Source organism: Ammospiza caudacuta, chromosome Z, assembly GCF_027887145.1.
Source record: "Ammospiza caudacuta isolate bAmmCau1 chromosome Z, bAmmCau1.pri, whole genome shotgun sequence".
Taxonomy (NCBI): Eukaryota; Metazoa; Chordata; class Aves; order Passeriformes; family Passerellidae; genus Ammospiza; species Ammospiza caudacuta.
Window position 1 is genome coordinate 5,330,650 of NC_080632.1, and position 121,896 is coordinate 5,452,545.

The 121,896-nt window shown below is 43.4% G+C and overlaps 4 protein-coding genes across 6 annotated transcripts; all 4 read right to left on the minus strand.

The window, feature by feature from the left end:
* Positions 1-22,657: 22,657 nt before the first annotated feature.
* On the minus strand, positions 22,658-37,038 carry TMEM38B (transmembrane protein 38B). Its single transcript, XM_058823962.1, has 6 exons — positions 36,895-37,038; positions 32,357-32,513; positions 29,627-29,811; positions 28,729-28,816; positions 26,614-26,731; positions 22,658-24,361 (listed from the first exon to the last, which is right to left on the minus strand). Exons 1-6 carry the CDS (start codon positions 36,998-37,000, stop codon positions 24,158-24,160), a joined length of 858 nt encoding a protein of 285 aa, XP_058679945.1. The 5' UTR covers positions 37,001-37,038; the 3' UTR covers positions 22,658-24,157.
* Positions 37,039-53,897: 16,859 nt separating this feature from the next.
* Positions 53,898-56,142, minus strand: TAL2 (TAL bHLH transcription factor 2). Its single transcript, XM_058824277.1, has 2 exons — positions 56,114-56,142; positions 53,898-54,261 (listed from the first exon to the last, which is right to left on the minus strand). The coding sequence occupies exon 2, from the start codon at positions 54,249-54,251 to the stop codon at positions 53,898-53,900; it is 354 nt and encodes a 117-aa protein (XP_058680260.1). The 5' UTR covers positions 54,252-54,261; positions 56,114-56,142.
* A 24,644-nt stretch (positions 56,143-80,786) lies between these two features.
* Positions 80,787-94,880, minus strand: FKTN (fukutin). The gene is made up of 9 exons (XM_058823886.1): positions 94,776-94,880; positions 93,409-93,468; positions 91,360-91,563; positions 89,563-89,840; positions 88,693-88,825; positions 86,920-87,049; positions 85,707-85,840; positions 85,358-85,485; positions 80,787-82,318 (listed from the first exon to the last, which is right to left on the minus strand). Exons 1-9 carry the CDS (start codon positions 94,878-94,880, stop codon positions 82,105-82,107), a joined length of 1,386 nt encoding a protein of 461 aa, XP_058679869.1. The 3' UTR covers positions 80,787-82,104.
* Positions 94,881-95,612: 732 nt separating this feature from the next.
* Positions 95,613-121,405, minus strand: FSD1L (fibronectin type III and SPRY domain containing 1 like). 3 transcript variants are annotated; one of them, XM_058823577.1, is made up of 14 exons: positions 121,318-121,405; positions 116,806-116,901; positions 115,795-115,926; positions 115,162-115,263; positions 112,675-112,697; positions 109,584-109,705; positions 107,819-108,028; positions 107,372-107,470; positions 105,945-106,071; positions 104,287-104,319; positions 101,000-101,097; positions 100,309-100,560; positions 99,877-99,965; positions 95,613-98,461 (listed from the first exon to the last, which is right to left on the minus strand). In XM_058823577.1, the coding sequence occupies exons 1-14, from the start codon at positions 121,330-121,332 to the stop codon at positions 98,342-98,344; spliced, it is 1,518 nt and encodes a 505-aa protein (XP_058679560.1). In that variant the 5' UTR covers positions 121,333-121,405; the 3' UTR covers positions 95,613-98,341. The 3 variants fall into 3 exon arrangements, with proteins under 3 accessions (XP_058679560.1, XP_058679562.1, XP_058679561.1); XM_058823579.1 differs by lacking the exon at positions 104,287-104,319 and having other exon boundaries at positions 101,000-101,094; XM_058823578.1 differs by lacking the exon at positions 104,287-104,319.
* Positions 121,406-121,896: the final 491 nt, after the last annotated feature.

Here is a 121,896-nt window from a genome sequence, read left to right on the forward strand (position 1 = left end):
GGCCACTTGAAAAGCATAATTTTCTTTCTGTGTAGCAGAAACACAAGGTTTTTTTTCATTGCTGTCTATGCTGCTGTCTAAATGAATCCCACGTAGACAGTTAGTTGGATCCTATGAAACAAGAAGGCTACACTTGGCACCTGCTGTGTTACAGATTGTGCCTGTGAAATTGAATTTACAAGGACAAGACCAGAGAGAATGGCAAAAAACAAGGAGCTGTTGAGAATTATGTATTTGCCTGAACTATATTAATAGTTTGTCATTAAGGATAAGTAAGACTGCTATGCACTTAGCAGTGAAGATCTCCTTCCAGAAGTCTTCAGTGTGGGACCTTAGCTATTTACAAAATCAGCTTTTTGGGGGAATGACTCTATCCTACATTGCCAATGCACAAGAAATGAAACCCAGCTGACTTGCAAGTACTACTGTTGTGTATGTTTTTATTAGATAATGCCATTGAAAAGGTTGCACTGTGGGTGACAGGTGGCATTACCCATGTAACTTCCCTCTGCAGAACTGAAACCCAGCCACATTGCTAATTCACAGATTTAAAAACACCACATCCCTAAACATAGGAAGTATGGAGACTACCAGACAGCTGCCCCATGTTTGGGAGAGACCGAAGGAGAAATCTCAGAAGGCCAAAGCTGCTCACTTGGTTATCTGTCAGCAGGGGAAGAACTCTGGTGCAACCCAACAAGAGCATCCCTCCAGGATACGCACAGTGTGTGTGCGCATGTGTGTAACATACATGGAAAAAAAATAAGTGTTTGTGTAAGAAATTTCTTCCCAGCTTCATCATGTTAATCAGCCAAAGGTCCCTGACACAGTCAGAAAGAAGGTTTCCAAAACTGCAGAACTAAAATATAGGATCATAGAATCATAAAATGTCCTGAGCTTGAAGAGACCTACAAGGACCATCAAGTCCAGTTCCTGCCTTTGCACAGGAAATCCCCAGAGTCACACCATGTTCCTGAGAGTGGTGTCCAAATGCTTCTTCATCTCTGGCATGTTTGGTGCCATGAGCACTGCCCTGGGGAGCCTGTTCCAGTGGCCAAACACCCTCTGGGGGAAGAAACTTCCCCTAATATCCAACCTCAACCTTTCCTGACACAACTTCAGGCCATTCCCTGGTCACCACAGAGCACAGATCAGTGCCTGCCCCTCCTGTTCCCCTCATGAGGAAGATGCAGAGCTGCACTGAGGCCTCCCCTCACTCTCCTCCATCTCAACAGACCCAGCGCCCTCAGCTGCTCCTCATGGAGCTTCCCCTCAAGGCCCTGCACCATCCCCATGGCTCCTCTGCACACTGTCTGACAGTTTAATGCCTCTTTAACCCCGTGATGCCCAGAACTGCATCAATATTCCAGGTGAGGCTGCCCCGGCCCAGCGCAGAGCAGGACAATCCCTGCCTGGCCCGGCCGGCCATGCTGGGCCTGGTGTCCCCAGGACAGGGATGTCCCTGCTGGCTCCAGGGCACTGCTGGCTCGTGTCCTGCTGGCCATTGACCAGGAACCCCAGGTCCTTTCCCATGGCACCATCTCCAACATACCATTCCTTAGTCTGCACAGACTCCAGCACTTTCTCTTGTTCAACTTCCCATGGCTGGTGATTGTCCAGCCCTTTTATTTCTCAAGGTCTCTCTGCAGTCGTCCTCTACTTTTGAGACATTCAACAGCTCCTCCCATCTTACTGTCATTGGCAACCTTGCCCAGTATCCCTTCTAGTCCTGCATCCAGGTAATTTTTGAGGCCATTGAGGAGCACAGGGCCAGGAACAGAGCCCTTTGGAGCCCCACCAGTGACAGGTCCCCCATCTGATGTCACCCCCATCACCACAACCCTTGGAGCCTGACCTGTGAGCCATTAATCACCCCTCACATGATGAGGGATGAATATTTTGTCCAGAAGGATCCTGGGAAAGACAGTATGGAAAGCTTTGCTAAAGTGCAAAAAGATCATATCAACTTTCTTCCCTTGATCAGCCAGGTGGGTTACGTTGCTGTAAAAGGAAATCAGGTTTGGCAAGCAGGACTTTCTCCTCATAAACCTGAGCTGGCTGTGACCAGTGTATCCTCCAGGTGTTTTTCAATACCTCCCAGAATAATCTTCTCCATAATTTTACTAGTCATTGTCGTGAGACTGACAGGCTTGTTGTTTGCAGGGTCATCCTTCTTGCCTTTCTTGAAAACTGGGACATTCACCAGCTTCCAGTCAGCTGGGACTTTTGCAGATTCTCAACACTCCAAAATCATCAAGAGAGGCTTTGCCATGATATCAGTAGCTCAATGACTATTTTTTTAATTAATTCCATCAGGCTCCATAGACTTATAGGGATCCAGCTGGAGCAGCACTTCCTGTGCAAGTTCAGGAGCAACTGGGAGTTGATCATTCTCATACCCACAGTGCTCCAGCTCAGGGCCCTGGGACCCCTTAACTTCTCATCTGCATTGAAGATGGAAGAGAAGAAAGCACTGAACAGTACATCTTTGTTCATGTCCCTGTTTCTGAGGTGACTATCCTCATCAATGGATTCGTGTTATTTCTGGACCACCTTTTGCTATGAACCTACTTAATAAACATTTTTATTGTCCCCCACAGTTCTGGCCAACTCCAGTTAGGCTTTGGCTCAACAAATTGTCTCCCTACAGTGGCAAGCAGCATCTCAGTATTCCTCCAGTGTCATCCAACCTCGCTCCCACTGGGAAAATGCCTTTTTTTTTTTTTTGGTTGAAGCTTCCCAAGAAGATCCTTGCTTAGTCAAGCTGACCTTCTGCTTCCTCTGCTTGACTTAGGCCATTCTGGAACTGTCTGCTCCTGTGCTCCTGGGAGGTGGTGCATGAAAAATGGCCAGCACTGATGGACCCCAGCACCTTCAAAAGTGTTTTCCCAGGGGACCTTACTCAGTAGTTCCCTGATCAGCCTGATGTCTGCTCTTCTCATGTCCAGGGCTGAAGTTTTGCTGGCACCTCCCCTCAACAAAGATTTTAAAATGTATTTGACACATGGCATCTTGCAATGCTGCGTGGAGTGCCGACCAGCTTGATGGAGAAGCACCAGTGCTTGGAGTCATGAGGAATCTGGAAGCATCTAACTGGAAGGGAATCAAATCTAAGCTCAGAGGAAAAGAAAATAAGATACAATCATCAGAATGCAAAGAACAAGGGGTCAATCAAAATTCAGATTTGACAACATCGGCCTCAAACAACCCAGGAAGCCACAGGACTGTTGCAGGTGGGTTTTTCCACCCCTGAAGTGCTGCAGGCTAGGGGGAAAATGGGTGGGAAGTGCCTCAGTGGAAAACGACCTGGGACTGCTGGTCAATAGTGGCTGACCATGAGCCCAGGTGGCCAAAAAAGTCAATGGCCCCTGGGCAGCCCCAGCCATGGGGTGGCAGCAGGAGCAGGGCAGTGACCATCAAGCCCACACCTTGAGTCCAATATCCATTTCTGGCTTATTCACTTCAGGAAAGATGATGAGGTGCTGGAGCAAGTCCAGAGAACGGCAATGGAGCTGGGGAAGGGTGGAAGTCTGATAAGGAGCAGCTGAGGGAGCTCCAGAGACTCAGAATCCTCTCACTCTCCACAATGCCCTGACAGGAGGGGATCGCGCTCTGCTCCCAGGGAACAAGGGTCAGGATGGGAGGACAAAGTCTCAGGTTGCACCAGGAGAGGTTTAGGTTGGACATCGGGAAGAATGCTTCACGGAACTGAATGGGTGACTGGACACTGGGCTGGGCTGCCCAGGTGAGGTCACTGTCCCTGCGGTGTTTAGGGAGAGACTGGGATGCACTCCGTGCTATGGTCTGGGTGACAAGGCAGGGGGGGATCAGGCACAGGTCGCACTCGCTGACCTCAGAGCTGAGTTCCAGCCGGGCTGACCCTGTGATTCCCGGGTGAACCCGCCGTTCCCGCTCCCGCAGCCCGTCCCGGAGCAGGACGGGGCCGGGCGGGGGCAGCGGGACGGGGGAGGAGCGGCAGCGGGTCCCGCTGGGCATCGGGGGCCAGGGCCGAGCTCTGGGGGCCGGGAGCGGGAGATGGATCGGGAGCGGAGCCGGGAGCGGGATCAGGGGCGGGAGTGGGAGCGGAGCCGAGAGTGGGATCAGTAGTGGGAACGGGAGCGGTAGAGGGATTAGGAGCGGGAGATGGAGCTGAGGCGGGAGCTGGAGCGGGTCCGGGAGCGGGAGCGGGATCAGGAGGGGGATCGGGTCTGGGAGCAAGAGCGGGTACGGGAGTGGGATCGGGATTAGGAGCGGGATCCGGAGGGGGATCGGGTGTGGGAGCGGGTCAGAGAGCGGGATCGGGAGTGGGATCGGATCGGGGATTGGGAGCTGGAGCGGGATCGGGTCCGGGAGCAGGAGCGGGATGAGGTCCGGGACCAGGAGCGAGATCGGGTCCGGGAGCGGGATCAGGAGCAGGAGCGGGAGTGGGATCGGGATCAGGATCGGGATCAGGATCGGGATCGGGATCGGGTCCGGGATCAGGAGCAGGATCGGGTCCGGGATCGGGAGCGCGCCGCGCCCCGGCAGCGGTGGGCGCGCGCCACCTGCCGGCGGGAGCGCGGAGGCTGCGCGGCCACGTGGCGCCACCCGGGCCGGGGCGCGCCCCCGCGGCCGCCCCTGCGCGCCCCCGCGGCACCGCAGGATGAACGGTGATGTTGGAGAAGGGCTCTGAGCACCCCGAGTGCAGCCGGACACCGAGTGCCACCTCCAGCTGCTCCTTGAGCGCTTCCAGGTGACTCCGCCACCTCCCCGGCAGCCCATTCCAATGCCGAGCAACATTCTCTGTGAATAAATTCTTCCTAATTCCATGGCACAGCTTGAAGTTTTGTCATCTCGTCCTGTTCCCTGGGAGCACAGCCCGAACCCCCGGGCTGTGCCCTCCTGGCAGGAGCTGTGCAGGGCCACAAGGTCCCCCCTGAGCCTCCTTTGCTCCAGGCTGAGGCCACCCTACTCCATCAGCCACTTCTCATCAGATTTTGTGCACCAGAGCCTTCCCCAGTTCCATTCCCTTCTCTAGACTCACTCCAGCCCCTCGGTGTCCATTTGAATTGAGAAGTCCAGACCTGGACACAGCACTTGGCCTCAGCAGCCCTGAGTGCAGGGGGAAGAATCACTTCCCTTGGCCTCCTGGCCACACTATTTCTGACACAGAACACTGAAAATCTCTTCAGATGTTCTCAAACCCCTTCTCTTGTGGCCCTCAGGCATCACCAGTGTCCCTTCACAGGAGCATCCTGTCCCCAGAAACAGCCAGGACACATCCCCACCTCCCCAGCTGCCACCCCTGGGCTCCCCACTTTGTTCCCATCCCCAGACTTCAAACCCAAGCTGTGTTCTCCATCTCTGAGGCAGCACAGCCAGCATGAGCTTTCACATGTGCTGGGCATTCCCTTTTCTCAACCTGCCTCTTCTCACATCAAAAATCACAGAATTACAGAAGTGTTGGAAGGGACCTCTGGAGATCATCCAGTTCAACCCCTTTGCCAGGGTCACCTGGAGCAGGTGACAAAGGAACACATCCAGGTGGGGTTGGAATCTATCCAGAGAGTGAGAATCCATGATTCCCTTGGGGCCCCTGTTCGAGTGCTCTGCCACCCTCAGTGGAAAGTTCTTCATCATGGTTTAATTTATGGCCATTGCTCTTTGTCCTGTTGCTGGAAACCACCTAAGCAGTCTGGGAGCATCCTCTTGGAGATATTTATCTGCTCTAATGACATCCCCTCTCAGTCTTTTCCAGGCTAAACAGCCCCAGCTCCCTCAGACCCTGAACCATCTCCGTGGGCCTCCACTGGACCTGCTCCAGCAGCTCATTTTCCTTGTCCTGAGGAGGCCAGAACTGGACACAGCACTCTGGGTGCACGGTCCCTTTGCACTGCCAGCCCAGTTTAGCCCAGTTATCCAAAAGAATGTGTGTGGTGCCACGCAGGGTGAAACAAACAAAATGGTTGCAGCTTTGCTGCTCTGCCCAGGATAGCTTCACACATGGAGTCCTTCATTCCAGCACCCACAATTGAGCCAACATTGGTCCAGAGGCCAAGGTGGCACCAACTGAGCACCAGACACTTTGGTTTGATTTGGTTTGGGTGTGTTTTTTGTATGTGTTTGTCTTCCAGAAGCAACTGCTCTGAGCTTCAGAGTAATTACAAGCCCTGAAGCCATCCACGAGCACAAGAAGATTTTGTGGCAGATCATTTGCCATCCACAAAAGATGTTTTTTGGGGGGGAGGAGAGTGTGTTTTGTTCATCAAAACAAATGTAAATTGAAGCCACAGTAGACAGCGTGGGAGACTTAGCCAAGTAGGTTATTTCCCACTGGCTCTATTGCCAGTTGTTAGAGGGACTTAAACAAAGCAAATTTTTTTAGATTTAATCCAGAACTATTGAGGAAATAGCGAATTGACAGAGAAGCTCCAGAGTCTCACTTAAATCAGGACAACACTTGCATCCATCAACAATCAGCTGCCCTGTTAGAGCACATCAAGAGATAATGGAGAAGTAATCTCTGATAGCATCCATCTTTTTGAGATGTTTATTCCATTGTTTCTTCTCGCCGTTCTGTACCCTGCCGTGAAACACCTCGGTGCAGATTTACAAGGATTTGTGTATAAGCTCTGTCATGTCACCACTTGCACTGAGGAGCTGATAAACCACCTGTACCTGATCCCCCTCTGGGCACTGCAGCACAGATGGGTCCCTCTGATGTTCACTTCCAGGTGATCACCTAAGGAAGCAGCAGCACAGACAAGACATTCCAATATTGTCCTCCATCTTCCACATCCTCCAAAATTTCTGCTGAAGATACAGCCAGCAGCCACTATAAATAACGAGAATTTGTCAAGAGTCCTGTTGCTACTCTTGAATAAAATTGTAAATGCATGAAAGTACTGCACCAGGTGCAAGTTTGTATATTTTGAATTTTTACAGCGTGTGTTCTGGAAAAACAGGACTGAAAAAGGCTCCTTCAGTTCTACACAGAGTCCATATTAGGGTAGATAACTGTGTCTTATAAACATTCATAAACATTTCAAGCTCCACCTTAAACTGAATCAATTTTCTCAGACTTATTATTTACATGGGTGAAGAGTGACCAAGATACAAAAAATGTGAATGTCTATTTTTCATTATAGGGAAAGCATAGAGAGAAAAGTGAATGAAAATTAATATTTTAAAAACAGAAAGCCTAATTAAAGTAATTCTGGCAGCACCTTTTTTAACTTCTTCTGAACAATAACCCAGCCTGTTAGCAGACCCCACAAGATCATGTTAGGGATTGATCAAGATCAATCATGCAGGATTGATCTGGACATCAGGTTGCCTGTGAACTCCTCTTGGCTTTGCCACTGATTAGGGCACTGATTAGATGGAGTCCTTCCACTAATTCCAGTAAATTTGACATCCATGCACCTCTGAGAAACACTGGAAAAGAACAGAGTACATGTGTGGACTACAGCACTCACCAGAGGTTCATTAAGCTTGATGCTTAGAAGGCCATGAGCAAGAAGCATTGTGCATGCAGCCCATCTGCAGTTCCAGTGCACTGTAATTCCTAAAAAATCAGATGTCATATCTTTGGATACATTGAAGTGACTGCCTTCCATTTGTCAGCCACATAGCAGGAGTTTCAAAAGCGACTTGGAGGCAGGTAGGCATTCATATCCCCGGGGCATGGCTGGAAAAGGAGCTTCAGCCTGCACAAAGTCCCTGTGACTCCTGCTGCGGTGGCTGAAGGACACGTGTCAGAGCCATCAGCAGCAGGGCAAATACTGATGGAGAAGCCAAAGTCTCAGATTTCCCAGGGAGAGCTTCCAAGGGGAGCTCATTACTCATGGCAGGGGATGGTATTTTGAGCTGGCTGAAGCCACCAGTGGGGCAGGGGACACAGAGGGAGAGGAAGGGTCAGAGATGTGCTGCAAAGGGTAGAGAGATGGTAGGCAAAGGCAGGATGGGGGGAAAAAAGCACATGAATGCAACAGTGGGTGTAAATGCTGTTAAAAAGTCCTAACAAGGGCATATTTTAAACACCTCAGCTTCACATTTTTAGGTACAAGTCTTGGTTAGGCAAACAAGTCTAACCCTGTACCACACCACCACTACTCACCCAGTACACACTTCTGTGCATAAAGGAAAAGGGATATCTGATTCCTATTGCCTGGGAAACACTGTCAGCACCATGCACAGTTTCACATATTGTTTCACATTTTCACATTCAAGTTTGTGGCAGGCCTTGCAGCCCAGCAGAATGCCAAAATACATGACCTAATGGGCTTTGCACTGCAGATGATCTCACCCTTTATTTGGTGATGAACACTTGCCATAAAGTATTTGCTGAGACAAAGAGAATAAAGCAAGAGTGGTGTTTGTGCTGTTTGCCAAGAAAAATGCCAGGATATTTGTTTATGTAATTTGCCAAAGATACCAGGTATCACAATAAAGAGGCATTAGGTCAAATTTGTCAATTACTGACACCACCTACCCAGCTGACTGCAGCTGAAACCATAATTTGGTCCTCTATTTTAAATAATTCAGAGATTACAGGGCTTTGGCTTTTGAGTCAGACACTCATTGAACACAGGTATATTATGCATTGCACCTACACACTTTGCTCTTGTAGCATACAACATCAAAAACCATTTCAAAGAGAGCAGAACCAAAGCCTCCTCTAATTTAAGTTAATAAGAAGGGATCACCACTATCTGAAGTGAGTGTGTTCATGAGCACACGCAATTCAAAGTGACCTAAGAGCAGTAGCAGGTTGCTTTCACCCTTCCACTCTTCTCTGTTTTCTTTGGGATCACCCAGACCTGTCAGCTGAATTAGAAGTGAGCCTTGTAACACAGACATATTTCAAGTTTGTTGATTTACCTTTTTTTTTTCCCCAAAGTGAGAAGAAGCATGATTTTAAAACAAACAAAACCCCCTCTAACTTGAAAAACAATAGATCAGGAAAATTTGTACAACCTAATGCAAGCTGAAATATTTTACTCCTTTTTACTTTTTTTTATTTAAAAAAGTCATAAAGGAATAAATATCAAGACAATTTCTGAGCAACCTTGTACCTGGACTGAGATTTTGTGGCTGCACATTGCCTCCAAAGAGCTCCAAGATGAAGCACTACCCTACTTTTAGGAAAGATGTTTTAGCATCCCAGCCCAGACTGTGGAATCAAAAATTACAAGGAGCAGGAGGAATGGGTAGTGTTAAAAATTGTAAGACCAACGCATTTCAAATTAAGTCTGATAAAATAGGAAACAGTGAAGGTGAAATACCCTTTGAGATAAAAAAGCAGAAGGAAATGAGAGAAAACCTGAATAAGCAATGAAATAATCACATCTGACACACAGCTGTATGCTGTTGAGGGTGAAATGGTTCAAAGGATCATAGTTGGGCAGCAATGATCTAAGGTTCACTTCTGCTAAAGTCAGTGAAGACATTGCTGCTGACTTTACCAAGATAAGGATTAGACAGCTCTCAGTTTGAAGGCCAAGTGCCAGACATCTTTAAACTGATAACCTCGGAAAAAATCCCTTGTCCATTTAAATCATCTTGAATTCAAGGACTTTGGATTAATTTTGCCAGCCTGCTCCAGCTGGAATGCAGTCATCAGTGGATAAAGTGACCATGAGAAAGTGCTGTAGGGAAAGAAATTCATGATGGAGCATAGTTTTATTTGTACTTAGTTGAATGTTTCTTACTGGTGCTGAGTATTATTTTCTCATACTGCAGATATTGTTATGAACAATGAGGAAAAATAACACTTGATCTGGTCATAAAGGCTGCTGAATTTCATATCAAAAAGAGCTTCAAGAAAAGCTCTGGACTCCAGATGAGCACTGTGTGTGTGTGTGAGAAAGAATCCATTGTGTCCACTGAAGATCTAATCCTGAATTTAATCAGTTTCTCTTTGCAGCTGTGTACCTTAAACACCAAAGCACATAGCTTTGCCATCAAGCTGTCCTTTCCATCACGAACAACTCAGGCTTCCCTTGAACAAAATATTTGACCCTCAAGTCCTAAAATCCATTCCTCACTCAGTTTCTTGTTATATGTTTCCCAACATTCACAAGCTATAAATAGAGATAGATGGAGAGGAAAATAAAGACACTCATTCCCTTGAAACCTTTTTGGCCAGAAGGATTTTGCTGCAGGAAGCAATGGAAGCATGATAACTATTTTGCTTTTAAAAACATTTGAGTTGCTCCACCTAAACAAGGCCAGCTGATGTGTAAGGCATTTTAGTACTATTTTAGTACTGCCATGGAGTTGGCCAAGGAGCTGCTGAAATACTAATTCCTTTTGACAGGAGCCCTGTAAGTTAACTCCAGACAATTACCTCTGGAACTTCCCAAAAGACAGACTTCAGCCATGGCAAATTTTATATACATCTAGGAAGGCACAGAGAAGGTGACTGTTTATTCTATAATATTGCCAGTTTCAGGGATGCCCAGTGGTTACAGGCCATTTTCAGACCCAGACACTCACTGTCAGGGGGAGACTTGTGTTGAAAATGTGCTGTGGGGGATTGGTCCAAAGTCTTGATGCTTGCCCTTTAAAATGTCTCTGATCTCTAGCCATGCTGCAAATAGTTCTGGTAGTACAGATTTCTATCCTACACCTAATTTCAGTGAAAGAAATAGAACTTTTCCCTGCATATATGGCTGGAGACAGGTTGACTGTATGTCAATTAGCAAAGCTGCTACATGAAAGATAAATTGTAATTCACAGGAAACTTAAATTATATGTGATTTACAGGTAATTTAAATTATATGAGTCTCAATTCTAATGCAAACCTCTTCTTTGAAAGCAGGAGTTAAACATGCAGATCAGCTACTAGATCTATATCACTGTTGATGGTTTTCAGCTTAACTATTTTGTACTTATGTAACAACTTAAATGCAGGATGTGAAATACAAAGCTTTTGTTCCTCAGAAGAACCTGCATGATGTTTGGTCATCATATTTTTCTACCTTTGGAAAAGAAAAGAATAATCTCTTATCTTTTGGATGGGGTCATCAGCCAGCTGGACTAATGCAGATCCTTCAAAGCAAATACTGCTTGTTTGTTTTGGAAAATGAATTAAAAATGACTAAGTATTTTCACCAAAATAAATAATAAACTCTACAATGTATTAATAGATCCTGTGGCCATTTCAGACAAGTTGAAAAACACCTTTTGGGTGGTGTGCTTCAGCAGCATGAGGGCTGCTGCACACCGAAGTTTTTGGGGCAAATCCTACCAGGATACACCTCACACTCTACCTTAAACCTGAAATACTTTCCAAGATTTAAAGTGAGGGTTCCCTCACTCTGTGAACAGCCACCTGTCTGCAATGCCTTTTGCCACTGCTATGTGGACAGACAAGTTAAAAGGTTGAACCAAGCCCTCTCCTTCCAGGGCTGACAGGGATGCCTTGATACTGCTCAGAGTACGTTGCTTAATCAGAACTTCTGCCCATAAGCCAAGGTTGGAAATGACTGGACCAACACCTGTGTTTCTAGAGCCCTGGGAAAACACTAAATGGCGGCAGGAAATACAGTAACAAGGCAAAACAGGTGAGAATCTAGAAATAGTCCAAAAGATTATGTTTTTTCTACTATATTTTGAAATATGAAAGTTAAAAGTCCTCATCATCCAAGGCTGTGTGTGCAGAGCACCAGGATGCAAAATTCACAAGGAGAAACATTGTAAGGAACCAGGAACCAAGAGTCTTCTTCCCCTTGAGGCATCAGGGTATAGGGACTACCAGAACTGCAGAGAGAAGAATTGAAAATTGAAAACAGCAGCTCAGTGATGTTCTCCACCACCCCAAGCTCAGCATCTCCCCTCACAAGCCTTACCCAGTTCATGTGTATGACCTGTTGTGCCTCTCAGCAAAATCTGCTGCACCTCGGCATCCATAACTTCAGCTCTTCAGGAATGCTGTGAATGCCCCAGTGTGGAAGAGAGCACTGGAAGACAAGTGTTGGTCACTGCAGATGGAGTGCTGCTCCATGGATAACGCTTACCACACTCTGGGAAGTGTAACACTGGTCCACACTGCCCTAATTATGGATTGCAAGTGTTGGTGTGCTGATGTAACACCTTCCACATTGGGTAATTGACTCACTCTTGGGTCTCTTTCATCAGGATCTTGACCACAGCACACAAAATCTATATGCTCCTACTCTGCAAAGTGATCTTCAGGTTCACATCTGTCTCAGCCAGCATCAAGATGACCCCTCCCTTCTCAAATAATGTGTGTAATTCCCTTTGTGCCTTTCTTTCATCTTTTCATGCAGGGTGACACTCTTGCCTGCCACCCAGCAGTTCTACCTCGTTAGAGCTACCAAGATTGAGTGTCTCACAGGCAAAGTAATTTCATTCTTTTCAAAACAATTACAACATTGTTACTTTGTAATGTGAATGTCAAAGGAGATAAGGGAAAATAACCACGGGAAGGTGGAAAGAACAATTTAATTCAGGAGGCAATTAAATATCTACTAGTCATAATGTGGACAAAGGGTTTGCCGTGACTCAACAAGTGATAGCTCATCAGCTCAAACACATTTAACTAGGAAGGTGCACATAAAAAACAGAGGAGGTTAGTTTAATCTATTTTTTTTTCTTTTGTTGGAGACTATTTTGGATAATGACAGTGAGCAGAAAGAAAGGGCAAAATGAGAACAGTTGTATATATTGATGGAAGTAGCATAGTTTTATTGCGAACAGAGAAAATATAAAGACTGCACATCCCTTACAAAGAGGAATACTTTCTAAAGAAGTCTGAGGCCTGTGGCTTTGGTCCATGCCAGCAGGAATTGTGAAAGCCATTTCCCACTTCTTCTCTCTCCAAACCCTGTGAGTATCAAGACATTTCCAATAAAATGTAGCCAGGAATTACTACGGCAAGCACACCCACAGAGGCTTGTAAACACATGTTGGAAAAGCCCTGACTAGAGTACTTACAAGACAGAATGCAACCACTCAAAGAAGATTTCATGGCTGAGGAAATAAAGGCTTTAAAATGTGCCCAAACATCATGTACAGAAGAGACTGTAATGGCTCTGCAGAACTGCTCCTCCACTTGCCAAGACTGTTTCTAAAAGCAGAGGCACATGCAAGCCCAGAACCCAGCACCTCTTCCCACCTGATGGTGAGCCAAGGACATGCAGTCCTGCAGACAGAATGCTCTGTGCTGGATCTCCAGGCCAAGATTATCACAGCAGCATTGGAAATTTGCACACCCAAGGGGAATGGAACACTAAATGTGCTCAGAATGTTTCCAAGCATCCTCTGTTGAGTGCTCAGGCCAAAGCTTTAAATGAGCATAGATGGATCTAGAGCTGTCAATGCACTGCCAGTGACTGAACACAGAGAGCTGGAAACAGGATCTGTGTTTTCCAATCTTGCTATTTACAATACACCTTAAATGCTTTTGGGGCACACAGGGACAATATTTCTGCTAGGAGAATGCCACCATGGTTGGTAATGTTCACTCCGACTTTCTCACAGGTGATCTGTAATTAATTTGGCAAAGAGTTCTGGCAGATGGCAGAACTGTTCACATGAAGCTCTCCAGACAGCAGCAGCATTCAGGCCATTTCACAGGTGATCTTGGAGTTCCTGATCCCCCCTCCTTGTGCTGAACTGTCCTGCATTTATTGGCTCTGTGAAAACATCTGCACACACACCTGTCAGTCATAATAATGCAGGGCAAAGTAACCCCAAGCAAGTAAAGGACAGATTTTTACTCTTTCAGAATCATTTAGGCTGGAAAAATACCTTTAAGATCATCAGGTCCAGTTGGGTAGTCCAGCCTTCAGAGATTTGGTAAACATTACAAGACAAATGTAACAAAAGATAAGATCTAAATTAGATCCAAGAGAGCAGTGCAGAGTGACCCATGGCTTTTCACTGTTCATATCCAGTCCAACCTTGTGCTCAGCTAATGCTAAATACAGGTCCCAGCCAAAACTTTACCAAGTTTCACAGTTTTTACCAAGTTTTACATTTTTTACCAAGTTTTACAGCTTCTCCTATTTCACAAATCACAGCCCTGAGAACTATCAGGTAAGACCCTTAAGTGGAGCACCAAGGACCAAAAAATAGGAAAATTTCTGTGCTGGTGCTCCTCCTGGTTGCTGAAGCAGATTAGCACTGCACCCATGCCTGTTTCAACATTTCCTGTACTGCTTTTTTTCCAAGAGTGTTTGTGTTTCCATAATACCAAGAACAAGCAGAGTGGCTTTCCCCACTTGCTTGAGATGCTCTGTTCTTACAAAATGATGAGCTCAATAGCATGAATTCCTACAATTTTTTTTTAATCAATGCCCTCTCCCTATTATTAGTACTCCTGTGATAGGCTTAAACAGGTACTTTCAGCCCCAGCTTAACCTTGGAAGGGGAAAAGGACATGACTGCTGTAAGTAAGACTAAACCACTAATTTTTTTTTCAGATGGAAGCTTTTTGAGGCTCTTCAAGAGGAGAAGAATGTTTATTTTAATGTGGCTGACATCAGAAACTAACAAAGCCTCTTTTAGGACCAGTTTATAGAAATAAAACTCTTCTCTGCAACCTTAACAGCAAAGCAAATCATGATTAGCATAAGAACTTCTCCCCACCATCCAAGCTTTCAAAACCCTGTATCATCACAGAAAATTTCCATACTGTAGTATGATGGGTCTTAAAGAAAAAATTTTGTCTTGGGGGAAAAAAAAGTGGGTGCTTTTTACACAGATATTTGCTGAAACTTTTAATTAAACTCAAAGTCTGCTTTCTGAATGACATAACAGCTTCCAAGAAAATTTTCTGTCAATACCTAAGCAAATGATTGAAAGTAACTGAGGAAATTACTTTTTTCCAAAAGCTATTCATTTTACTGTTTGACCATTTCCCCATGATGAATTAAACAACAGTTTTTCATAAACAATAATACTACTAATTAAAATAAGGGGAGAAATAATTTTCACCCCTGAAAAATATTTTTTTTTAAAACAAAATAGCTTTATTTGCTTTCTCTGCTTCTCAGACTTAAAACCAATATAGTGTTCTAGGAAAAATATGTTTCCTTGCAGTCAAGCTCATTTCCAGCTGGAAGAAAGCCCTCAGACAAAGCAGCTGTGCTTAACACTAATAATTAGTGCATCTAAAATACTCTTTCATGTGGGCTCCTGAAAGCATTCTACAAATAATGAACTGCACAGAGGCAAGAGAAGGACTTCTGTTTTATAAGAGAGGACACACTGACAAAACAAGTGCCCACTTTTCAGAAGCAAAATAAACACTGCTGCTACAATACAGCCATGAGTCCAAGGGCCTCTTCAGCCCAGGAGCCTTTTGTTTTCCAGATAGGGAAGATGGAAAGTGGGTTTTCTAGGGTGAAGCCAATCCTTTGTGCTCCAGATGTGCTGATCCCTGTAATTTGCCCGAAAAAACTGTCAGCACCTTTCCCTGTGGGACAGGGTGTGACAACAGAATATTGGAGAACAGGTCAATGCACTCATATGGCCACAAACTAAAAGGAGAAGTTGTTCCACCCAACACAAGGAGTAATTCCTTTCCATTGAGGGTGGCAGAGCACCGGGACAGTTTGCCAGGGAGGGTGTGGGGTCTCCCTCTCTGGAGACATTCCAACCCCACCTGCTCCAGGTGACCCTGCTTGGGGAGGGGGTTGGACTGAGTGATGCACAGAGCTCCCTTCCAGCCCCAGCCATTCTGTGATTCTCTAAAAATACTCTCCCACACCATCTGACAAAACTCTGTGAGGCCTGCCTGAGTCACAACTGGTATCTAACTGCTTTCCATTTCTAGCACTCCTACTGCAGGCAATGAGCTCCACAGCTTAATTACACATTGTGCAACTTAAATGGCTTTTCTTTGTTTGCTTGTTTGTTTGTTTGCTTGCTCGGGGTCCATTACTTACCAGTTCCAGCTGAAGTTGCTGTGCTGTGCAAAAATCATTCCACATGCATTCAGGGTCCAGTTGATTTTGCAGACTTTGTGATGGGCAGTGCTCTCCTCTCCTGCTAGCCTTGAGCCCACAGTTGACCTACCAAGTCAGTCACTCTCTGTGCCAAAGCCAACCCACAACTTTTATCAGTTTTCCTGTTCTTTCCTTTCAGAAGATATTCTAGGTTCACTGATCTGATGCCCCTGGATGAGCAGTAAGAAACACACACTAGGGGTAGTTAAATTCTGAATTCTGTGTTGCCTGATGTGACTACTTTACTGCATGCCTAGAAGCTTGAATGCATTTTACCAGGAATATCCTTTTTTATGTTCTCTTTTTTTTTTTTTCTGGTGTTAGTGAAGTGCTCAGACCCCACTCTTCTTCAGCTCGTTTCACGCTGGGTTAAAAACAAAAATTCAAAATCAGCACTGTTTAAAGGTATCACAAGCACATTCTCATCAGTAACTTGAAATGCCTGGTCACATTCTTGTAGTCCACACTGCAAATGTATCCCCAGGGGTCTTACCCAGTTCGACCTTCTTAATCATTGCTTTTCCTTGCAGCATTGATGCTCTGATTTCATAGACATCCATATAGACCAGGTACAGACTTGGGAATGCAGCATGTCACCTCTCAGGTGAGCAACAATAAGGCTGTACCAGTATTAGAACCACATTCTTAGTTAATTTCTGACAACAGTCTGGGTTCCCTCCCCTTGCTACATCATGTATTAAGATGCTGCATAGCATTCTCAGGAGTTACTTCACTTTGTCCTGACCCCTTGTGTTCTTGCTTCAGCTTGGTCTGGAGCTCACTAACCTTGTGCTCCATTCTGTTTGCGTTTGAGGACAAGAACACCATCACAGCAATGCACAACTTGGAAACTTGGTTCCTGTGTCTGCATAGAGTGGATACTCTCAAGAGTAATGCCTGAGTTTGTTTCCTGAAAATTCACTGCTTTCCCAAAGTATTAGCACTAATTTTTATGGGAGTTTGGTAAACCAGCATTTGGCATCTGTATCTTCCTACCTAACAGACATGAGCCTTGAAACTTTGGGGTTTTTTAACAGCCTTGGTGTTCCAGCTTCTTGCAAACTCAGTTATGATCTAATTCCTGCCAAACTTACTCAAACAAAACTTCAGTTTGATATAAGCAGGAGATTTAGGTAAAGATAAGGGAAGGGAAACAAATAATCCACATATTTGATTTCTAAGGAATCATTCTTTTGGCAAGGCAGTTTTAAACACCAGCCAGCTACAGGACACCTGGATTATACTTGGAGAGATGGACTCAGAAGAACCCAACCTGATCCTGAATGTTTTAATCCATAATGCTGAGAATAAATTAAAAAGCACATGTGTACTTCTTGAAGGAGAAGATACCCACATTATTGGAACATTAGTTATTTAATTCCAGATTCCGACATGGCTTCAGTCCCAGCAGTTAAAAGCCTCAGGCAGAATGAGACTCCCAGAGAAGCATCTGAACGATCAGACAGGAGGGTTTTCCTTAACATTCACCTGCTATACTGAACTAAAGGCAACTAAAAACACTTTGGGTAATTGAACTGCAGCCAAAGAACACACCCCAGCTGCCCAGAGAGATGAGCCTTGCTCCCAGGTTGAAAATTTCAAGTAAAGCACTCAGCCTCTCTGTCTCTCCTGCTCTGCTGCTTTAGGCTTCCAGGAGCTAGAAAGCAAACACAAGAGAACAACTTTCTCCTTTGCAGGAAAAGAGCTCACTCTGGGAGAGTCAGAACCAAGCTTTGGTGCATGATGGGTGGCAGGGAAGTGAAAAGAGCAAAGTTTTCACACAAGCAACATTTGAACTGCAGAATTTGCTCATGTGATGAAGCAGTTGCCATGAAATTGCATCCTCTTCTATATAACTGATTTCCTCACCTTGGATTTTTCTGACATTCTGCTACAACAACAGAATCATGTAAGTTTGTATTTTTATCTTGCTCAGAGTAATCTGCTTGTTAAGTGCCTTAAAGGTATTCTGAAATTCCACTGAAAGACACTCAAAAACACTTCCACGTAATTCCTAAACAGCCCAAGACCATAAATGGGTATTATTTTCAGAAAGCAGAATGTGTGCCAAAAAGCTTTAGATCAAAGTATCTTCCAGTAGTTTTATTCCAAATTTGGTCATGAAAAAGTCCAACTTAAAAACCAAAACCATCTAATATAGCCTTGACATTCAGGTGTCTGATAACAGTCTTCTTTTAAGGGGGAGGAGAAAATTTGACCAAACCGAAGGTGACTCTGAAATGACTAGCACAAAAAGAATTGTATCTAATTTATTTTGGGAAAATGTGCCAGAGTGCTTGTTAAAATTTCAGCCAAAGACAACAAAGTAGACACACGTTTCTTTCTTTTAGATGCATGTTTCTTCCTTTTTTGCCCTACAGTTCCTTTCATAAGAACTACATGACACTGGCAGTTTCAGCTTCCAGGGTCAGTAAGAGCTGCCTCAACCCCTCTGCTTCAACATTGAAGAAATCTCTTTTTCACAGAGTCAAAGAATCACAGAATAGTTTGGGATGGAAGGGACCCTTAAAGGGCCATCTAGTCCAACTCACATGCAATAAACAGGGACATTTTTGACTAGACCAGCACCTCATCCAACCTGATCCTGAAGATTCCAGGGATGGGGCATCTGCCACCTCTCTGGACAACGCACTTAAGTGTTTCACCACCCTCATCATAATTTTTTTCCCTAATATTGTTTGATTTGACTTTCCTTCAGCTTAAAACCATTATCCCTTGTCCTATCATTACAGCCCTGCTAAAATGTTCCCACCTTTCTTCTAAGCCCCTTTTAGGTACTGGAAGGCTGCTATGAGGCATCCCCAGAGCCTTTGCCCCCAGTTCTTTCATCCTGTCTCCATAGGAGAGGTGTTCCAGCCCTTTAATCCCTTTTGTGGCTCATTCCGACAGGTCCATGTCATTCCTGCACTGGGGACCCCACAGGTGCAGGTGGGTTCTCACCTGAGCAAGCCTGTCAAGTTTACTTTTTTGCCACTCATGGTGGCCAGAAGATGGCTAAGGAAGTTTGGAGAGAAAGAATAAAACAGTCTTTAAAGGTACTTAAAAAATTATTCTCAACAATAACTGAATCAATTTAATTTAAAAATTTATTCAACTGCTTAGTTACAGTTTGAAATAACTTTTTGAGTCATATGTGGGTCAAAATTTAAGACTGGAATCTGAAGACAATCTCCAGTCAGCGTCAAAATTTAGCCTGAACCTTTACATAGAACATTTGCTTTGTGCAGTTACCATCAAGAGCTAAAAATATATGTGATAAAGATGGAAAAATAGTACATTTTGTTAACTGTTTTTTTTAATTGCACCTTCATGTAGGGAACTAATATTCTAATGGTATGGCTAAATAACTCCAAATAAGCAGGGCAGAGGGGCAGAATCCCTCCTCCCTTGCTGTCCACACTGCGGGATGAGCTCAGGACAGGTTTGGCTTTCTGGGCTGCCAGAGAACACGGCTGGGTCATGTCCAGCCTCTCACCCACCAGCAATTATCAACACCAGGGGTTGTGCCACCCACCTGCAGGTTGCTGTGCATAAGCTGTTCATCACACTGGATTGCAGCAGTTTTTATTTGGGATGCCATTTTGATCACCACACTCCACTTCCTGACTGCAGATAAAGCCCATTGGCAGATCAGTGATCTTGCCTGAGAATATTAATGTATTTCTCTGTCAGCCTTCATGTTACTATCTATTCCTTGCTGAACAATTTCACACATTTCACAAAAGGCTTTTGATTGCTTAACAGAGCAGTTTTATCAGGACAAATGCAAATTACTATTTACAACGCATTTTTGATTCTCATCTTAGCGTCAAATGGTGTTTCTCTGTTGCTACTTCACTTAGACCTTAGAAATGAGGATTCACTTTATAAATTAAGAGTATTCACTGAGTAAATCTTGCACTCACTGTCTAGACTGTTGGAAGATGTTAGATTTCAGCATTCCCCTTATGCTGAGCAGATTCAGATTCCTAGAGAAGACAGACGTTTGGAATTCTTGAACAACTGTGTCTTGCCTAACAATACACTGAAGAATCACATTTCAGATGATGGCACTGCTTGTATGACATCCTCCCATCTCCACTTTTTTGCAATAAAATGAAATGGAGAAAAAACAGAAGATGAAAGCAAATAGCATTTATTGTCTAAAGAAACTTCTGTTCTTGAAGCAAATTTTAAGGTATTCCTTTTTACAGAAGCTGGGTGTATTTAGTAGAAATTACTCAGAACAGCAATTGGTTTAACCAGGAATATGCCCTTCTAGCCCAAGAATTGAGCTGATAAAGCAATTTCTGAATGACTTTGCTTATAAAGGCACAAGGCAGCTTCTTCTAATTTTACCAGGTTAATGACAAAATTAGATACAGCCAAGTAGTTCATGTGTGCAGCTGTGCTGAATCTGACAAGCTTCACCAGAACAGTTACAAGAAATTGTTAACAAAATTCTCACACAGAGAAGTTTACCAGAGATAGAAAACTATCAGCATGAAAGCTGGGAATTGTTTAAGACATCCTGGACACACTGTATTCATGTCTCCTACAGAATTCAGGTTAAACCCTGAGCAACTGGTTATCTTTTTCTGTGTCATAAAATGTAGTTCTCAGAACATGTGCATGGAGCTTTTTTGAGCACCCATCCTTCAGCAACACATGATACCTTTAAACACAAAGTTTTGTTTTTATGGTGCTTAAAACAGGATTTCTGTCAGCATAACTTGTGTTCTGTCTCACAACAATATACATTTTTTGTGTTTTGTGTGTTATTTTTAAGGTGTTCAGACAAGAAAACATTTTTTAAAATTTTAATATTGTTGTCTTTAATTAAAACTAATACAAAACAATACATTTTCCCCTCTAATTGTAAACTTGTGAAAGACTTAGTCTAAGCATATCTTCACATTGATTTGGGATAGGAATAGCCAGTTTTCAGACAGAATTTCACACAGGTGTAACATAGTTCCATGCCACAATCCCATTCTGTATGGTTCAAGTGATCTAGAATACACAATTATTCAGAAAAACATCCAAAACTTTAAAAAACCATGGACAGGCAGCATGTGCTGGTGTTGCTTGATAACTACCTGATTATTAACTAGTCAACTGGCAGCTTCAAGTTAATCCCTGACATCAAGCTACAAAAAAATGAGACACCAAGTGAATAATCCAAGCATTTGTAATTGAACACTAAGTTTCAGTGTAATATGTAAGGAATATGACTGCTAGCTTGTTCAAAGAGTTTGGGGTATTTTGTTTTAATTCTTCTTAAGTGTTAAAGAAAATAGTAATTTTAGCTTTCAAGGTACAGCACATTTGCAATGAAGTTAGATTTCAAACTGAGTTCAATGCTTTTGGTCATCACCATGGAAATGTGACTACTCAGGCACAAGAAATTTCTTTAGTACTTTTATTTTTCTTTTCTCTAAGCACAGCATTGGTGACAGCTTTTCTAAATTTAGAGATGTACCTGGAACTAGAACTTTGTCTTTTCAAATCAGATCTCCCTCCACATTCTCTTTGGCATTCTGCACAAAGATTAACCTAACCCCTCTTTGCTGAACAATGCTCTTCAAAGCGGTACTCTCTGAAGAAAATAGTATAATTTTGTAAAAATGGTTTATTCTAAAAATTGGCACATCAATGAAAAGATTCCCCTGAAAAGATTCTATTCTTATGTATTGTAACATCTCAAAAATGCCAAAGTTCTCAGTTATAAGTGTATGCCACTTAGAACTGCTTCACATCTTGAGTAAAAAAAAAGACGCAACAAGCAAGAAAGAAGCAAGATTTCAGCAAATGCTAATAAAAACTTTCAGTGCTTCTGACATTAAAGAGTGGTTTAGGTTGGAACAGACCTTTAAGATTATCAAGTCAAGCATTAACCCAGCATGGCTAAGGCCAACACTAAACCATATCCCCATGTGCAATGTCTACACGTCCTTTTAAATCCCTCCATGTTTACTCCGTCACCCCCCTGGACAGCCTGTTCCAATGCTTTTTACCCTTTCTGTGAAAAAATTCTTCCTAATATTCAAATTAACCCCTCCTGTCCCAGCCTGAGGCTGCTCCCTCTGCTCCTGTCCCTGTTCCCTGGAGCACAGCCCGACCCCCTCCCCGGCGGTGCCCTCCTGGCAGGAGCTGTGCAGAGCCACAAGGGCCCCCTGAGCCTCCTTTGCTCCAGGCTGAGCCCCTTCCCGGCTCCCTCAGCCTCTCCTTGGGCTCCATTCCCTTCCCAGCTCCGTTCTCCGCCCCGGCCACGCCGCAGCCCCTCCATTGCCCGTGTGAGGGCCCGGAGGTGCCGCAGCCCTCGAGGTGCGGCCTCAGCAGGGCCGGCCCAGGGACGGGCCCTGCCCCGCTCCCGCTGCCGCCCCAGGCCGGCACAGCCCCGGGGCCATCGGCCTCTGGGCCCCCGGGCACCCCTGGGCTGTGTCCGGCTGCTGGCACAGCGCCCCCGGGGCCTGTCCCAGCCCCTTTCCCCCAGCCTGCAGCTCCACGGGGTTGTTGCGAGCCCAGGGCAGGACCCAGCACTGGCCCTGGCTGTCCCTCAGCCCATGGATCCGGGCTGGCCAGAGCCCTCTGCAGAGCCCTCCTGCCCTCCAGCACATCCACATCCCACCCAGCCTGGTGCTGTCAGGAACTGCCTGAGGGGCCTGGATCCCCCTTTTGGTGAGGATGTCAAACAGGCCTGGCCAGCCCTGATCCCATGGGAGCCCCCCTGGTGCCAGCCCAGCCGGGTGTCCCTCCATGTCCCACCGCTCCCAGCCCTGCCCTCAGCCCGTTCCTCCCCCGGGCACAGGGCCCTGTCCATGGGCAGCCAGTTCCTCCAGGAGATGCTGTGGGAGAAGGTGTCAAAGGCTCTGTGAAGCCCAGGCAGACACATCCACAGCCTGTCCCTGAGCAGCTCACCTTGGCACAGGTGGAGATCAGCTTGGTCAGGCAGGACCTGCCTCTCCTAAACCCAGGCTGGCCGGGCCTGATGCCCTGGCTGTCCTGTCCCTGCTGCTGGTGGCACTCAAGGTGACCTGCTCCATGGCCTCCCTGGCATTGAGGGCATGTGACAGGCCTGTAATTCCCTGGATCCTCCTTCTGACCATTCCTGTAGATGCGTGTCACATTTGCCAACCTCCAGGGAACACGGACATCCCCAGTTCTCCTGGAGTGCTGGTAAATGATTGGAAGTGGCCCAGTGAGCTCTCAGCACCCCGGGTGGATCCCATCCCACCGCTTGGGAGTGTCCAGGTGTTCTAGCAGCTCACTGACTATTCCCTCGTGGATTATGGGGGTAACATTCTGCTCCCATTCCTGTGCTGCAGCTCAGGATGCTGACCAAACAAGGTAAATGTACTGCCCAGTATTCTTCCTAATGAAGTTTGTCTTTGAAAAGATATAAGTGCATATGCTTGGAAAAAAAATGCAGGCAAAGAACGTCTAGACGCAAATGAACCAGAAGGTAACTACAAACCACTTGTAAAACACTAATGTGGCAAAAAACACCTACATCTCAAATGCTTGCAAATAAGAGTCCAAGTAAGCCAACCACAAAAATATTGATGTGTTTCTACTTGCTAACTAAGATTTTTTTAAAGTGCCAGATAATATTTATAATGTGATAATATACTCTCATTTAAAAACATTTAAAAATATTTAAAAATATTTACTTTAGGAAATTAAGAAAATCTAGACCAATGCAATGTGAATTAGAACAATAGTTCAGTTACTTTTCTAGTTAAAGGCATTAAATCGGTACATCTTTATAATTTTACACAGTGCAATATGATTAAGCCTTACTTAATGACTTTCTTATTTGGGACGTGCTACAGTGAACACCTGACAGTACAAATCAGTGTTATCAAAATTATACATAAGAACTGGGGGATAGGAAGATGTGAAACAAGTGATATAGTAGGGGAAAAAAAAGATTGTCACATTTTTGAAACTATCTTTTTAACCTACAAGCATTTGAAGTTGTTGTAAGTACAAAAATTAGTAAACTTTTAACCACTATAAAAATTCATAGTTTTAACTCACAAATCCAACATGTGCATTTACACATAGCTTACACAAAACATCCCAAAAAGGCAAACCACATCACAGCCCTGTTCTCCTTTCCTTAGAGAAACTTCTCAGCCAGCCTAATCTGGAAGACACACATCTTCAAGACCATCACAAGGATTTCAAGTCTCTTATTCTGTTTTCTTTGCTGTTTTTTTCTTAGCACCCTCATGCTGCTCAGAAGGCTGGTCACAGACTGAAGAGCCATTGGAAGATGTGGCACTTTCACCCTTCACTTTGGAAGGTGTCTTTTGTGAGCCAAAAAACATTTGGCAGACTGCCGCCTCAATGGGAGCAAATGGAGAAGTTGCACATCTTGTCAACATCATTTTTACCTATGGAGAACAAGGATCAAGTTACAATAAAAGTTGTGATGGCTTCACAAGTAAACAAGCTAAAAGCAGAATGGGTGTATGGCATTTTTAACTTTCTACACAAGCATGAGGCTGTGCAATCACCAACAGAATTCTGCTCATTTTAGCTGAAACTGGGCAAAGAATGCTGTTCTTTCTGACCAACACTCTTCACACAGCTCTGAAGGGGATCTACAGGGACGTCAGAGAGGGATTTTTCCTCAGGAACTGTAGCAATAGGACAAGGGGGAATGGTAAAGAGGGGAAATTTGAGCTGGATTCTAGGAAGCAATTCTTTAGTGAGGGTGGTGAGATACAGGTTTCCCTGAGATGTAACTTGTCACAGACATCTTTTATGAAAAATCCTTTCCTTGGGATTTTTCCTCCTGAGAAGCTGGGAGGCCTCAGGAACAAAATGTAAACAATGGTTATCTGCTGCTGTGGAATGTAACAGGTGCATCTGTGATTGGTCTCATGTGGCTGTTTCTAATTAATGGCCAATCAGAATCAGCTGGCTCGTTCTCTCTGTCCAAGCCACAAACCTTTGTTATCATTCCTTCTTTTTCTATTCTTAGCTAGCCTTCTGATGAAATCCTTTCTTCTATTATTTTAGTATAGTTTTAATACAATATATATAATAAAATAATAAATCAAGCCTTCTGAAACATGGAGTCAGATCCTCATCTCTTCCCTCATCCTTAAACCCCTGCAAACACCGTCACAGTTGCTGATATCCCAACCCTGGTAATGTTCAGGACCAGGCTGGATAAAGCCTTGACAAGCCTGGCCTTGTAGAAGATGTCTCTGCCCATGGTAGGGGGATGGAACTGGATGATCTCTGAGGTTCCTTCCAGCCCTTAGCATTGTATGACTCTATGTTTCCGTGAGCGATACACAAACAATGTGCATAAAAAACTCTCTGCAAGATTAATCATCCTGAGAGTAATGGCACACATTTAAGGTGAAGACCAACTTTTATGTGCAAATTTTGTGCCTTTTTCAAACTGAAAAACTAAACTGAGTGGCTTCCTTCCACTTAAATTGGAAGAATGGAATGTGCAATTCAATTTTGAATGTATAATTCCATAATCAGACTTTAATTAGAAGTCCTGACAGCCATATTCATTCCATAAAGTGCAGAGATTTAGGCGGGCACCCCTTAAGACACGTAATTTGGAATCAGAATTGAAAAACCTGTTTTTCAGATCTGGGTACTGGACAAGTTTATAATGCAACAGTTTCTACAGCTTTCAGAGATGTGACAAGTTTCTGGGAGACATTATTAAAACTATACCAGATACACTGTTGCTTTATTAGTTTATTTGCTAAGTGGGCGCAAGTTCCTGACTGCCAGTACAACCATCAAGGTAAGGATTTAGTTCTCCAGTGCAGCTGGACAGCCAGCTCCTGTGGACACCTGCAATTTCTCACTTCCAGAATAACATTCCTCTCCTTCATTCCCAGCATCCACAGTTCAACAATGCCTTTATCATTTCAGATGGAAAATCAAGGACATAAGCTTCAAGTCTTGGTTCCCTACAGTTAACTTCTGCAGAATTAAACTTGTCAGCTCCTTCCCAGAAAGGAGACTGGCAAGCACACTTCCACACATTCTCTGGTCTGTTCAACACCAGCTCTGAAGCTGTTAAAATTGCCAGATATCTGCTAACAGAGATTATGTTCTCTTATAAACTAGTAATCCAGAAGAAAGGCACCATCCCGGAAATGAACAATACAGGAGGGACTGAAGACTTCAATAGAGAAGTAGTGTCTATTTTATTACAAAATAGTTACACCTACTTCAAAGTAGTTTTGGTATGCATTCCCTTCCCACGCAAACACTTATTTTGTGAACATTTTAAATCAAATGAGAATCCAGCTGGTTTGTTTTACAGACCCACTGGCAACTGCATAGGTACACACAAAAGACAGAGAACAGGAGAATTTCTTTCTACAAGAATAAGCTTTTTTTTTTTTTTTTGAGATTACAGACATACAAAGCCTGGAATATCAAGTACTAAGTGCCAAAATTCCTGATTTTTTTCTTTTCCTCCCTGTCCCCTGCATACATTGAACAGAATGTTCAACAGAACAGGTCTTCCATTCTGCTCATATCCAGAACTCTAAACACATTTCTTCAGCAGAAGCTGGCCTTCCCATCAAGCAGCATGCATTTCAACAATTAAATAAAATATCTGCTGTTATTTGGTCACTAGCAACTTTCAAATTCTTACCTTGAAGACAACAAGAAAGATGGTGTATAAAAACACAAGGTTGTGTTTTGCTATTGGCAAGTACTGTCTGCGTTGCAGGGTGAAAAGAACTGCTCCTATCAAAGTTACCTTCACAGGGCTAGAAATCAAACAAAGAATGTTAATTTCTCTTCTCTGCTCTACAGTGGAAGCTGCCTGGAAAGCAACTCATGTTCTTAAGTGTGCAAAATAATTATTTCTGAATAGAACAAGTGAAAACTTGTGGTAACTGTGGTAAATCCAAAATCCAGCTTTAATTAAATTAAGATTTTCATGTTATATAATATTACTACACTTTCTGTCCATAAATCATCAAGTCCAGCACTGCTTCAGACATCCAACAAACTCCTATTTGACAAATACTCCTCAAATCAATGCTCCTATTCAGACTTTATATGTCTTTGATTCTCTTCTTCCTCTCCCAATATATCTTATTGAAGAGTTAAATTACAGAGCTCACACTACTTGGACTAGACATAAAAACAGGTTCCTATACCATACTCGAGGAGTTAGTTACTTCAAGGTGTTGAAGTCCAAGTCCAAGTCTTGGTCCAGTGTAAGACTCCAGCAGCTGTGGGGCCGTATCAGCTTAAACGTGACTGGAGCCAGGCCTGTATTAACAGGTTTTGCCAACACAGCTGCGCTGACCTGAGACAGGCAAAGATTTCCACTCTAATTCCAGTTTACAGCAATCTTTGTTGTGGTACTAAATCCCTTCCTAGGTATGCAGCCAGAAAGCAAGAGATCTTTGGTCAGTTATCCAGAATTCTGTGCATTTCTTAATCTGCATGTGACATGTACAGGTGACATTCCTGTTATCACAGAGCACCTATTGGCGATCTGTTCTTCACTGTCTTTTCAGGAACCAAAAAACTACACCAAATTCCTGCTCAAGAAGCCCAAAAAACAACACTGTGTACACAGGCATCTCATCCATTTGCAATATGTTTGATGTTTTTAACTCTGTAACTTAGTTCAATTCAATGCTCTTAGGACTTATACATAAACAAGACTTTTGAAATTTTTTTTCAGTTACTTTGAGCCATACCCACAGTGGAGAAGGAGAATATATGCAAGCGATGCCAATCAGTAAGCATTGTTCTGGTGTTGCACCTCTAAAGACATTTTTATTTGTGTCTGCAGTGCTATTTATGACAGTCACCTTTTCTTTGTAAGTTTACTTTCAAGACTGCCATTTAGGCCCTGGCAAGAGAAAGAGAAACTCTAAATACTTAGAATTTCAGAAAAAGCCAACAACTAACACAACGCACAAAAAGTTGAAATATTGCCAAAGAGAAGGCTACAAATGTCTCTCCTGTTATTCTGTGTCTAGGGGTGGCTGCTGAAAGGCAAGATAGCTTTTTAAAAAAATAAAATTATTATTTTTAAAGACCTGACTGTAACCTGGGAAAGATCAAAAGAATTTTAGGAAATTATCACAGTGACCTTATCTTGACTTACAATAATAGCTTGTGGCTTTCCAGCCTGTTTCAATTCTCATTTTACAGAGAAAACCAGGAGGCATGTAATATTCCTCATTCTTTGCTCCTGCAAGAGAAGTAACTTTTCCCATCTTGCAGGTCATTTCTGCTATACTGAATAACCAATTTGTACTTTCTCAAATAATTGATGTCTTTGGAGGAAAATAGCACTAGCAGCAAAAGTAAGAGTGCCAGTGTTCAAAGGAAGCCATCTTAGTGATGCTCAGAAGATACACCAAAATTCACTTGTGTATTTCTAGTACCACTGTGCTTTCATTTTGGATAGAAGACCATGTCCCTGCAAGACAAACTGAGCCAAAACTGCTTTCTAGCAACTCTCCACTAGGTATTTACTACTTTCTGATAGGTTTTTGTTGACTTCTCTTCCCATTTGCAGCTCTTGGGCTGTGAACATATAATGATTAAAACATCTTCTAAAAGTCCCAAAGTTCATTGTCCCATCTTTCAAAGGATACACACCAAAACAGAGTACAAATATGTCCTAAGGGTTGGGTTTTTGGGGTTTTTTTTTGGCTTCAACCACTGAAAGTAAACATCCACACCAAGAGCCAGCAAAACAACAGCTAACTTGTTGCAGGTTTTTAAAAAAACTTACTAGGACATGTGCAGGAGCTCATTGGTTTCAGGTTTCCACAGTCCTCTCACCAGCTGCTCAAAGTTGGAAATTAAGCCACCACCAGCACCTGAAATTGCAGAGATTTATAGCAAGTTTCCATTGACTGCTACCACTGCTATGCCACTGCTCCCAGAAAAACTCATGACACCAGGTGCTAAATGTGGCACCAAAGCCCAGACTTAAAAGACTTAATCCAACCTCTTATGCAAGACTCAAACAACAAACAAGATGCAAACAAGACTCAAACAACAGGCACGAGACCTCAGGGGCTGAGATACTCAGCAAGAAGCTCAGGTCTGCCTGTAAGTGACAGCATCTGAACTGATGCAATCATCACATTCACATGTGTTGCTTTCCACAGCAGCACAGAATCAAGCAGGAACAGGAGCTGCACAACTACTTTCTGAAGGGACCCTGATGGTGTGGCTGCAAATACAGCTGTCAGGAAGGTGGCTTCCAGAATTCCAAATGGCAGGCAGGCGACAAGGGCTATCCCCATATTAAAAACCAAGTCCCCATATTAAAAACCTAAGATACCCAGTTCTCTTCTTCAGCCTCATGCAAGGCAATAATGTTGTTGGAAAGTTCAGCAACAGCTACACAGAAGATTTACTTCTTTATTGTCATCAACTGCCCATTCTGCAAGCTCTCGTAAGACCTTCTGAAGGGAAGTCCCCTCCAAGTCCTTCAATGTCACCCTTAATTCAGGCAGAAAATCTGCAGCACAGGCTTTTTCCTTCAGGGGACATCAGACTGCATCAGGACTACCATGCCCAGCAGAGCAAGGATGGTGCTACAGTTCTGCTGTAGGGGCTAGACATTTAAACACCACCCCAAAAAACCCCAAACCCTCAGAACAAGATGCTGTGCATGTTACCTCTGGCCCAGCCCACAGCCACCATGATAAGACAGGCATCTTTGTAGACAGTGTCTGCATGTGCAATGCCATCTGTGATCTTCCAGGTCCTTGTCACTTCTTTCATCCCTGCCACCAGAAGACGAAGAGGCAGAAAGGAAAAGCAGCGGCAGAATATGTCTTCTGGGCAGTAAAACACTAGATACCTGAAAATCATCAGGAAAAAAACAGTAGTGACATTTTTGCTAAGGAATTATCTTTTCATAATCTTTAAATATGTTTTTGGAATGTGTCTAGCAATGCCTGATATACTACTGACAACTCAAAGTCTCGTGACACACATCTTGGAACAAATTTGAAAAGCCTCTGAGCGCACCTGAGCTTTTGCACCAAAACCAAACACTACTGCCACAGAGAAAAACCTGTTCAAGTCCATGTGAAACAGTTTTACATTTTTCCAATTGTTCTGCACCTTATATATCTGCACATTTTTATAATTCAAGTCATTAAAGTGGTATCTGATTGACTTTGTGTGGTTTCAGTTTATCTTGTGAGTTACTTTTTGTTTAGTTTGGTGTAGGGGGGTTGTTTTGTTTTGGTTTTTTGTTTGGGATTTTTTTTTAAATAGAGTTACAACAGGGTGCTAAATTAAATGCTGACTCTGTGCTTCCAGACTGTAGGTACCTGGAATTATATAACTTCAGCAAGAATGCCTCCACTAGTTAATGTCATACTACATGAAATGCACGGCTATTTTTAAACACATTTAACATCCTAGTACTCACCAATTCTAGCTTTTACAGCTTGCCAGTTACAAGCACATTTCTTTATTCAAAGCATTGAAAGAACACTACACAAAATATCTTTGATCAACTTGCTTTTAAAACCGAGTAAAGATGGCTAACAGTTAAATCCTAAGCAACAGTAAATTCTAAAAGATTAGATTATGTAGTGTTTTATTATATGTCTTCAATAATAAATAAAATTCAGTTCTTACTGAGACATTCACAAAAACCCAATCAAGATTAAGTATGTTGATTAAGTTATCTTAAGTAGATTATTTCAGCACAGGAGTAAGAGTAAAAATTGCATAAGAGCAGAGAAAGTGTTTAAAAAGAAGGATAAATTTTGTTTTCTTAAAAAAAAAAAAAATAAGACACTGCGCCTTGCTTTAAGGTTTTTGATCTCAATCCTGCCTACCAAGAATTTCTGAGGCCCTTCCCTTTATCTCTTATTGTAAAGATAAAGATATTGTAAAGATGCCTCTGTATGCAACCAGGCTTCAGCTGATATGAAGCCAAAGATGTAGAGAAAGGATGTATTTTACAGGCTACTGCAAAAAGCCATTTAAGCCACCTGCTCACCAATTCACACCAGAACTAATTTATATCTGCAGAATGTGGGTTTAGGACCCTGAAGCACTGGTGACAGGACTGAGGCTGGCCCTGAAGGCCCTCCACGGCATTCCTGCCTGTAATCTCTGCTGACAGCAGATGCCGCTGTCCTACAGACTATTCAGGAGCATTCCTCAAGCCCAGCACGACTCCACTCACTTCCCAGTCCCAAGTGTGGCTTGAGGAATTCCTTTGTGCACGATCTGGGACCAGGAATTAAGGTCACTACACTCAGGAAGAGGGGACTTCATAAAGCTGGAAGCTTAAAACGTTTTGTAACATTCACAGCTGCTCAGTAAAACCTCCTTTAATTTCTGCACAGCAAATCACATTTGACCACGGTGAGTTAAGAGAAATCCTGCTCTCTTCAAGTGTACTCCTAGCTCATGTCACTTGAAACAAGCAATGAGTCTGCCCACATCAGACTGACACAACCAGAGGCAAATTCTGTTAATAATTCATTAATAATACATATTAATAATGTCACCAAATTAAATGTGTCATCTTCTACTACAACACAAAGACTATAAAACTAATACATATACCCAGACAGATAAAAACACTTGTTTTCATTTTAATGAATTTACAACTGTAAAACTTATGGGGCAAGTGGAACTAAAGGATTTTAAGCAGGTCAGACTATCCAAATATAGTGATTGAGATTTCTAAACTCAAAACCCCACTGCTGCTCATAACTTTTGCTAAGTTTGAAGTTTTCTTCAAAGATCAGTTTCTGGAACAAATGAACTCCACTGGAAGACCACATTTCTATGAAAATAACTCCAGGATGGTTTTTTTACACTACAAAACAGGCCAAAATGCCTAATACTTGATGCAATCATACAATTCAGTTAGCTACTGTCTTCCACCACAACACCTGCCCTCCTGGGACTGAATGAAATACAGAAAAAAAAAGTGTCTGGTAGTAGGAACTGGAGGAAAGATGTGTCTTGGAACCTCAGTTACAGGAAAAGTCAAAATTTTTACATCAGCCAGGTTCTGATCTTCAAGAACTACTTTTTAAAAACTTGATTGCATTTATGACATATCTATATTCAGTAAATCAGCAATTGAATAACTTTATTAAAAAGTAATGTTTGCAGCTGTTTGACCAGGAATACTAAAAAAACCTAAGACAAGTCTAATCTAGCAACAGAGCATTTGGTTACACAACAGGCTGTAAGAGTTGCTCTCTGTTCCCAGAGAACAAGATCATAGAGAATGATCCTGGATGAAGAGACAGCATCCAAATCCACATTTTTAAGTAAAAATACATGCAACCTTGATGGTGTCAGTTTACAGCATACAGCTTCCTTAGAGCCAGTATCACTCATCTTACCCAGCTGCGGCTGCTTACCAGACTGAGGATGCCAGTAGAATATTTATGGTCTTTGCCAGAAATGCTACTGGAGGTTCACCAAGCATCAAGGAGGACAAAACTGAGCCCCCAAAGCAATAAAGCATTGCACTAAACCAGCAGGCCAAGGGACTTCGGACCGACACTTCCACAACTCCTGTGGGGAAAAAAAACAACAACATATAACTTTCTGCATAAACAGAAATGAAAACTGGAGAATAACATCATGTTTTAAAGGTCAGTATTTTTCAGTTTAGTTCCTTCGGGTAATGAAAAATTCTCTAGCAAACAGCAGGCTCTCACAGGAAAATTTTCCAGAAATACAAACCTCAGGGTAGGGTGACTTTAACTCAAACTCCTAAACAGAAGTGAAAGGCTGACACAAAGTGTTCTCTGAATATCTTTTGTGCATTAGTTTGTTATATCTAGATACCAAGAGGAAAAAGCTTTCAGAGCATAGCAGTGAGGTCTTGTTGTTAACAACTTGACACAGGGACACAGTTGCTTTCAAATTTGTATTAAAAACACCTAAGTGGCTAATCTAAACAGGATTGATGGCATTTTGGAGGGTTATTTTACGAATTACATTTCTGTTTTTGAGTGTTCCAAGAATTCAAGGTGACTATTTTCTCTTCTTTTCTCATAATATCCTGCTGTGACTGCTGGCCAAAACTGCATCCAAGATAATTATCAAATCGTTTTCACCTGCACTCTTGAAGAGAGGGAGGGAAAAAAGGTTACCATGAACTATAATAATAAATGTAAATTTTCCTCATTATCAAAAGGTTGACAGTTTGTTAATTTCATCATCTTTAAAATGAACTATCATTTTAAAGTGCAAGTTAACAATGCCTAAAAGAGTACATAATATTCAAAGATTATACTGGAGGTAATGGAAAGCATTAACCATTTTCAGAGGAAAAAAACATTTTACCAAAGCTAGAAATATGCTCAAGTAGTTGTTTTGACTATTTCCTTCCACTTTAAAAGTTCAGGATTGCCAAAGCTTCCCCTTTACACTTGGTTCTGAGCTGTTTGCCTGAACAAGTTTAATTTTCTGTAGTCCAAAGGCTACAAGTTCACAAAAGTTCCAAAGTTCACAAAAGCACTACTGTCTGCCCCAAAATGAAATCTGACTTCTGTTCCCAATTCAGAGTAGCTTGGGTTTATCAGGCATTTCTGTGGGAAAAGAAGCTCCTACCAAAGATGAGAGGCTCAAACATTTAAAAAGGCATACAGCACTCTCAATTCATTCAATGCATTAACAAGTTTAGGTTTTAGTGTTCCATTTTAGTGCTGGCATAGATATCAAGTACTGCAGCACTATCTAAATGCCCATAAAACACCCAGTTTATAAAAATGAGCACTCCTCAGCGTTACAGAACACTTGAATATAAAATAACATCTCTTTCATTTCTAACTATTTTGCAATTTATTTTTCAAACTGCAGTACCTAGTGCTCCAAGTTAAGACACCTGCAAATTATTAATGGCTTGTGTTTACTACTTTTGGAGTAGGTTTAAAATTAGGTCTCTGTTCTCTCTTCAGATCCATTCTCCTGCCTTCCAACAATCACCAGCTTCTCCACATTCCCTTTGCCCCAAAACTAGCAGCAAGTGGTTTTCAGTTTTGAGGGCACATCCAGATTGCCCTCTACCAGTAAGCTCCACAGAAATGCAGGTAAATTTCTTCATTTTACAAGTAAAAGGTCAAGAAACTGGAACCTCTATTGCACTTCAAGATTTTTCTGTTGATCAGCACTAGAAATGGCTCAAATGCCAGTTTTTAACAAGGTTATATCCTTGCTTCCTAACAAGGAATATACATAATACAGAAGACAATGAGGCAAAAAAAGTTGATAATAATTTAAAGATCATCTCAGCACTGCTACTTAAATTATTGTTAGGGTGTAGCCTTTCAGAAGACAAATTCAGTTTTAAGTAGGTCACATGTTTTTATACAAAGTGGTCATTTATATTTGTCCTCTGATGCATCCTCTAAAATTAATGAGGCACCACACAACCACGCAATGGTGGATCTGCCAGAAGGCCGCCAGCCCTGCAGATGTACACTTGAGAAAGTCAGGGAAAGGTTTCAAAACACAAGGACTGATCTTGAATATGCTCTTAAGAATTGCTCCTGAACAACAGTAACATTAAAAAATAAACAAACAAAACCGAGGAAAAAACACCAAAAAACCCAAAATAAAACACCAAAACAAACACACAAAAATACACGAACAAACAAACAAAACAAACCCTTACCAACTAACTATTTCTAGTAGGAATATAACCTAATAGGATTATATCTGCTTTAAACTTTTCTGCATGTTCCAAATAGGCAATAATGCACACCACACACACAACTAGTGAGCCCACCAGGAGGATTTGTACACATTTTGTCTAGTACCCCGTTCAACCACATAGAACATCATTAGTTAAGATAAAGGTTTTATATAGACAGACTTAACAGAGAAAAACTATGCTGAAGAGAAATTATTTCTCTTCAAATCACCTCAAACAGATCATAGAAAAACGTCAGGAACAAACCAAATATGACACATCCTCAATCACCAACACCTTTTGCTGTCCCTCCATCCCATAAAAAGAAAATTGGCTGTTCTACAACTGGCTGGAGTTACAAGAAAGCAACTCCTAAGCCATCCTCAAAGCACTAATCAAGAACTCTTCTTTTAAAACACACAGAAAGCAACAAGTTGGTTGTGACTGCTGCAGTTTGCCAGTCACAAGTGAGCAGAAAAGCCTGGCTAGGAGAATTGGGAAAGTCCCAGTTAGTGTGCATCCATCCATGATCCAAATGCCCACACTGAATCTGATTTTAAGCAGTGGGGGTGGGTTGGTATTTTAATGAGGCAGTAATCTGGGATAAAATAAATGTGGCTGTAACTTGACCACAAACTTCTTACATCACCAGGCACTCAAGGCTATCCCGTAATTTCCCTGTCAAATATAGCTACTGTTGTAAGTTTCCAAAAGGAACATAAAGCCTAGACAGCATTAACTGACGATAATATATCCATACTGAGTATTCGTAATAACTGCTATTTCAGTTATGATTTAATACTCAGTTCAAACCACTTGGGAAGTGAGAAACAGGCCAGCAGGCAGTCACCTGGATTACAGTTATTAATTCCAACTATTAGAAAATACTCAGGAGTTCTGAACTACCAGCTATTAAACCGAGAAAAGAAAAAAAAATAGGAGCATGGATCTGACCAGACTTCTGACAGCAATTTTACTTTCCATAAGTGTTGTCTCAAAACTAAAACTAGGCACAGAGGCCTCACATCCTCATCTTTAGGTGTGCCTATTCCAGAGGAAAGTTTAAAAGCATTGCACGACAATGTCAGAAAGTCCCTTTCTAAGTGGAACAGACACATTACACAATGCCACAGCCCAGCACCCGTCAAAAATTTTAGCAGCATCAACAAAGTTTGGTGAAGATTCCAGAATGCATAAGCACTTTACACCAGTCTTCACAGTCTGTTAAGTGCACTTCCTCAGCAGATGGTCAAAATTCACCTTGGAACACTTAGGAACGGACCAAAGAACAAGCTCTCACTTAAACAAACAGCGCAGAGCCCTAGAAGTCTGAGCCAAGCAGCAGCTCCCAAATTTGCCCTAAAATCCCAATCCCAAAAGCCAGCTCAGTTTCCTACACAGTTATCATCTGGGATGCACAGTTACTGTAAACGTGTCTAAACCCACACCACAAGCAGCTTGATTCTAAACACTGAAACAAGGCCAGCGTCTACATTTGTGACAGAAAAAAAAAAAAAAATTAAAAAAAATGGCTTGGAGTTAACAGCCACAGAACCACAGTGTAAACGATTTTCTGGAAGAGAGCATGCAGACTGAAGTGCCATGATGTGCTCTCATACAAAACCTTGTTAGTGGAAGTGGAGAGCTTGCTAAATTCACTTTACAATCCACAGGGTACAACGCTGACAAGTCGCTGGCCCAGGACCGATCCATGAGAGTCCTGAGCTGTTTCCTACAAGGCAGAAAAGGCCTTAACACCCCCCTGCACAAACAGGGTGTGTGAAGGATGTAAACTCTAGCTAATCTCCCCTCTCAGATGCAATTCTGGGCACAGAGATATTGGCCTTGCTACACACACACTTTCTGCATAAACCCAACTTCGAGGGGCCTCACCCCTTTTACTCATCAGACTTCAAAACTGAAACAAACAAACAAACAACTGAATAAAAAAACGTAAAAGCTTTGCAACGAAACTCTTGGTTGATTTCGCCAGCGCCTCTTAACTTCTGGAAAGCGAGAAAAGCTTTGGCTGGGTGTCTTTAGCGGGCAGTGAGACAACGCTTATGGACAGACGGGCTAATGCAGGCGGCAGACAATCCCATTTGCACGGCCACGGGGTAACCCGGACAGCAGCTCCCTTCGGAGCCCCATCCTCACCCTGCCGGGGCCGGGCACACCCCGGGACACACGGGAGAAACACCGGGATCCGCATGGGGGGTGTGGGGTGTCCGCCCCGTCCCGCCTCGCCCCGCTCACCCCGCTGCTCCTTCAGCGCCAGCACGGAAGCGACATAATGCGCCAGGTCGAAGAAAGGGAACATGCGGAGGCGGGAGAAGCTCAGCGGCACCTGCCACAGCTCCATAGCCGGGCACGGAGCTCCCGGAACGGCTGCCCGGCACGGGAGAGCCCTGCGGACGCGGCTTGGCCCTGCCGGCCGCCGTCAGAGCGGGGCGGGGCGGGCGCGGCGCCTCACGGGGCTGTCCCTCCCTCAGCCCCGCGGCTCCGCGCTCCGAGCCGCCAGCCCTGCCTTTTGTTTGCCTTTTTTTGGTCAGAATGCTGATAGTCCTGCACCGTGCACAGTTTGAGGTCGGTTGTGGCCTCCCTCAGAGCCCCTGTTGTGTTTGTGTTGTTTCCCTGCGCACTTTGTGCACAGGTCGCTACACTCACCCAGATACAATTTATTTTCTCTTTTTTTTCTTTCCTGTTGAATATTTCTGAAACTCATTAAGAGCATTACCAACGTGTACGGTCGGTTCCACATGTGGTCTTTCCCAGGTTGATGCTGTCTATCAGTTGCTGAGGGTATTAATGTACACCAGACGCTGCCAGAGCTCAGCAGAAACGCTTTAATGCATCTTTACACCCATTTTGATAGCGAGGGCTAACTTTGCCTCCTTAAAGTTCTATATCCAGTGTTGCACCAATCCCACAGTATTTTCAGCAAAGCTATTTTCCTCGTGAACTGCCCAAGTGAAACATTTTTGAAGATCTGCTAACTCCAATATACATGACATTTGCTTTTTCTTTGTTCACCAGACTCGGAGGGCCTGAAGGAAATTCGTGTAATGAGGATGGTTGGGGTTGGAGGTGCCAGGAAAATTAATCCACAAACACCAGAGGTTTATGTCTAAAAAGAAGACAGAGGAGTCCTTTTACTTTATTCAAATAAAGGGAGAGGCCATGGGGCATTCCCCAGGGATCTCACATTTTGGAGGACTCAGCCTCCTTTTTATCCCAATTTCCTGGCTACATTTCCCTTCTCTCCCCATTTCTGAGGTACTTGAGAGGTTCTGACTCCCCGAACACCTGATACCAAAGATTTCCCCTCTGATGCATAACCCTCCCTTTTAGTTTTTAATTCTTATGGAATTTAGGGGTTTTTCTTCCTCATTGTTTCTTTGGTCTTTCAATGTCTAATTTCATTTATCAGCAAACCTAAAGTTTATTTGTAAAAGCAAATATCTTTTTCCATTCACCAACCAGTGGAATTCTTCTCATGGTTTCTTTTATCTCCCAATGCTGGTTTTATCCACCAGCAGACCCATAGCTTGTTTGTAAAGACAAATCCACTGTTCTTCTCAGAGAGGATCTTAAAAACTCATTCATGGGCAAGAATACCTTCCACAATCCCAGGTTTCTCCAAGCTCCATCTAGCCTGTCCTTGGACACTTCCAGGGATGGGGGAGCCACAGCTTCTCTGGACACCCTGTGCCACCCTGTCTCACCACCCTCACAAGGAAAAATTTCTTCCTTATATCTTATCTAGATCTATTCTCTTTCAATATGAAGCTGTGAAGAACGCCAATCACTTGTTTTTAAAATTTTTAAAAGTTTAATGATAATAAAATGGTTATTAAAATAGCAATCTGATTAGAGTAATAATAATTTGGATAGTTTGAATTAGGACAATATGAGACAATAGAAACAAAGAGTTATGGACGTCCGGGTACCTTTTTCTGGGCAGCACAAGCCTGAAAAAGGATCCACGTTAACAAAGGATTAACCCTTAAAAACCGTAACCTGTTGCATATTCATACACCTCATACATGATGCATAAATTCCATGCAAACACAGGATTCTGTCTGGGCAGTGTCAACTTCTTCCTCTTAATCCCAATGGCATCTTCAGGATTGAGCAAGGCGGGAAGAAGTTCATTTCTTCTGATAATGGGGCAATAAATTCCCTTTCTCTGATAGCAGTCCTGTGGCTGCTATCTTGGTTCAAGTCCTTTCTTTAAAAAAAAGTATTCTACATAGCATAGTTTCTATTTTAACCTTATGTTATACCCTAAAACTATACTTAACCCACTATTTAAGAGAATTAATACAGCATAACTTTCTAACACAACATATATAATGTTCATTTTAATATTTGCAAAAAGCCAATCATAAAATACACATTTTTCACAAAGCAATTCCCCCCTTGTCCTCTCACCTCATGCCCTTGTAAACAGTCTCTCCATCTTTCTACAGGCTCCCTTCAGTTTAGTAGTTTGTGAATTTTTGGCTGGTTCTCCCTACTGAATTTTCTCTGAACTGTTTGTGTCTTTTCCATTCAGCTTCCACATGGTGGTGAAAAGAACTTTTAAAGGCTCCAAGTTTTGCAAGTTTCCAAGTTTCCAATGCTCCAAGTTTCACTGTATGGTGAAGTTAAGCAAAGCAGACTGAAGATGTGCAGCTTTCACAGGTGCTCTTGAACTTGTTCTTTGCCTACCAAGAACTAATTTCAGGAAATAACTGAAATTGTAGAAGCATTCTGGCGAAAAGGTTTATGCCACTCAACATAGCAAACACTTGAACTTTTCCCAGAATACTTTCAGCTTGCTATGAATAACGAGCTTTTATTTTCATTGATTTGCCTTTTATCAGTACCATATTCGCAAATAAGTTCCTATTCTCAACGTCTCTTCCTTTCTGTGCATCCAGTGACTCATTTGCTCCCTGAGAACTGACCCATGTGCATGCAGCCCATTTCTATTTCCTGGCCATTTCCATCTTCATTTCATCTACATGAAGAGATTTAGTCAAAGTGATCTCTTACTCCCCATGTCATTAACAAATCTAATTCTTATTTTCTGTCCTGCAGACTCAGAAGCCAGAGTTTGTTTTCCAGAGCAGAATATCGACTTGTCCCAGTTTAGAGGTAATTAGACATAATACATTTCTGTAGCAGAAATGAGTTCAGCATAATTTCGTTTCCCCCTGAGCAGGGCTCTGTGTCCGTGCAGCTGCAGCCACGGAGCTACTGACGGGATTTAAAACGATGTAATCATTTTCACTCCTTGCAGTACTGGTTTATCCCCACCGAGTGGCATCCGTTTCATTGCTAGGCAGTAAAAACTACTCAGGCTATCTCGTGTATGATCGTAGAAGGAGAGGGAGGGAAATTAAAATGGCAGTGACCGCAAGGAACCTGCGGTGACACAAAAAAAGTCACAGTTTGGGCCAGCAACATCTGCACTGCAGCCACCTCTGTGCCTGCAGCTTGTGTAGAGATACCCAAATTCTTGAACATGCCAGCACGTTCAACATGCAACAGCACTCCGCTGGTGCTGTTTTGAAGCAGATCAGCAATACCTGCCTGAACTTTCAATTTTTAGTCAGGTCCTCAAATACACAACACTGCACTGTCACTGCACCTGAAGTGTTGCTCTCCAAAGCAGATTTATGCTGATTTGGGGTAGGGTAAAGTTAATTTCCTTCCCCGAGGCTGGTGTGGGGCTGTGTTTTGGATTTGGGCTCAGCTCAGGGGTGATGATCCAGAGATGTTTTTGTCATTGCTGATTGAACAAAGCCAAGGGCTTTGCTCCTCCTCATGCTGAGAAGACCCCAAGTGACCCCAGGGATGTTCCAGACCATGTGACATCATGTTCAGTGTATAAAGTGGAGGAGAAAGGAAGAGAGGACATTTAGAGTGGTGGCATTTGACCTCCCATGTCACTGCTCTGTGTGAGGGGACCCTGCTCTGCTGGGAATGGCTGACCCATGCCCAACCATGGGAAGCAGGGAATTCATTACTCGTTTTGCTCTGCTTGTGTGAGCAGCTTTTGCTTCCCTTATTAAACAGTCATTATCCCAGCCTGTAAATTTTCACCCTCCCAGTTCTCTCCCCAGTCCCACTGGTGGGAGAGTGAGGGTGGCTGTGTGGGCTGGGCTGGTGACTGGCGTTAAACCGCACAGAGGTAGCTGGTGTGGAGTTGGGTCTCATGGCAGTGAGGTGGGAAAGCATGTTAACCACCAACCAAACAAGAAAGACATTTTGATGAGTTTTCTACCAGGAAATAAGAGCAGCAGTTTCTCTAAGACTGCTGGTGACCAGAGAGAGATTCCTGTGTGTTCAGGGTGGCATCTTAGCACAGCAGAGAACAAAGGAAGCCACCAGAGAGAAATTAGACCACAGAACACAGTCTGTGTAATAGAAGTAGAATAACAAATAAGAAAACTTAAAATCTGATCAATTTCCAGCTGTCCTGGATATCTCAGCAATAATTTAAAGACAGCAGGGGATAAAACACCTGAAATGATCCTGCTCATCCTTGAGCCAAGCATACAGATGCTGAGAGAACTGTGTCAGTGTGACCTGATGGTATTAGTGTGTAGGCTAGGTACACCTGTCTCTGTGTTAGTGTGTGTGAGAAAAAAATTTTAAGTGGAAGAACAGGTGCCCTTTTCTTCATAAATTAGGAACAGGCTAATAGTGAGACCTGAGCAGCACAATGTGCATATAAGAATTTTTAAAATGGACTGTTGTGTTGTATAAGTGGAAAACTCATTGTGAAATCAAAGCACAAGCCCCTGAACTGACTCTCTTGCCCAAGGAATGTTATCCTGACCTTAAAAAACCCCACTGTAAACACCTGCTGAATAGTTACCCAACTTGCACATTCTTCAGAGTACTTTTCAGCAGGATTATGCTAATTTTTGTGTTTGAAAAAAAAAGGGTCTGTGTACTTGGCATGGAAGTATAGCTGGTGAAGTTGCTGCTTAATGTGAGTTATATTTATTTAGTGTTTTATTTTGTAATATCTGCTGGGGTCCTACAGGCAGTGGCCTGGAGTTCAAAAATACTGCCATAGGGGGAAAAAAAGGAGGAGAACTTCTTTAGTATATTTCATCAGTGTGCCTCAAAACAAACTCTTACTCTTCTTCCCCAATTCAGGAAATTAGGAGTAATCTCTTCTTTTGAATTATTAGGTTAAGATTTTTTATCTTCTGAGAAGATCTCCCAAACTCAAGTCTGTGCATCAAAATCAAATCAAATGAAAATAGTAATCTTTGTCACAATATGGAAATGGACATTTCCACATTTCCACATTTCTCTTCTCTCAGTCCACCACATTTGTGATTTGTAGCCATGTGCCACACTGCTGTCTGTCCCCTTCCAAACAAATTCTTGCTCTGCTCCACAGTTTTCTGCCTCGTTTCCCTGTTTTCCAACAGTTTTACCCCCATCAAGCTGCTTACTTTGATCTTGTAGAGCATTTTCCTGTCTCCTCTCTCACCAGCACCATATATTCATCAACCCTGCATGTTTCTTTCAGTGTCACTCCCCACTGCTTGCCTGGTTTTCTTGCTTTCTCCATGACATCCAGAGCATTTACTCGTGGCTTAGTACACCTGTCAGTCTCCTGTCTGTCTCTGAAAATCTGGCTGTTCATTCCACTTTTGTCACCTTATTTGTGCATGCCTTCTATCAAAACTCATAAACTCAGGCCCCACCTTTACCTTTCTGCACCTTCCAGCTTCATCACTCTGGCTACCCTCCTTCTTTTCCAGTTTTTCTGCAGAAGGTCAGGTCCTGTCTCCTTTCAGATTTTCTGAGAAAAAAAAAAAACACCTAAATCATAGGAAGTTCAGAGGGCCAAGCTTCTCCTAACTTAACATTACTCTGGCTTATTTTCCTTGCATGCTGGTTAATGCCAAGGTAAATGATGTTGTTTTTTTTAAACTGAGCCATGGTGTTCTTTGACTTACGTCCACCTCAGATCCATCCTCTCTCATACCAGATTGGATTCTCACAAGTCTTTAGGGATCCATTTAAAATTTCTCTTCTCCTGCAGCCTTTGAAGAAGAAACACTGTGTTTTTTCCTAGGTGAAGCCTAGGACTGTAGCAGCTGTAACTAGTTCTGCTGGCTCTACCCAAGAGGTCCCTGGTGCCTGCCTGCAGGTCATGGACACACAAGTAGGCAAAAGTGTGTGCTTCAGGCTCTGGATGTCTACAAAAAAAGTTTATATGTCTATCAAAGAAATACTCCAATATATTATCTCTTTATTGCAGTAGTAAACTTAGTCATGACTTCACATAGAGTTTAATTCAGGTTAACAAAAATTAGGATTCTTGCCTAATTTTTATGCTAGGCCTCTCCCTAGCATATTTTGTTCCTTAACAGTATTCTTTCTGAAAGGAGCTGATTTATAGAGTAGACTTTAACTCTTATTACCTTGTTTATCTCTCTACTGCATCATTAGATATATCCCTTGCTGATTAGTTGGTGGGACTGAGACAAGCTCCAGCCCTCTGTTGATCCAACCACTATTCAAAGGATGCTTTTCCCTGCAGTTGTGACTTTCCCTCAGCAGTGGCGTGCAGGAGTGCTGTGCTTTCACTGTCCTGTAATGTCCCCTGGGTGAGCTTTTGGTGGTTGTATTGACTTGTGGTTCAGCCCCAACAAACACAGAGCACCTCCCTGTCCTCTTAGTAGGTACCTGATTCTCAGGACTGGGTGCTCAATGCATCTCCTGTGTCTTTCATCACTGTAGTGCAACAGTTGTGGGGCTGCTTCATCCAACAGCTCAGAATTCTCTTTTTCTGGAAAAACACATGTCAGTAATAGTAACTGCTAGCTAGTTTCAAGGTTCTAATCAATCACAGCTGGCAATACATTCTTCACACATTCTTGTTACATATTAACATATGTATAATTTAACAGTTTCATGTATCTTAATACTTTCAAATGAGACCAAAGCCCATTGCATTTAACTCCTTGTATATTTTTCTGAAATATTATAATAATAAGCAAAAATATTTCCCTGAAATATTTTTGCTATATTATTATAGCAAAATAAACATCCTTGCTTACTGTAACTCACTATTTCTATTTTTAAAAACCTAGGAAAAGCAGTGGTTTAGGGCAGGTCATCCCTCAGGTCAGGAAAAAAACAAGGGGACAGAACAAGACGTTCTCCTCAAGGTTATGCTGCTTACTCTGTTTATCTGCTTTGTCAAATCCTTGCCAGTCTGGTCTCACCCAAGAGCTGCTGTAGAAGGGAAGAAAAGGATACAGTAAGACCTCAAACAGTACAAATGACAGGCCTCAAACTCTGCTGTGCAGTAAACCCTACTGCATTCAGTGGCTTTTCTGTGTTATATTTATCAGCAGGGCAAAAGCCCAGGTCTTTAAAGTTCATTAGATATCAGTGGATTTTAAGTGTTCCAAGAGCTCCAGGCATCTAGCACTCTGGGAGCATAGGATCTGGGACTGCTGATTGTTCTCAGATTTAAAATTGTTTTCTTAATCAGATCTATTTCTGTGAAATATGACACAGCTCATAAAAATAATGTTTGGTTGGGATCACATCTGATAAGCTTCCCTGCTTCCCAGGGAAAAGAGAGAACACAAGGCACATTTCCATTCATACAGTGAACATAGATGGTTCCATCAACATTTGACAATTTCAAAATACTCTTTATACTTGAATTTAACCTGGTAATCTTACATTTATGATGCATTTTTTCTGCTCTTTTGCTCAGTGGCTCCCTCCATTCACTGTCGTTAAATAATTTTGTTAAATACTGATATAGGTCTTGTAATGCACCACACATTCAGCAAATGAGATCTCAAATAAAGAACAGCAATGCTGGCAAGATATTGCATGTTTTCTACCCTATCAGGTAAACTTCATGTAATACCCTAAGGCAAATGCAACTTAACCCAAGACTGGACCTGAGATGACAGCTTCAGGGTAGTAATTTTTCCTCCTCCATTTGCTTTTATAAAATGGTGTCCAAGGCTATTCTACTTAGGGCTTCAGAACTGAACAAATAGTCTGTTCTGCATGAGAAAGAGGAGCTGTCCTATTTGAGGCAGAGTGCAGAGGAACTGTCTTCCTTCCCTCTCCCATTTTCCCTTGGAATAGCAAAGGATCTGTGGAGATACTTGACGGAGCACAGTCCTCGGCAAACAACTCTAGGTGACATGGCTTGAGCAGGAGGCTAGATCAGATGATCTCAGGAGCTGCCTGCCAATGCAAACAGTTTTGGGATTGCTTTAACCTTGAAAATGTTTTTTTCCCATCCTTTATATTTTTCTTTTTCTCAGAGTTGTTTCCTGACCGATTCCTGCTGCAGCAAAGATGACGTAAAATCAAGCTGGGACTCCATCAGCTCCTGCAGAGGGACAAGTCCAAGCTGAGAGTTGTGAGCTTGTGTCTCCAAAGTCACTGCCCCTTATTCAATAAATTTTGAGTGCATCATCAGTCTAACTGGGCAGATGAGGGTGTGTGTGCTCAGAAGCTGTCTAGTGCCATAGCTACCACCTGACAAACCATTTGTGGACCGTACTTCAACTACTAGATTCTGGGAAGGATTAGTTAAGGAGGGGGAAAAAAAAAAGCAACATTCAGCAGGAAACAGACTTCTCATTGTGCCCCTTCATTGTATATTCTCTGTGTTCCCTTTTCTGCTCAGAGGCACAGGCCAGTTTGGGACACTCTAAATTGTCAAGAGCAGCAAGGGGTTACCCGGAGTGTGCTTTGTTTGGCAATACAGACGGCTTTTTTTGTTAACTGACTTGAACCCATTGTCTGTGCCCCCCCTCCCAAAACCTCTCTCCTGCCCTCACCACCCTTATCCCCAGCCCAGCTCACCCTCCGCAGATCCCCTTACTTTGGGTTCATGAAGTACAAATTAGCATAATCAGATTATCTGCATGGGGTTTTTCAGCACGGAGCTGAAAAGGAAGAAAAGAAAAAGTGGCTCACAAAGAGGAGCCCTGAGGAGGGCAGAGCGGGTGGCATTGCTGCTGTGCTGTGGTGCTGAAAACTTGCACCTGCATAGCAAGCAGATCCTCTTCTCACTGAGGACTCTTAGATGGTATTAAAGCATAGGAATTAATTGGGGGGAGAGTAAGGACACTGAAAGGATGAGAGGAGAGGAGAGGAGAGGAGAGGAGAGGAGAGGAGAGGAGAGGAGAGGAGAGGAGAGGAGAGGAGAGGAGAGGAGAGGAGAGGAGAGGAGAGGAGAGGAGAGGAGAGGAGAGGAGAGGAGAGGAGAGGAGAGGAGAGGAGAGGAGAGGAGAGGAGAGGAGAGGAGAGGAGAGGAGAGGAGAGGAGAGGAGAGGAGAGGAGAGGAGAGGAGAGGAGAGGAGAGGAGAGGAGAGGAGAGGAGAGGAGAGGAGAGGAGAGGAGAGGAGAGGAGAGGAGAGGAGAGGAGAGAAGTTCTATTCATTTAACAGTCTGGACTGGGAATATGTGCTTTGCTGACAGTTTGATTTCTATTCATCATGGAGAGGAGATCATCTTGGTAATCTGTCCTATCAAGATAAGACTTTTCAAGTTTCTGCTGGAGACTGATAAGAAACATGGAAGAAGAAAAAGCCAACTGTCTAGGGGCAGGGTATGTGTCTGTAGGAGAAGTTTCCCGGACATATTCTGTGGTGGACTTGCCTTGCTAAGAGTAGTAAACAATCTGCTTGATTGCCTTTGTGCCTGCCCTGATTCCCCTCTTTCTGCCCATGCTGGGAGATGAATGTGAATGCTCCCAGAGGACTCAAGGCTCAAATCTGTGGCCACAGGTTTTAAAAGCAGCTAGGGGCTCTATATGCTGCTGTGTTCAGGAACATGAGATTGAATGACTTGAAGGTGCCCATTCTTAAAAATATATTCAGGCTGCTTCCACACTACCAGCTCTTCCAGCTGAATTGTCTGACCAGTCAACTTCTTCTTTCTGATGTATCTTAAAAGCATTCATGGAGAGAGATTACAAGAAAAACACCCCAAAAAGCAGTCATGGCAACCCTAAAATGTTTCAAGTTGAGCCCTCGAGATCGAGTCTTACTGACAGCCCCAGCCCTAGAGTTTTTCCTTACTTCAGAGAGACAGGATAAAAGGAAACATAAATGTCAGGGTAAGTCAAGCTTTGAGGCAGTATTTATGACAAACTTCTGCCTAACTTGAACCTCCAGTTTTCAAGAAGACTGTCTTTGGTTTGATTTATCTTAACAGCACCACAGAGAGAGCTGCTGCAAGTATTTAACTGATGAAGTTGTGATAAATAGCAGAGAAACTTTTTTTTTTACTATTATTTTAGCAGTACTTTCACTTCTTTGAATTTAAAAATTTTACTTTAGCAACCTAACAGCTGTACTATTGAGGGACATAGAAAACATATTTGATAATCAGAAACACATGTCTGTTTTGGTTCAGGAGCCTGTACTTTTGGGAAATGATTGAGATTAATTAAAGCCACTACTTCAGAATTACCAAATTACTGGCAGTTTGAATTACTTGTTAGATGTAAGAGAAACAAGGTGATGTTACTCCTTTTTCTGCAGCTGATATATACAGGAGTCTGTGTCCATGTCAGAGACCGAAGTCTATGTTCCTACAACAAGTGTAGTGTCCATCCAGGTTGTGTCAGGCACTGGCAGTCTGTCTTGTTTTCATTTTTTTCACTTACATTATTCTTTAGTCTAAAAGAAGAATTATTTTGATTATAAAGGCAAAATTTGTGCATTTTTGTTTGTGTGTGACTTTAAGTGAACTTCAATTGATTTCAAGATGATAAAGGTAACATAGATCAATAGATAATAGACAGACAGAAAGATATAAAGACAGACATGTCTGGTTTGTGTTTTCTGTATCTGCTCAGCTATTCTATTCAAAATCGAAAGATAAACTTATGCTGCTGAAGTTACCTGCCATGACTTTCTCACTTCTAAACCTGAGAGCTGGGGAGCACCTGTTTGCATTCCACATGTCTATGCAGAAATGGCCTTTGAGACTGCACAGTGCCAAGCACAGTGGCTGGGCATGTTCACCAGACAGCAGCTGGTTGCTCTTCTGTGCCTGGAAATTTGGGAAAAATGTTTGCAGCATCACTCAGGAGGAAGAGCCAGGGCAGGCAGCTCCCTTCAGTTCCCTTTCACATGGTGGGAATGTTTCCCACCCAAGCAGGCTGTGCCAGCACCAAGTGCTCTTGGCAAATCTGATCTGCCAAGCTCACTCTCCCTGTAGGGAGCTCTCAACTGGCAGCTGGCTTTTTGCCATTCAGTCCCACAGAGACCACTGCAAAGCCTCTCAGCAGGACCTGATTCTTCCTTCTGAAATATCTCTTAACCTACGGGCAGGAAAATATTTCAGGTCACAGTCAACTGGTCAGAGATCCTGTGGTTAACTAAGTCTGATAGGCTCCACTCAAGGTGCTTTTAGGCACTGCAGTTTCCTCTTGAGAGTTCAGGTCTTTCCAGTGAGTGTAAAGCTTTTTAAAGCTGGAATTTAGTGCTGTGAAGTCTTGAGCTGAGGGAATGTATAGGTTACGTTCTGGTTGGTTATAAATCAATGTATCAGAGCATGGCAGTCCTGCTGTGATCTGAAGGCAGAGTTAATATTGTCTGCTCTTGGCCTTTCTCAGCTCTAGGGCTGAGCCCTGCTGTCTGCCAGGGTTTGCCAAATACAGTCACCAAGAGAAAATCAATGCTAATCAATGTCTACAGACAGGGTTGGAGGCAGAACACCTCCCTGGAGACTTGCTGTCTGCAGGCTGTCATCCTTTAGCTTTTCATTAAGGTTTTAGGCTACATAAGAGCCTGTTTTTCAAGGTGTAAAGTAGGGAATTGCAGAGAAAGTGAGGGACCTTTCCCATCTCTAAGGTACTGTGCCTCCACTAGGTGTAGAAAAGTGTATGCATGGGAAACCTCTGCTGCCCTGTGCTTGTGGGTACCTCTCTGGATTGCTGACCAGTGTAAAAGTCAGAGACTTCATCTGAACCCCAGTGCAGTCCATGCTGAGATCCACAGGAGTCTCACTAACTTCCTCCTGCTCTCCATCATCCTGAACCTCTCTTGTGCTGTTCTGTGACACTGACACTCAGCAGGACAGATGTACCCAGGACAGGCTGGCTGCTCTTGGCCTCTCTTTCTGGTTCTTGGTTCTGAGGTGTCTCTTCTCCAAAAGAAGTTTATCACAGGGTCCTCTCTTGTGCTCTGCTGGGTCTGCAATCCCAGGCAGTGAAACAAACTGTAGAGGGATGGGGTGTGCATTTGTGTGCACATATGGAAAGGGAGTGGAGCGAGGATACATTGGGATGAGGCTCTGTTCCCTACACAGAAGAATTGGACCAACTCAAAGTGCAAAGAAAATGCTGCCCATGGCCTACAGAGAGAACAAAAGTGAAGAAATTCAACCAGATATAGGTATTGACTGGACACAGGGCAATCTCTCTACCTTCTGTAACCCAAGTGCTTTTTTGAGCTGCTTCTTCCACCCACCTTCTCCCCTCTGATTCTCTCAGCACCTGCTGTATTAAAAATACAATTACACCCCTGAAAAGTGGCGGATTTGGGCTCTGTGACTGTGTCAGTGACCTTTAGATTTAAGACTGGCTCCCAAGTGACCCCTGCCCCTCAGGTCAGTAGTTAAGTCGTCCATTCTCTCCACCTCTTTTCATCACCCAGCCTTCAAAGAACAAAAGTCAGATCTGCCTTGCTCACGCTACTTTAGCCATGCTGACTGCATATCATTCCCTAGAAGCAAAGAAATTTGTGGGAACTGGTTAGACACTGGAAGATAAGTTCCTAAATTGTTCATGATTCATATGCCTGTGAAACACATTGGTGCTGCACCTTTACTTTTTGTTTAGAACCAGGTGCTGGGATGGATCTTGGTGTCCTGGAGCAACTCTGCTTTGCCATTTAATGTAGCTGTCCCAGGAATCCTGTGAGTCCCTCTCTGTGATGCTCATTGTACCTTCATTCCCCCATTCAAACGAGGCTGCTGAGTACAAACCTCACCACAGTGTCTTCCTCAGCCTGGGCAAAACTCCAGAAACACATGTGGGGTCTCACTATGCACTGTCTAGTGCCAGGCACAGCATGTTCACATCCACCAGGATTTGAATCCACAGAATCTCAAGCCAAAACCCACATTGCAGACCTGGCCTTCCTCTAACCACAGGCTGGCCTTCACTGGGATTAGTGCACAACACTACAGCATCCTTCCAAGATACATTTGCAACTCATTCCTTTCCTTACATGGCCCAAATATCCAATTTCAATTACATTCCACAGCCACAATGGGATGTTGAGAAAATGGACGTGAGGGGCGTCAGCTTCCTTAGGCTCTGTGACAGGTGAACAGCGGCAGAACTTGTTTCCTGCCTCTGGGGAAAGTAATCCTCATTTGAGCTGAAATGTGGAGCTGCGTTGTTCCACTGATCCTGTTAGGAATTCCAAGTGAAGGAGTGCCTCACTGCATCACAAATTCACAGCAGCACACTTCATATTCACACATAGGAGTACCACGGGTTGGAGCAGACCATGATTCTTTTGACTTTCCAGCACTCCTTTTTTTTATCCTTGGAGAGAACCATGAATGCTTCTAGAAAATACTACCTTAGCTGGTCTTCCTTGCAGTATTGACAGCCATAGCTTCACAGAAAAAACAAATATAAAAATAAAAAATTGTTGTCAATAAAACTCTGTTGAGGACTGCTAGTTACAACTGGGGACAGCAGGGTCCTTATTTTTGTCATTTGTACTAAGGTTATGTCACTGCAGCAACATGTCTGAGACATTTTCAGCCAGCTCCAAATAGCTTGGTACATCTCCATGGCACAGGCCCTGTTATCTCACAGCACTGTGTTGGCATGGCTGTACCATGCCCACTTCCAGAGGAGGGATTGCCACTTGATCCTCAGCATTTAAACTAATTTGGCATCACCTCCTGGAAGCAGAGGGCTCTCTCTGAGGTGATATTGCCTTGTTTAGTATAAATACATGGTGGACATCACACATAAATACATTTTGAACCTCACATTTGCTGATTTCATTATTTTTGCATGTAATTCCTTGAGACTACACTTTGCTGACACACATTTTGTGTGGAAATTCCTCTCTTGGTGTTCACAGAACACTCTCAGGGATCTGAGATATCCAAGCATGAAACTGAAACTGTCCCTGTGATCCAATGATTTCCCGTCTCTTCCTCACAACTTCTGCATTGGTCACCCTAGTGCTTCCTCTCCCTCTCCCAGCCTCACATTTGGCTGGGGATTGGATTGTTCCCACCAGATGTTAGCCAGAAAGAACAGCTTTACATCCTATGCTCCCCTCAACTTTGAATTAATTTTTATATCCAAACCTGGACTCCTGTCTGAATCTTTAGGTTGTGCCTACCTGAACATCTACAGACAACAATGGACTCCAAATTAATTCTTTAGAGTGTCATATGCTTTTTAAAAGGAAGTTGATTAAAATCTTTTGAATTGTGAATCTTTGGAAGAGATAAATAACAACATTGTGCAATGAAATTTTAGTTATTTGTCTCTTTCAAGGGCTGGTCAAAATCTTCTTAGCACATAGATGGAAATACAATATGAACTGAAAGCATAAGAAATTAGAAAATAAACAAAGAATTCCTGTCATTATTCATCTTCTGATAATATTTTTTCTACCATCAAGACTCTTGCATAAGAGACAGCAGAAAAATCCTCTTCTGGAAATCACATCCTAAGGTCTTTGAGATCCTCTACCGAGTGGTATGCAAATGTAAAATGAAATTTTAGAGAAGTTTAAAGCAACAAAGATAGTTTCTTAAATAATTTATTTGGAATATATTAGGTGTTAAATAACATAATATAGCACAAAGTGTTTTCAGTTGCCCTGCATTTGTTCATGATGACGCAGATAAGAAATCCCCAAAACACAAAGAAGAAACTTGACCAAAAAAAAGAAATCTTTGGTAGAGAGATCTAGGGAAATACTTGCTGAATGTGACAGTAGGGAGTTCCTAAACTGAAAGGAGATCAAAGGAAATGGTGATATGAACCGAAGCAATAACAAGAAGGGAAGGTTTCTAGCATAGAAAATACAACAAGCGTGTTATGTTACAAAATTGTCGGGTTTCCTTTCCCCTTCCCAGTATGACAGCTGCTCACAAGATGTTTTTCCTCACCTTGGTGATTTGTGTTTCCTAGGATAGCAAGTGACTGTGAGACCCAACAGCACCACCACGCCTCAGCAGGGAGTGCTGTGGTTTGCTTGGGCTAATTTGTCCTCCTGCAACTCCAGCAAGCCAGCGGAAAGCTGGGGGGAGGATGTGGCTCGTTACCTTGGAGGTGCCATGCAGAAGAGGCTGTGGCTCCATTCAGTCACATTAAGGTGGGCAGAGATGGGGAGAAACAAACAACAAAGTGCCTTTCCACTCAGCTGCTCCCCAGGGCCACCCTGGCAGCTCACAAACCCAGGGACAAGCAAAGTGTGAGCAGTGTTCAGAAAGGAAACCAAATCAACATGAAACCTTCCAGTTTTTTTTTTTTCTTTCTTTCTTTTCTTTCTTTCGGTCAAAATCTGTCCACTGGCATGCCTGTACCTCCCAGCACCAGCGCTGGATGGGGTGAGTTGTGTTCTTGTCAGGCCCTGGCTCTTGTCAAGGCTGAGGACAGCTCAACATTCCCACAGCAGGAGCCAGCCCTGGCTTCTTTGGTGCACCTGGTGCTTGGTGAGGCTTGGAAAGGCAGCTCAGCTTCAGGTGCCAAATCCCCTCATGCAGAAAGGCCGTGCATGCCGCATGCACAAACCCCAGTTCTGCTTTCTGAAAGCACCTCTTTGTCTCATGAACAAACAGAAACATCCCAGGGACATGCCTTGGCCTACAGGAGCTACATTTCTTCACCAGTCATAAACAATTGTCTTTTCTAAGCCTTGACATGTACCTTGGTCCACATGAAAATCAAGAGGCACTTGTGTCAGTGGGAGCAGGATCTCACCAGAAAGCCATTCTGCTTAAACCTGGTGTCATTTTCTCTGCTGTTTTGGGCTGCTCATAAATCACATAAGCAGAGCAGGCCTTGTCTGGCACAGGTCATAACTCAAGTCAGGAAATTAGACTGGATTTTTTTGTGGGCAGCAATAACCCACTGTGGCCACTTTCATGCAGCTTATCATGTAAACACCCACAGCATGATGGTCCCTACAGGGCAGTGACTCACAAATGGAAGATATTTACACAATTTCTTTGTCCTTGCTCCATTGGCCCCTTTGGGATGGTATCCAGGTGGGAGAACCTCAGCTGGGGCAGGTGAAATTGGGGAGTTTAAGGACAGCCAGTGAGGTATGCATGCATAACCATAGACACAGCTTTGTCCACAAAGGTTTTCACTGAGGGCTTTGTCCTGGCACCTCCCTCCCAAAAAGGACCTCCTCCATTGCTGAAGATCCTACAGAAGAACAAAGGCATTGAGCCGCCAACCTCTTTGATGGGCTTTTAAGGCAGCTGGGGTATAGCTGACCACCTTCCTTCCTGTGCACCTGTCACTGCTATGGAGGAGATTTACTTTGCCTATTGAACCTACGGAAACTCATCTATGACCTTGGATTTTATCATTTTGAATTGGCACTTTTTGCTTTAACCTAACATTTAATTTTGTTTAATGTGCTTTGTTCTGACATAAGGGGTCCCTCCAGTCTGATGAAGAAATATGTAGCCAGGTTCAAGGGCTAGGACTTAAATTAAAAAAAAAAAAAAAGAATAAAGCCAGAAATAAGATTCACTAGTTCAAGAGAGAGTGCGATTAGCCCCTAGAACAGCATATGGAGGATTGTGTCAAATATTACATCTCTCAATATGTTTCACTGCTGAGGCCAGATATCTGTTGTGGACAAATTTTGTGGTGCTGTCATAATTCTTCATCTCAATAGTGTTTCCTTGAAATGGAATAGGAGAATAATCTCTTTCCCTGTCAGGAAAGGGAAGAAATTTCTATGCCCTGATTTATGGACGAGATCTGGACAGAAGACTCTCCTGGCCTGGACTCTGCCATGACAGCAGTGAGTCCTTCCAAGCTCCCAGAGATCACAAGTTCTCCATCTGGACTTCCAGGTTTTTGCACGACCAAGTATTTCCTACCCTATTAAATAAAAATACAAATTAAATAGCAATAAATACAAATAAATAATCACAATACACCAAAGAGCTACCCACAGATTCTGCCAGGAGAGAGGGACTATCACACTAACACCGAGACTTGCACATCTCATTGTCTGCTAGGGGGATGACGCCTCTGACCAACACTCTGCTATATTGCTGCCCATGCCGGGACAGGAGACACCACAGTTTTCAATCAGTGTCAGCTCCTCCATGCTCTGCAAGTGTGGGGCTTGCTGGAAGAGCCCCAGGATGCTGCCCCGGGCTGCCACGGCTGTCTGCTGCAGGCCTGGCTCTCCCAGGACCTTGACGAGGAAGTTGATGTATCTCATGGCCAGGCGCAGCGTCTCGTTCTTGCTCAGCTTTTTGTCTGGTGGGTGCGTGGGAATGAGCTTCCTCAGCTTGGCAAAGGCACTGTTGACGTTTTGCTGCCTCCACCTCTCCCTGGTGTTGCTGAAGATCTTCCTTGTCATTCTCAAGGTGCTGCAAAGCAAAGGAGATGGTGAGTAAATGCTGAATTTCACACAGGCTGCTTTCTTGCGGCTGCTGTAATTCTGGGACAATGGTAAGCACAGAGTGGTGGTGCTAAACTTCTAATTTTTACCCTCTCTGGCTGGTGTTCTTGTCCTTCATGTTCTTCACAGATTTACCCTAAAGTCATAATCAGAAGTATTAGAGATAGAACCAGATGCCAGAGTTCAGTAAGAACTTCACAAAGGAGGTAAAGGAGTTTAATTTCCTCGAACAAGCATTTGGTGCTGCTACAAGCCCACCTTCTCCTCGGAGCTCCCCTGCAAGAGAATTCCCAACAGACAATGCATTTGTCATCCCACCAGGCTGTGTGAGAGCCACACAGACACTTTGTATGGGGGAAAGCAGGCAGACCCAGTGCAGAACACATTCCTGCTTTCCCAGCCTCATTTCACACCTCCCTGGAGTCTGCACCCAGCTGGCCCAAGCTTGGTGATTCCTGGCTGGAGATAAGCCATGCAGACTTCACCATGGGCCTCCAGAGAGCAGCCAGCCCACACCACAGACATGTGTGACTGTGGTTATTTCTCCAGGGCTGAGCAGTCTGGTTCCCTGCCCAGCCCTCACTGCTGGTGGCAGACACTTTTCACTCTGGCTTCTCCTTTAGCCTCTGAGAAATGCCACAAGTGTGATCAGTACATGGGGGAAAGTGTGATCCCTACCAAGCATGCTGGCATCCCAGACAAAAGCTCTATCCAGTTGTTCCCTGTCTACCCTCACAGAGCCAAGCAAAGGGAGCCTCGTGCCCAGAATGGACCTGGCAAAGAAGAGCACTGAGGCAAGGGGTGCACAGTGATTTTAAATACCATTCACCAGAAAGGCTGCCAAGTTCTTTGTGCTGCCCTAAGCTTTCTCCCACCACCATGGGAAAGTGCTTTCCCTTCCCTCCCACAGCCCTGGAAGAGATAAACTCCTCCATTTCTGAGGCAGCTCTTTATGCCATGGCACGCAGACAGTTGGAGCAGGGAAGAGCTTTCCACAGCCAAGAGACGAAAGGACAAATGTTTCCTTACCCTCTAATGCATGTGAAAACCTCAGCTTTTTATACACATTGGCAAACCCTTCTTTACTGTAGTCCTCTAAAGGGGAGTGGGAAGCAGAGGGAATAGCATCCTTCATGCCCAGGAAGAGGAAACTTTGGGACGACAGCCCAGCTGTGATCCTGCTTCCATCCGAAGCAGCCTTACACCATGTAAGACACTTAGGGTTCACCAAAACATGCAGTAAAAGTCCAAGGGAATAAAGAAACACAAATGTGACTCACAGTTTAATTGGGATGCCCTGTCAGGGAGCCAAGGCAGGGAAGTTCCTGCCCAGCTCCCTCAAGTTCCACAGATCACCAGCTGCCAGGGGAGCACAGCTGCAGCACAGTGAATCCTGTCACAGTTGTGTTCAGAGACCTCTGCTCAGGGGTGCAGCAGAACAGGCACAGCCCTGAACGCTGAAAATGCCTTCTCTCACCGACAACACCTCACATGCTCCTCTTGGCCCTGGCCTTTACACTGGCAACACATTTCTATTTTGGTAGAGGTTTGAAATTACTGTCATACCTCTAGGGCATGAGAAAACTGTCTCATCAAAATGGCCTTGTTTCGTGAAAGGCTCCTTTAAAAAACAAACTCTTTATATTTCAGGTTTCTGAGAGTTTTTCTCCTCTTTTGTAGACTTACATTAAGACTCATTGCTTGATCCAAATGGGGATTAGATCTCTATTTTTATTAATTTTTTAAAATTGTTCTCCTACTCCGTGTATCATTTTTGGTTTGTGCTGTGGGAACAAATCTGCTTGGTGCTTTGCACCTACCTCAGATATGTTGCATGTACCTTTCTGGCCAGAGCAGTGCCACATCAGTGGTACAGATTTAAACACTGCAATGTTTTCAGTGCCCAAGGCAAAACTTTTGCCTTTACAGATTTATTCTTCCAAGCAGCTGCTCAGATCCATGTGAAATGCAGAATGCCACCTGCTTCTTTCTCTGTCCTCTGTTTTGGTGTTTGTGTTGTTGTTTGATTTTTTTTTCCTTTCTTTTTCTTCTGAAGACATACTTATCTGTATAAAAGGTAACATAAGGGAAGTTATTAGTTATTTGGGTTTCCTTGTTCCTTCTGATGGACTGGACTCTATTTTGCCAGGCTTTGGGGCTCTGCACTATAATTCTGCCATGTGGATCGGTTTTTGCTGGGTACCTGTTTACATCTCTTTACAGCTACAAACACCAAGGGTGAGTCTGCCTCTTGTCTTCCTCCTGCTGCAGGCAGCCCCCAGCACAGAGGGCTCCAGGAAAGCAGGTTAACACCCAGCCCTGGTGCTGTGAACGTGCCCTCTGGTCCTGTTAGTGCTGTTATTGGTGGAAAAATAAACCCAGCCTACTCCTTCACTCCAGGCTTCCTTTGTCTCTCCACTCATGCCTCTGGAAAGGACAATGCTACGCTTGTGGTCACAAGCCTTGTCAGCAAACAGATGCCTTTGTGAGAGCAGCTCCTGCTTTGCACTTCAAAAACGTGTGTTTGTATTTCTGACATTTATTTGAGATCAGCAAACAACAGCTCCTTTCCTTTCCCAGCGCCTCCTCTTGCAGGGATAACACTTGGGCAGCTTTGTTTCAGGTGTAAGCCACCTTATATGTCTCTCCACCTTAAATTCTCCTTTCTTTCTTTACTGTGTAGGTTTCCTGTTGTTGTGCTTGGAGTTTCCATTAAAAACATAGCAGAGAAATTATCCTGGTCCAATCCTGCAGTGACTGTAATGTTTCAGCACAGCTTTTTGCTCTAGTCACCTACACATCCCTCAAGTTCTCTGTAACCACAGCACCTTCTAGTTAAAATGCATCTGATTTCCATTTCCTTTGTCTCATTCCCTTCCTTCTTTTCCTTCCTTCTCTCCAACTCTTCTCACCAAACTTGTCTTTCAATGTATCATTTGCAACTTTAGGTCTTTGCTAATTTTGCACAACAAAGCAATGCATTCTTTAGCTTTCTCTGATGCTCTGTATGAAATACACGTCATCTACTTGGTCTGTTTTAAATCTGTGCAGAAATCACCTGTTTGTACAAATAACATGTAGATTTATTGCATTAACCTGCAGGTTTGGACTCTGTATTTTTTCTCACCTTTCCTAACCACAGATTAACAGCCCCACATTTAGCTGAGAATTAAAAATCCGGTAAAACAGCAACTTAAAATCAGGAGGATTAATTCTGCTCTCAGCAATCTAAATCTGGAAGTTTACACCATTTTCACTGCAGGAATTACTTTGAAGGACAACATTTTGCACTGAGGAAAGGATTTAACTCAGGTTAGGAAGGCATGTCCAGAAGTAGGGTGTAAATGGAATTTCACGAGCTAAAGTGCACGTCTGCAACATGTAAAGAGAATTATGCAAAGAAACAAAGGAAAAACAAGCCACCACCACCCACCAAAGAGACAACTGAAGCTCTTTGCACCCCCTGCCTACCCATTTTAAAAATATAAAAATGTGTGGTGGGCGGAACAGTGGCTGTTTCCAACGCAGCCAGACAAAAGACTGAGCGGCGGCGGAGATGAAGATCTCTCCCAGCAGCAGCTCTCACAGGCTCTCCGTGCTAAAGCCTTTCAGGCAATTCAGGCAGCAGCAGAGCAGCAGAGCAGCGTGGGCACAAAGCACATCTCTGCCAGACATTCCCCAGCAAATGGCCCCCGAGCCAGCGGTTAATGTCTGAGCGCTGGCAGGGGACTCGCCGGCAGCCCGGCGTTCAGTCATAATTAGCGGGATGCTATTAACTAAAGATCTTGGGCGAGAAAGTTCCTCCCTCAAGTTATACCTCTGACCTCGGCGAAGTTAAATCCATGCTGAAACTGGCCGCTGGAGACCTGCTCCTGCAAATCTTAATCAGACAGCAGATGCCTGCTGCCACCAAGAATTGGAGTGCTTCTAGCAAACCTGCCGTGCCGCACCATCGCTCCACAGGGGAGACCCGGTGCCTGCTAAAATTGGTTATTTTACACACTGCGCTGAATTTTGTTAAGTCCCCCCAGTCCTTAAGTAAATGGCAACAGAAGAGCAGATGGTTTCCTCTCCCAGGCAGGTGCTTGTGAGCCCGGTCTGCCACGGGGAGCAGAGATTCTCCAGCCATCACTCCTTGCTGCTGAGCTTTGTTCGCTTTGCATCCCTGTGATTTGGGTCGGAGGAGAAAGGGGGGATTCTCAGTTCCCCTCTTCAGTTTCACACAGACCTCAGAGCGTGGCACTCAGCTTCACACAGAGGGCAAGATTGAGCCATGGGTATTACAAGACAAAACAATACCTATTGCTGACATAGGATATCGCTGGCCAGGGGTCTCTGTACAAATCACAAACGGGATGGGACTGCTGTGGAATGCGCCTTGAGCTGTTTTGTTTTTCAGCATCACTCTCATTACATGGCTATGACAATGGGAAGGTGCCAGCAGCTCACATCCCAGGCAGCAGAACAAGAAATTAATGTTACAAATTACTTTATAAGTTTTTTGACCAATCACACAAAGCAAAAGCACATTGACAGTAGTTCTATCCAATCACTACAAGCACATGTATCTTTGGTTAAAACAATGCTTGCTTATTTCAAATACAACACCTGCTTGTGAGCCTTCAAACACAATGCACAGAGCTCCATTATTGAGCTTCAAACTTCTTAATATCTTGCTAGATAAACTTTTCTGTAGCTTAGAGAGTTATTCTAGACAAGTGTTAATACACAGACCATTGTTTTATTTGTCCTTGTTTTTCTACAGTTTAAATAATTTTTCTGCTGACCTATCTCATGGCTGCTGCTTAGCTCTAATTACAGTTCTACTGTCTCTGAGGCCTGCCTTTTGCAGCTTTCCCAAAAACCCTCTGATTTTCTGGATTCCCACAATGGGACTTTTTTTCCCCATTCCCTAGGAGGAATAAACTCACTCCCTGCAGCTTAACCATGCACAGTTTGCTGCTTGGATTTCAGGGACTTTCTTTGGGCTGGGAGGGGAAGGAAGGGCAGAGGGGACAATGCACCCCAGCTTGATGGATTGCAAGAGCAGCAGCTCACCACCAGGTACAGGCTCTTCCCCCAGCTTTCCTCAGCTCATTCTCCCCATTGCTGCCTCCCTGAACCTCAGTGCTGACCCTTCCCAAAGTGCCTCCCACCCAAAATCCCACAGGAGTACCAGTGGACAAGGACACAGAGAGATCTCAGTGCTGAAAGTGAATGCTGGGCTGGCAATCAGAGAGTTGAGCTTCTGTCTGTGTTTCTGTGGTTCCCTTGCCTCAGGCAAATTCCTTTTATTTCCATATTTTCTTTTTATCCCTGCACCTCCTTGACCCTCCTGCTTATTAACCTCTGCAAGGTTTGTGGAAAAAAAATTGTCAAGTGTATGTAAGAATTTGTGTGTTACAGCAGACACAAGCACAGGGTGATTCCTTACACTATCAGTGAACTTCATTTTATTTCAAATAAGGTGTGGGAAGAGGAACTACTTCAGAGTAAACAAGGGCTCCTTTCTCTGCCTCATGCCTCTGTTGGGGGTGTTATGTGACAATCACACCACAGCACACAGGAGAACAGAGCAGCAAAAGCACCGTAAAAACCAGTCCATGCTGACACAGTGATTTACCTTTTTTAGAGCCTTTAAATCTAGGACAAAATGCACACAGCAGAATCCCTGCTCCTGGGAGCCCTCCTGTCTAAGGGCAGCATTTACATGAGCTCTCACAGTCACACTCGTGCTCTCACTGAACCTTTAGAAAAAGGAAATCACCAGAGTCTTCAAAAGCAGCTGTGTGAAGGTCTCAGGACTAAGTCACCCTTCGTGTTTGGGGTTACTACACTGCACATGATCCCAGTTCCAAGGGGCAGCTCTTTCACCTGACCCAGTGCTGCCCCTGGGTTGCTGAGTTTTGAAATCCAGTAGCTCTCCTGGAGGGTTCAGGTCTTCAGCATGGAAGAGCTCTCTGCTTTCTGAGGAAATCAGACTCCACAGCATGCACACTGTGCCATCATGCCCTCTAGGCCTGCCTTGGGAAAGGAAAATCTGCAAAGCAATGAATGGACTGCCACCCAGATGGGGTTTGGGAGAGCACAGAGTATGTGGCCAAGACCTTGAATATAGTGATAAAGATGTAGATCAAGAAAAGGTTTTCACATGGAGTGTAAATGCACTCTGCACATGGGAGTGGGCTTTTTTGGGGTTTGGGGGTTTGTTGTTGTTGTTGGATTTTTTTTTCATGTAGCCCTCTTCTGCTCAATACTTTTATGGCTCTTCGCAGAAAGATGAATTATACCAAAAAAATAAAGAACCCACTCATGGGCTGCAACAGCTTTTGCTAAATGGAGTTTCAGTGCATTGGCAGGGCCATGACAGCTTGCTAAGCTGAAAAAGGAACACTCTGCCAGGTTCAGCTTTTATTTGCTGAAGCTGCACTTGTGCTGTTTTCTGTTCCAGGGAATCTGAGAGTCTCTCTTGGAAAAGTGCTTCTCTGGCCTGAATGACAGTTCCTGTGGGTTTCCTTTAACAACAGTCTCTGCCAAATTAGCAGCCCAAGAACCACAGAGAGACACCCTCACAGTGCTTTAAGGTAAACACAGAGAAGAAAAACAGTTGGGTTCTGTTCCAAGAGTTCTTCAGGTCTCTTTTTTGGTTTTTTATTTTTTTACACACAGACCCAGTGTGCAAAACCCTGTTCCACACTGATGTTTCCCCCACCTCATTGCATCACCCATTCCTGCCCCCCTCTCTCTGGCCTGAGGAGGCAGGAGGGCAGCTGTGAATAGCAGAAAACATTTCCCTGCCTGCGTGTGTAGGGAAATCCACATCTTCCTCCAGGTGAGGAGTGGAACCAGATGCCGCACATCTTACAGCTCAGCAGAGAGCAGCCTGCAGCACCTCACCCTGTTAGAGAGGTTGTTGGGAGCAAAAAGGGGAAAATCCAGCCGATGCAAAGGACATTTGCATCAGGGAGAATGTAGATATTTATTGTGTTTGGACGTGGCCCCCAAACAATATTTAGATCATCCCTGCCTCAGCCACCTGTGTTTAGTCCACAGATTTCCTGCCTGGCATGCTGGCTCCATGAGCACAACATTCCCTGGATCACCTGCTCATATCACAACTACCTTAAAGGTTTATGTAAGCAGGCAGCAAAAACCAAGCTGCCTTTATCTTCTGGGGTTTTTCCTGGTTTTCTGGTTTTTTTTCTGGTTGGTTAGCTTTGTGGTTCATTGTTTGTTTGGCCTTTATTTTTTCTCTTTTTTTTTTTTTTTTTGTATCTGTGTGAAATAATATAGAAATGCCTGGTGGGAAAAGATTCTGAAAACAAAATATTGTCCTGTAGTGTTACAAGGAAATTAGGAAGAATAGGGATAGCTACTTCAAAAAACGTGCATGTTTTGCTGTTTATTAAGTTTCTCAAAAAATTGTTTTATGCAGAAGGCTACCCCTGGAAATAGAAACATGTTTTATATTGGCAGTTTCAAAAGTTTTGTCACAAATCTGAGAGTTACTAATATTCAACAGGAAAAGTGAAATTTTTTTAAATGTTAAGCTTTTCCTCCTAAGTGCACTCTTGAACTGCAGAAAATTCAAATGCCTATATATTTTATGTCTGCATCAACTGTAACCCAGATGACCAGTAAAGTATGGGGATATTTTTAAATGTGTGTGGATTCGGAATTTAAAACTTATTCCTTACACTTTTACCTGTTGACACTGAATTTCTACACAGTCTAGTGAGTAATTAGTACATGATTATTTGTGCTTTTGCAAGGAATTTGTTTTAAATATCGAACAGCATTGGAGAATTCACTTCGGTTTTATTTCTAAACTCAGGGAATCTATGATGCTCTGTCTAATCCTTTTGCACCAGCACAATAACTCTGAATTACAGCAGCTTGCAGTGCTATAAATGAGTTTGCCTAATGTGCAATTATACAGCTATAAGAAAATCTAGGAATAGATAAGAGCAGTGATTATAAGATCACTTTCGTTACCTCCACATCTCACCACCAACATTTCTCTCAAAAGCACTAAAACAAATCAATATTTTCTTCTGGTAAGGTCTGACTCACTGAGTCCGTGAGGGGAGTAGGAATTCGGAAAGTTCAGGTACAAACTGTCTCTTCACTTGACGAAGTGCAGCCACCTCTAAGTGGCTCTTTGTCAGATGAGATGCCTTACTCTTAAATTTTTTTGATGACAAGAACCAGAGGTGCCACAATAAAAATCCAGAGAACTGGTAAAAGGCCACTGCAGAAATCCCTTCCTTTTAGGATATTCCCCGCTCCAAGGGGAAATTTTGGCTTCCCTAAGAAAGCTGCAAGACAAGCCCAAAAGAGGGGAGGATAGCTGTAAAGAGAAGAGGCCATTCACTTACTTTTCTGCTATTTGTGCCTCTGGAAACCTGGTCAGGGGCGAACAGGCAGCAAAACCAGGAGCTTGCTGTGATTCTTTCCCGGCTGCTTTTCCAGTGCCTGCCCACGGAGCTGGCTCTTGCTGGAGTCAGCCTAGCGCTGGTCCCGGCTGCCTCATTTATAGAGTAGCAGTTCCTTTGTCTGGCGCGTGTCACCACTAGTCCTGGCAATCCAGGGAGCTTGTTTTGCATCTCCCAGGAGATGCTCTCTCTGTCCTGCCTCCTCTCTGCTTGCCACATGCCCCCCCTGCCCTTCTCTGGTAGCTGGAACCATCCTTGCCAGCTTTAGTCACTTGTCTCAGTGACTCTGGCTAGAACTTTGCAGGAAAGGATGGAGCCATCTTTAGTAATAGTCTAATTTTCCCCTCTTTTTCCTCCTCTGTTTGAGGACATTTAAAAAGAAAAATTACTTATTTATCCAGTTCTGGCAATGTCAGTGTTTCCAGAAGCAGAGATGGCTCTCTCAAAAGCCCTCCTGAGGAACAGGCTGGGAGTGTTTATTGCACTCCCAAGCAGGAGGAAGCTCCTGCTCTGCTCTGACAGAATGTGAGGTCACATTCTGGGGGGATGAAAATGTGCAGACCAGTGGATCCTGCCCTCCCTCTCACTTGGAGTCACAGCTGGCACCTTCTGCAGGCAGAGGACAGTGACAGCTGCTGCTGCTGCCCCTCTGCCTCACTCTGTGTGGCAGCAGGAGGTGAATTCACACTTCTTCCAACCTGCCCTTCACTCCAGGGCACTGGAGGGTTAACCCATGCTTTTACAGCAAAGATGAGCCAGCTCTATACCCCTGTGGCCAAGATGTAGGGTCAGTGAAACACAGACTTGTCTTCCATTGCTGGGGTGTCCCCAAAGCTTCCTCTCCATTGCTGGGGTGTCCCTAAAGCTTCCTCTCTGAGCAAGGACAACGGGCAGCAAGGTGACATCTGAGTGCAAAACCCAAAACCTGCAGGTTTATAACCCCACCCCAGTTGTGTCTGTGTCCGTGACAGGGACTGGTCCACCCAGCCTCACCCCTGCCCTGGGTAACCACTCATTTATAGGTCATTTATAGGTATTTATGGGTCATTTATAGGTCAAACACTGGCACAGGCTGCCCAGAAAGGTGAGGGCTGCTCCATCCCTGGAAACAGTCAAGGTCCCTTTGGATGAGGCACTGAGCAACCTGATCTAATTGAAGATATTGCTCAGGGCAGGGTGGTTGGACTAGGTGGCCTTTAAATGTTCTTTCCAGCCCAAACCAGTCTTTATTTCTATGAAAAGAGTCATAAATTGCCCCAAGCACAGGCCAGCTACCCTTACTGCAACCATACAGATCCTTTGGGACCCATCCAATCCTTTCTGCTCCTCCATCCACTTCTCCATTAAGTGCTGGGAATTTGCTTTGGACGAACTTGAGAGCAAATAGGGAGAAAAACAGGAAGATACCCGTTTATGCCCGGGAGAAGGAAATATCCTGGGGATACCAAGGAGAACAAGGGGTGGGGAAGAAGAAGCCCCAGCTCACCACCCCACTTTCGTGGGTCAGGAAAACTCCTGCGCCCAGGATGAGCAGCTCCAGGAGCACTGCACCACTCCTTCCCTCTGCCAGCTCCCAGAAAAGCTCAGCTGCTTCCCAGACCAGCAACACGGCTCAGCAGCGCTCGCCTATTGGGTTTGCAGCAGCGCTGAGGATGTTCCAGCAGGCGGATTGCCCCCTGAATATTTACAAGGCAGCAGTGGAACGATGCTGTGGCTCCCTCCGCAGAGAATGAGCCGCGGGTCCCTGCCAGGGCAGGGCTGCTCCCTGCAGAACTCGAGCGGAGGTTCAGCCCTTTCACACGGTAAATTAACAGTGGCACTACAGCCTGAAAGCTGTGTCAACCGCTTCATTTAGCACAAGTGTTATGTTAACTAAAGGCCCTATTCCGGAGGGGCCTTTGGCCTCACAGAAGCCTAATTTCCATGTAATTTACATTGGAGAGTTGGAGAGTGGCCCTCCTCTCTGTTACCTCCTCCAGCCTATCATGTTCCCAAAACCTGCCCTGAGATGCTCCGGGCAGAAGTAGGGGAGGAGGCTTGCAGGTCCAGAAAGGGAAGGGAACTGAAGCTCCTGATGCCTAATTGCTTCGATACTCCACTGCCAAGAGCTTTCAAAACCTGTCCAGAAAAAGCACCACAACCAGGAAAGCAAACAAACTAACAATGGTTATTTCAAACAGTTTGCCAAATATTTTTAAACAAACAAAACTGAGTCATGCCTTTTTTCACCAAAATGCGCAAGCACTTGTGGGAATGTTTCAAATTTCCAAAAGCCAAGCTAAGGCTATCATCAGTACTTGCCCTGACTGTCAGCTTGTGCACCCTCCTGTTTCTACAAGGAACAGTCAACCCAGAAAGCTTACAAAGCCTGCAATTATAGCAAACAAATATCACTAAATACTCTTCCTTTAATAAATTTTAAAATATTCATGTTTTAATGTGACGGTGTTTGCAGGGGTCTTAGGATGAGGGGAGAGATGAGAATCTGACTCCATATTTCAGAAGGCTTGATTTATTATTTTATGATATATATTACATTAAAACTATACAAAAAGAATAGAAGAAAGGATTTCCTCAGAAGGCTAGCTAAGAATAGAAAAGGAAAGAAAGAATGATAACAAAGGTTTGTGTCTCAGACAGAGAGTCTGAGCCAGCTGACTGTGATTGTCCATTAATTAGAGACAACCACATGAGCCCAATCACAGATGCACCTGTTGCATTCCACAGCAGCAGATAATCAATGTTTACATTTTGTAAACACTTTTTGCATTTTTTGCAAGCTTTTACTTCATTGACTGTTCCCCAAGAAATTAAAACCCACAATGGTCCCACATATCCTCTCCTTGCAGGGAGAGGAGTAGGATGCACTGTTTTTCATCCCCACTCATGCATCCACACAGGAGAGGATGCAAATGTGACAGAACTTTCTCCTGCACTGCTGGGGCACCCCAGGACCTACTGGCAGGCACTGGGCAGGAGGTCCCAGCTGCAGAGCCAGCACTGGTGAGATGGCACAGGGCTGCTGACATTTACACCAGCTTTAAGGGTCTTTTTCATGCTGTCAAAATGCTCTGAAGGGGTCTTACATCAGGGTCTGCTTCACTGTGTCCTTATTAAGTTTCGTATTGAGCTGTGATTACTTGGCACCCATGAACCACACCAGTCTTATCCATCTTCCTCTCCATCCTTGTCAGTGGCCTGGCAGCAGGGGGAACACATTACAATCCATCCCTGCAGTCCTGGCTTTACTTTTCCACAGACCAGGATAGTGCAGCTCAGCCAGGAACAAGCGCTGTGCGAGCAACATTGCACCCAGGGCTTGCTCCTCCTCACAAAAATCTCTGCTGGGATGCACCCTAACAGTTTCCCTGGAGTCTGGGGCAATTCTTTACCTGCAACAGGTCTGGTTTTCAGCAGCCACCTGTCACCAGTTCATGGAAATTGAGGGGACACCAAATGGATTTTGTGAGGTGTGATGTTAGCAGGTGACTTCAGCCTCCTCACCTCTGCACCACAGGAACTGTCTGACCTGGGGGGAGCAGCAGACTGAATGCTCTGTCTTAGGAACTTAGGAAGTCACACATTTGTGGGACACCATTTTGAAGAGGACAAGAACATGTGGGTGGCTGCAGAGTGTGAGCATCTCAAAACCAGGCCTCTTTCTGAACTCCAGCATGCCAGGATTAAAATTCCAGCCCCTGAAACAAACCAGGGGTAAAACCCTGGTTGTTCCTTTTCCTAAAAGAAAGAAAAGCTGTTTCTGACTGTGTGGTAGGCCAGCAGGAGCAAAAGGCTTCATCCTGCTGCACAACTTCCAGAGCCAAGAGAAGCCTCTCCAAGAAAGAGTGATAGTCAGATGGGCAAACAAATGTTTATGGCTCCCACTGGGCAAGACCTCAAACTCTGTCTCCCTCCAGCAAAACTCTTACTTGCAAGTGGCCAGGATATAGCAGAGAACCCTGCCTAAATACAAGCAGAGATTTCAAAGGATGGGCCTGGATTTGAGTAACTTTTTCTGCCTTGTGAGGTGACCCAGGTGAGCCTGATGAAAGCAGCAGACACAGTGATGGGCAGCAGAAGGACAGAGAGAGGCTGCAAACCCACAGCTGAGTTATCACTGTGACTTCAGAGCCCTTCTCTACATATGGGAACAATAAGGAACAATTACTCACATCTGGGCTCCTGCCCTTTAAAATAATAATTTAGATTAATAGATTTTGAGTATATTGAGCTGGAAGAGGCTGCTTGAGGTTCAGAATGGCAGCTGCAGGCAGACTGCTGAAATATTAAACTTTCATCATCTAGAGCTTTTCCGTGGCATTTTGAATCTCTTATTAGTGTTAACAAAACGCATCAGGAGGTGCTTTAAATTCTGGCCACACTTTCTGGCTTAATTCCAGAAGCCAAAAATCTCCTCCTTTTTAACGCTGAAACTTGCTGATAGCATTGAAGAAAATGTTTAGCCACAGAATAAAGAGACTGAAAACCTAATGTGCCTCTAAACCTTTTCACTAGGAGCAAGGGGAGAGACAAACAGCTCATTTTCCACTTGACACAGATGCACCTCGACATTAAAAGTTATTGGAAATCACCTAAAATAGAGGAAAACAAGTCAGGCATCTGAAAGGATAAGCAGCTGCCACTTTCAGGGGCACACAATGTGGAGCTCAGCCAGGTTGCATGCAGCAGTAAGGCACCCACACCAGCATCACTCAAAACAGGGATTAAAAGAAATGTGAAGTTGAATTTAATACAATCTTTCTGACAAGACTAAAAGCCCCAAAGGTCTTTACCATAGATGCACCTTCTACAACAAACTTACAATTAATGACAAAAAGTTGTCAAGAGACCAAGAGCTTTCATTTCCAGTCTGACTTCATGCAAAACCCTCAACCCCCAGCCATTTGGATTTTATGTGCTGGGGATTCCAAGATTTTCCAGAGTCTGGCAAGTCCTCTTCCTTCATGTACAACTCTTTGGATCCATGTAGCTTGCTCTCTGAGGTGAACTCTTGTAACAAAGGAGGGAATTTGCTCTGAATCTCTCTAACACCCCTTAGTGTAGCTTGCTGCATGGGAATGGCTGAGGTTGAAATCCTCAAAGGAGAGGTCCCAGGTTTGGTGCCTGGGGCTGCTCCTCTTACAGCTGTGCATGTGTGTGCAGAGGGACACTCCTGAAGCCAGTCTTTCAGGAGTTCACTATGATTTTACAGTTCAACTCATATAGAAAAAACAGGTGTACACACTATCCTAATTCTTGAAGGTAGCTTTCTTCCTTCACTTTTAAAGTTACTCCATCCAATTATTTTGCTGAATTGTGAATGTATGCCAATATTGCTGCCTTGATGGTGGAGAGATGATATAGCTTCAAGTTTCATTTTCAATGGTTTTGTTAAGTTGTTTTAAGTACTTTCTTATCATTTTTTATCAATTTTGATCACTACTTTTTAAAGTATATCTGTACTTCAGATGCTCAGCTGGTGCAAAGGGATGAACTTTCATCAGTTATTACAGAACAGTGCTGATTTGCAGCCTGCAGGAATCAACCCATTACTCTTTCAATTCACCTGTATTCCATCCCATGACCATGCTAAACACCCCTTTACTTCCCACGGCCACTACAGGAGCCAAGGGCAGACAGAGAAAGGAAGACAAAATTTAGACAAAATTCCTATTGCACAGGTGAGAACTGTGCAAGATGCATATCTGATTGCCTGCATTTTCAAAATAATTTCTCAAGGTCAGGCAGTATCACCAGCCAGGGTCTGTGTACAAATCACAAATGGGATGGGACTGCAGAGGAACATGGCTTGAGCTGTTTTGTTTTCCAGCATCAGTCTCATTACATGGTTATGACAATGGGCAGATGCCAGCAGCTCACATCCCAGGCAGCAGAACAAGAAATTAATGTTACAACTCACTTTATAAGTTTTTTGACCAGTCACACAAAGCAAAAGCACATTGACAGTAGTTCTATCCAACCACTGTAAGCACAGGTACCTTTGGTTAAACAATGTTTGCTTATTTCAAATACAATACCTGCTGGTAAGCCTTAGAACACAATGCACAGATCTCCATTATTAAGCTTCAAACTTCCTAATATCTTGCTAGATAAACTTTTCTGTAGCTTGGAGAGCTATTCTGACAAGCATTAATACACAGACCATTGTTTTATTTGTCCTTGTTTTCTACTTTTTAAATAATTTTTCTGCTGACCTATCTCATGACTGCTGCTGAGCTTTAATCACAGTTCTGCTGTCCCTGAGGCCTTTTGCAGCTTTCCCAAAACTCTCTGATTTTGTGGATTCCCGCAAGGCAGAAGGTCCTCATAGTTTGCACCGGGGTGTTCATTTTCCCGGCCTGGCCATGGATATTGTTCCTGCAGAGCTCCTGTCCCAGCCTCTCACCCCACAGCCCAGGGAAGCAGCTCCACTGGCACCAGAGAGGTCCCTTGTGTACACACCAGTGTGTCCCCACCCCACCTGTGTCTGTCCCCCGAGCCCATGGGACCCTGATGTGCTCTGTGACCTGCTGGACCCATCAAACCTGCAGGATATGAAACCTGTGTGGACAAATTTTAAACAGCCCTCAAATTTTAAACAGACATTTTTGCTTACACTGAGTGGAAAAGGTGTAAATATCAGAAAGTGTGTTCAATAATGAAGAAAGGCTGGGGAGAAAACTCACAGGGCCACCTGTGAGTATCAAAATTCCAGTGCAAAGCCCTGGTTGTACCTGCCACAACAGAGGCAGCCTCACCCTTGTCACAAACAAATTGCTTTTATTCAGGAGCACCTAACCCACAAATGCAGCTCAGCTTGGTTTTCAGGGCCATTTTCAGTGAGCACACAAAGAATTAACAAGCTCTCAGCTCCTCTGTTTTATTACGACTGACCCCTTGCCTTCTCCAGCTTTCTAGTCCAGTTGGTAAAAAAAATACCCTCAGTTCTCAGTGGATGGAAAACGTGACAGCCTCAGGGACCTCAGAGAGTGAGAGCCACAAACCACATTCTGAGCAAAGGTCAGACCTGGGGAAGGTGCTGGTGTGGCTGCTGGGGCTCCTGGCCTGTGTTTCAGGAAGACACAAGTCTGTGCTAAGCCCAGAGCCAGAGGTGGGGATTACTTTGCCTGCACTAAAGCACAGGAGAAAGTCTGGGCCAATACAAGTCCAGGCTTTGCAGGCACAGATCATTTTTGGCAAGCTGTCCCTTCCTTCAGTTTTGTCCCTGTGCTCAGGGGCTGAGTCCAGGCTGGGGACAGCATCTCTCAGCCAAGCCTTGTTTGAGCTGCTGGGCTCTCCTCCACGGTGAATGAAAAAACTCATATCACAAGTGCAAAGTGGCAGGCAGGAATCACAGAATAAGGTGAGTTGGAAGGGACCCTCAAGGATCATCAGCCCAACAAACCCTGGGCCTGCCCAGCTCTGTCCCCACCATGTGCCTGAGGGCATTGTCCAAACATTCCTGGTCTCTGTGCTCCAAGGAGGTTGGGGATGCTCTTCCAGCACACCAGAGGCCCATCCTAGGGCAAATTGCTCCAGGAAGGCACCATCACTGCCCTGCCCAGCCCAGCACCCAGGCACTGCTCACAGGGAGCACCCACTCCTGGCCTTTGGCCTCCTGGTGTCCCCCACTGCTTGGCCAGGGCAGAACGCCTGCCTGTCTGCATGGAAACAAAGCCCTGCTCCCCTGCTCCTCACCCCAGCACCCTCTGCCCACCCCCTTTTCAGCAGCGCTGCCTTTTTGCAGTTTAAATGTTCCTTTTTAGAGTGCCTTTTATTTCCAGCTTGGAGAGCAGCGGGGATGAGAGATGGGATAGGGATGCTGAAGTAGTAATTTACATAATCTGATTAACAGAGGATTATCCAATGGCTGCTGAACAGCCTTAGTGTGCTTGAGCTAAAAACCTTACTATTCATTGCTCTCACCACCCTGCAGGGCGGCTGCACCTGCAGCACCAGCTAATACTCTCCTGGGGACTTCAAGGAAGGAGAAAAGCAGGGGCATATTTTTATTATTATCCGGGGGAGGGTTGAGGAGCTGCAGCTCCTTGTGTGCAGCCCCTAATTGATCTGTCTGCATTAGTCACCAGGAAGATGAAATGAAAGCTGAGCCAGTTGGCATTATCTGGAACAGGCATCACCTTTGAAAAGGGACAGCCTGCGTGGCTCCTCCCTGTGGCCAGTTCCGAGGGGCCCATCCTGACCTGCTGTGAGAGGAGCTGGGTGGAAGGGTCCTGCACATGAAAGGACCTGAAGCACAATTTCGCCTGTGCCTTGCTCAAACCAGGCCCAGCCCTTACTCTGCGACCTTCAGGATCATCAAGCCCAGGCATTAATTGCCAAGCCCACCATTAAACACAGAATCACAGAATCACAGAAATTCAAGGCTGGAAGAGACCTATAAGATCATCAAGTCCAACCCATGTTCTAACAATTCAACTAGATCACATCAACACAACAACACATCCCTAAGTGACTGATCTGCATGTCTTTTATATCCCTCCAGGGATGGTGATTCCACCCTTTCCATTGGCAGCCTGTTTCCAGTGCTTGACAAAGCTCTCAGAGGACAAATTTTTCCTGGTATCCAGTCTAAATCTCCCCTGGCACAACTTAAGGCTGTTTCCTCTTGTCCTGTCACCTGGGAGAGGAGATCAATCCCCACCTTGCTACCTTCCAGGTAATTGAAAGAAAAATTCCCAAACCTCCCACCCAAAACCTCCTTTTCTCCAGGCTAAATGATTCCAGTTCTCATAGTGGAGAGCTGAAAACCCACCTGAAACAATTCAGCAGGCAGGATGAAATAAAACCAATCTGGAAGGACAGATAAGTGCCACAGGTCCTTTAACACACTGCAAACTCAGCACCACATCAGGGCATCCACTGGGGCTGAGTCCAGAAGGAATTCCCAGAAGGAATAGGAGGTGGGTGGAATTCAGGCCCTGGCAAGGCAAGGTGCATTCAGCATCTGCTGGTTGCAACAGAAGCACCCCAAGCATCCACCCGTGATGAAGGGTTGCAACCCCAAACTGAGAAACACATGAACTCTAGAATGGAAAGAACTGGGGACACAGAGATCTTCAGCTCAGGAGAAAAACCAGACACTGTGAGCTGGGCCCTCCTGCACACGTTCTCATCAAAACCAGGGAAAGAGGAATAATTTGGATATTTATTTTTTCCTCCATTATACAGAGGGACATCTGCAAGGCAGGCAACTATAAAGGGTTTGGAACATTCCAAGGATACTAAAACTGGACTTCCTAGAAGAAAAGAGACACAAAACCAAATTTAATCCTTGCCTCACTCCACCCTCTCCACCAGTAGAAATGCTGCAATATAATCACCCAAGACTAATTGTGAGTCTTTGTTTCCAGGAGCACACTCCATCCTCACAGCAAGGTCGGGAGATGCTTTACATATTCCCTGGTGACTCAGACTGCTGCATTTGTCTCTGAAGACCTGCCTGACAGCTGCCACTCACAGGCACCACCTAAACAGATTTGCAGCTCAGTGTGTCCTCCCCTCACTCCTGCCCACTCCTGTGTGAATGAACAAAGGAACATGGTGGCCCAGCAAAGCAGGCTAGTTGCAGAGTGTTGTGAAGTCATCCTGCCTGTTTGCTTATCTAAATTTTCCTCCTCTTCTCAACTCAAGAAGGGGAAATGCTTCTGACTTGGGGGTAAAAACCACAAGAACAAAGAAGAGAACACCAGGGGACAGATACATTGTGTGTGCACAGCCATCACCACTGAGTGGGTTGGGTTTTTTCAAGGAGCTGTGACACAGAGAAATGTCCTTTCCCCGTTCAGCCCTCAGTGCTGCCTGGAAATGATGAGTCCTGCCAGCTGCTGGCTGACCTGCCAGGCTGGACAGCAACTGCACCTGTCCAACAAGGTGCTCAAGGTGTCCATGGCAGTGGCATCTCCGTGCTCCTCTCCATGGCCAAGATATTCCCATGCTTTGGTGTAATTAATATTCCTGGGTTTAGGAGTTAAGTAGCATCTACAGAAAGGGATAACACTGCATCCTGGGGTAGACAAGCTCTCCTGCTTTGAGAAAGATAATCTCTGTTGCTAAACTAATCCTTCATGCTGGCATCTTCCCAGATGCCAAGAGGAACGAGAAGCTGACAGCAACCCCACTAGAATTTCTCAGTGCCATGTGCTGTGGGAAACCTATTCCCTGCAGAGCCTCATTTTTCTGTACAGCTGTACCTCTGTGAGGCCTCCTTACACCTCATGATGGTTTAATCTAGACCCTTGTCTCCTGATCAGAAAAGCACTCAAACTGGCAAAATGGATGTGAGAGGAACTTGTAGGTGCTGGTGGGTAAAAGTCAGGCCCCTTCTTCACCAGGTCTTGTCACTTCAGTACAAGAATTGAAGGGCTAGGACCCAGTGCAGATCATCTGGCATCTCATGGTGTCCCAGGAAAGGAGAACATTTCCAGAGATCACAGAGACAGCAGAGACAACAGCAGCATCTGTTTACTCTGTCCTGTGTTCCCAGAGAGGGACTTTTATATATATTCCCCAGAGGCTCAGCAACCAGAACAAAAACATTTCCTCACAGCTGCTATTACCTTTTTTCCATGCTTCTGCCTCCAGAAAAAGCAGCAGAGCTATTTAGCTGCCATCCATTCCCCAGGCACACAAACTTGACCCATATGAGGCACAGAAAATACACAGACAGCACAAACAGAATCAAGGGGGAAAAAAAACCTTCTCCTGAGCAGCGGGCACATTTCTCACAATAAATCTTCAACATACAAATAGCAGCAGCAGCAGCAGCTCCTCCCCAGCAGACAGCAGGCCAAGTTATGGAGCAAAAATCACTCCAAGGAAACACATTCAAAATTCAGGATCTAGGTGTGCTTAGTGGTGAGGGGAAGGGATGGATCTTGTGAGGAGGTTGTGCTACTCCAGCTTTAGGTGTCAGCTTAGACATTGGCCGTTCTCAGAAAGGTGCAACAAACCAGGGGCTCTTCCCTTTCCCCCTTGCCCAGCCCTGCCCTGGGCCCCTCCCTGTGCAGCTGAACAACTCTTTGGGAGCCCAGGACAGCTTAGCTCGGGGGCCCTGCGTTATTTATGAGTTTGGAAATCAGAGCCCTTTGCTTCACTGCCAGTAAATGGCAGCGATTGGGAGGAGGTGGGGCAGGGGGGGAAGGCTTGTGTGCAGCTCTTCATTCTCTGCTCCTTATGAAAAGGGAATCACTCCAGCTAACTGGCCCATGGAGATAAGGATTTCAGACAATCTGCATTAGCCTGATAAGCCAGGTTTGCATTTCATAAAGATGGTTTGTTAAGAACCTCGGTAAAATAAAATACAGTCAGGAGGGCTTATCAGCACAACTCATTTCCACCCGCACCACTCTGCCTGTCAGCGCTGACATTTCTTTTCCCCCCCCCTATAAATTAAGGTCCCTGCTTGTGTCCCGGGTCTCTGGATGGAACACGGACCAGGAGCAGTGGGGGAGGGCTGGGAATAGCCTGAAACCTCCCAGCTATGACTGGTCACTGTTAGAGCTGTGGTGCTGATCCACAGGGTGTGCGTGGGTTGGATTTGCCCTCTCCAAGGCATCAGCAGCCTTCCTTCTTTGCACCAGTGAAGGATCAGAACAGGGAAAAGGAGTTTATATTTCCCTCTATTTCATGTTTTCCCACTTCCTCATGATGCCTCAGGTTTTGGCCTTTATGTCTTTCAGATTCTGTGCTGCTTTAGTTCTGAGTTTCACACAAGGGGATGGTAAGCTCTGAGCACAGCAGGGAGACAAAACAGTTCCTGCTCTAGCTGGGCACCAAGGACAAATGATCCAAATCTCAGCCCAGGAGCACAAACAGCAGTGGACTGAAGAGAGAAAAAGAAGAAGCATGGGACTTCATGGGCTAAAGCTGGAATTGGACAAATAACTGCAACATGCAAATAGAGCAGAACTTATCAAAGTGAGAGACCCCGTGACTGGCCCTGCATTTTGTGACCATTTTGGTTCATCTTGGGTGTAGCCCTGGCTGGGCTCTTGTGCTGCTCAAGGTGCATCCGTTGAGGCCTTTTAATAAATCCCTGCTTTATTATTTACCTCCATCTAGTCTCTGTTCTAGGGCAGCCTTCACAAGGCATCACTCACATAAAAACACCCACAACCCCTAACATGTGAAATTATGGACTCCCAAGCCCCTGTCAACTTTTCCTCTTCACTCCTCCCTCCGCCCTCTTCAAACAGGCCATATTTTGTTATAAAACAGCCTTGATGAATCACAGAAAACTATTAGAACACCCTCTGGTGCTCAGCTTTTCCTCCTCTTTTTTCCCCAGCACCTGCAGTGTCATCAGGGAATGCACCAACACCATTCTGCTTGGACAGTGCTGCCTTTCCAGGAGGTGGATGCCCATTTCTGCACAGACTCTGGGCATTATTCAGGTTATCACACTAATTCAGAGTCAGAAAATCCTTTTCCAGCCCCCTTTGGATGGAGAGTCCCAGAGAAAGGCAGCCACCCAAAAACAATTAACAAACACAGGGCCTTCCATGATTTGATAACCAGCACAATTACAAAGCCACTTAATCTGTATCATCTGTTGTTTCCAGCTGCCATTTCTGCACACACTTTATTAGGGGTTTTTTTGGCAGAAAGACCTCAGCAAGGCAAAAAGCATCCTGGTAGGGCTTTGCATTTCTGCCTCAGTCCTTGCTAATGCTGTGGAGTAACAACACAACAATTAGTGCCACAGGTAAGGGCGACTCTCTCTCACGTCTTTTAAGGACTCCAACCCTCACCACGAGCACTGCTGACCATCACAAAAGTTGCATTAGCCCCATATCAATCAGATTCCACCTTTTCAGGCCCATTTGTGCGTGAAATCTGGGCCTGTGCAGCCACAGTGGGAAAGCCTGGTATCACTTCAGTGGAAGTTCTCATGAAACTCCCTTGCCTCAAAAGGTGAGATGGAAGATGTGGTAGTCTGGTCACCACTCGGGCCAAAATCCAAAGTACCCATCTCCAGGCTTCCACCAGCCTCATGCCAGCCTGCCAGATGAGATATTAATGGGGACTGGATAACAACCAGAGCGTTTCAGAACTGATATTGGGAGGGATGGGAAGATCTGGTGGTCAAAGAAAGAAGAGAAAGCAATAATTTCTGGGCCTTTCCTTGTTCCTTGTTCACAGGAGATATTGTGGACCTTTACTCAGAGGTTAGGACACCTCCACTGCGCTGCAGGGGAAGGCAGGTCCCTGGAGGGCTGAGGGGCAGCAGATTAATTGGCTGACTTCATTAGTTGCTTGCAGCAAAGTGGCTGTAAAAGACCAGAAAGAAGGGGCTAATGATGGTCTCAGCACATTGACCTCAGCAACAGCTTTATCTCAGCAAGAAAGAAGAGGCATTTCTCCTGATCAAACGCCAAAAGCACTACAGAGGCATCATTAACCCAGAGAAGTGGCTGCAGCAAACAGCCAGGGGCTAAAGGCATCGGCAGTGCAGGAAAGGCATCACAGGTGGCTACAGGCAGCACATGGAAGGTGTTTGATGGAGATGGACCCCAAACTCCTTCACTGGTGGTGTTCCTGTGTGTCCAGGTATGTTGGAGATACAGGGATTGTATTTACCATTAAAGAATTTATAGATGTCACCAGGCTGGGTGGGATGTGGATGTGCTGGAGGGCAGGAGGGCTCTGCAGAGGGCTCTGGCCAGCCCGGATCCATGGGCTGAGGGACAGCCAGGGCCAGTGCTGGGTCCTGCCCTGGGCTCACAACAACCCCGTGGAGCTGCAGGCTGGGGGAAAGGGGCTGGGACAGGCCCCGGGGGCGCTGTGCCAGCAGCCGGACACAGCCCAGGGGTGCCCGGGGGCCCAGAGGCCGATGGCCCCGGGGCTGTGCCGGCCTGGGGCGGCAGCGGGAGCGGGGCAGGGCCCGTCCCTGGGCCGGCCCTGCTGAGGCCGCACCTCGAGGGCTGCGGCACCTCCGGGCCCTCACACGGGCAATGGAGGGGCTGCGGCGTGGCCGGGGCGGGGAACGGAGCTGGGAAGGGAATGGAGCCCCAGGAGAGGCTGAGGGAGCCGGGAAGGGGCTCAGCCTGGAGCAAAGGAGGCTCAGGGGGCCCTTGTGGCTCTGCACAGCTCCTGCCAGGAGGGCACAGCCGGGGGGGGGGGTCGGGCTGTGCTCCAGGGAACAGGGACAGGAGCAGAGTTTGGAACGGCCTCAGGCTGGGACAGGGGGGAGGTTTAGCTGGATATTAGGAATAATTTCTTCACAGAAAGGGTGATAAGACATTGGAACAGGAAGCCCAGGGAAGTGGTGGAGTCACTGTCTCTGGAGGTGTTTAAGGAAAGGCTGGAGGTGGCACTCAGTGCCCTGTTTTGGGGGACAGTGGTGATCAGTCACAGAATAGACCTGATGATCCCAGAGGTCTTTCCCACCCTACTTGATTCTCTTACATGTATTCATGAGGATCACCGAGCAAAACAGCACCTCCAAGGCGAGCCAAAAGCCCTCCTGACAGTCTTTTCCCTGTCTGTGCAGGGACTGAGTCAGAGGAACACACTTTTCTTTCCAAGCACAGAGCAGGACACCTCGTTTTGGAGGAGTTGCATTGCACTGCTGCAGAGGATGTCAGGCTCTGCAGAGGATGTCAGACCGTGGAGAAGACATGCTCCAAGGAAAAAAACACCTCATTTCCTTCCAAATAATGCAGGACAACCCACTGCATCATTTAACTGGGGGGGTACAGGGGTATGATCTGCTGACCTGTCACCCCCATAGAGGGATGGGGAGGAGATCGGGGGAAAAAAACCTGTAAAACTCATGGGTTGAGATAAGAACAGTTCAGTGACTGAAAACAAAGTGAAATACTAACAATGCTGATAACAATAATAATAGTAACAATAATAATGAGAGAGAGCAAACATCAAAAGTCAGTGGTGCACAGCACAGTTTGCTTACCACCCATAAACTGATGCCCATCCCACCCGCCAGCAGTGATCAGCCCTCCCAGCCAACTCCCCCCAGTTTATGACATTCTCTGAAATATTCTCTGAACCCAGAGCATTATATTCTCTGACACCTTTGGATTGTTCAGCTCACCTGCCTCAATGGCTTTTTATGCACCTGCCTACTGGTACAGCATGAGAAACCGAAACATCCTTGATTTACAGTATAAATTACATAGCAACAGCTAAAACACAGGTGTGTTATCAAAATTTATTCTCATACCAAGTCTAAAATCACAGCAACACACTAGTTACTGAGAACATTAACTCTGTCCCAGCTGAAGCCATGACAATAAAGAAAATTTTTCACCAGATGTCTGGTCCATCACGGAGGGACCTCTTTCTACATGACACAATGTATCTTGGCTTCCTAAAATAAAGTAATTAATTAAAACAAATCACAAAAAAAAAAGGGATAAAAATACAAACCAAACAGCCTGGCCTGGCTCCTGTCTTTACCGGCTGTTCCCTATTTAATCTTCTCTCCCTTTCCATGTTTGTTCAGAAATCCCTCTTCCAGTGCAGCTGAGAAAGGTTGTTACCAACAGGCGACCAAGCCTGAATGCTGACAATGTGAGATGATTACAGGAGCCCAGAGAGCGAATACACAGATTTTTTTAGATAAAGAAAATGCTCCTGCTGCTCCAACCAGCTCCTGAGACTGCTCTGGACAATGGCAGTGATAAAGAAGGGCTGGTGTCAGCTCAAGGAGGGAGGCCACACAGTTCAACAGTAGCTCCTTGTGGAAGCTGCTTTACTCAAGAGTTTTGACTTTTCTGACAGGAAGTGGATGGGTGAAAGGCGCTGTAATTATTTGCTTTATGTCAAAGAGAGCCACTTGGCTTATCCTGGGCTTGAAGTGGAAGGAGCAGAAATGGCTGAGCTGAGGAAACACAATGCTATTAAGCAAATATTATCAGCTGGTGTAGATCATCTGCTTGTGCCACTTTACCAAAACAGCTGATGATGATCAGTGAACACAAGTGCCAGGCAGACTTTGATGTTCTTCCACGTAATTTCTCAAGTTCCCTTGCTCTGCTCTGCAATTCACAGAGTGACAGAAACACACAAAGAGGAAGGAAACGAGCCTGAGCAGCGAGGCAGCTGCCCCTGAGCTTCCTGAACTGCTGTGTGAGCTCAGGGAATTCTGCTGGGGAGGAATAAAGGACAGAAACACATCCCTGGGAGCCACTGTGCTGTGACAAGCAGTCACCTTGGGAGGAAGGTGGTGTCTGTGTTGCTACACATCTCGTTCATCTGTGCAAAACACACAATTACAGTGGGCACTGCAAAGCAGAGACTGGTTTTCTCTGCTTTTTTTCCACAATTTTCTAGAGCTGACAGATTTCAGACTTCTAGAGAATTCTAAAGCAGCAAAGGATGCAAGTTGTTTAACACCAGCAACCACCATCTCCCAGGCTCTGCTTCAAAAGCAAGGGTGTAACAAGATCAGCTACTACTTTTTCATCTGGATAGCAGAGAAAGACAATCATACTTCCAGGATCCTCTCCTGCCTGCATCAGCACAGTTTTGCCCATTTTCTGTGTCTGAGGTTAAAAGAGCAGCATGGTAGGACAGACATGGGCCCTTCTGTCAGAATATGGCTCGTGGACAGGTGGAAAGCATCAGCATCTCCCTCAGAGCCTCTGTGCAGCCAAGCATTGTCCACCCCATGATTGTTCTGCAGCCTCAGCTTGGATCAGACACACTCTTTTTGGAAGAACTGCATCTACCCTTTCGGTGCAAACAATCACTTTTTTTTTTCAAGTGTTCAAAATGCTACAGTTTTCTCTCATTTCCCATGAGAGCATCACTCCTAGTGTGAGGTCCAGTGTCAGATTCCAGAAATAGATCCTTCCTTAAACTCATATACAAATGATGATTCCAATTTCCACCTTTTAAAAGCAGGAAGTTGTGGAATACTACAGAATCATGAGAAAGAGGAACTCCCTCCAGCAGGAAGACAGGATTAAGTACAGTCAGTCTTTAACTACAGTCAGCTCAGCTTTGGCTGACATTTAGCTGATGTGTTCTCAGAGACCCCCAAAGTCACAGATTTTACACATTTCCACATGTTAAATACTCCAACTTCTGTGCAGGTGGATCAATTTGCATTCCTCCCATTTACTTCTATTTCCTACCACCCACAGAAAGGAGCACACACATCCCTTCCTTTTTCTGTAACTGTCCTTTATGGCTTTTGAAAATGGCCTTTCATGGTCCCGTCTCTTCAGGCAATGCTAGTTCTTCAGTCTTTCCTTGATTTTATTCTGGTGTTTTGATCATTTTTCTGTCTTTATCAGCTGCACATAAATAACATGAAAAACCTTGTTTGCTACAGGGAAGCCAAGGGACTTCACATGTGGTTTCTTAAGACCATTAGGAGAATTTAGGAATTACCATCCTCTCCAGAGCACTTCCAAAATGAAGGCAGTTAGTAAGTTAAGAAGGTAACACAGAATTCAGAATCCATTTCAGATGAGGCAATTCAGGAGAACCCAAGAGGAAGGACACCTCAATCAGGCTGTTTCTGTGGGAATGCCAAGGCTTCAGCCTCATGATGTGCCCTCAAAGAGCAGCAGTTCCATGAGGTTCACACCACTCCTGGGCACCCAGACTGCATCCAAGCAGGAAATCTCTGCCAGAGCACTGCAAGAGAGTGACAGGAGATGTGCAATGTGCAATCTCTCTGTGCAACTGAAGGATCCTTTCTCCTACATGTGGGCTTCTGCCTTATTCAGAGCATCTTTGCTGTATCTAAATATCTTTATTAAAAAATAAATGCTCAAAGACAGGCAGTCAATAAGCAGAGTAAGAAACATTTCAGGATTTTCCTCCATGCATTATGTCATGGTAAATGCAATGAAGTGTGTTAAATGCTGCCCAAGATGACAAAACAAAGGATGAAACAGCATCTCAAGTTGCAAATTAGACTCTCCTTTTAATCAGTGTTAAATATACACTTGTGTCTTCTGAAAAGAAAACATTTTAACCTGAAGAATACCTCACAGGTATAATCAACTACTCAAGACATCCTCCCTTTCAGGGACATGGATTTTTTTTTTCATTAGTCTTTTCATCTACAAAGTCAAAAATTTGACAGATTATAATTTTCTGAGAGCATCTTTTCTTTCACTCTTAAACATTTATCACATCTGAGAAACTCACAGACTTACTGCATGTTATTACACCAAGTAAGTTCAGGACAACAGAGTTATGAACATGAAAACCACAAGGACATTAATTTTTTTACTTTTCTTTTCCATTTTAAGGAAAAGGTACAAAAAAATTCTACCTGAGAAGTTATCCCTTATTATGTCATGGTTACTTAAGCAAGTGAATGGTGTTAGCAGGATTTTACATCTCTCTCTTCTTAACCAGGCAGAACAAAGTTACCATCCAATTGAAGAGCCAGCCTGACAAGTTCTTGCCAGAAGCTTAACAATTTACTCCAATGTTTCAGTGACAGGAGAAACTGAAACTGAGAGGACTGCCAGGATTGCTGCTGCAAATTTGATGGAACAGTTGGTATTTGTACACATTTCTCCTTTCCTTTAAAGAGAAGCCTCTGTTCTGTGGAACAGAAAACTGTGAATAACCCCCCATTTCTATCTACTTGCAGGAAAGCAGGGATAGCTGTAATTTGCTAAAAAATGGTAAAACATTTTACAGGGAGAACACACAGACTGGGACACTAAAACAAGAATTTTATTTCTTTTCATGGGGAAGCCATCCCAGCAGCATGCACCTTCACATTCTTTAAGAAGGACAAATTGAAAAATGTCCAGTGTCAATAGTTTCTCCTTCCATTCACCTAGTGTTACACCATTACCAGATACCTCCTGGATGTAAAGCAGGTGGTCACATAGGTTCTGTGCCACAGAAACATTCCACTCTCAAGAGCAACCCCTTGCTCATGGTAGGGATGTACCAGTCTCAAATCAAGCACATTTGAAATACTAGTAACTCTGGCGTTTTGAAGTTAAACAGTCACACATTTCCTTTGAAAAAAGAGGAACTTCTCTGAGATTTTCCCATCCTAACCTTCTCTCAAGCTTGAGAACTGAACAGTCTGAAGGTTTTGAAGATCCCAGGGAAGTCAAAGCCACATGGCCACTGTTCACATTTAAACAGTCAACTGCCCATAAGTCCACTGCAGTCCTCTCTACTCCCTTTGTGCAGCTTTTCTTTCAGTTTCCCTTCCCTCATCTTCTCCTTTAACCAGGTGGAAAAAGCACGATGAAGGTGAAGAAAACACCTGTTAAGCAAAGGGAGGAAAATGCCTCCTCAGGAAACTTGTGGGGCATTACAAAGGAAATGGATGTCGATGCCTTTGGACACTGGGAAATCACACACTGACAGTGCTGGGGACAGGCTCTGTCAGCAGACAGGGCTCAGTAGATTTGGATGACATTGTCCCACTCATCAATAGGCCAGATCCCGTTGTCCTGCACGTTGAAGGGTGAGCTCTTCCAGTCCCAGCTCTTCACAGGCACCTTCCACTCCGGGCCGTAGTTGGCCTCCACGTACTGCAGGGTTTCGCAGGGCACGTGGACCTTGAGCTCCACAAACTCAGTCCAGCACAGAGTAAACTTGGGAAAGAGATACCTGTGCCAGAACAAAAGGGTATGGTCACTGGCAAAGGGCTAGAACGCACCTCTAAATAAGTTCAAGGAGAAAGCAAGCAACTGCAGCAAGTGGCTGTTTTACATTTATGCTATTTTTTCTCTTACACACTGCACAAGAGTGTTATCAACAGTAACTGGTGAACATTTGCTTCATGTGCTTAGGAAGGAGCCTTCCTAATTGTTTTGTTGCTTGTGCTCACATAATTCTGCCACCTATAGGTTTGTCCCTGCCTCTGCTTTGCCTGTTACAAATGGGATTTAATAGTTACTCCTTTTAGAAAGCACTGCATGCTTACAGCAGTGGCAGTTTACAGGCAAATTTCCAGAACAACATCCTATCAGCTCGAGGTGTCAAACAATACCAAAGTCTACCCACTATTCCTGCAGAGGATCGTTCCCACTTCTGAAGTTCTGAAGACTTCAACACAAAAAGAATTTAAAAAAAAAGTAATCCTAAAATTTCTTTTCACAGGTTAAAATGAAACCATAAGCACTTTGTCCTTTTAAAGAAGGTTTGTACATTTGTGTGATGAACTAGAACTGCCCCCTCCATCTTCTTGCAAGCATGAAGGTAATTTAATTTCTAAGCTCTCAGCAAACAATATGAGAAAATAAAGCAATTGTGCTTCATGCCTTAAGTGGAAGGAAAGACCAAAGTGATCAAGCATTTTCTGGATATAAATCTAATTAAACTAAACTCTTACACAAAGTCCTCTTTGTTAAAAACCTACAGAATTAGCTCACTTTAAGGACTAAAGCAAACAGTGTGAATTTGATTCCCAGACTCATTTTTTGTAGATACCCATTCCCTGCTGGAGATTGCTACTGTCCAATATTCAATTTGCAAACAAAGAAGAAGCCTCAATTGCTGCAACGCCAAGACAGTATCAGGAGGATGCACATGTTTGTGTCAGGAATGCTGAGGAAATGTTTGTGCACATGGAAAAGCAAACCACACAGCCAGACTGTGAGGGTTAGAAACCAGCTCTCCAAGGAAACAGAGGCTAAAAATGATTGTGAGAAATATTTTAGGGACTCAATGAGAAACGCTCTAGCTCTCCACCCTCTAATTTAGATGTATAGAAAGTATGCCTGTGCAAATATTTAGCTTTCTGAAGAAAATACCTTCTACCTTTTAGTTTTAATCTTAGAAAAGAACTTCCACCCTTCTCTGTGATGACCCAGTAGCAATCAGCATATCTTCTGACACTATAATTCCTTCAAAACTGTGAGAGTAGATTTAGGATTCAGCATGAGCAAACAATCACTTCTCTTCTGACTGACCTCCTCACTTTTGCCTTCCACCAAAATTCTGACAGGGCTGGAGATTAAGCAAAACTGAGTGTCATTCTGGTGTTGTACATAGTCAGATTAAGCATGCCAAGTGCTCTCACATCTCACAGTAACAAAAGCTGGGCCTCTTTTCTCTTTTTGAGTGTGCATTTGGAATAATACATGTCTGGAATTACTTGGCTAAGGATTCTGAACAGCTACAATTCATGGCTCAGGGCCTTTAAACAAGCAGTTTTCCTGGTCCTTTTATGTGTGTACTAAACTAAGAAACACCAGCTCAGAATTAGAGGCTTGGCTTCCCTAAGCAAAGTTATTACTGAACAAGAAAGCTATGTTTGGAACTTTTAATAAGCTACCACCAAAAATAACTGTGAGGCTACAAGAAAGAGTTTTGTGGAAGGTAGAGTTCCAAAAGAGCTGTAATACCCAGGGATACAAAACCTGGAGTGCAGCACAGGGTCACAGTGATCCCCTATTCTCATGTCTTGGACCAGTCATTATCAAAAAAACAGGGGAAAAACATCTCTCAGGTATCCAAGGTTTGATGGAATTTTGAAGGAGCAGTGTCAACTCCATTGGCATGGAAACAGCTACTGCAATTTAGATGCAACAAGAGCACAAAGGAGGAAAGGAATTTATTGGTCAGCTTGCTCTTCAGAATGCACCACACATGAAAACTGGAACTGCTGCTATATTCTAAAAAAAAAAAATACTTTGCTATACAGCACATTTTCTGTGGGCATATTCCACAGAATATTCCCACAGAAAATATGCTGGATAGCAGAGCTCTTTCTTTTGTCTATTTCTAAATGTGCCTTTTGAAGCTGGTTATCAAAATATCTTTCCCAGTCTTTATTTATCACTTCAGAACAAAGATAACTAAGACAAGAATTTGGACATTATCTCCAACTGGAAGACAGTGCTCACTAAATTCCCATTAGCTAAATACAAACAAATATATTTCAGGCAAAATATGAAAGATAATGAAATCCTATAGAAGTCTACAAGGTTTTCAACTAGTCTGCAGCAATCTCCTTCTGAGTGAAGGAATGTGCTTGAAAGAAATAAATCTAATTATCAAAACCCATATTCAGTTTGCTAAACTGATTGGGATTAAGTTATTAAATTAAATTATTAAATCATTGCTGATTTAATACTGAAAGGTGTGAAACAAGAAACACGGGATCCTATTCAAAATTCCATTTTGAGAACATGAACAGTAAGGCCTGCAGGAATTGTCTGTGTTGCTGTCACAACCCAGTATTCCAAACTGCTACCTCAAAATCCCAAATTGTGGGTTTTTCTGAGCAAAGAGAGTTGAGGCTTTTTGCCATAATACTTCCTCATCAAGACAGATGCCTAAGGATTAATGTTCTACTACAAAATTAGCTTGTGCAATGAACACTGTTTTAGAGATTTTTTTCTCATCTAGGGCGCTTATGTAACTGGGGGCCTGTCACAGTCAGATAAGATCTGCTTGATATATGACATGCCAGCCTTGCTTTTGATTTCACAAGAGATCTGACATTTACTCTCTAGCAAGGCACAGGACTGTTCTCTCTCTGCTTCACTGGTCTCAGAGTGCAGAATCTCCACTGATTCCCCTCTGACATCTACATTTCCACAAAGAGCACAGGCTTTGCCAGGCAACAGCACACAAAATGCCATCAGTAAACACTATCTTGTTCAATTTCTTTTCTGCTAGTGGTACAAATCCAGTTCTTACTTAAATTTCTTGCCCGATTTGGCCTGAGTTCCTCCATTCCATACGTGGTCATCCTCTTCATAGAAGAAAAAAATGTCAAGTTTCACATCATCTTCTCCCTGAAAAGAGAGTTCCAAGCTGTCTTCCACCTGGAATACAAAAATACACACTGTATATACACATAGAAATACAAAGCAACTTATGCCAGCAGAAAACAAATTCATTTTCATTAGATATACAGATATATTTCTATTCTAACTGACTATTCAACTCTGCATTATTTTTAATATCAAACACTTCTGCAACTGAAGTCAAAGTTACAAATCTACAGAAACACATACATGAAGTAAAATGTTCATTTTCTATGTACCTTGCCAAATTTGTGCTTCAGTGGCAAGCCTGCTTTCTGAAAGGCTGGAATGATATCTGCTTTGTAGTCCCTTATAAAGATTCCCAAATCCACATCTTTGCTGTGAGGAATGACATTGCACTGCCTAAACCAGCCTGAGGGGAAAGAAAATAAAGCAGAAAAATCCCAAATTAGTTAATTCAGGAACGTGAATTTAATAGAAACAAAGCTGAACTGTCCTAAGATCACCAGGCAAAAGTCTTTGACTTTTGAGGCCATAAACAAGACTTCTGCCTTTTTTTAGTATGGGATGAACCACATCAAAGGAAACAAGTATTACTGCACTTATAGCCATCTCTCTCCCTTCAGAAAGCCAAGAATTTGAGAAAAAACAAAGATAATGTATCTCCAGTTTCCTAATTTAAATGCATAAAAAAATAAAAAAGTTCTTTATGTGGGACCAAATCTAATCAGCAGTTAACAGCTACAGGGCCACAGCTGTGCTTCTGATTTGCAACTATTGTTTTACACTGCATCCAAGATGTTAATCATCTTTCAATCACCACTGCAAAGCAGAAAGACACAAAGTGGGACATTCTTTTGTCTGTTTCATTAAGCCATCTTTTAGTAACTGTTCATTCAGAAAATTATATTCCCTACTATTAAATAAATACAAGGCAAATGTGAACACATGAGTCTTCACAAAGAGTCCCCACCAGTGATAAGACACTTGTACCTTCAGCAGAACTGAAACCTTGCATTACCTACTCCAATGGACTGCAATTTTATTAAAAGTTTGTTTTGAAAGAAAATAAATTAGTGTAAACTGCATTTTAGAAGTCAGTGACAAGCATCTAATTGCATAGGAAGAAAAACAGGCTTAGAGTGTACTTGCCAGCAGAACAATGTGCTCATCACTCTGTTTTCCAACTGGCACTTCAGTGAATTCCAAGTCACACAAATTAGGGACCTGTTGATTACTTCCTAGCAGGGATGAACACAAGACAGGTAATTGCTAACAACACTAAATGCTTCATTGGAAATCTGCCCAGAAGCTCTGCTGCTCAGGTTTCTAAAGAAAAAGCTTTTTTCAGGAGAAAAAAAGTCCTATTGCAATACAGTTATTACCTTCCAACCCAGTACTTTTGGCCTCTGCTGACATCACAAGAAGTGGAGGATGAAGTGTTTAAAGTTTCAGGTGAGTTTAAAAATGCAACACAACACAAGTTTTTACCAAGACATGTTCCGCTGCTCAGCCAGAACTTCACTCCCAAGTTATTCAGTGTCAGGGCAGCCAGATGAAGCAAGGATTTTGCCTTTTTCCTGAATTCCACTGCATCAAGAGAGGAATCATCAGGATACAGCTGGAAGGCAAGAGTAAGCAAGTTACTGTCAGAGAGCAAACCTGTCCCTTCATTTTTTCGGCATCCTAGGGAAAAATAGCATTAAAAATTTACTTAACTAATACCTGGGCCAATATCTTTTTTACATACACAGTCCATGTTCAGAACATGCACTGGAATTACAGAGTGGAAATTAAATCACTGAATCATCAACCTTCCTTTTTTTTCCTAACCACAAGAATGAAAATTCACAGTAGACTACAATAAGAAAATATGTATTAGACTCTGATTCTCAGCAGCTGGCAGCAGCACGGGTGAGCCCTTGTTCTGCACATGCTGAAGTCAATTCCTGGAGTCCAAGGAGAGCACAGGGACAGAATCAGTCTCTGCCAGCACATCCAGGCTTTTCCAACCTCCAGAACTCTATGATTAATTTATTTGGCGCCACCAAGTGTCAGAATTGGGTGTTGAGTTTTAAGGAGAGCTGGCAAGGAGAAACGGTGTAAACACAAAAATCTTCCTGAAAGAACTGTGGCAAGGTCTGCCATCCATGCAAAGCCAACACCAACACGGGAGGCTGGGAAAACATTACCAATTCTAACAAAGGAACAACCACTCAGCTTTGTGATGGATTTCTGTAAGAGCTCTTGGGCACCAAGCAGCCAAAATTAACTTTTCCAAACAGGTGCCAGCTGCTTGTCTCAGTGTTAAAGCTCCAGCAAAGTTCAATAAACATTTAGGGGCACATTGTCTCTGCCTGTGGTGGTTTCTGCCTGGAGGCTGAAGTGGGTAATATTTTTCTGTCTTCCACATGTGAAGGGACAACACATGGATGCCCTTGTGACCCTCCTGCTACCCAAACTAGGATCTACAGCCTGCTAGAGTGAACAGGAGTGCTCCTCCCTTTCCCCAACACCTGAATGACTGAAGACTGGAGCCTCCAGTGCCCTTTTCCCCCTTGCATGAACTCAGAGATGGCTCAGATGCAGTGGTCTGACTCTGACTCTGTACTCTTAACTGTGAAATTTTGATCACTTTATAACTCATGTCCTTTCCAAGTTAGGACAAAATGCCCCCCACACTACAGCAGAAACATTTCTATCTGCTAAATCAAGTAGCAAAATCCTAAAAACAATGCTCTGAAAACATTAGCTTACACAGTCAGAAAAGCAACTAAGTCAGTCACTTTGGAATGTGACCATTTCAGGTAAGCCAAATGAGGAACATGGAACTGCAGGACATGGTTCAAAAAAATCTAAAATTAAACATTTCTCAAAACTTCAAGGACTGTTATAAGGAAAGTTTTCAGCCATGAAGACACAAGTTTTATTTGTGTCTCTAATAAAACCACTTATTTTTATTTACATAAGATCCATTTAACAGTAAGGGTGTGTAAGAACTATGGATATGTTGGTTCCCTCTTGGGAAAAAAATGTGCTTACAAGTTAAAAACCAAAAAAAGGCCATGATCTTCAGGTAAAGTTTTGATTTCATCACCATATTCCACTCTGTGGAATGAGAATCAAGTTTTGTATTTAGCTTTGTGCATGTGAACAGTCCCGTTTAAGTAAAAAAAAAACAAAACGAGTGAACTGTTCTTAGGTTTGGGTCAATCAGTGAAAACACACATTTCTCCTCAGAGACACCACCCAGTTACCACTAACCTGAAAGAAAGCCCGAGCTTCTCTGTACCTACATTCAAGAAATCTAGAGTGGGACATCTCCTCTAGAAAACTGGACGGATTTTTTGGAATTTGAACTTTTAAGTCATCAATGGAAACAAGCAGAAGTTCTGGCCTGCATGGAAAGAGAGATAATATATTACTCTATTTAATTTCATTACAAATCACATGGCACTTTATCCTTTAACTCAGGTTATAATCTTAATGCACACTACTGTGAATGATCACTCTGTCCAAATACAGGCCAAGCCAATTTTAAATGAAAAAAAGCAACAAGAGGTTCAGCAAATTCCCCATACATTTCAAAACTTTGTTTAAAAAGAATTCCTACACCTCCAAACCCCAAGCTGGTTTGTCAGATCACAGATTCCTTTACTGACTTATGACTTGAATTTGTTCAGAGATGTTGTTCAGGGCATCAAAATTCAGGCTGTTTGGTTGTCTAAGTGTTACAGGATGGACTTCAGAATCAAATTTTACTCTGGAGCTACTTCCTTTTAAAAACTAAAAACTATTCAGCCTTCATAATGATGGAAGAGAGATTATTTAACAGCTTACACGGTTTCCTTTGAACATTTAGGCACATAACTCATATAGATTCCATGCTTTAAAAGGATGAAGGAAGGGGGTCAAATTAATGGAAAAAGTTAAAGAGATTTACTTTGATGTGTGAAATGCCTCAGTATTTTTCTCGTTTTCTCAGAAACTATGTTCTCAAAGCCTACACTTTGGGGGTCTGACTCTCAGCTGAATCTTGGGACCTGACTATAGGAAAGGAAGTAGTTTTACACACAAAGGAAGGAATTTTGGGAGTGCCATGGTGGCTTTCTCCTTCCCCTATGGTGAGCTCACTTTTCATAGGCTCCAGGGTAGCGGCCGAAGTGGAGTTTCCGGAAAGGCACAAACTTTCTGTCCATGTGCTGCTTGAGCCTCAGGGGTCCGTGCCAGAGGAAATTGCCACTCCTCTCATAGAAGACCACCAGGTGAATGGCATGGGATGCCAGTTTGAATATGTAGTGCAAGGGGATTTCCATCCCAGACAGGTCATCCATCCCATCCAAGCGGGGGTCCTTGTTTATAATCTTCAGCCACTGGAACCCCATCTTCTCAGCAGCTCTAAACAGGCCCACCTGAAAATGAGGAACACAGGAGGCAGAGCAGGCTAAAGATTAGAGAAACCAAAACTGGAAGCTGAATGCTTATTACTAACTCACACCATTCCTCATTTCATTTTTTAATCAGGCTTAAGCACAAATGAATCAAAAATCTCTAAGAGCTTGAAGACCAGCAGTCACAAGCAATTCCTACCAACTTTTTTCCTTGTCTTAAATTTTGTCTCTCAAACTACAAAATGAAAAAGCAAATTAATGTTGTAAGCCATGTTTGGATTAGGTTTGTTCCTTGCCATAGCACCCTACCCTGCACTCTGAAACTATTCTCTAAAACTGTTCTTCTGCAAAATTTGGTGTTCCTAAGTCCTTGAATAATAACACAAAAATGATTAGCCCAAAACCTTGTTTTGTGGGGCAAATAAAAATCTCACCAAACACTGACCACTGGCCTCAAGTAACAGGATTTCATATTTCTACAAACAAAGGGAATTAAATTCTGGCTGATTTAAAAAAAAAAAAAAAAAAAACAAAAAAACAAACAAAAAAAAAAAAAACAACAACAAACCAATCAGCACCTGAAGAGCCCTTCAATTTCCCCACTTGAAATGTTCTGTATGAGCATATCAGCTTCTCCCCTGAATGATACAGAAATTATCACTGAGACACAAAGGAAGGGGAAAATGGATTTATCTCAGTGTGCTGCCATACAACTTTACTCTTAGCTTCTGGAATTCCTTCACACCTGTGGGTAAAACAGCTGCCTGATCAGGCCCAGAGTGACACCCTTCTTCACTCAAGTTCTTCAGTAAAATAGTCACTGATCATTTCAGTGCCTTCTGCTCTTTCTAATAAAATAAAATTTTACAATTTAAAGAAATGAAATTTTAAAAAGGAAAAAAAGAAGAAAAAAGCTGTTTGTCACAGGTATTTTTAGTCTGTGGAAATTAATCTAATAAATATTTCCTGGTTACACTTAATTGATGAAATAATATTGGATTTAAATCTGTCCTTCCTCACATGCTACACCTCTATTTTTAACACAGCCATTAAAAGTGTCCTAACATTACAGAGAAGCAGAGACACCATTAAGTATCAGCAATACATGAAGTGAAATGGTATTCATTACAAAGATGTGCTAAAAGAAATGTAAATTAGCAGACTATGGTAATTGTCACATCAATAACTGCATTTTCTTATTTATGGGTTCCCAAACTCCAGATTTATAACAGATGCACCTACATTACAGGCTCCAGGTTCTCCTTCTTCCTTTCTAACAGACCCTCTTTCTTTCCTTTTGGCATAGACTCTGGCTACCAGTGTTTTTCTTAATATTGCGGACAGCTTCTAAAAAGTTTCAGCTATAAATTACTCCTAACGTATCCAGGCTAGTAAATGGGCAACTTTTACTTTCAAACAAAGTTTCCTCTGCCTACAATATCACCACCACATGAATTCAGATACAAACATTCAGGTATTAAGTGACAACATCAAAGAATGCATTAAAATACACAATTGTGAACAGAAAACATGCACTTACATCATGTTTCCATGTTTTGTCTAGTAGTGCAAAGGTGGTGAAGTCTCTTGGAGCACAGAAGTATTTGCATTCTGGACTGGGGCCATCGGGAGAGCTTCTGATCTGCTCAATGTCTTTATTAACCAGTCCCAGAATCAAAGGATCGATCAAATACACTGGAATATTGTGACTGGATATTAATCCCAGGAACTTCCTAACCACGTGCTGTTTGACAGAGGACAGAAAGACCATCTTTGCATTAAAACTCTTTGACAGAAAGACACCCCAACCCACTGCAAGACAGAAATCTTAACCCCCTAATACATCCTCTGAGTGTACACTTCACTTCCACAAACAGTTGTGAGGCTGAGTGAGAAGAAGAGATGCAAATGCCACACAGAATTTGGATTCTGGTCTTCCCAGGGCACTCAAGGTTGCATAAGGAGTAAAAAAGCTGCAGCAAGAATGTTCTGTGCCTAATGCAAGGGGTTATTAACCTGAGTCAGTGGAGAACAGTAATCAAGCACATTTAAATGTCAGTGGCACACAGAAACCACTTAGAGCAGCCACAGTCACCCTGCCACTTAAATGTATTCATCTGTAACATTTTCATTTAATGATTTTAAAGCTCTGGCTCCAGGGAGATGTGAAAACATGAGCACAGGATGTGAGCCAACAACAGAGTTTTGGCAGCAGCATTACCTGTGTGGTACAGGCACAAGCAAGGCCACCCCCACAGTGATTTCAGCTACACAAAGCTGAAAGCTGAGTGATGTGCTCGTATTACTTCTGTGACTAAAACTGGCACACCAGAAGGATGAACAGGAAAAAAAATCTGTGCAAAAGTATCCACCTTCCCAATCCATCACTACTCCAGGAAAACAGATGCTTTCAGCTGAAATGTAAATAAGTTATAAACCCCACAAATAATGGTAGAAAAACATGGCCTTGATCTTAAGTCACCAAGAGAAACGAGTTCAAATTTAGTATTTTGGACACACCACTGCAGGGACTCTAAGGAAAGGCTGAAGTGCAGCAGGTGGCAGGATCATGGCCCATCCTTTCTCACTGATGATCTCAGAAGAGCAAGTTAAACCTTTACGAGAGCTCTATGACACCTCACACCTGGTGGGCAGCCCAAGAGGTGTCACCTCCAAGAATAGCAAGGCACTCCTGGCACGAGCAAGCAGTGCACAGAGCAGTTGGTCTGGATTTTCTCCAGGGACAGCTCCTAGCCAGAGCACCTTCCCTCTTGCTCAGCAGAAACCAGGCCTTTAAATGGCCATTCTGCTAATTAGCAACGTTATCATGTTGCATCCAAACCAAAAGGCAGCCAGCTCCCAGCACATCCCTCTCCTTAGCCATCTGTGCTGCTTTTCCGCTAGGAGATCAGTTAACAAAAAGTCTTCTGCAAAACTGTTTCCAAACAAACCCCAACTACAAATATGACAGGGGACCTTCTGATTCCCCAGGGTGGGCGCTTTTGGTTGCATTCAGTCTTGCAAGGCACAACAAATATCCCATTTCAAGCACCAAAGAGCACTCCCAGCACTGGTCATGAGGGCTGGAATGCTGAAATTTACATTTTCCTGCTTGGGAAGAGCTTTACAACCCAGCACAAGCAGGTAACAGAACAGTGACCAGCAGGTTAAACATCTGGAGTGGGCAAAGCAGGGTTGTGTGACCCAGGGGCTTCTCAGGGCAGCAAAGAAGCTGCATGGCAAAGCAGCCAATCTGTTCGACACCCAGCCTGAAAGGACACAAAACCCTGGATCAACACTTCTGTCTCAGAAAGAAAAAGTGTTTCTTCCTGAAACATTAACAACAAATGGAAGCACAGCACTGGCAAAGGCTGTGCAGCTGTAACTGTTTCTCAGTTTTACTTTACAGTGATGTTTTGATACTGTATTTACTGAGCAAAGTTACAAAGTGTATCCCTTCCTCCTTCAAAGCAGAAAGCGCCCAGTGACGAGTGAGAAGAGTGAGAGCTGGACAGACCCTGGATTTGCAGTTCCAAGCGAGTTCTGAGACTTGTGGAAGAGCTGCATGAACCAGTGACACTGTACATACCCATCTTGTGCTGTCTTGGCCTGACTGGCTTCCTCTGCCTTTGGAAAAAGCTGCTCCATTCTATCAAAAAAAAAACCAAAAAAACCAAAAAAAAACAAAAAAAAAAAAAAAACCAAAACAAAACAAAATGAAGGGAAGGGAGAAAGAAGATAAAACCCCCAAAGTTTCAGTTGAATCCTTGTTTTCCTAACATGACATCCAGAGGCATTTATCCACTTCATGGATAATGGAGTTATGCCTCTGGTCACCCAGATACAGTGCTGAATGTGAAATCATAAACAACTGCTGTGGCTTAAATATATTTTAAATATATTTAGAAGGACAACCCAAGCCTCAGGGACCTCCAAACATGCAAGCACTGAGTGGTGAGGCCTCGGGTTTCCAAGCCAATGTGCCAGCAAATGTAAAACAGGAGGATGACAAACCCTGTCAGGCAAATACCACAGGGGCAGGGACAGTGGCACTGTGCCTCAGTCTTTCCAGGTGTAATCCTAGACAATTCAATTTTAGGGACAGCATTTTCATGTGAGAGAGTCAAGGCAGCTCATGGCTCAGCTTTTTGGCTTTTCCAAAGCATGGAGAATTTCTCAGTCATTGTTTAAAAACCAGAAACGGTGGGAAAGAAGTTGAAAGTTGCAGCAGCAGCTGGCACGGACACTGCCTGCACTTAATAAGGAAAGAAAAGCCAAAAAAATGAGTCAGGGTGCTTTGAAACCTGCACGATTCTTCTGTCAAAATAAAGGGAATTCCTTTGTCGAATCGGAGTTGCAACTGTAAACTAAGAACCACCAGAGGATTTAATTTACAGTAACATTGACTTCCATTGCTGTCGCAGAAAACCACTGGCCTGGACGTTCCAGGTCAGGTACAAAAAGAGGTACAAACAGCATTCCACGTATAAAACCAGGATTTAAACTGAGACACCCAGCACTTTAGGAGCACTGAGTCACAAAACCCTACGGCGACTGCAAAAAAAATGTTGGGATTTCTCTCCGCCATAGAAAACCCATTGGAAAACCTGCACCCAGCAGATGCTGCCTCCCTCCGGCAGAGCCCTCAGACAGAGCTCGCTGCGACCTGGGAGGCAATAAAAGTGACAGATAAACGAGAGCTGAAGGTGGAAAGCCGCGGTGGCTGGAAGCTGGCGGGGGCATCATTCCCTGCGGGAGAAATCGAAAGGCCCTGGCTGACACAGTGACTCGGAAACCAGGCTGGGAACCCAACCCCGACTGTACCCCCGGCACCGGACACCGGCCTGGGCTCCCCTCCCGCCCCCGGAGCCGCTCCAGGGAACCCCGGCGGGGGCGGGACTGCCGCCCACACAGCGCCGCGCAGGGAAACCCGGGCAGCGCCCTGCCTCCTTTCACCTTCTGCGACAGGTAGAACTTGTAGTAGCACAGCTGGAAGAGCAGGAAAACCAGGCTGGTCAGCGAGAGGAGCGCCAGCACCACGTTTCTGTTGATTTTCTGCATCAGCCCTGCGGCGCCCCGGGAGCCGCTGCCCGGCCGCCCTCACCGCGATGCGGCTTCAGGCCGGAAAGCGACGCCGCAAAGCGCAGCCCGCCGTCGTAAAACACCCCCCTTCGCTGTCGTAACCCCCCCCCCCCCCCCCCCACGGGGGTCCCTCACCCACCCCGAACCCCCAAAACCGCCCCAAATCCCCCCCAAATGAGGCGGAGGTAAAACGACACAGCGAGAGACATACACAGGGTTGCAGATTTCTGTATTAGTACAAAACATCGCGTCACACGCGGACGGCACCCGCCCCTGCTTCCCAGTCCCCTCCATTGCGAGGGGATCCGGGCAAGGAGCCCGCGGAGCGGCCCCAGGGATCACCGGGATCACCGGGATGCGCCCCGAAGGAAAGCCACGGGCAGGATGGCCCTGCCGCAGGACACCCAAAAATAGCGACGCTGGAGCACGACATCAACACAAGTCACGGTCAGCGTCCATCCAACACCCCGCACGCCTCAAAATAAAAACACGGTCAGGCCCAACACGCTCCCAGGTGGCTGCCCCGGTCTCCATCTGACACGTGGGAGGGGTGAGGAAACGGGATTTGTACACAAAATCCCGGTTTTGTGTACAAATAAGCTGCTTCGACTCTGCTTTTCCTGCATTTCTGAAAAATGAACCTGCCACCTCTGCCCTGCCTGTTTGGTATTTGCAGAAGCATTTATATCCCCAGAAGGTTTTTTTTGTTTGTTTTTTTTTTTTTTTTTTTTTTTTAATCATCCTGTCTGACACTGACATCCCTAGCTGCAGTTAAAACACAGTTCTTAGTTTTCCATGGGACAACAGCAGTTATGCTCATCTGATGTATTAATACCTCAAGGAAACCTTTAGTTCCTCAAAAGTCAGGCTTTCAGAGTTAAAATACCTTCAGAATACCAGCAGTAACTACTTAAAAAGAAAAAGAAGGAAAAAATTAAGCATCTCCTTTTGGTCATAGAGCAGAAAACTCCTGTTTTGCCACCATGCAGTATTGGCTCCATTGGCTTCATTGCAGTAAATAAGCCTGGTGGATTGAACTGCAGACCTTCAAAAAAATGTGATCCACTGCCAAGGAGCCACCCCTCTCCAAATCCCTGAAAGTGGATTCCCAAAGGAAAAGGTAATTCCACAGGCTCCAGGCATCCCTGTCCAGCTGCAAGCACAAACCCTGCACCAACTGCAACAAAAAGCATCACTGGGAGCAGTGTGGTGTCGCTCATCTTCCTATGATGATGGGTGCTGGAGAGACACTAGTCCAGAAAAAAAAAAAGTGTAAAACAAAAAATATCTAAAGTGCTTAAGGCAATTCTTCATATCCCCATTTACTAAAGACAACTGGACTAGATGTTAGCAGCAAAAATTTGACATCTGTGCAAACTATTATATAACAAATCCATCCTTTTAAGGGTAAAATGTCACATGTTAAGGTTCACCTAGGACATGGGTTAAACCAAAACTTGCAAGTCACAAGTCACAGTATGAAACACTCCCAAGCTTTCCTCTAACTAACTGTTAAAAGAAAAATTTACATTTTTACATCGGTGCAAATTCACCTTGCAGGCTATACTACAACTTGCTAAAAAGAGGAAAAAAAAAACAAACAAAAAAAACAGCTGCATATTTTGAATGCTCTTGTGGAGGGCTGGATAATACTCATGGTTCTCACAACACATTAGCTGTTTGTAAACATCCCCTTTCTTTCCACAGAGGGAAATTTGAAGAGGAACTGCAGCTGAACATCCATGATGATCAAGACAAGTGGATGAATGGTGATGAGGAGGCGCCAGTCTGTCCTGGTGCCTGGGCACCATATCCCCGGACTAGAGCTGGCTGCAAAACTGAGTTTGTAGCAATTTATCCCCAAGAACTCCTAGTCAGGTGTCCATTGCAGTAAAATGGAAAGAGAAAAGGTTTTACACAGAGTACTTGCATAACAATAACACCTGCAGATAATGTGTAAAGCAGATTCAAACACTGTTGACCAAGAACCACGTCACTTCTGAGTATCTTTGTCCCAAAGCCCAAGCAACAGAACACGCAGAAGAAGGTACAGTTAAACTGGGAGAACTAGTTTGTACTTTCCTCTGCAAAAAGAGATTACAAGTTCACAATGCAAATAATTAAGAAATGCTTAAGTTCCCGATACAAAATAAACATTTAGGGCTCAGCCAACCTGTCAACTTCATGATTCCTCAAGAAAAATAACACTTTCCAGAACAGGTAATTGCATTTCCTTGTTACTTTTCAACTTTTTCACTGAACATCATAGCCAGTTTATTAGAAGGTGTCTCAAGGAATTTCTCCTTCTCTTGAGAAATTGTGATGGACAGAAAGGAGCCATTGGTAATATTGAGGTTTAACACGATTAGATGTTTATGGTTCTATGGGTTAAAGGATATACAGAAGGAAAATATATTGGCCCAGCAGCAAATGAGCCAAATCATTATGGACCATGAATTTATAGCAGTTTTCAGGTGATACCAGAAAACAATCTTCAGTTAGGAAACACCTGATTCACGAGTGTACCTGAAAACTATTTATAGGCTCCTCGGCTTGATTAGAGGGAAAAAAGCAGATTAAAAAAGCCTGTAATAACCTAGTAATTCCCACTGACAAGCTGGGATTTTCCACGAAGAATATAACATGATTTTTTTTTTCTTTTTTTAGCTCTCCCATTACTATGAATCATTTGACTACTGTTTTACTAGGCTTGCAAACAGGGGTCAAGGCAATGGAACATCTATACATAATTTTCTAATGTAATTAGAATGCAATTAATGCAATGGTGACAAACAGGAGCCAATATCAATACACATGGTTTTAAAAAGGAGTTACTCATGGAAAACAGGAGGATTTTATTCCACTAGGGGAGATAATCACAGCCTGCTCTTACTGTTTCTTCATACCAGGCCTAGACATTCTTATAATATCCTTCTGAAACCATGCTGCTGTGGTATTTTGCCAGGATAGGCCAGCAAATCAGTCTGTTTTCAAAATGCATCTCAGAAATCACAAATTTTAATGGCAAGCCTAGCATTAATTATTTAATTATTAAATACACAGTTAAGTAATTTCCATTAGGAGAGCTAAAAAATTGCATTTGCTATATTCTTCATAGAAGAATAGTATTTATAACAAAATTAATATTCAAGTCTGTAACAAAATGCTTGAATACAGTATTAGAAAAGTCCATACTAACAGTTCTTGGCTTCTTTTCTTTTTTTTTAAATAGGCAACAGTTCAGCTTTCTGACATTTTTCTGGATTCCCTGCACTGGTTCCTAACACTTTAGCCCCAAAACCTTTGCAACTATCAGTACCTGGGCCCTAAACAGCAGAAGGTAGCAAACCCAGTAAAATCCAATGCTCACAAGCTTCCGTGAGTAGTAGCTACACAGAGAAACAAAAACATTCAGCAGCAGAAGTTTTAAACAGACATTACTAGGCAACATTATTTAGGCTGCTTGTTGAACCACCCAATCCATTTTCACTCTTCTGAAGAGTTTTCACAGCACTTGGCACCTGCAATCCAGTCATCACTGTGAGGCCACCACACCAGATCTGGGGGAGAAAAGGAAAAAAATCTGCATTATGGACCAAACACATCCCTCTCCTCCCATCCCACAATTAACTACCACAAACACAGCTGTGTGTCCTCTGTCACAGCCCTCTGTAAAATATTACAATCACAGACATGCTGATTTTCAAGTCCATAAATCTAAGATGCTTCACATACTATGATTCATAACTAAGTTTATAACAAAGACCTAGCACTCAAATCACTTGCTCCTAACTAGAAAAATTCTTTGAAGGCAAATGTTGCCAGCAGCAAGTAAAGTGACAATGAAAAGCAACTCTCAATATGCTCCAGTGCCTCAAAGCAGTACTTATTTTTGTCAAGTCATGCTATAATTATGTCAGCATAAACATATTACAAAAAAAAAATTAAGAAGCGTCAGGGGCACAGGTGTCAGCAACTACTATTCTGCACATGAAAGAATGCTGTATCTTCATTATTATAAATAAGTTTGAGAGCTGCAATTAAGTAGTTTGTCATTTTCACTTGTCCTGTTCTGTCAGTAAGGCTGCTGTCACCCTGTGAGGCACTGGCTGTGTGAGGTGCAGAGGGACAGCCTGAATTTTGGCAAGCAACAGTTTCCCCAGATGACCTGGGAACTGAATTTACATGAGTCAGCCTTTGCTATGCTCGGGAATGGCTAACACATGTATTCCCTGTAGTTCTGAAGCTGCTCTTTTCCCCCTGTGCTGAAAAGGATCAGCAAAGCAAATAAACAGCCATGAAAAAATCTAGACCTGTTAAAATCCCAGGCATACACACACCCTGCTCCCAAAGCATGATGCATGTGATAGCACCTTACAACACAGCTGAGGCCTCCCAAATTAGCTTAATTAATTATTTAAATAAAATTAAAGGAAAATTAATAGTAACTAATCCTTCCCCTGTGTGTTTTGGGCAAGGTTTGTGCCTTCAACACTGCAGAAAGTTGTTGCCAATTATCTTAGAGCGACAAGAAAAGGTTATGCAGGGCACTGAACTGACTGGCAAGAAAATCCCACTGAGCTTTTAAGGATGTGGAAGGTGGAGACTTTTTTTCCCCACTGGAAAGCATCGGGAGCTGTTCTGTCCCATGACACCTGCTCTGGTGGCTCAGAGCATCCTGGGCTCCATCAGTTCAGATCAGTTACTGCAGTGGGCTCCTCAGCCACTGCAATGTGCTGTTAATTTCATACACACAATTTAATGACTTCTGTTTACACAGCTGAGACATCCAGGTGCAGAGTCCTGCTGGGGTGCCACTGTAAGCACCACACAAAATCCAAAAGAGAACAGTTAAACACTTTTAAAAATTACTAGCCAGCCAAACCAAGCGCATGCAGTTTCCTTCTTTAAAAAAAAAACACACAAGTAAAACTGAATTCAGTGCTAGAAATGGCAAGATTTTATAGATACTGACCATGAAGCCTGGTAGCAATGGTTGGGTAAACTTTGTTCTGAAGGTGTGTAACAATGCCTTTGAGCTTGCATTATAAAATGAAAGCTGACCTAAAAGAGAGAGAGAGAAAGAAAGACAGAGAACAAGTTGAAATTCAGCTTAAACATAGATAAAGATGCAGTTGCTGTCTAACTTGTACAAAAAAATTTATTCTTTTCGAGGACATGCTAAGTGCAGTCCTCAAGAATGAAAATTCATTATTTTCTCTGAATTTCAGTAGCTGTGTCACACAGATGAACTCTGTCATTTGGCATGACAAGCACTTAAGGTCTGTGCTGTCACGAAAGACTGGATCAGTCTGGAAGTAATGCACTTCCTCAGCCTTGGACTGCTCCAGCTCAACAGAAATAGTAACTAACTCTTTTCTACTAAATCTCCTAAGGAGAAATTTACCTCCATCGAAGTCACAGTATACTCCTATTCTGTCTGGGACAGGTATATCAAGAGTCTTTGCTTTATTGTTATGCTTGGCTGAGAAGGTGGTTTGCAGCCAGTTGTTGATATGGATGCACCAGCTGGAATTAGTCTTTCCCAGCTGGTCAAACTTCCCCAGGTTTCTGTACGTTACTCCCACGCTGTAGGATTTGCAGTCCTTCTGGGCTCTCACTTCCCAGTAATGCTGTCCACTTTCAACAGCAGTGTCTCCTAACAACAGAAATACATTTAATTACAGCTGAGAGTAGTTAATTACAACTGAGTGTACCTTACTAAGGTGTGCTGCCTTCCTAATAGGTAGCAGTGATGTCTTCTCTATTTTGTTTTAAGGCAAAGAAATCTGAACTATAAGGAACAAGAAAATTGTACAATAGAATATAAACATAAAACAGAATAATAAGAGTGTATTTAGCTACGTTCATTACAATGAGATACATTTAACACCAATTTACGTTTAAAAGCAGTGCATGCCGGTCACTAAGAGCTTTGTAATCCAAAGCAGAGCTGAAAACACAAAATTTTTGTGTTACATGGACAAACTGCTCCAGGCAGGACAATTTTGAGTACACAGCCTTGAACAACCACAAACTTCCCCTCTAGTTCTTGCCTGATGTGCCCTTTCCTAACGGAGCAAACGAGTTCAGCTCACCCAGCACGGTGTAGGATTCACCAGCAAAGCGATCCCGGCTGCCCCTCGACAAGGCCCTTGGGCTGTTAGTGGATCTCTTGGGAGACGCTGTGTTGCTTCTGAAGGAGAGATCAACCACTCAAAACCTGGGCACGGCCACAGAAGTGCACACTCAGGTGTCCCTGAGCCCGTCAGGTGGTGCAAGAGACACACACACAAACACTCTAGAAAGGACACATTAGTTGACGCCTCTAACAGCATGCATGCACAACAGCAGAGAGGGAAGAGGTGACAGAAGAAAACATAGAGAATGTTGTAAAAATACAGGTTCAGAGGCAGCTGAGAATGGAAACAGAGCAGGGGGGTAAAGCAGATGTGTGGCACGTGGTTTGAATGAAACACTTCAGGATGGAGAATATTCCAATGAGCAATCAGTTGTATAAAAGAATAATTTTAACCTAATGAGGTTTTCAGACTTTTTTTAACCTCAGTTAGGCCCTCAAAAATAATTACCAATAATTTAACCATTAAACTGAGTGAGGGCCATTTGCAATACTCCTCAGTAGACAGAGAATCACATCTGCTTACTACTTTAAAGGGAATCAGTAGCAAAGAATTCTAACTTCTCAGAAAGAGCTGTACAATTGTACTGTTTAATTTCATTGACAAAAACCCCAAAAAAGTACAAAGTCAGTCTCTCAAGTACACTTGAGAAGTAATTTTTAATTTCTCATCCTCTGGAGACTATCACATATTGGCCTTGGAAGAAATATCACCTACAGAAGAGTTTTCTCTCCAGCTGCTCCTTCAGGTACTATTTGCTAAAGCTACTTGCTACTTTTATTAATGTCCATTAATGTCCAGTCCATTAATGCAGTGAAGTTCAGCTTGTTTTCTTTCCAATTCATTCACTATTCTCAAAAACCATTCCAGAAAGGTTTGGGATATGTCCCTTTTTCCTAATACCACCATGAAAATAAAGTCACATAAGAATCAAAAGCTAAGTAATACTACGCTGCCAGATGTATGTATGCTAAAATCTAGTTCATGACCATTTTTTAATTCCATTTACAGAAGCCTACAAAAAAAACTAGTGATGAAAAAGCTGTTTACTCAAGCATCACTATTTAGCATGTAACAGAAGACAACTCTGCTTCCAATGTGCTCACAAGAGACACACAAAGTGTACATTGCACAGGTGCATCACATCAAGTGCTTTTGGATTTTGTAAATATGGGGGATGCTGTGGTTTACTTACCAAAGGAAAAAGTTAGCAAGTGATAGCATGAAAAAAAAATAGCAAAGCCAAGAATTAAAGCATAATTTCAGAGGGAGGCACTCTGCAGATTCCAACCTGCTTCATGTGCATCAGACATCACTCACATTCCCAACAAATGCTGCTGAAAATTTTCTATTAGACCCAGTACAAATGGGCTATGCAGAAAGCAATGTAGCAATGTGGCCATTTAGAGAATCACAATAAGAAAAATGGAGGCACTTTGCTAGAATTTTCAAAAGGTTAAGAAAGCATTAAAAGCTTCTTGGTATCATTTACTTTGCTCAAGTCTGTAAATGGCCACTGCATGTGCTTTGTCCTCTCACAATTTAATAGCCTTTATCAGTTCAGAAAACTACAGTGACCATTTGACATAGAAGCTGCAAAAAACCAGTTGCTCAGGCTTCCTTTCCTCCACAGTGCTTACATCTCCCTTCCAATGGAAGGCAGCAAATTTCATAGCAGGAATTCAGTTTTGTGCCTGTTTTCCAGTAGAGCACAGTCCTTATTAGCCAGTAACTGACACATTTCTTCCAATACTCAGTGGCCAGATATTCTTGTCTCATGGTTTGTCTCATGTTGCCTACAGCACTGCAATTAGTCCCCATTTCCTTATCCATTTCAGAATATACTCCACACAACATATATTCTCTTCTGGAGAAGAAAGGTCAAGGAAGGAGATCAGAAAGCATTGAGAGGCTATTTTCTGGTCTAATAAATGAAAGATAATTAAGAATTTTGTTGTGATTGTGTATTTCCAACTCTCCAAAATGGCACATTTTTTGTTTAAAATAACTACACTACAGTTTTTACCCACCTCCATGGAGCCAGCTCCCCTGGAGGCAGCTCCAAATTTCCCTTCTAACACAGACATCCCACAGATGTTTTCAGGTGGGAATAAAAGCCTCCTACAAGAACAAAGCTCATCTAAATCCCCTGCTAGAAAAGCTCAGTCTGAGATGCAAAATTGAACATGTGACCATGTCCTTCCAGCAAAGCAGAGCCAAGAACTAGGGAAGTTCTCTACTGATAGCTACAAAGAGAGAGCAAGGTGTAAAATTCCCTGAGCTGAGCAGATAGAAGCATCTCCAAGACATTTTTTAAATTTAGTTTAGCACAAATTGCCATAATTTGTGTAGTAGAACAATTGAAACGGAATGGCTTCAGGAGCTTATTTTGCTTTTTGCATAAGCTTTTCTTTACTTCTGATTTCAAATCAGAGATTGATCCACCTGATAGATGAATAACAGGGGACTAAAATGTAATAAATTAGGATCCTGGGCACTTCTTTTAGTCCCACAACTTCTAAACCAGCAAAAGAGAGCAAGATATCAAAAATGGGAAAAGCAATTTCTTAAAAAGATGTTTTATTAAAAAAAAAAAAAAAGAAAAGATGTGACACCAGAAAAACACAACTGCACAAAGAACAGGAGAATATTTTACCTAACTTTACATCTCAAAAAAAAAAAAAAAGGCCTTCTCATTCAAACACTTGGTTCTGCAATTGGAATGACCATGAAGCTTTTAACATATGCTTCATTCTCTTCAAACATGTAAAAACACTTACTTCTTACCTTCTGGTGCCTGGTAACAGCTACAGCACAATTTCAGAAGCAAAGAGGATTTTGAGGTTCAAAAATAAGCACAAAAAAATATTTTAAAGTTCTCAGAAAGGAGACCTTTATCATATTTGTAACAAATTTGCCAAAGGGTTAAGGAAGCATCAATATGTCTGTAAGTAACAGGGATCTTTGGATCAACGTTTAAACACAGGATGCCCTTCCACCCATTGCAAATCAAGTTTCATACACATTAGGATGAATCCTTCCAGAAAGACTCTCTTCCAGTCACTGGAGAATAGGTCATCTCTATGAATCCAAATTAAACTGCAAAATAACTTCTACATGCACATGTGCACTGTTACTGATAAAGGCTATTAGATTTGTTTCTCATGACATCAAGCAAAGGGAAGTAGCACAGATTCCCAACAAAACTAGGCGCTAGATCCTAGGAATAAGAGGTATATTATCACCTTCTATTGCTCTTCAGCAGAGGATTCTGGCCACTGTCGACAGAAATAAGTAGTCATTAAAGAACTGTTCTACCACTAGAGTAAATTATCCCCAGTTTTAAAATGCTAATAGAAGTTATTCTGTCACGCTTCTGGCAATATATGCCTGTGGAGAATGTATTTGTTCATAAATTATCTCCAACTCTGACTATGGAAAGTCAATAAACCATGGCTGAGGGAGAAGCCATTTGTGTGAACACAATCCCACAGAGTATCCACAAAAGCCCAAGAGGTGAGGGACAGACTGGGAGTGGGGCTTGGGCTCTGCACAGATCCAGCTGAACACCAGGCTCACAGCCCTCCAGGTGAGGGAAATCCACACAGCAGGATAGGCTGGGGGAAAGCCACTGAAGAGTGTGGGAAGCAGAAGGTGACAACAACAGTGCCCAGTGCCATCACAGACAGCCACACTCAGCCTGCAGTCCCAACACAGTGACCAGGAGCCCAAGGCAAGTGACTTCTCCTGTCCTTTTGGCAGCTGTGTCCAGGTCTGGGCTCCTCAAATTTACACCCTAACATAGCAGAGCAAGTCTGTGGAGAGCCAACACCACAGTTAAGGTCTGGGGCACAGAAAGACAATGGGGTTTGCTCTGCCTGAGAAAGACAAGAACCAACTGCTGTCTTTAATGAGGCAACAGGAAGGGGAGCAGAGAAGATCAAGCCAGGCTGTCCTCACAGGGGTCACACCGGTGGGTGAGAAGCACCTGGGAGTCACTGCACCACAGGGGATTCCAGTCAGGTACCAGGATATTCCTCCCCTCCCATAAAAGTGGCCTGAAACAGAGGGCTAGCAAGTTAACACATTCCTCATCCATACATTCTTCATCCCTGGAAATATTCAAGGCTCAGCCACAGTTGACAGAGTTAAACATCCTTCCAACAGTGTTTATCCAAAGACTCAGAACAGCAGACATCCAACAAATCCACCAAGAGCTCTGCTGAAGTTAAGTGCTTTTCCTGGATGAAAGCAGTATGTTTAGAGCTGCCACATCCACAATAGTTATGTTTCATTATCCATTAGCTTTTGCTGTCTGTTTTGTTTTATTGCTACTTTTTCCCCTCCAATGAGGGTTTGAGATAAATTCAGACATCACCTATATATAGTACCAGTTTTATTTAACCTCTTCTTTCTCCAAAAGGCAAGGCAGTCAGCTCTTCCCTTAATTTTTCATAGTAGAAATGCTGTCTATTGACCAGAATTGAGCTGCAACACTAGTAAACACAGAATTCCATCAGCTGCCTGTTCACATTTACCTTATCTACTGCCCTGGCCTTATCTGGCAAGGTTTAGGTAGCAGGAGAAGGAGAAGCCATAGAGGAGGTGGGAAACCAAGGTCAGTCCACCACAACTACACCTTAGCTCAGTACACTGAATGATACCCTAACAAATGCATTTTTTAAATAAAGAAATATTATTTAACAATTATGACACAAATCTAGCCCCTGCATCAGTGTGGCAGAGGAAGGGAAATGAAAAAAATTAAAATTTCTTCCAAAGAAACACTTCTGAATGAAAATTCCCTTCATGTCCCACTGTCCCCAAGTGCTTTAATTCATTCCTGTCCTCTTCCTTGAACTGCAAGATGATATGCCAGACACTTACAAAACAGAGGCCTTACCTATTTTTATTTTCCTTCCCTTTTATTTTTTCTTGGCCTTTGCCTCCAGTAGGATCCCATTCAACATAGGTGTCTTCAACTTTCAAGTTCAGATGAGATGAAGTACTGTCCAAACTGAACACAAATGCTGGTCAAGACAAAACAGAAAACAGTGAAATGGTATAATGGTTATTCAGAGAAAATGATAGAAGCAGTAGTAAAAATGTTTTATTGAGCACAGCGAGCAGAGTTTTATTGAGCATAATGGAAACAGCAGCTTTTCAGTCTGACACTTGGAATCCAAAAAAGTAATACAGGCTCAATTACCTAAATATATTCACAGACTGTTTTATAAACATCCTGATATCACCAGATATTACAGACTGACCCTGAAAGAACATATATCTGAGATTTTTAAGAGTTTAGAGCTCAAAAATGCACGAGTGTAAACAACAGTCAGGTTAAGCACACGCACAAGGAAATTGATTTTCTCTGGGTTGATTATTAAAGAAAGTGAACAAAATGTTCACCCACGAATAATGAAAATAATATGGGAAGCATGGTAACTGCCCAGACGATCAAAACCAGAATTAGTTTTCTGGTACTGGACTAGGGAATTATGTGGCTATTAAACAGATACTATGTCTCTGACAATGACTGCTGCTTAAGAATATTAAAATAATTGTTAAAAAGTTACCAGAATGCCCATCCACTCATTCAAAGTGTATACAGCTCTTTCCTATGAAATAACATTCAAAAGGAAGAGAATTTATATTTATATAAATTATATAGTTGATATCAGTCATTTTGCCCTTTATACCAAACCTCAGGATCACTCTCTCACCTTAATAGCCAAGATTTGTGTTCTGTCACAAAACATCCCTTCCAAGAAATTTCTCTTTCAGTTTATTTACAGAATGTTAGAAAGCCACCCTAACAATTCTCACATCAACTAACATCACGACTGCACACCTTAGGCAATTGGAAGTTGCTAGCTTTTTAAATATTGACAGTGAAGAGAAACTGCAGCTACAAAGTCAAGAAAACCCTTTCCAGCAACTTCTAGTTACAGAATGCTGTCTGCCACTAATAACAGGATAATCATACCAACTGTTTAGATGCCCAAAGAGTCACCCACAATGCTGTATGTTGGCATCATGCAGCAGCACATGGGACTGTCACTCTACAGTTCAAAGCAACCAATGCCAAGCTTTTTGAGGAAGTGACATTAACTGCCCCATTTTTTTCAGGGTCTGGATGCCAAAAGGGCAGCTCTGTGCCAATAAGCTTCTTAATCCTTTACAGTTGTTTCTCTTTCCACTTAGGAAGTGTTTCAGCAGGGCTCATGCAGAAGCAGACTGAACATAACAGGTTCATATATGAAGGCAGGGAAGTTTAAGTGCAGGATTTTCACCACAGATAAGGGTCAGGGGTTTTTTAAACTTTACCTTTGGTTTCCAGAGTCACGGGGTCAGAGTATTCACCTGCCACAGCTTTGTTGCAAGCTTGTACTCTAAGGTTCATGTATTTTGTATCAAATCTCAGACCTACAAAGCAAATGTTTACAAATTTGAAGTTGTGTTTATTACTGATGACTCCTACAAGACTGAGATCCATCCCCATGTAGCTGCCTTTCATTTATCTCAATCTGCAAAAAACATGCTTGAATACCAGTGTGAACTTCATTTAACACACAACTTTTGATAAAACCTCAAAGTCAAAATAAAAGACAGAACTGTTATTGTACAACATGTACAATATGTACATCAGTCACACATGACTAATGTGATATAATGGCAGCTTCATTACATGCAGAAAAATGGGCATTCTGCAAAACTTCCAAGCATAAAGAGTTATATCAATATTCTTGGGTTTCAAGCATAAAAAACCTTTACCTGATAATGTGTACTGAGTAGCTTTAATGTAGTCAACCAGCTCCCAATGCTGTTCCCCTTTTAGTCGAGGGAGCCCATCAAAGTTGGTTTTCCTATACTCCAGCACAAAATGATCAATTCTGCTGTCCTCCTCAGGCATCCTCCACGATATTGTTATGCAGTTGTCAGCAACCAGACACGCTGCTACATCTATCTCTGGAGCTTTAGGGACTGCAGAAACACAAGCACACAGGTCAGTTTGAAAAGGCTAGAGTAGAGTGGACTTAAAAATATGAACCTACAGGAACAACACCAAGAAGCAAACTTCTGTTCCTATGTCTGTGGAAGGTAAATTCAGCTGCACCCCTCACACAGCATCACTTATAATTATTTTCATCACTACAGACACTAACATTTTGCACTAGTTTCTCTTCAGTTACCCAGTTTTCCTTTCTTTTCACCCCTTTGCCTTGAAAGGAGGGGGGAAACAGTTCCTAAGTTCCACTAAAGACTGAAGTTTTGTTTACAGGCAACAAAATTCTACTTACATGAAATCAAAGAGCACTTAAATCTGTGGAAAAAAAGTTTTGAAAAAGAAGGCATTTAGATAGTATTTGTAGAGTCTAAAGGACATGCAAGGAAGACTTTTGCTGCAGGAAATGAAAAAGAAGTTTTACTGTTTTCAGTTGGAGCTTTTGGTGTCTGAGTAATTTGGAAGCACAGCACTACAGCAGAAAAGGCAAGATTGATATCCTGACAGTGAATTTTCCTGTTAACAAATCAGAGGCCCATTTCAAATTCCTATATATTTAACAAGGGAAAATGTGTAAGAGTCACACTAAATAATACCTTTATCGAGATGCAAAACTTTGCTCACACTTGCTGTTAGATCTTTGCACTCTGTTGAACACATGCACTGTGAAATGCAGGGCAGTGATTGACACCCAGAGTCCAAGACTAGAAGGTGAATTTCTGCCTGGACACTGCCAGATGACCACCAGGAATAACAGTGGTCATTTACCACACCTGCTACCACATACTGTATCTGCAACACATGGGGCAGAAATGAAAAGTGATGCTGCCAAGTCCTTAACAGATTTGGATTCATGACCTAGAGACGAAACAACTTTACATCCCTGCCAGCAGTGCTCTTGTCAATATATTCTCAGTAACAACCAAGGGCAAAGTGTTTTAGATTGGAAAGCAATAGGATTAAAAAGGCATGAAAGACACACACTGGTCTAATGCACCCAAGTCTGCTATCAAACAGGAACAGATGGATTAATACACAATTTGCAATATGGAAGTATCACTATATAGTGGACTGCCCCTCACCTGTATTTCAGACTATGTCACCACTCTTGCAAGCAATGTGTAAGTTTACAGTTTCACACATAACACTCCTGCACATGAGCAGGACTTTGGGGTGTCACTTAGGATCAAGCCGGCATGGACAGTCCTAAGAAACCTCAGGTAACTTCACAGAGTACAGAGGACAACTCATGACAACTCATGAAAAAACATGGTCCAGAAGACTCACTCTCACTTCTGAGACCAATACTGTTTTCCAAAATGGTGTCTTGTGTAGAAATCAACACAATAAAACTAGAAAACTCTCCTCCTCCAGGTAACCAATTTAACATACAATGAGTAAGAATGAGTTTAGGTACTCTGAAAAAATTGTTTATTAGGGTGCAAGAGGCGCAATTTTCTTTTGTTTAGTTGGTTTAAATATAGCAAGCTGTTCATGTAGCAACAAATTAAACTCGCTGGATATGGTTTTTACCTGGCAAAAACTTCACAGCTTGGAGCATCCTCTTCTCCAGGGCAAAGTCCACCATCATATGAGTCATACTATCACTGACTTTTGGTTTCAGAGAGAGGCGGAATGCTGAAGCCACTGTGACACTGAAGCCAAGAAAGCAGCATTAGCAAAATGTATTTCCCATTGTCAAGTCCCATATCCCATTTTCCAAAACAGCAATCAGACAATCTGTATCACTGACGTCAAACCACCGATCAAAGGTTAGAACATTTTTCTAACACATAATTGTTTACCATTTAGCACACTCAAAATAGAAAGTTTTGCTAATGTGACTGTCTCAGAATAATGGTGTGAGCTACCAGCTGTTCCATATTACTAAGCAAATAAATACTAAGGAGATGACTAGAGATGAGTTTAAAACTCTTAACTAGTGACAAAAAAACCTGGATAAGAAACAAAACACAATTCATATCACTTGACATAAATTCAGCAAGTATGAAAAGTTTGAAGTAGTGCATACTCAGGATCATGTTTATGCATTTCTAAACAGAAATTAACAAGCTGACTATGCTGATATTATATCTATCTATTACCTTTATCAGGGAATTAAGAGATTTTTCAAGCTGTGAATTAGAACATGCAAGCACCAGAACAATTTTACAAGATACACTAAACACTGAAGGACCTTAATTCAAGAAAGGAAATGCAGAGTCCTGCAGCTGGGCAGGAATAACCCCAAGCACCAGCACAAACAGCTCTGCAGAGAAGGACCTGCAGCTCCTGGGGGACAAAGAGCTGTCCCTGAGCCAGCAGAGCGCCCTGGGGACAAGGAGGCCAAGGGGATCCTGGAGTGCCCTTGGGAGGGCATTGCCAGCAGGTCAGGGAGGGATCCTGCCCCTCTGCCCAGCCCTGGAGGCACCTCTGGAGGGCCGTGTCCAGCTCTGGATCCTCAGGGCAGGAGGGACACAGAGCTCCTGGAGAGGGCCAGCCAAGGCTGTGGGGGTAAGGAGGGGCCTGGGGCATCTCCCTCACCAGGAAAGGCTGGGGGAGCTGGGGCTGCTCAGCCTGGAGAGGAGCCCCAACTGAGAGGGGCCTCAGCCCTGGGTGTCCCTGTCTGCAGGGTGGGGCAGAGCAGGGTCCAGGCTCTGCTCTGTAGGGACAATGGGACAAGAGGAATGGAATGCCAGGAAGTTGCACCTGGACACGAGGTAGAACTCCTTCCCTGTGCAGTGACCAAGCCCTGAGAGGCTGTGGAGTTTCTCTTCACTGAAGATATTCCAGAACCTGGACACAATCCTGTGCCACATGCTCTGGGGTCACCCTGCTGGGGCAGGGAGGTGGGACCAGATCACCCACCATGGTCCCTTCCAACCAAACCCATCCTGGGATTCTGTGAAGCACAGCTCCCATTTACACTCCTGAAATCTTAGCTGAATACTATTATGAAGGCTCCCAAGACATTTTTGTACTCCAACTACACTACCAAAAAATCCCAATAAAAAACAAGGCTCTCATGTAATTTTCTAATTCTGAAGATACCAGGCCATGAAGCAGATTTTGAGTAACACTGATTCAGACAGCATAGAGATCCCAACTCCTCCTTTACAAAAAAGATTCTCAACTACAAAGTAATATATACACCACAAAAGTCAACTGCTAAGACCTGAATCCATTTTACACCCACTGATGTGTGGCACCTTTAGAACACCTAACACATATTCCTTCCTGCACTCCACCACTATGTAAGAAAGATTGCATGCTAACCACAGATACATCAAAGAACACTGAAAAACAAAAAATATCTGGTAGTGTGGAAGGAAGAGGAAATGTGAAGTTGGATATTAAAGATATATGCAAGTCAGAAGTGATGAGCTTTGCAATTTTGGGGTATGAGACAATTGTGAGACTGAGCTGAACATCATGAAAGACAATTCAATTGATTTCCCAAGACAAAGCTCACACTCTGAAATTCAGCACGGGCTGCCTAGCACATCAGTGCTCAGCCAGATGGGTAGAGAAAATCTCTCCTTAAGGAAGAATAATCCTCTTATTAGCAGCAAGAGAACACCAGGGAACAGTGGGCCTCAGACAACTTTTCACCTTCTGCTCATACACCAATCTTGGATAGAGAACTACAAAGGATTTGGTGATAATTTGAAATTTCAGGATAATTTCAGGAAACCAGAAGAAGATACTTATTAATGACAAAAGTACTAAAGGGTCCCATCATTAACACTATCCACTCTCCCTCTGACCTGTTAAGGATACCAAATCTTTACCTCTGGAAAAGCAAAGATTAAATTAAACTCTAACAATTACTCATTTTACACAGAAGTTCAGAGAATGTAGTAAATCAGAGCCTTCACTGGAAACCTTGAACATTGAAAGCCAACCTATTTCGTCCAAAAAAGCAACAACATCCTGTGAGCTGCTTCTCAAAATATTATGTACATCACAGAAGGCTTTCCGAACCAGAAGGTCATACTCTTAGAATAGAGTTAACATTCTTCCAAGTGAAGAAAATGGCCTTAGTATTCATTTTGATACAGCCAAGTTTTGCTTTTTAAACAATTGTTCAAAGAAAAGCTACCAGAAATAATTTCATTGTACTAGTGTCACCAGAAGTATTTCAGCAGCTACAAGACTTTTTACATTTTGAAGAAAAATTAACTACCAAAAGTCTTTAAGTACTTGAAAAACAAAAAAAACCCAACAAGATTCTCTCACAACTAAAAGGGTCAGAGTCAGCTTGAAACATCATTAAATTTCAGCCATGAGGTATTAATAATAAGCTTATTAACAATAATAATTAATGATATACATATATATTCAAAGACAATAATTGCAGCAGCAGTTGATGCAGCAGCAGTTGATGCAGTCCACTTCCCTGCATCAGAAATATCTTTTTATTTAAAGTTATGGAAAGCCAGGAAAAACCATACGACACGAGCAGCAGAGAAGTGTTTAGTTCCCTCTCAGATGCTGTGATAACTAACACTTAGAAAAGAGTCAACGAATTTGATTAAAGCTGACTATGTCCCTTTTACAGTAAATGCATTTTCAAGGATAAGATTAATTCAAAGACACAAAAGTGATAGATTTTGTACTGTACCTATCTTTGATCTGTCTGGAAGCCTTGATGCATGTCAGGGAGAAGAGAGAGAAAGTAGTTAGTATTTCCATGCAAGTATCAATGGCAGTAGCATGCAAGAAGGCCAAGAACAATCTCTGCTGCATTGCTCAGATTTGAAGCTCAAAATGAGTTTAACATTTTTCTCAAAATAAACTGCCCGTGAAGTGTTAATAGCATGGGTTAGCACAGCAACACTGTAACATCTGATGGGGAAAAAAACTGATTTCCAGAACCACACCAAACCAACTCCAAATTACTCAACTTTCTGAGTGTGACTTTGTGTTCTCAGATTTCTCTTAATCATTTAGAGTTACTCTCCATGGCTTTTTAAAAGAGCTACAGAACCAAGCCATTAACATTTAACTGCCATGGTATTTTCTGTGAAACTAGGTGCTTATTTGTGACATTAACCATTCCTGACTTGCTGAACTACACACCCCAGATGGATGCCCTGAGCAATAAGAAAAAAACAAGTTATTCTAACTTTTGTTCCAAAAGTTAGAAATTGTTGTTGCAAAGGTATAATAAAACTCTCTCTGTATGTCAGCATTCAAAAATAACAGCAATTAGCTCTTCTCAAATAATAGCACTGAAGCAGATGCAGAAGTGATGACATTTAAAAGACAAATATCAACTGGTACGTTGAAAGGCAAAAATTCTCTCTCTTTCACCAAAAGGAGTTGCAAACTTAAGACAAAAGATTATTGCTGAAGTAGTGAGGGCTTGGTTGTGTCTGTTGAAGTCTTACTTCAACACTGCTCCTTGATCCAATTGCTCGCTCAGCTGAATCATTTTCCCTTTCAAAGAGACAAGAAACATCAGGCAGCTTCCCAGTTTGAAGTAAAAAGTGGAGAACTTCCCAATTTTTCACTAAATACAAATCACACTGAGAAAAATAAATAGAAAATCAGGCTGTCCCTGCTATAAAATTGATTATATATTTCTAAAATGGGAAGCAGAAAAAAACCAAACCAAGTGTTTAGAAATAATTTAGTTTAAGAAGTAGCTTTGCTTTACCTCAAAACAAAGTTACTCTAAGAATTACTGACTGATTTTCCTACACGACATAAAACACAGATACTTCCCAACAAAATCCTTGGGTTTCACCTCCATGTCTTGTAAAAGATGAGAGAGCCAGGACTCAACATCTTCCGCAAAACAGTCCCAGCTTAACTTCACTGACTTAATTTTGTTTCCAGGCCACTGACAGAGCAGGATCAGCTCATCCCACAGCAGCTGCCCAGCAGTGCCTGATCACATCCTACCTAAACACTGAATCCTCCTGCCATCTGCCACTCATGTTTCTTTTGACTCCCAGGTAAATTAATTCCGAGAATAAAGCCTCAAAAATATAACATAGGGGGAAAAAAAATAAAATAATCTTATGCTAGTTGCTCCTGAACTGATTTACTGGAATATCCAAGGAAAATTTGTGAATATACGACAGTCAGGGCTGGAGCTGCCCCTTCAGGAACACTTGCTTCTCCTACGAGGAGAGCAATACAATCAGCTGCCTAATAGCCAAGGCAATATTACCTTAAAATGTCATCCCCGAGTGCACAAGTGTAATACCAGTATCAAATCCTACATATTAGAGCTCACTGAATTGGATTTCAGTATCTTAATCTTCAGACTCCAAATCTGAAGAGGTTTTCCCCCATCAAATGCTCAGACAGCTTTCCTTGGTGTGTTTGATTGGAAAAAAAAAAGCATTAGAGAAATCTGAAATAGAACAACTTCCAAGAAAGTCAAAGCTGCGTTTTGCACAGAGTTGAAGAGCCAAATTAATTTCTTGCTACAAGGCAGAAAGGACAACTCCAGTTGAAGAAAAATACTGTTTAGGAATTGGTGTTCTTAGAGGCAAATAAATTAAAGCTGGCACCCAGAAAGCACGACAGCACACAAACATGCAGCCAAAGGTAAAACTGATACAGGAAGACAGTGTCTTTCCCCCTCACTCTTTTAAATTGACTTGTGTCCTTGTTCCTGTTAAAATGTAGAGAGAAAAAAAGTAACTGGGCCTTGGATTTGGTGCGGCTGATCCCAGTGCTACCAGCAGGATTACTGTAGCAAGCATGACTGTACTGATTCAGGGGATATGTGGAACTGTTTCCTTAATTTGCAAGTATATTCTTCCAGTTAGATACATGTTATTTCACCCTCGCTTTCTGGGTCATTGTGCAAGTTTGCTTAACAATGACAGCTGTCCAGGAGAAGGTACTGTATTCCCATCCCATTACCCTAAATAAGAAAAGAGCCAACTTGTTTTATCAGAAATTGCATAAAAATTCAGGACTACAGTGTTTAACTTGGCTTTTCAGCAGAGCAGTATTTTATATGCCTGTCTATCCTCACTCCAAGTACAGGTGGTAAGTTTGCAGTATCCAGGAGAGTAATGCAAAGGATATTTCAAATAGAGACAGATGCCAACACCTGTCTCACACACATCCAGTCAATGTTTTCTACCTCTAAGAGCTCCACGGGGTTCTTTATGTCCAGCGACTGCACAGCAAGTTCCAGCAGCTCTTCTGAGCTCTCCAGGGCACGGCTGCACTGGCTCAGCTGATCCTGGAGCAAAAGCAGGAAGAATAATGTAATGTATTCCTACCAAAACAGCAGTTTGTGAGGCACTAGTCCTAGGAACTCCACGGATTTGTTCTGCATTTGTGACAACTTATTCCCTTATATAACCAAGGCCCCTGACAGCGCCCTCACTTCACTGTGCTTGACAAGTGCACAGTGACACTTGGCACATCCCACAACTCCAAGGGGGGGAAAGCTGAAGCCTGACTTAAAAGCCAGATTTAATTTCAATGTCCTGTTTCCCCCAGCTTCAGGGTTTCAGAAAGCAGAGAAATAAACACTTACATTCATGTGCACTACAATTTCTATTTACAGGGCTGCACTTCATCACTGAATGACTGTGTAGCAATAGCCTTGAAAAAGATGGTGACTTTACCAGCTCTGGAACTGTCACAAGACAATCCTGAAAATCAATATTGCTGTGTAACAAATGGGGATAGTATAACAGGAACAGAGGAAGTTTTAAAATGCTTCTTTTCAGCTGCAAGATTTTTTCAGGAGGAATTATTTATTTACCTGCAGAGCTTGAATTTTACGAGCTTCTTCTTGCTGAATAGTGTTGGCCATGCTCCCCTTCATCTCATGTAGCACAGAGTACAGACCATCAAACTCCTCATCCAGCTCACTGATGGCATTAGAGGAGTTTACCTGAGAGGAGAATTGAAAATGTTGTTTACACTGGAAACAATGTCAAGAAACTGAAGGTCACACAATTCCCTACACACGTTTTACCACGGCCATTGGATACCCTGCAACTGCTTCTCAGCTTATCAAAAAGGGAAAAAATATTAGGAATGATCTAACAGTCTCCTAACTTGCACAAAATCAGCACACTTGGCAACTTTGTTCCATGCCAAAAACCTTGATTTTCCTCACAAAATTGTATATGGATCACTAGATATTTGGAAGGAGGTGGTTGCCCAGTTCCAAATAAAAATATTTCATTTGATGCTAAAATCTGCACTCAAGAAGGCAGTTTAAAGATTTGCTGGATAATTTCCATTCCTGCAGCCAACCTGACTCAGCTTCAGGATGAAACAACTTTTGGCTGATTGACAGGCTGAAGGGACCTAAACCTCATCCTCATGCAGATGCTCTAACAACAACATCTAACTCTAAACTTGAGCCCAACAATTTGAAACTGGTGAAAACAGAAAGACTAAACAATTTTCTCTGGGTTATCATTTTTCAGTCTGCCAAACAGAGCAGAAATCTGAAAATACAGACTATTTCCCACTAATGGGAGACTCAGATCTTGCATCAGATTAAAGATTATCTTTCCCACACAAAGGAAAAGAGGTTTTGTTTTATACAAAACCTCTTCAGACAAAATGCAAAGCCACCACACCTGTCATCTAGAGACAGACTTAAAAAATAAAATGTTTTTCTATCTAGGTCCAACATGAAGATGTATTTTGAATGGGATTCTCACAGCCCATCTTTTAGACACTACACAGAGTCTGAGACTAACAAAAGTGCAAAGGTGCCCTCCTCACAGATACAAGCTGGGAACCCTAAAATAAATACCTGAACATTTGATATTGTATGGTTCAGCATGTCAATGAAGTTGTGAATTTCATCATTTTTGTTCACTAGAGTACTGACAATCCTTTGCAGAGTCTCCTAGAATTACAAAAACAAGTGAGAGAAGTTGTAAAAAAATTGTCTTGCAATTTTTTTCTCAAATCATCACCATTTAAACGTACATGAAAATTCACCCCAGACATTCCAGCTGCAGCAAATTCAGTTCTGACAGGATGAGAAAAGGCATTTTCTAAGGACAGTGAAAGAATATTAGACCTCTAGGAAGCATTAAAGATCTTGAGGTGTTAGTCTGAGAGAAATCAAGAACCTGCTTTAAGATACCCCACTGTTTGACATGTTTTTCTACATAAGTGACCTGCACCAAATACCCACTGGCACCACAGCTTCTCCAGATGAAAAAGCTGGTGCTTGTGCAGCCAAACAGAAAACCAATAAAGAAAATTTTTAAAGCTGGTAAAAGGAAACCCAGAAGAAAAGCTGAGATCTCCTCATGTCAAAAGAAGCTACTGTGAAATAACCATGCTGACGGTTTATTCTACATGCAGAATAAATCTCTTAAAGTCATTTGTAAACTTATTCTACAAGTGAGAAAACATTGTGGGTGACTAATTTCTATATTCCAATTAAAAGCGACCTCAAAGAGGAAAGCTTACTGACAGCTGAGAAAGAGAAGGTTATCTCAGGGATGTGCATCCCAGCTGTTCAAAAAGCAGTAGATTCAGCTTACAAAACACATACCAAACCAGCAAACTATTAAAGTACATCAAAACTTACTTTAAATTACCTAAGACCAACAAGTCTAATTTCGTTGAACAGCTAGTCACATAGTCTAAGAATTTGACAAAAACACATCAATCCCTGGTACTCAATAAAATTAAGTCAAGTTGTATTGTTCAAGAATTTTAAGTAAAATTGAATTATTAAAGCGTATCAGGATATGTAAGTAAAAATAAAGGATAATATGAGGAGTTAACTAGGAATTTTCTGTAGTTTAACTCAGGCTGGCTGATAAGAAGTTTTAGAAGCAAATCTAACTCTAAAAAGACATGTAAACATTGTCTTAATTAATACATTATTATTCAGCTGATCCAGAGTTTCAATTGCTCATCCTCATGTTGTTACTTGATAAAATTTAGAAAACCAAGGCGCAGGAAGATAATAAAATACACCTTAAAAACAGCCAGACCACCAAAGGGATGTTGCAGAAGTCCCTCCAAGAAGAAATTTCTCAATAACAATGTAGTACTGAGATCACATTTGTTTGCTAAAAGCAAGAAAAATGTTTTATCCTTTCACAGCACCCACAGTGAACCTCAACACTACATCAGATTTAAAGAACTTCTCAATTATTCCTAAGCTCTGCTCCTTCCTCTTTCCCCTGACACCTCCCAGGGCAGTTGCCAACAAATCTCCCACGAGATATTTATGGGCACTCCAGCCCCTGCCTGTTTAATAGTGCCAAACTCAGGAAGTTAAACCACAAATAGAAAAAAACAAATTTTAGTGCCTTTACCACAGGTGCTGGATGGTGTTACACACAGAGGGAACAGAACAGACAGCAGTGACTCAGGTCTGGACTCTGGGGGAACAGAAACAGCACCTGGGCTTCTCACAGGAAACAGAGGCACAGAAAATCTTGACCACTTCATTAACGAGCACGTCTGAAGGCAGTTCTGTACACATCAGAATGCCAGATGAATAGCCATTGTCCAGCCAGCTGCTTCTGCACTCACCACTGACCAGAGGCAATTGTTTCCACGGGCCAGATAGCCTCGAGATAAGCCTTAGATCCTATGAGCACAACTGTCAATTTGGATGAACACGGAAAACCCACAATCCTCTTTCAGCACGGATCTCAGGGCTTACTCAGCTGCAGCACACGGGGGAAAAGTGTTCCTGTGTGCAGTGCTGAAAATTTTGCTTGCTTTTATAGCCACATCCTGGTTAAAGGGGAGTACCCATGTGTGAGGAACATTTAAAAGGCCTTTGCACAGCCAAATGCACGGCAGCAGCTGCAAGCCAGCTGTTAGAGAAGATTTCCACCTAAAGTTACAGTTAGCTGACTAAATGTGGGTTGGTATGGCTCTTTTTAAGTAAGCTACCCATGTTCTCTATTGTGAAATTCAACCAGGTTTGGTGAAATTTTAATGAGTTTGAATGCTCTTTAAATGTATCCACCAATACTAGAGAGAGTTTTTCTAAAACACCAATGCCACCAGAACAACAAAGGCTGCCCTTAGGAACCACTATCTTACTCTATTTTCCAACATAATTTTCTCTTCACTAATAAGCAATAAATAGATTTCCTTCCTGGCATACCATACATGCCAAATTAAAAACATGCTCCAATATTTCCATTTCTTCCCTTAAGAGGAATTTCTGAAAAGCCAGTGTAATTTAATGGAAAAAAGGCTTCTAGAAAAATTACCAATGTAAGCAGCAGATGAAGCCTAGGTTTTACATTAGTTTATAGAAGAATCTCAACAGCACTAAGCCCAGTAAAGTTTCTTGGTATTTCTGCACAAAAGGACATTTAATTCTACTGCCCACTGATGAATGCAGTATTTCACAGAATTCTATTACAACCAATTTTCTTTGAGCTTTCTCTCTGGCCTCTCTATGTGAGGTCAGTTTCAAATGGATTTTCAAAGCATTATGAAATGTTTATTACAGAGGTAATTTTTGCTGCTGCCAGGGAGCTTCATGATGCTTCTCCTTTCTGTGTCCTAATTTTCCTCTCTGAATCTGATGCACTCTGCTAGGGGGAAAAAAGAAAAACAACCCAAACATGCAAGAGTGTAGATGAGCAAAGGAAGAAGAGTAAAAAATTATAGAAAAAATAAAAGGAAGCCCTACAACATGTAGTTTGTAGTCTTGTCAGGTGGATAAAAAAAGAACACCCACCTTTGAAAGTGAGTAACTAACAGGACATGGCACCTCTTGGAGCAGACAGGCACCTCATAGAAAACTAAATTATGATAAATTAAACAATCACGGCAATGCTGCATAAGAAGGAAGTTACAAAGTTGCTCAAGATCACACTGAAGGCTCACAAGCTGACTGCAGGCAGAACAGTTTCTGAAACACTCCTGGGTCTAGGACAAAATCATGACACATTATAACCTTCATATCCAGATCGAATTTCAAGGAGGTCATGCTTGCTTAGCTTCCATTAATTTAAACTCCTGCACTTGTCAACACAGTGAGGCTGCCAGAGTTTGAAGAACTCCGTACAGTACAGGTGACATTACCAAATTAACCCTTGGCAGAGAAGGTACTGTAAAACACAAGATCCACTGCAGTTCTACTGCTGCATCCAGAACCTATGGAATTCAAATATGATCAAGCCTGGAGCACCCACAACGGGGCACTCCTCATTTATTCTTCCCCCAGAGGGACAAATCTCACATGGAGCAGGCAGACAGACCCAAATTGACTGTTTCTACCAGAAACACACCTATTATGGCATTTCACATCTCACATTCCAAAGCACACCTTTGGAGATATTAGCATAAATAAGCTTTATACAAAATAAGTTATACAGAATTGCAGTGTTTTGTGATTTAGGGTGTTGCTTGCTTAGGAGGAGGAGCTGGATTTGCTGAAGGTTTGGGCTGCCAGCTGTGAACTCACACCAAGTTCTGTATCTGACAGGGATAAGGTTAATTTCCTCAGTAACTTCCCAGCAATTCCTACAGCGCTGGGGCTTGGCTTTAGCAAGAGAAAATTACTGTCAATTTCCGTAATTTACAGTAAATTTGAGATCTGTCAATTTCATCATCAGCACCAAATTTCAGATCTGTCCATTTCATTATCAGCATCAAATCACTCAGGCCCCACAGGCACAGACCCATTCCCAAGCTGAGGAAAGCACGGCATCCACAGGACACAGAGGATGCCCTTCTGCACTGAGGGACTGGAAGCCAAGAGGCTGAGCCACAACCTTCTGCACAGGAATATCTGTTCAGGAAAGCCCCAACGCTTGGGTGCGCGCATCTCCGCCCTTCGGTGAGAATCCCGAGGGGTCTGATGGCAAGAAATGGGAGGAAGGAATTACAGGGCAGCAACCGCAGCGGGGAAAAAAAAATAAAAATCCCCAACAAAACCCTTTTTATGCATTAGTTCCTTTCAACACTAGATGACATCAACGGCAAACAGAAGGGCTTACGCACGCACCATAATTACTTATGACAGGAATACACAGAATGAAAGAGCTCCACAACCGCTGGAGCACTTCATTCCAGAACGGCGGAACAGCCAGGGCTGGGAAGCACCAATCCAATCCCTGCGGCAGAGCAGGCTCACACCGGAACGTCTCCACACGGAGGGAGACACACCCAGCAGGGAAGCGGACCCGGGATCCCCCACAACTCCGCCGGCAGCATCCCTCCCGCACCGCGCCAAGCCTCTTCCCAGGCCGAGCGCCGGGGATGGCCGGGGAAACGCCCCGCTTGTCTCCCGGGCGGCCGCAGCCCCTGCCCCGCCGGGACTCACCCGCTCCTCGTCCATGTCTGCGGCTCGGTGCGGCCGGGCCGGCGCAGCGGGGACGCGCGGAGCGGGGACGCGCTCCCGGCGCCGCCGCCGCTCCCGCGGGATGAGCGCCCGCGCGCCCCGCCCCGCCCCGCACGCACCGCGCCTGCGCGCGCCTGCGCGCCCCGCCCGCAGCTTCCGCGGCGCGGGTTCGAGTCCCGGCCCTGGCGCGGAGATGGGCGGCGGGGGAGGCGGTGCCCTGTTCGCACTGAGAAAGCGTCTCGTCAATCCATACCGATATCTCCAACCCATACCGGTACCTCCAAACCATATCAATACCTCCAACCCATACCGATATCTCCAATTCATCCCCATACCTCCAATCTATACCAGTATCTCCAATCCATACGAATACCTCCACACCATATCAATACCTCTGATCCATACCAATATCTCAAATCCACACCAAAATCTCCAATCCATATTGATACCTCCAAGCTATATAAATACCTCCAAACTCGTTTTGCTGGTGCCATAAACTTCACACCAGGTCTTCCCCCTCAGTTTTTCCACTGAGGATGGCAGGGCACTGGTCAGCTCACC

Coding starts and splice junctions, on each gene's coding strand:
- TMEM38B (XM_058823962.1), bottom strand. CDS start 37,000: ATGGAGCTGTGGCAGGTGCCGCTGAGCTTCTCCCGCCTCCGCATGTTC. Junction 32,514..36,894: donor GGCGCTGAAGGAGCAGCGGG/GTGAGCGGGGCG, acceptor TTTTCCCCACAG/GAGTTGTGGAAGTGTCGGTC. Junction 28,817..29,626: donor GGCTGTGGGCTGGGCCAGAG/GTAACATGCACA, acceptor CTGCAATTTCAG/GTGCTGGTGGTGGCTTAATT.
- TAL2 (XM_058824277.1), bottom strand. CDS start 54,251: ATGACAAGGAAGATCTTCAGCAACACCAGGGAGAGGTGGAGGCAGCAA.
- FKTN (XM_058823886.1), bottom strand. CDS start 94,880: ATGCAGAAAATCAACAGAAACGTGGTGCTGGCGCTCCTCTCGCTGACC. Junction 85,841..86,919: donor GAGCAGCGGAACATGTCTTG/GTAAAAACTTGT, acceptor CTTTCCCCTCAG/GCTGGTTTAGGCAGTGCAAT. Junction 82,319..85,357: donor AAATCGGGCAAGAAATTTAA/GTAAGAACTGGA, acceptor GTTCTGGCACAG/GTATCTCTTTCCCAAGTTTA.
- FSD1L (XM_058823577.1), bottom strand. Junction 107,471..107,818: donor TACTCAGTACACATTATCAG/GTAAAGGTTTTT, acceptor TTTGCTTTGTAG/GTCTGAGATTTGATACAAAA. Junction 104,320..105,944: donor GGGAAGGAAAATAAAAATAG/GTAAGGCCTCTG, acceptor TTCTGTCGACAG/TGGCCAGAATCCTCTGCTGA.